We start from the raw sequence: 136645 nt of genomic DNA, 5'->3' as shown, positions 1-136645 counted from the left end.
ACACGACTTCTAAAGAAAGAGGAGCTGTTTGTGTGGCACTTACACCGTCCCCCGCCTCGTGACCGGCACGCTGGCATCGTGGTACTGCATACATCTTTTATATACAGTCTGTGGTCCAACATAACTGACCTGAAGTCAGTTTGAGTTTTTCTGTCTGTTTGAAGCAGCCCTGTGGGGGACCACGCCCCCGTCAGCCTCTCTGACTGGTCACAGTCATTGGTCAGTAATCAGAGGTGCGAGCGCTCTTGAATACTTGATGGTGATTCATGGTTAAACTTTCTCACAGGGTCGCCCTCCAACGTTAAACACGAGCAGCGCCTCCATCAAACACACGAGTGTGCTGTGGGAGGAGACAGACAAGGATTATTATGAAGATCATGCAAAGCCACTCTGCTGCACTTCAGCAGTAAAGTCAGTCCGCTTTAGCAGAGCGTTCAAAAATCCCAGTGTTCATGAAGGAAACCCGAGCTTTCCCATAAACAGGTCACATGAGCAGAGTGAAGGAATCTGAAATCCAGATTTTTGTTTCTCAATCAACGGTTTTGGCAACACGTCAAAGTGTGTGACGTTTGAAACATGCAGGTGTGCGTGTGTGTGAAGAGCAGGTAAAACCAGAAAGGTGAGCACGCATCGCGGCGCAAAACACAACGAACACCGTCTCAAAGCAGCCGAACTTCCTGAGCGAGTGTGTGTGTGTGTGTGTGAGCAGTGAAGGCTGGATGTGGGTCAGGCTGACGGGCTGAAGCTCTGCAGTGTTAAATATGAAGCAGTGATTTCCAGCTGCAGACTCGTCGCTCCGCTGCAGCTCACCTGCCCGACACCCTCTGACCTCTGACCTCTGAGCTCACCACAGGACTCAGTTAATGCCACAGACATTCTGAAGCTTCGCTTTAATAAGGATCCATAAACTGTTCACAGCCTGAGAAAAAACATCTTCATCTTTGCTTCTGATGATTTTGTCAGTGTTTTGTTAAATTACACTCAGACTGGCTGGGTTTGTAGTTTGTAAATGACTGCCTCTCCATATTTGTAGTCCTGCAGAGCAACCAGAAACACAGTGACAGAAGGAGTTGAATCCTGCAGAGCTGCGACGCTCCTGAGGGCAAGCCCAGCTTTTATTCCTCATCTCAGAGAGAAACGCAGCCGCCTCGCGTCTCTGCTCCGACACAAACCCGCCGCATTAAACCTGCGTCCACAGACGGGCCGCTAATCTGCTGGGACAACAAACAGCTGCTAATCACAGACCTTTGGAGCGCTGCGTGCATCCATCACAGCAAATGCTGCTCCACTCAGCGGCTGGGTCTCACACACACACACACACTGTGCCACACAGACCCACCTGCAGGGAACAAAACCCTGAATTACATCCAGAATTTTCTGTAATTCTGCAGAAAATCTTTGAAATCTTCCACAAAGCAGACGTTGGTTCAGATTAAGGTGAGCGTGTGAACACACACAGCAGGGCACGTTGTTGTTGTAGTAATAATAATAATAATAATAATAATAATAATAATAATAATTATTATTATTATTATTATTATTATTATTATTATTATTATTATTATTATTATTATTTAAGGGGCGACCGTGGCTCAGGGGATCGGGAAGCTCATCTGTAACCGGAAGGTCGCTGGTTTGATCCCCCTGCTCTCTCTGTACTGGTCGTTGTGTCCTTGGGCAAGACACTTCACCTCCCGCCTACTGGTGATGGCCAGAGGGGCCGATGGCGCGATATGGCAGCCTCGCTTCTGTCAGTCTGCCCCAGGGCAGCTGTGGCTGCACCTGTAGCTGCCTCCACCAGTGTGTGAATGTGAGAGTGAATGAATAGTGGGATTGTAAAAGCGCTGTATAAATGCAATCCATCATTATTATTAATACGGTTTCATGTGGTGATGGACACAAACGCTCACAGCGTCTCAGAAGCGTGTCCTCGTCCCCGTCTGTCTCTCTCACGTGTTTTAAATCAGGCTGCAGAAAATTCGGTTGATCGTCGGACGTCGGCGCCTGTTTGCTTCACGGACGCAGTTTCTCACAAACACCTGAAACTCTGACACGCAGCTTTAGTGTGTGTGCAATGTATTGTGGGCCATTGACCGCACACACCGGGCTGCTTCTGGCTCCTCTGTCCCAAACGCGTTCAAAGACAGGAAGTGTTAAGCGTCCCGTCTGACACGCCGACCCCGACCGCAGGAAGTGGCGTCCTGCCTGCTCGCACTCAGCGGTTCCCCCTCAGACACGCCCCTGCAGCAGGACGGCGAGGGACGCCAATCTGTGAGATTATTTCAGTTTGATCCTCTAACAGCTGATAACAGGAAGTGGAGCTTTTTCACAATAAAGCATCACTGCCCAGACTCAGATTCAATCTGCTGATACGTTTCCTGATTCAGCCTGAGACACGTCGCATTTACCAAACTCGTCGCGTGCAGATGCAGGACATTATTTTGCAGAGCCGTGTAACTGAAACTGAGCTGTGATTAAAACGTGTGAAGGTCTTCATGTCCTCAGCAGCTCTGACGTCTTCACTCGTGTGAACAAATGACTCGTTTGAGGAAAATGGAGCTCACAGCTCAAACTGTGAAGAGCTTATTACGCTGCAAGAACTCAAAATCTTACCAAGTATATTTGTCTTATTTCTAGCCGAAATTATCTCATTACACTTAAAATAAGACTAAACCAGCTACAAAGCATCAGTAAGATAAAGGAACTTGTTTCAAGACAGTGAATCCTGAAACTAGAGAAAAACTTGAGAATTTTCACTTGTTTCATTTGCAGATTTTTTCACTTAATATTTTACCTTGAAACAAGTGAAAATTCTCTAGTTTTTCTCTAGTTTCTGCAGAGTAACGCCGAGCGCTTACATAACGCACGGAGCGAGCCGACCATCCGGATCCTCCGAGCAGCAGGAAGCTACAGACACGTCTGTTCTTTGGCCTTTATTATAGAAACAGAACATAATAAAGACGTCGCTCGGTGATCGCTTCAGTGTTGCTGAGCAGAAGCTCCACAGCATGAAACGACTCTTCATGTTACATCAAAGCTTTACTCATCAGGACACGTTCAGCTTTATTTTCTGTGTTTCTAAAATTACAAAATGACACGAAATAAAGTTTTTTACTCAATATTTGAATTCTGGTTGTTTTTATTTTAATGATTTTTCTGGATTTTTCTTAATTACAATTTTAAAACATTTGATGTCTTATTGCAGATTTTTAAATTGTTACAATGTTTAAGTGCATTTGATATTTTTATGAAATTTTTGAAGATCTTTTTTATTTTCTAATCTGTGAAAAAGCAGAAATGCAAAAAGTCTGCAGCAGAAAACAGCACACACACACACACACACACACACACACAAGCATGAAGGCAAACATTCCTGCAGGAACACATACGCATGCCTGCACACCCACTTCAGCTGTAATAAGCAGGCTGCGTTTCTGAAAGAGGACGGCAGTGATTATGTAACCGCTGGAGCTGAACACACACACACACACACACTCACACCCCGCGCTGAGGCTGCGGTCTGTGTGATATGAGCTGTAAAAATGAAAATCCTCCTGCAGGAAGCCGACTCGGCCCGATCTCCATCCTACAGCAGATTTTCTCTCTCAGAGTTTCTGCAGTCGAGTCCAAAGAAACAGCTCACGGCCTCTCGCCGCTGCAGCGCTCTTTTCTCCGGGAGACCAGAGGCTTCGAAAGCGACACGTTTACATCACACGCACACGCACACACCTGCTGGAGGCTGAGGAGCCTCAGAAACACACACAGTATAAAACAGGTCGTGGTACAAACAATGAAGCCAACCAATCAGCCCAAACAGAGGCCTGCACTGACTGAACTCTGGTGCCGTTTGTTTGGTCAGATGTGAACGTGGACGTCTGACCAATCAGCACACTGAGCGTGCTCACTGACGGCACGGTCGCAGTGGCCTGTGGGCGCGAGCGTGCCGTGCGCCTGCCGACCTGCTGCTCCACACTTCCATCACTCACAGAGACGTTCAGTCCCTTAGAGATCCAGAACTGGACCTTCAGACTTCCTGGGGTCACACGTGAGCCGGGCTCGTGAATCTCACTTCTTACCTTTGCAGTGTCCGAAGCGTTTTCCCACCACGCTGTCCAGCACGGCGAGCGTCAGGTTTTCCGGGGTATCGGCATGAACAGGTGTCCCCCCTCCTCCTCCTCCATCCGTGATGAGGCTCGCCTCAGAGCTCTGCTCGTCACTGGACAGAGACGGGCTGCGGACGTCTCCTCCTCCAGAACCAGAACCGGACCCCGAACCAGAGCCGGAGCCATTAGCACTGCTGGGGGCCGTCACTACACCGGTCCCTGTGGCTGAGGGCCAGGAGGGCGGGTCCTCACTGTCAGGGCTGTGGGGGGGGTCAAAGGTCAAACGTCAGAGTTTGTCTCTGCTGCAGATTTATTGAAGAGTGTGTGTGGTGGTTTCGTTTTGGGGTTGAACCTGAATGTCTTATTTAATCAGAGTCGTCACTGAGTCGATAAAGTTGGACGAGACCTCTGAGGACGTCAGCTTTGCATGACTCAAAACAATCCTCATTCACCCTAAACCGGCCCTCAGCTCATCGCCGGCTGAAACAAGCCATTTTAGCTCCTGTCTCTTTAAGACCTGCCTGTATTAACTATTAAGTTTCCAGTAATGAGCTCAGTGTGTGAACAGTAATCACTGGGAGCTCAGACTGCTGGAAACACTATCAGTTTTATACACTGCACACCTGAATGATGTCATAGAAAGGACAGAAGCCCCACCCACCTGCTGAGGCACCTAATCAGAAGAAGTTTACCTTGATGAGAAGGTAAAACAGCTTGCTTCACACAGAGGATGAAGTGAGGAGCTGCACTGAGGCTCAGATACAGAAGGATTATTATAAACTATGGATCATGCAAAGCCAGGAACAAGTCCAAGAGTAAAACGCGGAGCTGACGAGGAGCAGGACAGATCCCAGACTGTTAAAGTGTCGTCCATCACATCAACATCAGAGTGGCAGCGTAGAGTCAGAGACAGCTGTTACTGACGGCTAAACCAACGAATGTCAGTCTTTCACTCACTTCTCTCCTAATGTCAGTGATCTTTTTGCTGTTCCTGCTGTGAATCAGTCTGATGTAAACTAAAGTCTGAATCAAGGAATTTATGTTTTTCAGAAAAACTGAAACAACGAGCACAAAGAGTTTCACACAGAATTAATACTCAGACAGAGTCCTCTTCACACTGAGGTCAATTATGGAGTTCCACAGGGTTCAGTGCTAGGACCAATTCTGTTTACATTATACATGCTTCCCTTAGGCAGCATCAGTAGAAGACATAGCATACATTTACACTGCTATGCAGATGACACCCAGCTCTATCTGTCCATGAAGCCAGATAACACACACCAATTAGTTAAACTGCAGGAATGTCTTAAAGACATAAAGACCTGGATGGCCGCTAACTTTCTGCTTCTTAATTCAGATCAAACTGAGGTTATTGTACTCGGCCCTGAAAATCTTAGAAATATGGTATCTAACCAGATTCTTACTCTGGATGGCATTACCTTGGCCTCCAGTAACGCTGTGAGGAACCTTGGAGTCATTTTTGACCAGGACATGTCCTTCAACGCACATATTAAACAAATATGTAAGACTGCTTTCTTCCATTTGTGCAACATCTCTAAAGTTAGAAATATCCTGTCTCAGAGTGACGCTGAAAAACTAGTTCATGCATTTATTACTTCCAGGCTGGACGACTGTGATTCATTATTATCAGGAAGTCCTAAAAACTCCCTGAAAAGCCTTCCGCTGGTCCACAGCAGATGGCCCCGCCCCTCCCTGAGCCTGTTGGAGGTTTCTTCCTGTTAAAAGGGAGTTTTTCCTTCCCATTGTCGCCAGCTGCGGCTCACAGTGTAAATAAATCCAGCTCACAGGAGTCAACAACACAACAGCAGGCTTGTATTTAAAGGTAAACAGTGTGAGTATGTCACAGGTGTCGGAAACACGCAGGTAACATTCAGGTAACACGGGTCTGACTGTAACCGCAGCGTTACCGGCCGGTTACATAAGGTGTCTGCGATCACGTGACTAAATCACGGGTTCACCTGCAGACGGGGAGACCCCTTTAAGGACCGCGGTCCACCTGCTGCTCATCCCCCACGAACCCGCTCTGTCTCACCTGAACACCTCGCGAGCCTGGCCGCTCTCCGGTGACGTCTCCCTGAAGAACGGGACGACCCGGGACAGGCTGGCCCTGCGGCGGGACGCCCCGGTGCCGCCGGCTTTATCTGCCACCCCGCCGACGAAGCCCCCAGCCCGGGTCAGCGCCGTGGTCTGCTTCTTCAGGAACTTCTCCAGAGGTTTCATCCCCGCAGGCATGGTGGGAGTCTGGGCGGAGGAGGCGGCGGTACTCGGTGGGTGGATGCGATGGGAGGGGGCGGCTGCTACATCACCGGCCCCGCGGGTCGGGGCGGGCAGGTGAGCGCGGACCGTCCGAGGCTCTGCGGGCTGCTGCGGACGCCAGCCGGCTCTACCCCATCGGCGGAGGCGGAGGTGCTCCTCCGTGCTCCTCTCCTGCTTTCACACCGACTCTTCCGTGGCAACGGCCCCGGCTTCTGCTGCACCGTCCCCGGCCTCTCCGCTCGGGCTTCGGCCTCGGTCCGCTCCTCCTCTTGCTCCTCACCTGAGCACGCGCCCGGCGCTGCGTTCCGGTGCTGTGGGTTTTCTGGGCAGCGGTGCTGGTTCGGTTTGGTTTCCAGGTCCGATGCTGCGGAAGCTCCGACGGTCCGCGAGACTGTGCGCGAGCTCTCTCTTACTCTCTCCCTGCCTCTCTCTCCCTCTCTCTCCTCCCCTTCTGCTAAATTAAAGCGATGAGAAGTGAGTGTGAACGTGCACGCTCCCCCGGCCCTCCCCGCGCTCATCTGCTGCAGTTGCGCGCTCCCGCGGCACTGGCAGGGCGGGCACGCGCAGACACATTTACTTGCAGTGGTGTAAAATTGATGGATATGGAAATATCCCCAACGACAGGAGCGCTCATTTCTGCCGGAAGTACCGCGAGACTTCAGCTCCAGATCACGTTACTCTTATCCACCTGCACGCGCACACACACCTTTAGCACAACCACGATCAAAGACCAGCCAGGACTTTTCACAGAGGTCAGAGGTCACCTGGATTTAGCGTCACACCAACATTATTGACTCTCTGTGAGGTCACCTGACCGTTTATCGATCTGTGTGCTGGAACATGATCGCAACAATCAGCCACACAGCAAACTGTAACCCGACACACACACACCCCTGCTCCTCCTCCTGCGGGAGCAGCCAGCAGCATGTTGCTGTAACCTGACACCACCACCTGAGACCACACCCCCATCACCTGAGACCACACCTCCACCACAGACACAAATCATGAGCATAAAACCAAAGAAATGATGATGATTATAACGGCAAGCCTGTTTCAGCGGGAACACGTCTGGATGACCTCACCTGTGCATGACAGCGTGTTGTCAGCTCACCTGAAGCTCGGACTCTGAGGACACGACTCACACTAACACACATTCCAGTTGTTCTCACGCGTGTCTGTGTACAGGATCAATGATCAGGGCGAGATCACCAATCCCCGAGGGGAGCAGGCTGAGGAGCACACCTGATTGGACAGGATCCCAGCTGTCCTTTGACCTTTGACCCCCACAGCCAAGAGTCCAGACTGCAGCCCACGGGACTTATTCAGGAGCAGTTTCGAGACTTAGACTTAGAGAGTTTTATTGTAACTGTCTTGCACAGCGAAATCGGGCAGCTGGACCACAAGGTGCAAAAGTAAAGAGGGGAAAATAATATACAATGATAAAAATAATAATAAGCAATATATATGTATGAGTGAACTATATACATGGTGTCTGCGTTTGTACTGATCGTTACACATTTTAACAGCAGGACGGCTTTTTGAACTTTGACATGAGCAGATATTTTGACTGTAACTCGTTAATGTTGAGCCCGCCTTCAGTGTGAGTGACACCGTGTGTGTGCGTGTGTGTGTGCGTGTGCGTGTCCTCTGCCCCGTGCTGTTAACGCTGCGTTATTTTTCTCTGAAGCAGCTTTTTACCAAATAATCTTCATCACTTTTCTAATACTTGAACCCAGTGTTTCTGTTACAGTGAGGCTGGAGGACGAGGGGATTCCACAGAAAAAGAAAGAAAGCTTTATTACACAGGTACGCTGTGACCTGTGTGTGTTCATGTTTGATCGAACATGGCGCGTGTCACTCCTGGGGCTCACGTTTGCACATGCTCAGTGGTCTCTGGTTGCACACAGACAGTTCAGGTGTTCTGAGGTCAAACAGGTGAAGTCCTGACAAATATCTGAAATCATCATCATCATCATCATCTGTGCTGCACACAGACGAAGCTGTCTAAGCTTGAGATTTGGAGCTGACACAGTGTTAATATCCTCCTGCTGCTGCAACCCCGGAGCAGTTTAAACAGAAAGTCAGGAGCAAAAAGCTTCGGCCAGTAAAACCAGACAAATGAAGAAATGCTGAAAAAGAATCAAACCAACAGGGAAGAAATAAATCCTGCACATATGGAAAGAAAAACTAAAGTATCCAAGATAAAGTAAAAATATGAGAATAAGAACAAACTCACAGAAAGCTGACAAAGATTTAAAAAATATTTTAATAGAAAGGAGAGAAAAATGAAACGTGAAAGTAAAAATCATGTAAAGACAGCAGGACTCGCTGCTAACATCACAGATCAGGAGCCAATTAGAAGGCAGGAAGCTCCTCCTGTTCAGAAGTCCTTACATCATCATCTACATTCAGCTGTCAGTCACAGTGTCAATGAGCCCATCACCATGGTTACGGCAGTGTGTGTGACCACGGCAACAAAGATACTGCCGTTTGTTTTTTCTTCTTCTTTTCATCAGCTTCATTTACGGGGGGGGGGGGGGGGGGGGATCCTTCTGCTTCACCTGCTGCTGAATATTCATGAGGAGGAGCCACTGCCTGCGAGCTGATTGGCTACCAGCAGCTGCCAATCACACATTTATATAAGCGCTGCAGCCCGCCCCCTGCAGGTCATAAATATTCATATTAACGGCCAGAAAAACAGAAGCGTGTGTGTGTGTGTGTGTGCGTGTGCGTGCGTGTGTGTGTGTGTGTGTCTACAGGTTCTTACTATCTTGGTGGGGACCAACAGTCCTCATACGTACCAAAATCCAGTTCCCCACGGGGTTGAAGGCATTTCTCACACTCAAAATGTGGCTTTAGTGTTAGGGTTACATTTTGGATTACTGAGGACTCGCTCGCAGTGCATGCTGGGAAAACAAAAAGCAGCTCATGCGCCTGCAGTTCCTCTGGTGTCCAGCAGAGGCAGCAGTGAGTCTGTCCCCGTAGACTCCCCTGTTAAAACTTTAGGATAGAATAGAATATTTATTATATGAAAATGTTTGTTACAGCAGAGTCAACATGTTCGCAGCCGGTAACACAAACTGTTTGCACTCTGTAGATCATTTCTTCCTTTATAACACCTGTTATTATAACTCACCTGTTTAACCTGTGTTACAGCTGAAAGTGTGCATTATTATTATACAGGCTGTAGCTGCTAGCTGTCTGCTGGGCTTCACCGCAGCTGGATAAACTGGAACTGGCTGCTGTGATGTTAGCTGGTCAGATCGAAAGCTGAAGCCTGTCCAGCTGACAGTGAGTGGCACAGTGTACATGTGGCACCCTGAAGAACCATCATAAACTAATGCACTTAAAGGTACAGTCAGTCATTTTTTGAAGATATTTAATAAAAAACATGATGCTGTACTCATTCTGTGAGATGGGCAGTAACACGTTAAAAGTAACGCATTACTGTAATCCGATTACTTTTTTCAAGTAACGAGTAGAGTAAGGGATTACTATTGCAAAAAAGTAATTAGATTATTGTTACTTTCCCATAAGCATGCTGCATTACTAAACAGTGATTCTGTTTGTGAGAGTGAAAGAGTGAGTTCAAACACAAAAAATCTTTTTATTTATTTACATTTCTTCAAGTCAAAGACTGTTGCATATAATTTAATGTTTGGTTGATGCATGAAGTTAAAAGATTAAAACTAATAAAACAATTTTCAAAAAGAGGCTTTTTCATTTGATTACATTTTATATGATGTATTGTACAGAAAAAATAGAATTGGGCTGAAAAGTCAATTGCTTTACTTTGTATTCAGGTTTTGCATCCTGTTTTTACAAAGTAACTAAGTAATAAAGTAACTAATTACTTTTGAAAAATAAGTAATCAGTAATTAGTAACTAATTACTATTTTCAAGGAACTTGACCAACGCTGCTCTTAAGTATCCATAAAATACTGTGTAATTGCACAAACATGTCCACGCCATTTGTGGTTCCAGTTACTCTATGCTGAATGTTTTTGATTTGTCCCATAACAGTAAGAAAACAGACCTCTGCTGACATCTAGAGGAGAAAAATGTTACAGACTGTAACTTTAGCCAGAATTATGTTTCCTGAGGAGTCTAAAACCCAATAACTAAAACCAGGCTTAAAGTCTTATGTCATAGGTCAGAACGATGGCCACACATGAGCCTGTGTGAGTCTGCCCTGTATGTGTATGTGTGTGTGTGTGTGTGTGTGTGTGTGTGTGTGTGTGTGTGCCTTAGAAGTCAAATAATACATTAGCCACACTTAAAAAAAACAAAAAAACATCTGAATTTCATTTAGAACTGAGATTCTAAGTTGTAAGCAGAAATCGTATGCACAGCCAGAAACATGTTTCCCCACTTTCACAATGCTGAGGTGTCAAATCCACAACCCCCCAACAGATGGTTTGTTACACGCGGGTGTGAAGGGCAAGCTTTACTTACACAGCCTCACACACAGTAGATTTTTAACGTTTTTGGGTGCAGGGGTTTAGCCACAGATGTAACTTCCACTTTTGATAAAGACCACTCCACCTGTTTATTTCTTAAGAAATTAAGCATCTTTATTAAGCTCTTATTTATAAATGTCTACACAATAATAGACACCGTGTGCTCTGTGACATTATAGTCTTCTACTTCTGCTTCCATTGGTTTGCATTTTAAACTCCCAGCCTTTCAGGTTGTTATGAACGGCTTATATTTCTAACATTTTGTGATGTAAAAGTGAACCATGCGACTTTGTTTATTTTCTGTGTGATGGAAGGACTTAAGACACGAGTTATTTAAACAATTCTAAATGACAGCGTGATGGCCATGGTGCTTTATGTGGGCCAAATGTGTTAAGGATAATGTTTATCAATGTAAAATTGCAAAGAACTTTTGGATAGAATATAACATTTTGTAAACAGTTACCTCAGAAGCTGTACTGTCAGCCCTATGCATGTAAGGTAAAACTTTCCACAGTACTTCCACTTAAGTAACTAAACACATAAAGTCACCCGTACCAATAATCCACTGCTCCTTGAAAAAGTAGCACAAACAGACAACTGACTGAGCGATGATAAGTAGAGCTATCCGAGGCCGATACTCAAGCAGAAGAAAATTAAAAGTTGTTGTTTTTGTGGCTCGAAAAATTAAAGAAAGTATGTTTAATAATTCAACAAGACCCGCACCTTCAACACATGTACATTCAAAGTTTGGAACAGGCTCAACATTGCTGTTGTTCAATAGTTTTTATCCGTTCGAAAAAGTCATTTTACGGCTTTAATGTTTCCAGCTGATAAGGAGAATGAGTGCATTTCAAATGAGCGTCCAAAGGCTTTAAACATCTGCTCTGTCTGTAACAACAGTATCAAACTACAGAGTATTGTTTTTACTCAAATTCAACATTTTCAGATGAAAATTTGGCTGCTTTTTGTTTTTTTCACTGTAACACCCCCTCAATGCCATTTTTAGGATATTCTTGGTGATCCCATTTTTCATATTTATGCTTTTGGCACTGAGGGTATCTAATATACACGTTGTCACTGTGTTTTTGTACTACCAGCTGTGAGGGCTCTGCTTTTGCTTTGAGCAGTCTGTTTTTATTTTGTCTCGTGAGTGTGTGTTTTTCAAACGAGATCCTCGTCAGTTTGATTTTGTTACCACAAACTTTGTGTGAAGTTCACAACAGAGGTAAAGAGATTTAAACACCCAGTTTAAGGAGGCAGGCAGGGGTTGGACCAGCTGCACAGGACAGGTGAAGCAGAGAGTGTCCGGGGAGATGTGCAACAGAAGCAGAGGGAACATTTTACAAGATGATAAATGGCAGATTTAGATGATTAAGGTTTTGTTGACAAGATTAAAAGACACGTCCGTCAGAGTTCAACAACATTACAGTTTGATTAAATAAAAAGTTTTTAAACTACACAAGGTTCATTTTCTCTCCTGATAGTAATCATATTAAACATGTCAAGAAAGAAAGAGTATAAAGAAAACTAGTAAATGTGTCTAATTAAACTCTTCCTGTGAACCTTATATCATCCTTTAATATGTTTGGTGTTACAAACTTGAAGAAGCACAGAAAAGATCATCAGACATTAATCTAATCAGTTTTCAGCCTTCATTCATATTGAAATGTTGAAATCTTCCCTGCTAGACCCAAGTGCAGCGTTTAACACCGTTGGCCATCACATTTTATTACAGCTATTATTAAATGGAGAGTCCTCTTCACACACTGAGGTTAATTATGAAGCTCCACAGGCTTCTGTGCAAAGACCAGTTCTGTTTACATTATACGTGCTTTAGAAGGCATAGCATAGCATACATTTTCACTGCTATGCATATGATACCCACTTTTATTGGTTAAACTGCCGGGATGTCTTAGACACATAATGAGCTTTAATTTTCTGCTTCTAAGTTCAGATAAAACTGAGGTTATTGTAACGGGGCGTAAAATCTTAGAAACACTGTGGCTAACAAGATCCTTACTCTGGATGGCATCGTCTTGAGCCGCCTGTTGTAGTGATTTGGCACATTATAAGTAAAATTGAAGCACACAATCCCATAGCACAACATCAACATTTATTTATATACAAAAATAAAAATTTAAGAGTAGACTGCTTGGTTGAGTTAACCTCCTGAACATCTACAACACTTGGAGGAAACCTGAAATTAAGGCAGAGAAGACTAGAGGTGAGACATGATCATTACTGATTATTAAAAATAATAAATGACAGATTTAGATATATTTTCATAAACCATTCATTTGCCACATCAATAAACAGCACGGCAGGGCAAAATATTTTTTCTAACATGGCAACCTTTAAAAAGTGAAAGGAGACAGAGAGACAGGTGAGAAAGAATAAAACTTAACTGACTTTTTGATGGCATTTTACACACAGTACTGGTGCAGAATCTAGAAAATGTGGGAAAATACTGGCATCATATACAGTACTGAGCTACTTCTGAAGAAATTATGATGGGACCCTGAAAAAAATTACTATGTACAATAATGGATTTCTATACATTTGACATCAGATGAAAACGTTTGTTGTAAGATTCAGATAATTATTTGTTAAAAGTGAGACATTTTAAATGAGAATAAGAAAGTATTTCCTTGTGCCCCCCTCTCCCTGTTAATGCCCTACCTGCCCCCCTGGCAACACTTTGCTAGATCCGCCCCTGCACAGTTACCAGCTGTCAGCTACATAGAAAAGGATCCTGGTGTTATTTGTCTCTCAGAAACAGTTCATAACTTCAACTCATCCATGTCACCTAAAAGGTAAACCTGTTTCTCCATCACCTGTTCAGCTCTGATGATTCAGTAAGGACATCTCCTGGTTTCATCTTCATGTTTCCCTCTCACCACATATCCAAACCGACATCATGACCAGCAGCTTTACAGCTGTGGCTCCAGCAAACATCAGCTGATACTAGAAATTAATATTAAATAAATTCTAACAACAGCTGATCAAGCTTAAACGTGCTGCTGTTGTTTAGCGCGACATCCGCTGGTTTCCTCTTTCTGGCGCAAAGTGGGCGATAAACAAGCAAGAGAGAAAAGCCGATCAGCTGATCATTGATCAGTTTCATGATTGAAGTAGAAACAGGAGAGGGAGGGGGGAGAATGAGAGAAGAAGAGGCAGCTGTGCAGCAAAGACAGAATAACTCCAGCTTTGTGTCTTTTTCATTGTAGCTGAAGTCCGGGACAAACTGCGTTTCTTTTCAGCTCAACACGAAACGCGTAATATTTTCTCTTAGGGAACAGTTGGCAACTCTAATAATTAACCTTATGAATAAAATAAAGTTCACTATCAGTAACATCACAGCACCCACCCAGCTGTATAGAAACTGCGTCATGCTAGCTAGAAGCAGTACGAGTTATTGTAACTGACTGTAAAAAGTCAGCACAACGAAAATAAACGAAACTTGGTTCATATCTGACACAGACAGACTGCAGCTCATAACTTCTTACCTGAAGTTCAGTTCACCTGACACTCGGACCGGCCCCGCCTCGGGTCTCTCCTCCTCCTCCCTCCGCCTCCCTTCATCCACCTGCTGGCCTCTGTGGAAGCTCCGCCACAGCCACCACCAAACAACTGAGTTATTTTTACACATCTGCCAGCATCTGGCCAATCCACCACCTCTCATTGTTTATACTGTTATAAAAAAAAAAGAAAAAAACCCATCGGCCCATAAAAACAAAAAATCACCATCGGCCCAGTGGGTCGACGGCCAGTCCAGCTATGTCCAGAGTCGTACGTAGTGAGGAGGTAAAATTATTAACAAGATGATCGACCTCTGTTGGGGTAGCGTTCAGATAGCTGCTCTGCTCTGTGTTGGTACAGGGCATTGAAGATGATAACAGTGGGTGGATTATATTCTTAAACTTAGTTACAGCGCTTTCAGAAAGACATCTACTTTGATAAAATCTACTCTCCACTGCTGTGTAATCAATTATTGTAAATGTAAATGTTATCAGGAAATGATCAGACAGGAGAGGGTTTTCAGGAAACACTGTTAAATGTTCAGTTTCTATGCCATATGTTAAAACAAGATCTAGAGTGTGATTAAAGTGGTGGGTGGGTTCTTTTACATTTTGAGAGAAGCCAGTTGAGTCTAATAACAGACTAAATGCCATGTTGAGGCTGTCATTTTTAGCATCTACATGAATGTTAAAATCACCCACAATAATTATTTTATCTGAGCTCAGAACTAAATCAGATAAAAAGTCTGAGAAATCAGACAGAAACTCTGTGTAAGGCCCAGGTGGACGATAGATGATAACAAGGAAAGGCTTTCAAATGAATTAAAAGTCTGTCTTGGTCTTAGTCTGGATATCTTCCTGGATTCATGTTTAAGGAACAGTTTTTGTATTTTGTAGATATTCATTTTGTCAGCAGGAAGCCGCAGGGGTTGTTGGACCTGATTAAAGAAAACTCTGAGGAAGGTCCAAGTCGGGCGAGAAACAAGATTCAGTATGTCGTGAACCTGAAAGCAAGGCTGCACGTGTTGGGGTTTTGTTCCAGGTCCAACAACGTCAACAGCGCCTGTACCACAGAGGGCCGAGACTCAGGCAACTTTCCCTGGAGTTAAACTGCTTGTCTTGATGCATCTCAATCATCCAGGTAAGTAAATCTCCAAAAGTTGAATCTGTTCATCTGGACGTAGCGTTTAGTGGGAGAAACGTTTCGTCATCATCAGGTGACGTCTTCAGTCTCAGCTGACTGCAGGTTTCAATCTTATAAACAGGACATTTGCATAATGACTGAAACCAGCCCACTGAAGGAACAATGGGCTGGGAGCTCAGTTCCTTAATCTTAATTATGCAAATTCTCATGACCATTGATCAACAACCACTGATCAATGTCCATGAGTCCCATTCACAGAGAGTTGGGGAATGGCTGCAATCACAGCATTGTAAGATGGTGACAGATGTACCCTTAGGCCCCCTCCTCGATTCAGAGATGGTCTTTCCCTTTTCACGTAAATGGCCTCCTTGACTCCGCCCTCAAACCAGCGTTCCTCCCTGTCCAGGATGTTACATCCTCATCACTGAAAGAGTGTCCACTGGCCTGTAGGTGTGAACAGACTGCAGAGTCCTGGCCTGACGAGGTGGCTCTGCTGTGTTGTAGCCAGAGGTTGTTTGGTTTCTCCGATGTATAAATCCTGGCAATCCTCCTGCACTTAACAGCGTACACTATGTTACTCTGTTTGTGTCGGGGGACCCGATCCTTGTGTTACTCATTTCTTCTAGCTCAAAGTTACTCGCCAAGTGGGAAGGACCATTTGTGGCCACACGGCGAGTAGAGGGATAATTAATAAAGAGTCAAAAAGATGGATGTATCAGCAGAATGTAACACTGATTTTATCTGGTGCAAAGATCTGTGACGATGTTAAAGCAGTGCTGTGTTTGCACGGCAGTGCAGTATTAATGTTTTTATAAGATCAATGAATAGCAGCGATGAATAATGATGATTATTATTTTGGCTGTAATCGTGCAGCCTGCATGTTCTCCTGAGGGCTCTTTGTCTTTCACTGGGCAGATATTACAGCCTTAAATACTCGACTGTGTTTGACTGCAAATCATTTTTCAGAGTTTATCATTAAACAATCTGTACAGGAACCTGTTTCAGTGACTTTGTTGCTGATAGAAAACAAACACAGACACTTTTATTCATTCATGACTTTTTAAAAAGACACTGGAGCTGCTTCCCCCTCGTCTGGTGAATCAGATGGTTTATAGGAATACGTACGTTCTCTGTGAGGGTCAGATAAGGTCGAGCTAGTTTCTCTTTCTTCACTTTTACTTTCTGATTGTGTCAGAAAACCATTGGTAACATCTGCAGTGTTGTTTGGGACTGGTTTCCTGTTTGTCTCATCGTGGGCTCATTTTAGAAAAAGATAAACATTTCTTTCATGCCACAAACAACTGAAGGCAGTTTATTACTTTCACTTTCACCCATCTCCACACTTATTGTTACAACAGAGCTAACATTACATAGCTACAGTACACAGAGGTTAGAGGAGTTAAAGCACAAATCTCCATCTTTTTGTGTGCAGCAGTAATGCAGTAGTGCTAATAGTAATAAAACTTCCATATACTATCAGTGCTTACACACCTGGGTTTCAGTTAGCTGAAGGTAACGTAGCCTTAGCTGTTATTTCAAAGCATCTTAATGATCACAATAGTAACAAGAATTAAAAATGTACACCTCCTCTTCACTTCGCTGATGGTCTGTGGATCCTACATCATCATAATCATCACAGAGAGGTGTCCAGTGAGGTACAACTGCAGCTGTTCTTTCATGGCAGGAGGTAAGGATGCCAGTCAGTGGGAGACACATTTATCCAACAATCAGGCCTCTGGGGAGGACATCCACAGCATCCGCACGATGCTCAGAGAGCTACAATGGCAAGACTTCCTGTTTCCCACAAATCCTAACAGACCACTTAAACATCGACCATTATCAGATACCCCCAGAAGAGGAAGCTCTGAGTCTCTGATCCTTCTTATCACCCACAATGCAATGCAGGGCTTGGAGGGAGTCGTGGAGGAGACTCAGCGGCGCTGTTAGTCTGAATGTTGATACTACTTCCTCTTAAGGAAGTACAATCCTCCAGTTGCATCTGTTATCAGCAGCTGTCCTCTGTTGGAGCTCTCTGTATAACTTTAGCCTTAAAAAGGTTGGAGGTTGAGTCCTTTTATCCACCTCTGAGTAAAGATGAGAAACACTCAGCCAGTGTCTCTAAATTAATGCTTATGTAAAAGAACCATAAGCAGCAGCATCATTAGGATCAAATCCCCACACATCACACACACACACCTCTTTTTACAGCAGTTCTGTTATGAGACTAGTTGCATGTATTGATTCTCCTCGAGCTGTAAGTGCATTTTTAGTGAAATAAGCAAATCTTTGTTGGTTATAATAAATGCAATTTGTCCACATCTGTGTTTTGCTGGTTTCTGTCACATGTTCAAAGAATGGAAACCACCATGTGAATCCTGTGCTAATCTGATTGGTTGCTCATCAGTGACCCTCGAGGGACACCTCACTAACTTATTACTAAATGATTTTACTGACTGTGGCCACATCAGTGGAGTCATGGAGGAGACGAAGCAGTCAGTCACTTAGCCCTGAAGGCCTACTGAGATCTGATGTGCAGGTCTGTGAGGCGTCACCGTAAGAATGTGCACGAGTCATTTGTTAGTGAAGCAGTGAAATTCACAAATGCACAAGTTATTTTTGATCATGTCATGATTTGAAAAGGGATGAAACTGTCAGAAAGGGAGCGCCCGGAGTGATTCATACGTCCTTCCTGTGTTTGTGTAAAAATGACCAGACACGGCACAGAAAACCATCCTGAAGCTCTCCACCATCCTCGCTGTTCGATCAGCTTCCATTCACAAATACATAAGTTATTTTTGATCAAATCGCTGATCCCTTGTAGGTGACACAGTCGTGCTCTGCAGGTGACACGATCCAGTTGGCGGAGGGCGCTCCATCACCCCTCATCTTTGGATCCAGCTCAGAGGGAGGTCAAAGGTCAATCACATTGTAAAAACGTGTTGTTTTCCTCCTCTTTAGGGTCGTTAGTGTGGTTCTGGAGTTCTCTTGCAATGGCTGACATGAACTCGAGCGGCGTGACCCTTGACCTTAACTGCAGTCTGTGTTTTCAGTAAAATCTGGAATGGATCCTTCCAACCTACAGAGTGCAGTCACCGTCATGCATCACTCAGTTTTACATTGGTCTGGTAAACAGAGAGTTTACAGGAACCCAAAACCTCTCTGTGAAGTCAGATCAGCTGCAGTTATTTCTTTCTTCATTTTGACTTTCTTTCACAAACTGCCAGATTTTTTATTTTTTCTACAACATGTCTTAACAAAAATGTCCTGTGAGAAGAAAAGGCTGGAAAAATATTTGGTACTGAAAACCTTTAAAAGAACTTCAGGAACATTTTGGAACTAATCTGGTTAATTGGCAGCAGGTCAGTGACATGATTAGCTATAAAAGAGCATCTTGGACAGACAGATGTTTTCTGTGTTTTATTATTAATCAAGTGTCAGTTTATGAGATTTCTAAATGATTCGGTTTTCATTCCATGTTCTTTAACTAGTTCTTCAGCATCACTCTGAGACAGGATATTTCTAATTTTAGAGATTTTATGCAAACGGTGGAGGTGAAGAGAAACGAAGAGCATAGAGAGAAGAAAAAAAACATATTTAGAAGCAAGAAATTAGAGGTCATCTTTGTGTTTTTAAGACTTTCCTATGGTTTAATTCACTGAGTTTCATCACATGACCTCATGGATCAGAATAACAGGAGAACATCTGCAAGGCAATGAAACAATGCAGTGTTTTCTAATAATACCGGCTAAGTGAAAGCTGTTGTGTTGGCATGGACCAAAATCTCTGATCAGTGTTTCCAGCACCTTGTTGAGTCGATGCCAACATGCATGTTCCAGTAATTCTATCTCAGGAGATATTCTAAAAAAAGAGCAGCTACTTCCTTTGTTCCTCCAGATGCATCCTGTTATTCCACTATCTGCGCTTCAGAACAAAACATGAGCATACCGTTTACAAGCAAAACAAGTCTACTATGTGTGTGTGCAGGCAGACTTATGTGTGTCTTGACCTCAGTGCATGACCTCACGCTACGTCATCTGTTACCAGGCAAACTTCAGTGCAGCAGGCTGCTGAATGCACACACACAGGCCTTTAATATGTGGTAAATTGTACTGTAAACACGTAGGCAACCTTTCAATAGCTGTACTTGGCTCCATTGATCGGCCAGACATCGCGCTGCCCGTAGCTTCCAACCATTAATTAACTTGACCTAGCTTATATGTGTATAACATGATTACAGTTGCACCTGCAATGGAAGATTATTATGTGCTTATGCTCACACCTGAAATACAGACTTTAATGTAACATCAACAGTTTCAATAAATGTGTCAATGAAATGACAATAATGATAAATCATAAATGATGCAACAGTAATAATAAGGATTCTGAATAGTAACATAGATCATGAATGTAAAATAAGATTTCACTCCGATAATGATTACTTTCACTTTCTTTCTGACTGCACAGAATAACAAGCCCCCCACCCCAATGCTTCAGTATAAAAGCCTGAACACAGAGTCACAGTAACAAAGACTATCAGTCTTCTCTCAACAGGACGAAGCAGGTAAGACAAAACACCTAACCTCCACTATATTTATTATGGCTTTTTATTCAGTTATTCCTTTCAAATGAAATTATATCTCATCGTTATTTCTTTTTGTTCTCCCTTTTTCTTCTTTTCTTAAACTGATGTTCTGTTAATAAGACTGTTAATAAGTCAGACTATATTGATGATTAATTCATACTGTATGGATGGAATCAGTCCAGCATGAGGGCTGTGATACTACCGTCCACCTAATATAATGTAAATAATGCTGTCTGTATAAAACAGTAATGATTGTAATCGACTGATCATCACATTTTAAAGATCAGAGGCTTCTGATCTCCATAAGTTATCCATTGATCGAGTTCATAAATATTGTTTCAGATCAGGTATCCTGTCCATCCTCAGCAGTCCTGTCTTTCTATCATGACTCCCAGACGGGCTTTGCATGATTTTCTTTCTTTAAAGATGAACTGTTTTAAATTTATATGTCAAATATGATCCCAGACATGAAGAAAAAGTGTTTTCCTACAAAAACCAGCTCTGTTTCTGTTTAACCTGCGAACTCTTAACATGCCTGACAGTCTGACACTCACCTGGTCTCCATGGTGACAGGGAGATGATTAAGCAGAGATACAGGAGCTCTTTAAAAGCAGCTGTTTGAGCTTCAGTGAGTTGATTTTACTTTGTTACCTGGAAGCAGCAGATTTCCTGAGGACAGCCACTCATCAGATTCTTTCAGTGTTAGAAAACTTCCTTCACAACATGTCTGTTACAGTTACTGACACTCACACATCCCTGATCTGATGGACACAGCACTGACAGTCTGCTGTGGACCATTTGAACCATCAGCATCACTTAGACTCATGATGACATGTGAATATGTACACCGTGTGGTCCTAACACGGTCAATGGTCCCTCTGTCAGCTGATCTCAGGTGATGGTTCTCAGTGTGTTTCAGAGACACGTGACGGTCTCTGAAACCTTAAACACAGGTAATAACTCAGAGCTGAGACCCTCCGTCATGACATGAAGGCATCTCCACCATCATCTCTCACTCTTACTGTCTGATGAGGACCGAGCCAGCAGGAGAGGAAGAAGCAGTGCAGTCCTCGCCCTCTCTGCTCGTCCAGTCAAAACCACGTTTAGCTGTCAGTCCAGAGCCTTTGTTCAGCTCATCACAGCAGTAAAAGCACACATGGGGATTTTTTTACCAAAGGATGTGAATGCTGCTGTTGTCCAGCTGTGATCAGGGTTTGCACATCTGTCCTGTTCATCTCAGATTTGAATCTGTGATAAAGTTACAGGCAGAGCTGCAGCAGGACTCACTGATAGTTTCATTACTGTCAGCAGGAAGTCAACTTTTCTCTCTCTGTTAATGCTCTTATGCTATTCTGTCTGTTCCTGTTGTAGAGCTGCTCACTTCCCTGTGACCACCATCATCATCATTATCATCATGGATACTGCTGATGCTCTGATTAAAAAAATCTTCTCCTCTGTGGATCTTCAAACAAAATGTGCAGATAAATTGGACGAACTGGCCGATGAGTTGGAGGGAGCACAGAAGAATGTTAACACTGCTAAAGTTGTTGGCAGTTCTCTGTCTGTGGGTGGAGCCACTGCCATGACTGCAGCAGGTGTAGCAACTTTGTTCACAGGTGGAGCAGCACTACCTATTATAGCTATGACAAGTGGAGCAGCATCCTGGGCTGGTTTAGTTACTGATGCAACCTCAGATGCTGTAACCTTCTATCAAGCAAAAAACACCTCTGAAGAGGCTGTGAAGGTTGTAGAGAACATTGCCAGTCTTCATGACGAGATTAAAGACGACATGGATTCACTGAGAGATGAAGCAAAGAAGAAGCGACAGCCGTACTCTTCCTGCTGTGAAGATTATGTGATTGAGGTTATCTTGAGAGGAATGGCTGAACGCAACGGACTAACACTGGAGGGCAGTGTCAGTTTAAAGAAAATCCTTAAAGACCATGTTGGTCAGAGTCAAACGAAAACAATCACATCTTTTCTTTTACTAGCAAACGAAACAGCAACACTCATAGTCATAATAAAGAAGTCTCTGACAAAACTACTACAAAAGGCAACAGCAAGAGCAGCAAGAGAAACTGCAAGGACTGCAGGAGGAAAAACATTAACAAAAGCTGTGGGACGTGTAAGTATCACAGCAGACACAGAAGGGGGCGCTGTTTCCTGCCTTGATCACTCAGAGGTAAATGTAGAGACTGACGCAGTCATGTAGTCTGCAGCTGTTCCTGCACGCAGATGTTCACACGTCTCTCAGACTGAATACGAGACGCTAAGTGAAGAAAAAGCTTCATTAGATCTACACAGGAACCAAAAATGGACTCACTGTGAGAGCTGTCAAACACTGTTGGCTAAACCTGACTGTTTATTAAGAACTTAGGAGAAAAGTACTTCATAGTGTAAGACTTCTGATTCCTCTTGAGACGATCAGTTTATATCTATGAGTCTGGATCAGCTGTTTCTCTCATTTTAAATATCAGGAGTCTGATATTTTGGCTAAACTGCCTAAAAGTTTAGAAAATCCTTTCCCCTCATTTTGTGATCTGAGCAGTCTGCATCAGTGTTTAAGTCCAGGGGTGTGCTGAGGCAGCAGGTGGGTGCACAGCGGTCTCTTTGAAAGGTTTGTTTTGGGGTGGAGGGGGTTCAGTCATACTGCAGAGCATGAGGATGAGCACTTCATCATTTCTGTCTTCACTTGTCTGAAATGTTAATATTCATGGATCAGAGTTTCTGTGCGGTCCGGCAAACACATCTTTCAGCCTTTATTTTTTGTGTGTGCTGCATTCAAAGATGAGAGGCTATTATAACTCATGTGATTGACTTTTTATGACCAGATTATAGGAGGAGCACTTGGACTCGCAATCTCAGTTCCAGAGCTGATTTACAACGTCATAAAGTGGGATGACTGTGATACAGAAGCCAGTAAGAGCCTGAGAGAGAACGCTAAAACTATACGGACTAATTCTAAGAGGATGAAGAGTGACCTGCAGGAAATCGAGTGAGTGTGAAAATGATTTTTATTTACTGTGTAATGACATAAATACAAAGAGAGGATAAAATGCGTTTTTGCATGTTTGCATTAATTTTATGAGCTAAAGTCAATTTACTGGACACAAATACAGCAACATGTAATTCCAACATGCAACACTGGAACAGAATTCATGCCCGTGATTATCATACTTTATCATTTCTTTTACAGCAATCTGTTTAAAGGGATAAAAACAGTCAAACGCTGTGTGGAAGACATAGAGAGGAGTGGATACGACAAGAAAACATCAGTCGAGCTTGCAATGAAAAAGTGTGAAAATGAATTCATCCTGCTGGGGTTGAAAGACTCTGGGGCCATAGTCAAACTTGTGAATGCCTTTGTGCTCCTTTAAGAAAGAACTGAAAACCTTTAGATTTTTCAGTTTTATCAGTTTGGTCGAATTGGCTCTCTTCCACAGTGAGAGTCTCTTTGTCATGTCTTCATCTCCTTATCCCGACAGACTGTGGTGGATGGCTCCCCCTCCCTGAGCCTGGTTCTGCTATTAAAGGGGTTTTTCCCCCTTCCCGCTGTTGCCAAGTGCTTGCTAATAGAGGGTCAAATGATTGTTATGGGCAGAAATCTGTGCCATCAGAAACTGAATTTGAATAAAGTTAAATTCGAATTTGAATTGCTTGGATTGAATCTGAATTGTAACTTGAATAAATGCTTTTAAAAACTGAATATGAATTATCCTAATTTGAAATTGAATTTATTGGTTTGAAAATGATCATCACTAAATTGAAATTGAATTTTAAATTTTAAAAATTAATTGATTTGCTTTGAAACTGCATTTTATCCTTTAAAAATTTAGCTCTCGAATAATTTCAGATTCACTTCTCACCATTCAGTTTCAGTTCCAAAATTCTGTTTTTTGGGACTTACATCCGGTTCCGGTTCAAGAGTAATCGAGCGCAGATTAATAGAACTACGTTTTACTAGCGGACCGAAAGTGTTACTGACGGGAATCTACCGATTTGTACAAGAGCGGCTGTATCCCAATTCAGGGTCTGCAGCCTTAAAGTACGCAGCCTCAACGATCCTCAAGGGCCGCGTACTCAAAGACCGCTAAGGCCGGAAGTGCGAGGCTTGTGAAATGGGCGGTCTAGCCTCCGTTGCGCTGCCCAGGTTGCCTAGCAACCATGATACTAACAGCTGGAAACGTTTCATACAGCTTTGTTTGACAGAAATGAAGGAGAAAATCTTTTGTTCATTTGTTTGTTTGTTTCTACACGAGCTTTGATCATTCTCTGTAAGCTTAAGCTCAGCTATTGAACGGCGTATATTTTAAGGTAAAGGCTTTAAAACCAAGTTAGTACAAACGTCACTAATGTCACATAACTTTGCCAACATGCGGCCAACAGTAATGTTTTAATGTTCTTCATTATTAAATATTTGCACATAAATAAGTGACATGATATTCAGTACTTAAAGTTTACTCTTCGGGCACCCCTCATCCGCCGTTATTTTCGGCAAAATTATCCACACCCACCGCTGCGCTATGCATTCTGGGATATGTTGGGCCACGAAGTCTACACCGCCACGTCCTTAAAATTACATTCTCAAAAGCTTCAGGCTTAAAGTTAAATTTAAATAAATGTGAACTATTGGCATTAAAGGAGTGTAATTCACAATTACTGTACGATATAAAGGTGAAGAAGGAGGTAAAATATTTGGGCATCACAATTTCAAAAGATCACAAAGTCTTAGAAAAAGTAAATATTTTAGATAATGTTGACAAATGTAAGACAATCTTAAATAAGTGGTTACAAAGGGACATCACAATTTTTGGAAGAATATTATTAACCAAAATGGATAGTTTATCTAGATTTATATATCCAGCTTACTCTTTATCAATATCAAATAAAGTTATTAAAACAATTAATAGCTTGAATTTTAATTTTATTTGGAGGAATAAGTGCCATTATATATCTAAAGATGATTTGGTTAAACCATACATTGAAGGCGGTGGAAACGCAATTGACTTTGATATAATGAATGGTGTTTTGAAACTTAAATGGTTAAAATCCTTCCTAAATAATCCACACTCCATTTGGTTTTTTATACCAAGTAAGGTCTTTGACACACTGGGGGGTATCGACTTTCTCCTAAAGTGTGACTTTCAAATTACTAAGCTACCTGTTAAACTCTCTGAATTCCATAAACAGGTCCTTCTTTATTGGAAAATGTTATTTAAACATAATTTCACTCCACATAATAGCCCAGTTTGGAACAATAGATACATACTGATGAATAGAAAATCTATTTTTATTCAAGATTGGTTATCGAAAGGTGTTTGGGCAATTGCCCATTTTGTAGATGAGGAAGGACATGTTCTAGGACATCAAGATTTTTGCCAAAAGTTTAATATCCAATGTTCTAAAAGTAAATTTAATCGGGTTATAAAATCCATTCCATTGTCACTGTGATGGCCAAACCCGTGGCCACACTCTAAAGTCGGTAACTTTTGTATTTTCATTCTTCATTTGAACATAGTAATACATTTTAGTTGCCAATAACTTTATTGATTGGTTTGGATTGGATGCATTTGTTCTATTTGTAAGCGCGCACATTTAGTTTACTTATGTATTCATACTACTTCATTTCTTTGATTTTTGACTAACCTTTGTCTTTTATTTCTTACCTGCTATCATCCCTGGGAGTTGCTGGACAAAAGATGGTAGCCAGGGTTTGAAACCATTAAATGCAAAGGAAGATAATTGGACCACACCACCACTTCCTGCTGAAGGGAGAATGTGTGTTTTCTTTACTTTAAAAACAAAGTATTTGTATTTAATTAAATATTTGAGTTTAGGGTTTAATGGGGTTTTTGATTTTCTTCTTTGGTGTTTAGTTTATTAACAAACTAGATTGTACTGCATTGTTTGTGATTTATGATTGTTTTGTTTGTTACCCCTCATGTGTCACAATGGTCTGATCAGCCATTATATATACCTTTGTATGTCATTTCATGTTTTAGGTCAGTTATGTTTGTTTGTAGCAGTCATTTGGTTTGTTAAGTTTGCAGTCTTTGCCTGAGTTCAGTTTTGTTTCTTTGACCTCTTTTATGAGCTCAACATTCATTACTCTTGTAAATATAATTTTGGGGGTTAAATAAATGGAAACTATATTTTTCTAATAATTCCTGGGACTCCTCCTGTTTTTCAACTCGGTCCATCACAGTCACTTAAAAACATAGTTGTAAATGATATAATATATTCTGACATCTCCCCCAAGTTAAGACAATTATATATAGATGGTATTCGATTTTGTGATGTTAAATGCAATAATAAGTTTCTTAGATCTTCATTAAGGAGTCTTTATTCTCCAAATTTACTTAGACGCAATTACATATTAAAAGATTTCCAAAGGGAAGAAATTGAAAAAATAAGAACTGATTATATCACCTTCCCTATCCCTCCTAAAGGGAAAGAAGTCCAATTTAAAATCTTGAATAAAATTTACCCGACAAATAGACTCCTTAGTGATAGATTCAAAATAGAAACGGGTAATTGTGTATTTTGTGAAACAGAAGAGGAGGATTTGGACCATCTATTCTTTTTGTGCAATTTTATACAAATATTTTGGTTGGATTTTCATACCTGGCTTTATTCCAGTGGGATTCAAATTGCCCCATTTACCTTAAATATGATAATGTTTGGAGTATTTTTGAAAGAAAAGAAAGCTAATTATGGTGTTAATGTGTTATTAATCCTGTGCAAGCAATTTATACATAAATGTCGTTTCTTTAAGACTAAACCAACACTAGCTTACTGGAAAAACGACTTATACCTGTTGATTAAATCTTTGACCTTAGTTAAAAAGAAAAAGGCTGCTTTTTTTGTTTCCTTTATGGAAGATTTTGATTTAGTGAGTTAATAATCTGTTAAATTATGTGACCCCATCTTTATATTTTCTTTTCACTATGTATGAAAGTTGCTAATATGTAAGGAATGTTTATTTTCTGAATCATATATGGTGCATTTTGTTTGTATGTTAATAATACTAATAAAATAAAAATAAAAAAAAAAAGTCCTTAAAATTCAGGGAAATTAAGGACGCATTGGAGGGCCGCATTTCGAGCAGCCTTCGAATTGGGACAGCCTTCGTCGCGTCGCGGTGACGTAATCGGCCTTAAAATGCGGCCTTTAAGGCTGCAGACCCTGAATTGGGATACAGCCAGCGTCTGGCTGCAGCCACTGGGGAGCGCCATATTGCGACCTCCACACTAACCGGAAACACGTAACCAGTTAAATCGACTTTGACAGCTAAAACGAAATTGTGTTGTTTTTTTTTACTATTCATGCTGCTGATAAAATTGGTTCTAAGTGGGGTTTTTTAACACTCTGGGTTTATTAAAAAAAATCACCATCCCTTCAGCTTGTTCGTGGCAAAAGTGTCCATGTGTTATGTTTTTGTTTCTTTGCTACTTTTTCTGCATAAAGGTTTTTTCATAAATATAAACTAGTCATTACTTTTTACATTTTTAATCCTTCAAACACCTTTTTCTAGTACAATGCACGTGTTTGAAGACAACCTCAAAACTCACCATTTCATATATCAGCAGTGCTACTGGAAATTATTGTACAGTGGTCCCTCACTATAACGTGGTTCACCTTTTGCGGACTGTTTCGCTGATTTTTTTTATATTTTTATTTTTTACAGTACATTGTGTTGTGCGTTCTGATTGCTGTAGACCAAACTAGTACTAGTGTCTCCTGTACAGCAGCGGTCCGTTGAGTCTGTTTCCCTGGGTCTTTTCCCGTGTTGTGGTCGTGTGTCTTATTTTGAAAGAACTATTTAGGCGTTACCATAGCGACCAGAGCGCATCAAGAAGCAGAGAGGAGGACGTTACTCGCAATGTTGTTGGCGCATTTCAGGAGGACGCTGCTCATAAAGTTACACAATTACACAGCCGAATTCGCGTTTATTATTATATTTTCGAAATACCACCGAAACGTTTTGCACGGTTTCGTTTTATAATACTGGACTTATGTTTCTATGATGGGTTGAACTTTACGAGTGTTTAAACAAAAGAGAAAAGTGTGAAAATGTTCATGTATGTCTGAGGAAAGTGTATAAAGCATGTAGTGACGGGTTTTACAGTCTTAAAACATCTATAATAATTGTAAAAAATAAAATTGGCTACTTCGCGTAGCGAATGTAACTCCCGCGATAAACGAGGGACTGCTGTATTATTAACAGTAGAGTCTGGGACATTTAATTGATTAACATCCACATTGATTATCATGCACTATTATTTTTGTTCAAGGAGAGCAAAAACTATAAAACTCTCTCAGCTTGTTCGTTGCCAAAAATGGCCACTTTTGTGTATGTTCACAAAATGCTGTAAAATGTGTATTTATTAAAACATTTATCTACTTTTACCGACGTGACTCTTTAAATTAGCACCAGTCCTTTTCATTAAAACCAAAATTGTATCTACATTCTTTTTTTACTCTTTAAATGCCAGTTAGGTTATATATAGTACCAGTACCGTTTCAGATAAAAAGGTGATAAAGTCCTAATGGTTTCATAAATCTTCCTATTTATTTATTTTCATATAAGCATCGGGGACAAGGCTGTCTTGCAATTGTTGAGGTTCACTAGTGTGCGCCCTATTTCTTCCAGGATGACTCTTCATTTGTAGGTTTTAGTGGACTCTTAGTACTGTGAAGTGATTTTCATGGGACAAAGGCTTGTATTCCAAGATCTGGGAGATTGTAGAAATGAGCAGTAATTCCCTTCTTGCCATCTTTCCAGAAAAATAAGTGATCTGGAAGCTGTTACGCTTACTTACAGCAGCAGCACTTTCTGTACCTGCATAAACTCCAAGACACATTTACTAACGGTGTTTGTTGCTGTATGTGCTGCAGCTTTGAATCTTTTATTAATATATATTTTGTTAATATTTTGGCTATGGTGTCTTGTTATGAAATGCACAAGAGTAAAAGTGTTTTTAGCATGCGGTCAAAGCTAAGTTTGACTGGGAAACTCAAAGCTCAATAGTCCGTATCAACAAAAATTCACTGCAGCCTGTGTAATATTTGATGCGTCATAATTTATTCCAGTCTATCTTGCAAATACATGTTTGCATTACAATGTCACGCACAAACACACGCAACTATTAGATCCTTAAGATCAAACCTGTGTCATTCTTTTGATCCACTGCAGTGTAGCAGTCACAAAAAAAAGAAGTGGCCAAAAATGGCCAGGATAGAGATCAAAGGGTTAATTCGTAAAATGTCTAAAAATATTATTGATTACAGGAAAACACATTACTGTTAATAGCAACTGTAAGCTTTTTACTTTGAAGTTACAAGTATAAACAATGCTGTTACATTTACACTTACATTTTTTACTATAAGTATGGCCATAAAACAAGTGAACAACATTTTATAATAAGCTTAATTGGAATTCTGTACACTGGAAAACAACCAACAACACATAAAAAACACAAACAAACAGCCAGTGCCTTCATCTGTCCGTTAAGTGTCAAACATCACATTGACCCGTAGTCCCTGCTCGTCAGCACATGCTTTTAAAAAGAGCTCCATGTCCTCTGCAAACTGAAAAACAAAGAGGAAGAAGTCCCTCCACACAAAAACACTGCAGATGACAGGCCAGGCAAACATCTATTGACCTGTTTGAATGCCTCCTCATCATCATGTGAGCCTTGAAGTTTTTTTTTTGTAAGAAGACTAAGACCACAGTGAGGGCGTTTCATTTTCATGGACTTTCCACAAGCCGCAGTTTCATTTAGCACAGAGGGAGGAGCACATGAATGTTCTACCCAAGATCCAGAAAATGGTTTAGATGCTGGAGACAAGACATCGAGAGGGACATGCGGCTCCACGGAGAGTTCAGTGGGGAGCAGTCCTGAATGCTGACATGACAATAATTGCCTTGCCATATCCCCACGCTGTATGACTGTCATGTTGCAGACAGGGCAGTGAAAGTGCGCCGGCGTATCATTTTGTCTGTAAGAGAGAAAAAAAAAGAAGAAAAACAACAACATGTAATTTAAATGCAGTTGTATAGAATGCAATCAGTTTATCTAACAATCAGATTGTACATATTAACAAAAATATCCAAGCCGTCCTCAATAATGAAAGCAAAATGGTGTGGATCACAAGAGCTGTCAGGAAATGTGGTGAACAGGAAAAAATGTTTAATGAAAACACTTTTTTCTCTTGCTGATGAATGAACTGAACTGTACCATGTGAAAAGCAACATTTAAGTCAACAAAGAGACTGCAGAGGTGCTGAAAAGAAGTGCATATTTATAACTTTAACTATGAGGTATATTTAATACCAACATACCTTTGAAAGGCAAAGCATTTTTAATGTGTCCATTTATATGCTCCTCAATCTTTGCCCTGACAGTAGGGCTGAGAGTGGGGCACAGAGGGCAGTGAAACAGCCAACACGTGGTGCATTCCTGCAATTCTGGCTTGGAGGCAGAATTCAAATATGATATGTGCATCTAAAACAGAGAGAAAAACAGATAAACACCATATACACTTTAAGTTCAGGTTTTAGCAGAAATAACACGTTACAGTTAGCATGTAAGAGATTTGGGGACAAAATTCTTTACAAAAACATAATTTACAAGACACTTATTTGTGACATACGTATCTATTGACATATAACAGACAATTTAACAAAGGCTAACTAAAATCTGGGCAATAAAAAAGCAGAACAGAATGGAATAGAGAATATTAGTATTTATAAATGTATAAATCTCTTTGTAACAAACTTTACAATGTTGATGCAGGTGGAATGAGAGACATGAATAAAGCGCAATATGCAGTAAATGGAACGATGTGCATTGATGTCAGATAGTGAAAAGCAGTGAAGTGAATTTGTTCAATAACAAGCAAAAATCAAATACGTTTGAAAGGGACCACTAAATGCTAGTCAGAGGTGTTGAAAGTGCACACGTTCCTTACTTAAGTCTAGATACCTCGGGGGTCTGACTGTTGTTGTAACGCTAACAAAGTGCCAACATCAGTGTAAGCAAAGTAGATGATTCCTAGAATTATATAATTATTAACAGCAAATTTATACATGGAAGACTCTGTACCAACCTTTACGATCGATTTGCAAGGTTAATGATCCATGCAGGAACGAGACAAAAAAAACAAATCCACGCGGGAACGTATCTCCGCCTACTGTGGAGGTCACGTGTTTCCGGTTAGTGTGGAGGTCACGTGTTTCCGGTTACTGTGGAGGTCACGTGTTTCCGGTTACTGTGGAGGTCACGTGTTTCCGGTTACTGTGGAGGTCCCAATATGGCGCTCCCCAGTGGCTGCAGCCAGACCCTTCTCAACGTCCCACTTAAATCCTGCTAAATGCAACAACTGCACCACCTGCTGTCTCAAATGTCACGCTGCACTGACTCCAGTAACAGCAAAGGATGCTGGGTAATATTCAGTGTGGTAAAGAGAGGACCTTCCTACTTTGTCCTTGACCATAAATGCTGGAGCTGTGACTGTAAACCTCACAGCACTGATTTAAAGAGCCAGCAGACGTCACCCAGAGGTTACAGCTGCTGGGCCCCAGTCTGACTCATCACTGTGAGCCACAGCCAACCAGCTTAGCCCGCACTAAACAACCAGACCGCTGAGCAGCTGTTTTCATGCAGCGTTTGAAGAACACAAAGTCTGTATGCTCTGATCTTAGTTCAGTAACACATCATGTATGAAGTTAAATAAAATGTCCCTTACTTTTCCTCTTCTTTGCATCTTTCTCCATCTCTGAGTGTCACACCCCGTGTTTCTCTCCCTCTGAACTACAGCACACATGTTTAGTGTCAAACGTCACATAAGCACTTTGTGTGTTTGCTGATGTTTGTTGAGCTGTTAGAAAAGTTGCTGTTGAAATTCCCTGCTGTTTGCTCCTCTTCTGCAGCGCTAACTGGATGCTGAACAATGCTTTGCGACTTTACATCTGCACCATGAACGCATCAACAGTGAGGGTGTGAGTGGAGTGTCGCTATTTTCTTATTGCTGAGTAAACATCTGTAGAAGAAACGCCAGGCTGCAGTTCACAAAACCTCCTGGACAGCTTCATGTTTCCTCTCTAACATCAGTCTGCGATGGTCTGATGAAGGATTCCAGCTGTTCAGCAGTCCTGGCTCTGCTTCGTCCTGTTGTTGCTTACATGATGCTCCAGATGTTGTCTGCTGGTCAGAGGTCTGGACTGCAGGCGGGCCGGTTCAGCGGCCGTGCGGCTGGGACAGATGCAGTCTGCGATTTAGCGTTGTTCTGCTCAAACACGAAGGCCTCCCAGAGACACACGTCAGCACGGAGCAGGTGTCAGAGCAGATGTTCCTCTAACACCTGTTTATACCTTTGAGCAGTGATGGAGCCTTTCCAGATGTGCCAGCTGTCAGCTCCGATGCCCCCCATGAGAGAGCTGCAGGCTTTGACCTGAGCTCTGATATCGTTAGTCCGGAGGATGTGGAGTCCATTTTTGGCTCATAAGTAGAATAAGTAATCATAAATATAAGTAGTAATAAATAACGTTAAATGATTGGTCAAAGCATTAAAATTATGTTTTAAAAACTACAAAAAAAAATCTCCGCCTACGAATCCCAGAATGCCCCTGAGCGAGGAGCAGCCGGCTCCACGTGCTCGGAGGTTTAAACGAGCGGCTGCAGCACAGAGAAGGGGCGGGAAAGTGTGTCACTGGGGCACGAGGCTCTCCCCGCGGTCACATGGTCCCGTTTTCTGCCGCGTGCGGGCACGGCGGCCCCCGCACATTCATCATCATCACCGTCAGCGTCCTGCTGCGCGCGCGCCTTGTTTCAAAACACACAGACAGGCAGACAGAGGCGCGCGTGCAGCAGGACGGATCGCTTGGTTCCGCGTGCAGCAGGAGCAGTAGTTTGAATTCACAGAATAAGACCCCGCTTCTTCTTCTGTGGTGGTTTCTTCTCCCACGTCTCCGAGCCTGGGATGCGTGCGCAGCGGTAGCTTTCTGGGACTTTTAAACGAGGGTCGCGTGCGTGACTTTTTCTCGGATGTCACAGTGACCACCGCTGCCATGGACACGAACAACAACAACAACAACCCAGGTAAATACGTCCCCTACTCTGCACCTCGCGCTTACATTAGAGCTGATAAGAGCGACGCTGTGCGCGTGCGGCGCATTTATTTTGACTTTTAACAGCGCCGATTGGTCCGCGTGCGTGTGAGGGTCTCTGCGGCTGCTTCAGGGGTCGAGTTTTAAAAGTTGTCAAATTTTACATGGAGTTTGGCAGCAGCGCGGGGTGAAGGCTGAGACAAGCAGGTTACTGGTCGATGAGTAAACTGTTGGTATCGTTAGTATCGGACCACAGGTCGAAGCTTTGAGCACCTGCGGCTGTGTGGCGCGCGAACCTCTTTTCCGGTGTTTGTGTCCGCGGTACAGGTTCTCTCAGTGAGGGGGGCGGGAGCACCGGGTTCAGGTGCAGACCAGGTTCTGGACCCCGCATTGCCCTCACTGCGGTCCCCGAGAGCAGGTGTCCGTGGCCGGGTTTCGGGAACAGCGGGTCCCGCTTGGCACATGTCCGGCGGTGGTCACGGGGACCGTGTACGTGACTGCGCCCGTGTGTTCGGGTAAGTGGGTCAGGGTGACAGCGGTCATGTCGGAGGGTGGACAGGTGTCAGGTGGACCCGCAGTAATGTGTGTGTACGTGCTCGCTCGCTCGCGCCAGCAGAGCGCCCGTTGCCGGTTCACATGGACCGGCAAACCGAGCCATGTGCGCTATGTTTTCACGGAGCTCCGCGGGCTCTGATTGGCTGCCACTGAGCCTGAGCTCATTGTATAATTCCGCTGCTCCTCCCCCGGCTCCTCCCCCTGTGTGCTCCAAACACGATCACATTTAAAGATTTGCGCACAGTCACGTGGTTTGACGTTTGCTCATTTTCACTGACGTCAGGAGCCTTTGCTCTCTTCTTCTGCACTTTTATAGTTTGTATTTGTATGTGATCAGATTATTGATCATGGCTGATTCTGATCGATGACCGGGATGAGGATCTTTAGCACACACTGATGGTTCATCGATGATGATAGTTACAGTCCGGCTCTCGCCTGTCCTCACCTGTTAAAGCTGCAGTTTGGGTGCTTATGTCTCCCCCTGCTGGCGCAGACAAGAACAACGCAAACAGAGCTGAGCGCTGGTTTCTGTGTGTGGCTTTTATCTGCAGCAGCACAGACTGCACTCAGCTTGTTTCAGGCAGGAGTCGCAGAGTTTTATTCAAATGCCACTAAGGATGTTTGAGCCGTACACAGAGACACGTCACACACCTCGCCACAGACACCTGCAGCTGACCGCGGTGACGTGAAGCTGCTGGGAGACGTAAGAACACAAAAACATGAATCTGTGTTAAAATAATCACAGGAGTTTTTTCAGACTGCAGGCTTACTGATGTAAATAACAATGATATATTTATCACAGGATGTAATAAAGTGTAAACCGACAAATAAAACTCGACATAAAACCTGAACACAGTGACGAACACGACAGGTGAGACGATGTACCTGTGCAGGTGATTGATTTACATTTCTGGGACAAAAGGAGCCAATCAGAGGGGAGTGAGGTCAAGGAGGGGAGGTGTGAATGAGTGAGGGAATAAAACAGATGTGAATGATGTACGTGATTTATGGAAGCGTCTCCATGTCTGCTCGAAGTCCGATATTCCTGATCCAGGATTCCTGCTGTATCCCCAGGATAGAGCGCCGCTCTGCTCGCTCTCACAGATCACCGTGTTTGTGGTTTAAAGCTCATCACAGCGGACACTTACTGACACTACACTACCCATGAGCCTCAGCTGCTGGTGCTGAGCTCAATGATAACAGACATTCGCCGCACTGACGTTCAAAGAGCGTTTGGCTCGTGTGAACTTCCTGTCAGCTCAGAGTTCAGCTAACACGTTTCCCTGCAGCACGCCCACAAACCTCAGACCAACTTTAAAAAACATGGCGGCGTGACGCTTAAACACGTACTTAAAAGGTGATAAAGAGGGTTCTTAGAGAACGTTTAGTAAAACATCACTGCAGCACTGTCAGAGAGACTCTGAGGACACGTCAGCGTTCGACCTCGAGTCGTTAGCCGGTGACATCCAACTTTTATGCTTTGAAATTCACACGGTGAGCAGAGACCCTGATGAAACACGTTTACGCTCAGTCAAAGAGGGCAAACATGTGTCAGCAGCTGGATCCTCTCCTCTGGAGGTCAGCACAGTGCCTGAAGGAAGCACAGCGTCTTATTCCAAGCACGGATCGTTTAAAACCTTCACGAGGACCTGAAGATCATGTGATCTGTCCTGAGACCTCGTGAGCAGCAGAGACGTGCCACGTCACCGCCGCGAGCGTCAGCGCTAACGGGAAACTTTATTAGAAAATGATTCCCAGCTGGAGCATGATGCTGTTGTCAGGTGGAGGTGAAATGAAGCTTTCTTATCCCACAGTCTGATTGGAGCCTTTGCAGATTACCCAGAATGCACTTTGTGGAGCTTCCTGCAGGGCACGCTGGTTACTGCTCCTCTGAGGATGTGACTGATGAAGTCAGATGAAGGTTATTATTCTTCTGCGGTTTCAGCTTTAATTATTTCTGAGTGGCTGTCGCTCACGAGACGAAGCAACTCATCTGCCAATTAGAAGGTTGGTGGTTCAATCCCTGGTTCCTCCAAGCTGGGGCAAGACGCCAGCCCCAAAATGTTCTCTGACACATCCAACGGCGTGTGTGTGTCAGTGTGTGTGTGTGTGTGTGCGCGCGCGCTCTGGGAGTAGAAGAATGAGTCCAAAAACAAGCTCCTCCTCTTCGCTTTCCCTTCTTATTCTTGGACTGTGAGCAGCTTTGCATGACTGACAGTTCATAATAATCCTTCTGTATCTGACTCTGGGCTGACTCCGCAGGCTCTCATTCATCCTCTGGGATCAGCAAGTTTACTCTCTGTGATGTCATAGAGGTCTGCAGTCTGCAGTCTTGGCTCACACTCAGCTCGTTACGAGAAACTCTAGATTGTTGAATATGAACATCGCCATAGCAACAGCAGATATATGACAGGAAGTGAGGAGGTGGTCACGTTTAAGCTGAAGAATCTTATTTTACTGCAGCAGAAAACGCTGCAGATCTGTGTGTGTGTGTGTGTGTGTGTGTGTGTGTGTGTGTGTGTGTGTGTGTGAGAGAGAGAGAGAGATGAATGGCGGGAACGTGAGAGTGTGTGCAGAGGAAGGGTAGGCGTGGGTGTGGGCGGGCCTCTGGCGCTCCAGTCCCGTTGCAGAGCCGTCTGAGTGGAGCAGGCACGTGTCTCAGGGGCGTGACCACGGAGTACACACGAGCCTCCCGCCGAGGCTGCATGAGGGGGAGGAGGGGAGGTGGAGGGAGGCAGCAGGTTCAGCACAGACATGAGCACAGCTCGGATATTTCTGTGGTCAGACGCTCAGAGGCCATGTGCAGCTTTATAAACACGTCACGTGACCTTCATCAGCACTCGTTTGTGTCTGCATTTCCACTCTGAGTCCTCTGTCTGTGTGTCTGTGCTGGTCTGTGAGCTCGCTGTGGTTCCTCGTGTAGCGTGAAGGTGATGGCGGCTGCTCTCCTTGTTCCTGTCTTGGTGACCCAGTTTGTGAGCTGGCAGCGGGCCTTGCTGTGTGAGTGTGTGAGCACAGACTCACAAACCACACATTCAGCCTGAGTCTGAGCAGCAGAACATGAAGGTGATCACAGCTCGCACTGGTCGTGTGTGTGTGTGTGTGTGTGTGTGTGTGTGTGTGAGTGTGTGTGTGTGTGTGTGTGTCACGTGCAGCTCTGACATGTGCAGACAAACATCATCCTCTCATAACAAACAAAGAATCAGGGGTTTCCTCCTGTTAGTGTTTCTGACTCCTCGCCGTGTGTTGACTAACAAACACATCGTTAGTCAACACTAATGCTCTGTGAAGGTCGCTGGGTGTCACGAGGTGAAAGGTCACCGTGTTTGTCCCAACCTCAGTGGGGTGGGGTCAGGTAGTTAGTGATATTGTATCATACAGGGACACCAGAGGCTGATACTTAATCAGATAAATTCAAATATTTTGGGAACACTACAAAACAGAGGGCCCGTCTCTGCAGCGTGGTCCTGACATAACGTCCAACGCCATCGAACACGGCGCCACGGCGGTAAAAACAGGACTGTAGCCTCCCACAGAGATCAAACCTGCCGCTGTGCCGATCGTGTTCAGCGATCACAGTCTGCATGTGCTGCTGATGAAATCGTTGCTCAGAGCTTCACGTGATTTACAGGATGCTGATGGGAGGCAACAGGTCTGCAAACAGTCGCTCTCAGACGCTGTGCACATGTGGCAGCCGATCACTTAATTTTGAGCCCGCTCGGCGGCAGACTGGTGGCAGACCAACATTCACGGCAGCTTTCACTGATGCTTTGATGAAACCTGAGAAGGTGTGAGTCTAAATCCCGCCTATGCTGAGCAGCGGTACAAAGTCACGCTGCGCTGCACAACGAGCAGAACAAAGAGCAGAAATAAGCACTTACAGGCTTTTATTTTGTAGGAGGAGGCTGTGATGTGTACAAGCAGTAAAACCGAGTCGCTCAGAGCGTTCGAGGAGTAGAGGTGGAACGCTTCCCCCTCACCGCTGTCAATAACCTCTGACCTCCCCTTGCTCTCCTGCAGGAGGCGTGATCTCCTACGTGGGCTCCTCCGGAGGCTCTCCCACTCGGACCAGTCCGGTCTCCATGTACAGTGAGAACTCCAACTCCCAGTCCTTCTTCACCTCCTCCTCCTCCTCCCTCACCCTGCCCTTCCTCAGCTCCGGCTCCAGCTCAGGGTCAGCCGGAGACGACGGGTCCTCCTCGGCCTCCTCCTCGGCGGGAGGCTCGCCTCGAGGCCGCGACGACGGCGGCTCTCTGAGGACGTCGCCCAGCAAGTCTGTGGCCAGTCTGACCAGTAAGTATGCAGTTCGTTTGCATGTTTGTGTGTTCAGCTGAACGGAACCTCTGATGTCACTTCCTGTGTGTAACTGTGTTTCAGAGCTGAACGGCATGGTGCTGCTCTGTAAGGTCTGCGGCGATGTCGCCTCGGGTTTCCATTACGGCGTGCACGCCTGCGAAGGCTGCAAGGTGAGATCTCACACACACACACACACACACAATGGAACTACTGACTCAATGATAGTATTTGTGTTAATTAATTAAAATCTAAAACTGTTATTCTTTTGTTTTTGTAATATTTCAGAGTTATTTGCTTCCTGTTTATTTTCAAATGCGTTCATCCTCCAGCTTCACTGTGTTTATGCTAACATAGCTGTGTCGCTAGCAATCACGTAGCACATCATTATCTACCAGCTAGCCCAACTTCAGTAACCCTACAAACGTCACTGCTGTTTAGCTTTCTGTCTTCATTTATGTTGGAAGTGATAGCAGAGCTGTACGTTTGAATGCTTCAGAAATCTCTCAGTCAGAACATGCTATATCATGTTTAGGTGGAAGCTAGCGAGCTAACTTCCTGCTAACTTCTAACTCCGTTAAGTGTAATAAATTCTGTTTTCATGGATGTTAAACTTCATTGTTACACCTGGTAAAGCAGCAACGCTGATGATTTTATTCCAGATGAAAGAATTTAGACAGTTTTTAACTCTCAGTGATGCTGCAGTGATCGTTTGACTTTGGGACCTGAAGCGGCTAATGACGTCAGACTTAAAGACCGGATATACAGTCCGCGGATTTTGGCAGTTTTGGGGCTTGGTGGTGATGACGATGATGATGATGAAGGTGACGGTGTGGGCGTGTCTGGTCTTGCAGGGCTTCTTCCGCCGCAGCATCCAGCAGAACATCCAGTACAAGAAGTGTGTGAAGAACGAGAGCTGCACCATCGTGAGGATCAACAGGAACCGCTGCCAGCAGTGCCGCTTCAAGAAGTGTCTGTCTGTGGGCATGAGCCGCGACGGTGAGCGCCCGCCTCACCTGCACGCCCACCTGCACGCCCGCACACTCTGAATCCGGCCTAACTCCTCCTCTTCCTCTTCTGTCCACAGCGGTGCGTTTCGGGCGGATCCCGAAGCGCGAGAAGCAGAGGATGTTGGCCGAGATGCAGAGCGCCATGAACAACATGGTGAACGACCAGCTGCAGAGCGACTTCCAGCTCGCCAGCCTGTCGTCGTCCTCCTCTTCCTCATCCTCTTCCTCCTCGCCGTGCCCGGGGGTGACCATCGCTCCCCGGCCTCAGCCCTCAGCCCTGCCTCCAGCCCCCTCCTCACCCTCCCCGCCTGCTTCGGCTTCCTCTTCCTCCCCACCGCCTCTTCCCGCCCATCAGAGCTCCTCCCCCTCCTGCTCCCCACCCCCCAGCCCCGGGATGGACTCCACCATCAGCGCCATTGCTCGCGCTCACCGCGAGACGTTCCTATATGCTCACGACAAGCTGGCCAATAACCACGTCCACCACAATGGGGAGGCGGAGCTCTGGCAGCCCAACCGCTGCCCAAACGGTTACCATGCCAACGGCCTCAACACCATCTACCACCACAATAACAACCTGGCCACAGAGTGCTACCTACCGGAAAACAGCTGCACACATCTTCACCGTAGCAACGGGAGGCAAAGCCAGCAGAGCGGTCCCGCTGGTCATGTGACCCAGGAGCGGCGCTGTCCAGTGAAGAAGCAGACGGGGATCGTGCTGGTAAGAGCTCATCCACTGGGGGAGGGTTTACAAGCTGTCACCTGATTGGCTGACGGTGCTGTCCTGTCTCCGCAGGCTTGTCCAATGAACATGCAGCCTCACGCCGACCCCTCGAAGACCCCGCAGCAGATATGGGAGGACTTCTCGCTGTCCTTCACGCCCGCCGTCAGGGAGGTGGTAGAGTTCGCCAAACATATCCCAGGATTCAGCGGTCTGTCCCAGAACGACCAGGTGGCCCTGCTGAAGGCCGGCACCTTTGAGGTGAACCTGTGATGTCACTCGGTTTAGTGGGCGAGGTTTGTGCTGATTGGTTGATTGAGATTCCTTAGATGCTGTACCCGACCTGACCACTAGGCAAACTGGGGGCGCTGCACCCACCCTCTAGATATTTACCATGTCTTCTCACTCAGCCAGTTACAGCACTGTCATCCAATCAGAGCACATTTTAGGGAAATGACCTCTGACCTTTGAAAAAACCATTGAGTTCACTCTCGAGTCCACGAGAGTGCGTGTTTAAAAACTCCCACTAGCGTTCCCGAGGTCAAAGATCTGAAGCTCAGGTTGCTGTGTTTAGTTGCATTTGTTCATGGAGACGTAGCGGTCGCAGTAGTTGCTTGTTGCAGCATTTGGTTAAGTTAGTGAGTTGAGACACTTAACTAGACAGATGGACAACCATCTTCCCATGTAGAAAAACCACAGCGTTGTTCCTTTCTGGCAGATTTATTTGACTGGATGCATCGCATGGCTTTGTTGAAATACATGAATGTGCCATAGGGGTAGCAAACTGTCCTTCTCCCGTTAGACAGGAAGTAATGAGAAATAGCACTTCTGGTAGGATGTCAAAATAAAATGAACAGTGTGCCAGAAACAAATAAAGATTGCATGAACTTATATAGCACTACATAACATGAGGGGCGACTCTTAAGGAGCCAGAACATGCTGCATTGTCTGTAGTTGTTGCAGATGTGGTCCCTGGAGCTACAGCATGATGTTTACTTGTTGCTGCAGATGTAGTTTGTGTTGCAGTTGCTTGTTTTCTGTGTAGATTTGCAGTCATCCACGTCATGAAAGCTTTCTTTCCCAGCTCCTTAGGCTAGTTGCTTGTTGTTCAGTTGCAAGTGTTGCTGTAAACGTAGTGGCTGCTATAGTTGCTGTTGTTGCAGGATTTGGCTTAGCTGCAGGAGTTAACGTGTTGCTGCAGTTGTAATAGGCGGTGTTTGGCTGAAGTTGCTGTGTTTAGTTGCAGGACTTTGGATGTGGCGAGTTTTCTAGGCAGAGGATGTTGATCTATTAGCAGGAGTTGCAGATGTAATGTTGCTGTAGTTACACGCCTCCTCGTTGGTTGATCAAACTCGTGTCAGGCTGAGATTGGATGAAACCTAAATGTGTCGGTGACATCATCGCGCTTTCACTGATTGCCCGTCCTTGTTTCCTGTCTCAGGTGCTGATGGTGCGTTTTGCGTCGCTGTTTAACATGAAGGAGCAGACGGTGACGTTCGTCTCCGGCGCCACCTACAACCTGCAGGAGCTGCGGGCGATGGGCATGAGGGACCTGCTGGGAGCCATGTTTGACTTCAGCCACAAGCTGGCGGCGCTGGAGCTGGACAGCGAGGAGCTCGGACTCTTCACCGCCGTGGTGCTCGTGTCAGCAGGTGAGCAAAGATCGCCGCCGCCGTAGATTAGCTGAAACGTATCGCAGTTATTTAAGCAACGTGTTGACAGTTTAAGAAGGAAGTATAGAAAATCAACTTCCTGTTTGTAGCACATAACTACGGCGAGTTTGGGTGTAGCCCGAGTTTGTGTGGTTTAGCTGTTGTTGTTGTTTTCGATGCACGTTCAATCATCCAGGTGTGGAAATCGCTAAAAGTTGATTCTTTCATCTGGAAGTTTTCAGAGGAGAAACGTTTCGTCATCATCAGGTAACGTTTCTCCCTCTGAAAACTTCCAGATGAAAGAATCAGCTTTTGGGGATGTTGCTGTTGCTGCTGTAGTTGCACCAACTTGTTGAGTTGCAGGTTGTGCCATGTTTGGTGTAGTTGCAAAAGGTACCGTTTGTTCAAGCTGTTGCTGTAAGCGAAGCGTCGTGGTTGCAGTGATTTAGGTAGCAGCGGCGTATGTAGATGTTGTTGCCGTAGTTGATGTCTTGTGTTTAGTTGCTTATTTAATCATTTTTGGTTGTTGTTGTGTGTCGAAGTTGCACATGTAGAGTTTGTTTTTAAACTGTTTAGTTGCAGCTGTTGCTGCAGATGCAGTGGGTGGGGTAGTTACCGGGTTTGGTTCAGTTGCAGTAATTGTGGACGTAACAGTTGTTGCAGTTGCTGCAGATGTAATGGTTGCCCGTCGCTCGCTGACCTGCCCTCTCCGTGTGGTTTCAGACCGCTCCGGCATCGAAGACGTGGCGTCGGTGGAGCAGCTGCAGGAGAATCTGATCCGCGCTCTTCGCTCGTTGGTCAACAAGTCGCCCGTCGCCCCACAGAGCGAGCACCTCGACGTGGACTCGCCACGCTTCACCAAACTGCTGCTGAAGTTGCCAGATCTGCGGACGCTCAACAACATGCACTCTGAGAAGCTGCTGTCCTTCCGCATCGACGTTTGATGACATCACTGCGATGTCGCCACATCGCCACGCTCTCCAGCATCGCAGCGTCATCCAGACCGCATCGGACTGGCAGGATGATGATGTCATCAGCAGAACTTTTCAAGACATGCGTCTCCCCGCCAAAATAAAAGTCTGCTTTAAAACAGCTGGTTGATGTTTTAAAGGAACAGGCTGCCATTTTTAAACCACACTATTTTAACCTGTGTAAGCCCAAACCGTTAGCTTAGCCTAGCCAGCCCAGTTCTTTGACTTTACTGGAGCGTCGCCAGCAGGAAGTCTGAAAGACAAAAGAGAGAAGCGTGAAGGACGTGGACGACGACAGTACGCTAACTGACGAGCTCACACAGAAGAAACCTGTTCGTTCAGCTTCACTTCCACTTCCTGTTGATGTCATCATTCTGTCTGATTTTAGCTTCGTTAACGTTCATGATGAGTTCAGACGCTTTTAATTTGAAAGTTTTCCCAGCTGGAGACAGATGCACACTAAAAGTAGCTCTTTCAAACGTCTGGACGCATCCAGCAGCTTTTAATGATTTTAAGGACTTTGGGATCAGCTCCTTCGATTTTCGCCGGCGATCTCTGACTGCGGCGGCCTCCGCTTCCACTCTGCAGGAAACAGAAACTCTTCCAGTACGAACTGATTCATCCTGAACTTCCAAACTGGGGAGCGCCCGGAATGATGACTCCACCCACTACAGAGATGGAGGAGGCGGGGCGTGACCTGGCGACGCCTCAGACAAACCTTATGCAGCTGATGTTCTGTAAAGAAACTGTACATAGCCATGAACACAAAGATCCAGCTATACTTGAACTGTTTGCCCTGAGATCTGTTGTACACAAATATTTTTGGTTAATATGAATATATGCCTGTGCAGATATCGTGACTATTAAAGTATGTACGAGTGAGGAAGTGCACCTGATGAAAGAAGATCTCTGTGTTTTAATCTGTGGTTTATGTCGTAAAGACGTTACATAAAAATATATAAAAATGATATATAAATATATGCACACATGAGTCGTCCTGAATCTATAATACTCACACTGATCATAAAGATGTTACTGTGATGGACTTGATGATTGGACGAGTCAGAGCTGAAGTAAAACGACCTTCAGTTTTCTCTCAGCGAAGCTCATTTTACCCACCAGCAGCTGCTGACACGTTCTGATTGGTCGGTTCAGGACAGGACACCCCGCTTTGATATTTCCAACCGTGCAGATGCGAGCAGCAACATTAGAGCTCCATGAGTGTGGTTGGAGGAGAAGCTGGAGTCAGTTACAGCGGCTGGTGGAGATGCTGTAGTGGCAGGGTTTGATGTCACAGACTCAAGCTGCTGCTGGTTGTAGTTGCAGCTGTAGAGCGGGTGGTGCAGCTGCAGAAGAGCCTGATTCGAGCTCTCTGTTATTGTACCGCAGCAGCTGTATGTGCTGAAGGCTGTATATGCTCTCTTCACGCCCCAAATCAAAATGGAGGAGGCTGTAAAGCAGCTCATGATGTTGGGACTAACAGTCACAAAAACTCATTTTACTACAGTAAAAACTTTAAAAAAATCTCAAAACTGAACAATCAGTTTTATTTAAGAAGCGCCAAATCCCCATCCGTCCGTCAGTCAAAGAGACCACGCCCCTAATAATGAAAACTTTAAACAGTTGAGTTATGACCACATCCTCCCCTGTACGGTTGTTATGAAGTAACGATCAAAGCGGTTTGTGTGTCAGGCTGCAAACGTGTTTATTTTAACACGGAAGTCTATGGGACTGACTCACTGCTGCCTCTGCTGGGCACCACAGGAACTGCAGCTCTCAGTGCTTCCATGTTGGGTTTATTCTAGTTTATTTAGACACGAAGCTTCGTCTGTGTCACCTAGCTCACCTTTATTAGTGGAATATAAAGGTGTTTAGGGTTATATTCCAGTGGGTCTGAGCTCAGCGGCACAGTCTGCCCTCTGGTGGCGTTTTTGTGCCTTGCACTACTGTCACTGAAATACAACATCTAACGTCGTCTCTTCACCATCACACATATTTATCTCTCTGTGAACAGTAAAGTATGAGAAGAAAAGAAAAAATATTTCATGTGTAATTTCAGGTTAAATGTTAAATGTTTCATATAAAAACGAGACACGATCACCTATTAATTAAAACAAATGAAAAACATCATATTTCATATGAACTATAGGCTGTAAATACAGCAGCGCCAGCTTTCTCCTTCACCAGACTCCTTTGACTTTTTCACTGATTTTAGAGCCGCAGACTGTGACAAACAGACATCCAGGTGTGTCTGAGCAGCATGAGGTGAAGCTGATCGTGATTGGTGGGTTTTTGGAGGTTAGTGTCCTGTTGGCTCTGAGCTTTCAGCAGTCAGTGGGACAGCAGGAGAAGAAGGAGAAAGTGAGTCACTCTGAGGAGAAAGTAGGTCGAACTGCAGCCTCATAATCCAAGTTCCACTTTCTGGATTCTGATTGGCCAGCTGCATCTCGAGCTCAGCATCCCCACTGCCCAATGAGCAGCCAGCGGGCGGAGACGAGCACTGTGTCCCAGTTTCAGATGGACTCGCACATCACTTCCTTTTAGTGCTGTGCGTACTTATATAACACGTTTACAGCTGTGTGGTGCGTCACCGTGACAACGGGTCACTCTGATCACTGATTTACAGCAGCAGGAGGAGAAGGTCCACAGCAGGAGGAGGAGGTCCACAGCAGGAGGAGGAGGTCCACAGCAGGAGGAGGTCGTCAGGCAATAAACAATAACACAAACTGAGATGTTGCACACTTGTTTGTATGTGTGGCACAGAGCTGCAGGCACATGCTTCATATCCACACCTGCATGGTGATGTTTTCGCGTGGAAGCAGTCTCCACCAGACTCCAGTCAAAAATGTTCCGTTTTTCACACGTTCACTTTTACAGTTACGTGTTTTTCACACTTCAGTCAGATGTTTATCAGGGTTAAAGCTCCTTCACTGACGCACCAGACTCCACTCATATACGTGTGTATTTACAGCTAATAATAGCTGCTTTTATTACACCTGGCAGCCGTCTCAGTCTGCTCATCTGAGGAGATGCTGAGAATCAGTAAATGCTTGGAGCAAAAACACGAAGCAGCCTGGCTTTCGTACGCTAACCCTCAAACCAAACTCCATTCACATTTGTGCTCATTTTAAACACGAACAGAATCCTTCACTTAGTCCACTCAGATATTTTCCTGATGTCAGTTTCCTACTGGTGACTCAGCAGCAGTCACACACGTCCACGTTACGCTGTATTAAGAGTGGGTGAGATGTGCGTGGAGGGGAAACTCCACAGTGATCTGCAGTTATCTCATTCTTCAGCCGGACTCCTGTGCATACACACTAACCAGCAGCTGCTTTTACTCCACTGTCCTCTCACCAGACTCCAGGTGGACCTTTCCACACCTTGCTGTGACCAAAGACCAGTGAAAATCTAACTATGTGCCCAAGAGCATCAGTTTTACAGGCTGTAATTTAGAATTATTTGTTACACCAAACTCCGTTTAATTTTTGGCTGATTTTACACTTCCGTGCATCTGAACCAAGCCCCAGTGAGAAACGTGCTGTTAAACCTGCATGTTCTGCAGACACACGTGAGCTCCGTGGCTGTCTCCGTGTTTCTATGAGAACACGTGACCCGGTGTGTCAGCAGCAGGAAGTCTTCCCGCGGGCTGCGCTCGGTTTTCCCTCAGGAGCCGCTCTGTCTGGTTTCTGATGGCGTGACATGTCCCTGACATGTTATCTAATCACGCGGACATGCGTGTGTGTGTCTTACGTCACGTTGTACAGTATCGGTGCAGCAGTGCATGCTGGGAAGCAGCAGGCAGCAACACGAAAGGAAACAGCGACTCCCGGTGGCAGCTTTACAAAATAAAAGCTTCAGCTAAAGAATTTAATGAACATTTTTTTCTGCTGGATTATAAATGAAAGAAGTTCATGAAATGTTTTCAAACATCGTTTTTCATAAGTTTACATTTAAAAACAGACCCAGCTCAAGCAGTCGCCCTCTTTAACTGGATTAGAGGCAGAAATGGGCTTTTAAAAACAGCCTTTTTATTAAAAATGAAAATGGTTTTACTCTGCAAACATGCTTTTATTGATTAAAATCCTTCAATAATTGGTTTATTTTTTCTCGTAAATATTCCTTTAATTTGACATATTTACTGACAGTTTCATTATTCCCTAAATATTTTTTTATACGTTTTTATTTTCAGTAGTTTTTCTTATTCTTTTATAACTGACTGCATTAAATTAGAAAACTTTGTTAGAGTGCATAAATGAGTCCCTTTGTTACCTGAACACTCAGCTCAGCTGTGACTGATGGATGCTTTTATTAGTTTAAAGATAAAGTTTCTGCTTCCTCTGTGTGAAACTGATGCTTCTGTAAATTCTATAAACTTCTTTATTTATCAGAGACAAACTTCATGTTTCACAGACCCAGTTTGTCCTGCAGGCAGAGGTTTATTTTCATGTCATGTGATCACAGACAAAAACACTTCAGGGCAGGTAACACATGTGCAGGTGAGAGAGCGACCCCCGGTGGATGTGTGAGAGAAGACAGGAAACGGTACAGGAGGAAGACGTCGTTCAGAGGAGAGGACTGCTGTAGAGAAACACCAACCACTCGGTCAGACGCAGCTCACCGCTGGGAGGCTTAGACACACACACACACACACGCACACACACACACACACACGTTCGTGTGAGACGCTGCAGCTGGAGCAAGAACACACGAGGTGAAATCAAAACCACTGAGATGAATGGTTGAGGCGGTCTTTGGGAGGTGGAGTAAAGTGGGGCGCCTGTCACGCCCCACCTGTGCAGGGTAACCACGGCGACTCAAGCATCCTTTACTTCCCCTGAGTCCAAGCCTCGCGTACTAACACACCTGAAACTCGATAATTTCACCTAAAAGCAGACTGAAGCAGCTTCCTGTTACCTTCAGCCCAGATGTGTCCACATGTTGCCCGTCCCGCCGAACGGACAGCAGGCGCGCCCGCCCCACGCGCGGGTATCCCTCCTCCACCTCCAGGTGACACACCAGCGATGCCGTCTTCAGGTAGACGAGGAGGCGCTGGGCGGGGTGCCAGTCAATGGCGAAGCTGAAAGATAAATGGTGATTAAACGCCGGCGTGGGAAAGAGGCCCCGCCCACGTCAATTCAATAATTGGTCAGCGCTTCACCTGGACCGCAGGCTCTGGATCTCAGACAACAGCTCGGCCTGCCCTACATAACACCGCATCACCTCCAGCAGGGCGGCGCTCAGCTCCACCTGTCGGCCCGTCAGGCTGTCCTCCGCGAGGCCCGCCGACCCCTCGCTCACCTGAGGATCAGACACCTTCATCACGCTCCATTTGAAGTTCGGCTACACATACTCACTGATCGATTGATCTACAGTTTGTAAGACACGCCCCTCGCATCTGTGATATCCAATCAGTTTCAATGAGTATTGATTATTGATTGACTAACAGTTCTTAGTGTCGGAGGAAACCTGACATCACGCACACCTGTGTCCTTACCTGCAGTCTGAAGCGGTCGTCATGGCTCCAGGTGACTGACAGCCTCAGCGGCTCCAGTTCATTGGACAACAAGTCAGAAGAGGTGTGTGGCCTGAGCTCCACACACAGCTCTGATTGGTTGAAGGCGAGCAGGTTGATCTGCATGACGTCCTGCGTGGCGCTGACGTGCACCTGCAGCCTGCCAGGTGACAGGAAGTCAGGTTAGCGACCAATCACAAGGGCTTCAATAGAGTCACGTGACTTTGTGGCACTCACTCGTCTCTAAGTCGCTGCCACTCGATCAGGTGACCGAGCGTCACCTCTGACTCCGCCCTCAACTGGGCCAGCTGAAGGTCACATGACTGCAAAGCATTCTGGGCGTTCAGCAGAGACGACTCCAGCTGCTCACTCTGCTGCCTCTGCAGGGAACAAGGAGACAAGGGCAGGAGGAGACAAGGAGAGGAGAGGATGAGGCGACAAAGAAAAGCAAGATTACCTGATGTTTCACCTCCTCGACTCTTAGTGACTGACTTTAACCTGTGTGTGTGTGTGTGTGTGTGTGTGTGTGTGTGTGTGTGTGTGAGAGATGTCTTTCTGAGGACCAAAATTGGAATGTGACTATACTTGTGGGGACCAGATGTCCGTCCCCACAAGATTGAAGACATTTTGAGGCTCAAAATATGGTTTCAGTGTCAGAGTCACAGTTAGGTTATGGTAAAAAGGAAAAGCATCATGTCAATGAGATGCCCCCACTAAGATATGAAATCAAGTGTGTGTGTGACCTTGCTATGCAGATGCTGAGCCAGCTGTGTGAGTGTGTGTCGTCTGTCGTGGATCTGCTGGATTCTGTCCTGCAGAGATCTGAGCAGCGCCTCGGTCTCCTCCACCCCTGACCTGCTCTCCACCTTCAGGGCCTTCCACCTGCCCCGAGCCCCGCCCTCTGACACACACACACACACACACACACACACACACACACACACACACACACAGTAAGTCACTTTCTTTGTGTTCTTTCCAGGTGAGACAGCACCACAGTGTGTGTGTGTGTGTGTGTACCTGGTTGGGGGGGGCAGGACTGTGCCATCAGTTGCTGGGCAGACTCCAGTCCTTCCAGCAGTGACATCATGGCGTCGAGGACAAACAGCTGACGCCACAGAACCTTCTGCATGCGACGGCGGTCCTGAACACACGTGACAGGACGATTTCAGGGAACTGTTTTGATCTGTCAGCTGATTGTAGTAAATACAACATAAAAGAGATGATGTCACACAGAAATTAGAGCCAACTTAAACAATAAAACAACATCATAGAAACATGAGGGTGACTCACTGACGGGGCTCAGTGTTCATACCCACTCACAGGAGCACAGGTATACGAAACATATTCCATAAACAAACACTCACAGTGTGTGTGTTCTGTTAGCACTGTGGACTTTATCAAACACACCAAAACATCTGGATCCTGAGCATGAAGAAGAAGACTGACTGAAGCTCAGCTCACTGAACCACTGGCACGCTCCAGACTGCTGCCTGTGAGTCATGTAACACGGCAGCCATTTTTAATGAGAACAGACAAAGCAAAGCCTTCCAGCGTCCCTCCTTATTGACGTTTCTCAGCCTCGTAGCTGGACTTCATGTATTTGTGGTGATTTTCATCAGACCCGAGTCTGTTTCTGCTGTCAGCCTGGAGCTGCTGAACACCTCCTCTACTTTATTCTAACGTTGCAGGGATGGCTGTAGCACGGTGACGTGTTACACACACACACAGAGGAAACTGCTCAGTAACTGCGTGTGTGAGTATCAGCTGCCTCGTGTCTCTGGTATGAAGTCCGCTCTGACAGGCTGGCCTCACTCAGGTGAGAAACTTTAAAACTTGTGACTGAGCCAACTCAGGGCCTGCTCTCCATTTCATTGTTTACGGTTTAACTATTCCCTCAGTGGGGGTCAGAGGTCAGGGTTTTGTGCGTTTTGCGAGGACTCTGATGTGTTGTGAGGTGTAGGCGGACTATTTTCTGCCACAGACCGTAAGGAAGAGCACCATCCGCGCCGCCTGGTCGCAGTCCGGCTCCGGTTCTCCGCGGGGCTCCAGCAGGGCCGGATCACAACGCCGAAGCACGCTGACAGCAAACAAACGAACAAACGTCAATACTGAACCCTCGGTGACGCAGACCGTTAGCTTCAGCTGCTAACAGCTAATAAACTTCAGATTTTCAATGTTTTATTTCATCACGCGAGGCAGAAAACCGTCGCGTGACCCACGGTTCACGTGTGAAAAGATTTCTGGAGTGGAAACAAACATTTATTGATGAGATTGATCAGAACATATTAAATATTTTCAGACTTACGCTCGCACCGCCGCCATCTCTGTTTTCAAATATCCGCGCTCCCACCCGGGAGCTGATTGGCTCTCTGACAGTGACGCTGCAGGCAGTTAAGCCAATCATCGTGTTGAAGACAGCGACACTCAGCGGTGAAATCTGAAAAGCACCCATGAAATAAAAAGATTTAAACATTAAAAACGTTTTTTTTGTTTTTTGTTTTTTTTTAATTATTAAACTTTATTAAGAAACAGTATACAGAACATGTACACAACCAGAACAGAATTAACATATGCCAGGGGTGTAATACAAAGAATTACATACATTCAAATAATTTGTAATTACTACAAATAGTAATAGTTTTCACAGCCTTTTTGTTAAGTGATCCACGAATCAATTTTATGTAACATAAAACATCATTATAGTAATGTTTAAAATTAGGCTTTTTGTTACTGTATTTGCATTTGTGAAATAAAATTTAGCTAAGATAACTAACAAGTTTATTATAAAGTAAACATCTTCTTTTTTTTGCCTTCGAAAGAAACAAAATACTAAACATTAAAAGCGTATTTTTTCAGGTTTAACTAATCCTGATGCAGAGGGGGAGGAGCCACGTCAGGTCATTCAGGTAAAACATGGAGTCGAGTGAGGACAGAGTGTACAAACTGGTGTATTACATTTAAACTTTTACATTTTTACAAAGGGTCAAGAGTCTTTACCCGAAAGAATTTAAAAAGACGTTTAAATGTGTTTTATGAATAGAGAAAATTATTGCTGTTTTTGAGATTCTTTAAAAATTTACTTGATATACATTTTATTTGATATTATAAACTCATAATATTCTGATTGAACGCTCGTGATCATGACAACATTTGATTTCGAGAACTTCATGTTAAAAGAGATCAAAACGAATCTCTGCCTTCTCCTTCTTCTCTAACCCTCTGCATGTCCTCCTTCACTACATCCATGTCCTCTGAGGTCCTCTTCTTCTCCTGCCTGGCAGCTCCAGCTTCATCCTTCACCCTCCCTCCTCTGCACATGCTCAGACCATCTCAGCCCCTCTGAGATGGTCTGAACCCCCGATGGACTCATTTCCATCCTGCTCACTCCCAGTGAACATCTGAACATCAGTTTTAAAAATAAAAAAAAAAGGGGGGGGGGGGATTTACGGAAATAAAATAACAATAATCTTATAAATGCGCTCATTTGTCTTTATTAAAGGGAAATGGGTTTAAACTTGTAATTGTGTAATAAGAATGCTAGAATGCCTTTATTTTGCGCAGTGAGCATGCGCAGGTGCAGCAGCGGGTCACGTGTTCTTGTAGAGAAAAATAAAGAAATCTCTGCAGAGCTGAGGCTAACGGCGGAGTTACGATCCTCACGGCGGAGACTCCGGGAGTGAGAAAGCAGCCAGCGAACCGAGAGAAGCATGAGCTAGGCCACAGAGACGCGGTGACGCTCACAGGTACCGTTTATTCACCTCACCTGTCCGAATGTGCGCAAAGCTAACGCGCATGCTAACGCTGAGCTAGCAGATTGGGCTCGCGATGGAGCGAACTCCGCATACTGATCAGCCTCTGCGGGGGGAGGATTGCACGGATAGATGTTGGTCACTGTGCACACAGCTGGAGGGGAGCGCGGTGAGGAGGATGAATCGTTAGCCCAGCATCCTAGAGAGACCCGGGCCGGTTAGTCCGGAGCCAACCCCCCCGCCCCCGGACCCGGGCTGGTGGGGTCTAGTGGAGGCAGAGAAGCTGTTCAATAGTTCAGGTTTGACCAACAGAAAACTGGTTTAAGCCACCAGGTGAATCCAGATTGTACCGTCAGGGTTCAGGCCTCCATCACAGGAGCAGCCGCTCACCTCTGACACATAGGCTACGTTCACACTGCAGGCGAAAGCGCATCAAATCCGACGTTTCTGACCCTCTGCGACCCATATCCGATCATGCTGTGACAGTGTGAACGGCACAAATCCGATATTTTCAAATCCGACCTGGGTCACTTTCGTATGTGGTGCTGAATCCGATACATATCTGATGTTTTAGAAAGCGACTGCTGTTTGATGGTCAAGTCGCATGAAATCCGTCTTTCACGTCACTGACACAAGACAGACGCCGAGAAGACATCGTGAACGCTTCCTGACCATCCGGTGAAACTGTTGGGAAGACAACGCTGGAGAAACGTGAACATTTTATTTGTTCTGTATAATCTGCAGATTCTGACAGAAATCTGCAGCTAGAAGCAGCGCTCCTCTAAAACAGCAGTAAGGATCAATATTAGGCCAAATGTAAATAACACAATAACTTTATAACTTACAGCAAAATTGGGAAACGTAAAGTCAGAAACAGTCAAACAGCACTGTTTGTTTGGTCTAAACAGAGCGCGTTGTGTGTGACGTCTTCTTTTGCGCATGCCCCTTTGAGCTTCACACTAGAGCGCGTTTGCTGTCGCATTTTATTTGTAGTGTGAACGAGCAGACAAAAAATCAGATTTGAGCGTTAAGACCTGCAGTGTGAACGTAGCCAAAGAAGAACAGCATCGTCAGGAAGGTAATGATCGGATTGTGTGTCTGTGTTTCAGGTGATCAGGTGTGTGTTGTATCAGCTGCAGGATGCCCATCCCTCCTCCACCTCCTCCTCCACCTGGGGGACCCCCGCCTCCCCCCACCTCCAGCCAGGTGAGCTTTCTCTCATTCATAACCTGTGAGCCTGAGAAGACTTGCAGCATGTCACAGTCTGGTTATTTAACTCCACCTCCATCTCTCAAAAGGCCAATACCAGCCCCCCGAAGCTGAGCAAGGAGGAGGCCAAAGGTCGTGGCGCTCTGCTGTCGGACATCTGCAAAGGCGCCAAGCTGAAGAAGGTGGCGGTGGTAAACGACCGCAGCGCCCCGCTGCTCGACAGTAAGACTCAGACACCAAAGAGCCAAACAACCCCCACAGAGCACCCATACATTCGCTTATACCAGTACCTACACCAGCAGCAGAGCCTGCCCAAACAGCAGGGGGCGCCGTCTGAGGAGCAGAAGAAGACGGTCGGAGATAAGAGCCCCACGCTGTCGCTGGAGAGTAAGAACGCCATCTTCTCTGGTACTGGAGTCAGCGTGCAGGAGGCCGAGCGCAGCCTGAAACAGCCGCCGTGTTTCCTGTCCACCGAGGGAGAGGGGCAGACGGGGCAGGACCCGCTGAGGTCAGCTGACCTGATGGTCAGCAGATCAGCTGAAGGTTTACCCCCCGACGGGGTCCTGGGGGTGCTAAGCTCAGCTACGGAGCGCTTCCTTTAGATTCCTGCGTCTGAAATCAGCTGATCGCTCATAACCATGTGACCAGCAGACGCAGTCAGATCAGAGCTGACCTAAACTTGCCTGCACAGCGGAGCACGCCTCACACTCATCCTGATGAATAACTAAACCTGTGGGGGGGCACGGGTCCTGATACGGCCCCGGTCACGAGCTCACGCTTCAGCCTGTGATGTATGTAAACATGGCGTGGGCCACGCGTGTGTGACTTGTTAGTGCTAGCACTTTAGTTCAGACCCTGCGCATTAAAACCACAGACTCCTGTTCTGGGATCTGTTTTCCAAAGTTACCAAAATAAAGTTTAAACATGTTTCAGGACAAACGCTCAGCAGAGTTGAAACAGGAAGTGAGCGCAGGCAGGTAACACGCAGGTAATTCATCGAACCTGCTTGTGTTTCTGCTGCTGGCCAGCAGGAGCAGACGCGTTCGACTGTGCGGCCGCACAGACGGCGTTTAAATGTGACCCGGGTCCTTCGGGCTTATATGCGGTCACCCCTGAAGATCCAGCCTGTGCAGGAAACCCCGTTCCTCCTGGAGCTGTCACACACTGGTCCGCAAACACGCTCGTCGTCAGTGTGACGTCACAGCGAGGACGCAGGTGATTAATCTGGTATCAGTGTTGGGATTGGAGAGAGCGTCAGAGCTTCGAGTCTTCTTCTGCGTACCCTCGGTGGCGGCGAGGTGTGAACAGCTGTACAGGCAGAGACGGCCGTCAGCTGCCTCTGACGCGCGCTCGGTCAGTTTGTAGAAGCAGGCTGAAACCGACGTCACTGCATGAGCTGAAAGACTGGAGGAGCGATCGCTCTGCTGCTGCTCCTCCGTCTGTAGACGGCTCGTCGTCTGTTTGACGGGCGGCTCTGAAAGTGGCCGTGACTCCTCTGCCCGTCATCGGGCTCACAGTTGACCTCCACACACACACGCCGCGTCCCCTCCGGCTCTGACTTCCTGTTTGTTTCTGTTCCACCTTTTCCTGTTTCTCCTCATCTGATCCGTTCTGTCTGTGTCGGCTTCACCCTGAACCTCCGTCATGTCTCTGCTCTAACTTCTCTTCCTTTCTCCGCCGAGTTCAGACTTCAGGTTAAAGTTGCACCGTGGCGGTGGCGTGCGGGCTCGGTGGGCAGGTGACGGAGCGGCTGTTGAAACAGATGCTGCAGCTTCCTGCACAGCTGCTGATGACCTGATGATGCTTTCTGCTTTGCTGTGTGTGTTCCTGCTCTGTAAATGTCTGCCGTCCACGCCACCCACAGTTTCATCCCAAACCATCGACGCACTCGCGACCGCACGTACGCGACACGGCTGAGCGCTCACCTGTCGGTGGAGCTGATGTCCTGGCCTGATGCTGGTTTGCAGAACAGGAATGTTTACAAGCAGGTTTCTGAAACTCTATAACGTGTCATTGAAAGCCGTGCTCGCCGTTTCCTGCGTAGACTCTGTCGGGCGACTGAAAGCCGCCCTGTCACACACCGATCAGCAGGATCATTGTCGTTGTTATTTATGTAGCACATTTAACTCCAACAGCAACGTTGACCAAAGTGCTGAACAGAAATACCAACTAACTCTCATAGTGTATTAAAAGGCAGTGAATACCATAGATTGACAGTCGGAGCCTGTCTGATGTGTGGGGGGAGATTATTCCACAGTTAAGGCGCCGCGACCACAAACGTTCGATCGCCTCTGTGAACCAGCCTCGAACTGGCTAAAAGCAAAAGATCCTTTGATCTAAGAGATCCAGAGGGTGCATAAGGCTGCAAGAGGTCCGATTAAACACCCAGGAGCCTGTCCGTTCAGGGCTTTAAGTCTACAGTACAATTTTAAAATCAATTCTGATGTGAACAGGGAGCCAGTGAAGACGGCGAGCATCGGGGAAATATGTTCACGTCTTTTAGTTTGTGTCAGAAGACGAGCTGCAGCATTCTGGACCGACTGCAGTCTGACAAGGCAGGTCCGACTAACTGCAACATATGAGGAGTTACAACTGTCCAAAAGATAAAAATGATCCCACCTTGGATAAAAGCCTCAGTTTGTACAACTGAGCTAATCTGTATTTTAAAGGTGAAGTTATTGTCAAATATAACCGCCAAATTTTTAACGTGCGACTTAATAAAAGGCTGAAGACTGCAGGTGAGAGTTAAAGTGCTGCGATTGCTACGAAACGTTTAGGAAGTTAGAGGCCATCCAGGCCTCAACTTCACTGAGACACTGATGAAGGCTTTCACTGGAGCAGAGCAGCTTCTCATCAGTCTGAGTGTCATCGGCGTATCAATCAAGTGTTATATTCGTTATATGAAAGTTAGCTAGAGGCAGCATATAAATAGAGAGTAAATTGGGCCCAATATGGAACCCTGAGGAACACCACAAGTAAGGGGAACTGAAGAAGACGTGAAATAGCCAAAGCTCGCAGAGAAAGTCCTGAACCACTATGAGGGAAAACCCTTGGACAGAGCTTTAAAACCAGACTGAAACCTCTCCAGAACATTTTTATAACAACAGCTGTGTGCAAAGAAATTTTGTCTCGACTGTAAAGTAGAAACCCAGAACGTGTCCACAGTGGGTGGATGTTTCGGGAGTGAAACTGAGAGCGTGCAGCGGGATCAGTTAACTTTTAGCTCATACGCAGACACACCTTGCTAACCTGCAGCGGGACGAGTGGGCGGCAGACACCTCTGACCTTCCTCTACAGCATGAAGCCTGCCGAGGGCTGCACAGCTCGGTCATCCTGCTGCTTTCACTGCTGAAGGGTTGCTCTGCTTCCTGTACCCGTGTGCTCAGACCAGCTACAACTCGAGTTAGCATTTCCACTTCCTGTTTCCTCGCTTTGAAGTCAGTGGGCTTTCCTTTCAGTGTCTGAGAGGTTAACACTCAGGCCCCGCCCCTAACAATGCAAACTCTGACTCACTGCTGCCTCTACTGGACGGTAGAGGAACTGCAGGATTGGAGGTGAATTTATTTGTTCTAACATCGCCTCGTTAACCCACTGGCTTCATGAGCATGGAAAAGGGGCGGTGCTAACTTCAGAAGCAGAATGAGCCTTCAGGTAAAGGTGAAATAAAGACATTTTATCTCACGGGTGGGCGTGGCCACTTCAGACCAACTTTACATCTACTTCCTGTAGCAAATCCCAGACTGATTATGGCATGTTTTCAGTCGTCATGACGTCTGGTCTGATGGTGGTGACGTGACTCCTTCCTCGTTCGCCCTACCTGACGGATACAATGTCTCCAGTTTGTTCCTGACTGATGCAGCCCTGATGATGTCACTGTGATGTAATAGGTTATAATCTATGTGTTTTCGACTGTTTGTTGTGCTGGCGATGATGTCATTGGAGCTGCGTGGGAGCGTAAAACACTTAAACTTAAAGTCTCACTTCATCTCACCTCATCTCACCTGTGGCAGTCTCCTGACCTCACCTGCATCCTACCTCGCGCACTAATCCATCCCATCGTCACGTCAGTGACGTCATCGTAGTGTCGTAGCTGTGGTGTCGGTGTAAAGCAGTGATGTCACACCCTCAGGAGGCGGAGCCCTCACTCATCTGTCCGATGGTTGTGGTTCTCAGAGCCGAAAGGAGGTGGAGCAGCAGCTGCAGGAGCCAATGGGAGCGGAGCAGGCAGTCCATCTGGTTCTGCTGCACCAATCGGAGGCCTGTTCACAGGCGGAGTTCCCAAACTGAGGCCAGTTGGAGGTGAGAGGTCATTTGCTACTTTGTCACTTTGTATTTTTTTCAATTTCAGATCGTTTTTGTTTGTTTTTATAAAAAAATCTTCTCTCAAATTGTAAATATTTTAATGGTATTTTTTATTTTTATTGTTCATTTTTATTTAATTTACAAATAAAAATAAACGGGTGTTAATAAAGTTTTAGATGTTTGTAAACTTACCTTGCCATATTTTCCATAGATGGCGCCGTCGGTCGCTCTCCCTCCACTCGGGCTGCTGCGCCCCGCCCTCCCAGCCATCGCCATGATGATGCAGAGAGCCCCTCCCCTCAGGCATCATCACCCATGGAGACATCTCGCACGCCGCGTCCTTCCCTCCCCAACCTGTCTTCATCCCCTTCTCCCTCTTCCCCCTCCTCTACAGCCTCATCCCCCTCCACCGGCATGAAGCACTCTTCCTCTGCCCCTCCTCCACCCCCTCCCTTATGTCGCAGAGGTAACGCCCCCTCCCCTCCCACCTCCGCTTACAACAGAGAGAAGCCCCTTCCCCCCACCCCCAACAACACCCCTCCACTGCCCTCCAAACCCCCACCATCTCCTAGCAACAGCAGGCGCCCTCCTACCTCGGGAGGAAACCCCGTGTCCTCCTCCTCTCTGGCCCCGCCCCCTCCACCATACCGCATCACTAACGGCCCAGCTGGTGGCGGTGGAGAGGCAGCACCCGAGCTGCCACAGCGCCACAACTCACTCAGCAACAAGAGGCCCGCCCCCTCACCAGGGGGCCACACCCCTTCCAGAGGCCCTGCCCCTCCACCTCCTCCAGCGTCACCTACACCCTCCCAGCAGGGTGCCAACAGGCCACCGCCCCCTGTTAGAGAGCCGCCAGGTAGAGGAGCAGGTGAGAGGTGATGTCCTTAAGTTACACAGGCAGTAAGACATAGTGCTCCGGGTGCATTATGGGAAATTTAAGAGCAAATGTTCATTTTATTTTCATGAATGCTTTAACAAACATAACACATTTTAATAAAAAAATGTTTATTTAAAATAATAATTTTTTGCGTTCTGTAGACATTCCTGCAGTTTAACTCATTGGTGTTATCTGGCCTATAATTAGCCAAGACAGGTCTAGTTTTATTTTTTTATTTCTCCAGGCTAAATGATGACCCTCTAAATTTGTGACACGCCATTTCCTCTCCAGATTACGAGTCATCTACTTTAGGCTACGTGTTTGAGAATTATACCACGGAGTCAGGTACTTCTGATTAGAGACCTTAGTTTTCACTGGAGCTACAGTATCCAGAGTCGTACGTAGTGAGGAGGTGAAATTATTAACCAGATGATCGACCTCTGTTGGGGTAGCGTTCAGATAGCTGCTCTGCTCAGTGTTGGTACAGGGCATTGAGGATGATAACAGTGGGTGGATTATATTCTTAAACTTAGTTACAGCGCTTTCAGAAAGACATCTACTTTGATAAAATCTACTCTCCACCGCTGTGTAATCAATTATTGTAAATGTTATCAGGAAATGATCAGACAGGAGAGGGTTTTCAGGAAACACTGTTAAATGTTCAGTTTCTATGCCATATGTTAAAACAAGATCTAGAGTGTGATTAAAGTGGTGGGTGGGTTCTTTTACATTTTGAGAGAAGCCAATTGAGTCTAATAACAGACTAAATGCCATGTTGAGGCTGTCATTTTTAGCATCTACATGGATGTTAAAATCACCCACAATAATTATTTTATCTGAGCTCAGAACTAAATCAGATAAAAAGTCTGAGAAATCAGACAGAAGCTCTGTGTAAGGCCCAGGTGGACGATAGATGATAACAAGTAAGACTGGTTTCTGAGTTTCACAGCTGGGGTGGACGAGGCTAAGCATCAGGCTTTCAAATGAATTAAAAGTCTGTCTGGGTCTTTGGTTGATTAATAGGCTGGTGTGAAAAATTGCTGCCACACCTCCCCCTCGGCCTGTGCTTCGAGGTTTCTGGTAGTTAGAATGACTCGGGGGTGTTGATTCATTTAAACTAACATAATCATCCTGCTGCAACCAGGTTTCTGTGAGGCAGAGTAAATCGATTTGTTGATCAATTACTAAGTCATGTACTACACCGTTCAGCTGCTTTACTTAGTAAAAGTCTGCTTGCTCGCTCCGGCTGTGAGCTCCTCGCTGATGTGTAATTACAACAGTGAGTGTGTGATGAAGTGGGTGTGTCTGCTCTTCAGTCATGGAGCAGGTAGACCAGCTGCTGTGATCTGAGCACACGAGCTGTGGACACTCAGGGTTTAAATTAGATGCAGAGACGGGTTTAAGGTGGAAATACTGGAATAAAAGAAGAGACTCTGAGGTTTTCACCCTCAGAGTTCAAATCATGTTCAACTCTGGACGTCATGTGATGGAATTTATTTAATCGTACTTGTTCTGAAAATATTCAGATTTTTTACCTTTGGTTTCGTTTTTTTCTTTTAAAATTATTATGAAATTGTTGTAACTTCATAAAAATTTAACAAATTATTTTTGATTGTTAGACAGTTTTCAGAAGTACAGTCACCTGTGTCGATCACCTGTATTGATCACCTGTGTCGATCACCTGTATTGATCACCTGTGTCGATCACCTGTGTCGATCACCTGTGTCGATCACCTGTATTGATCACCTGTGTCGATCACCTGTATTGATCACCTGTGTCGATCTCTCCTCAGCTCCTCCGGTTCCGGTCCAGACGTCCTTGAGGGCTGGTGGCAGAGAAGCCCCGCCTCCCCCTCCTTACAGGACACATGGTAGCCCCTCCCTCTCTTCTGATCCCCCGACCCGAGGAAAACCTCCTCCCCCGCCCACCCGCACCCCAGCCGCTCCTCCCCCGCCTCCCCCTCCTCTCCGAAACGGGCACTCCTCCTCCGTCCCTCGCTCGTTTGCGGGTGAGTCCGTCTCCAGCAGGCGGTCGATGAAGCTGCTGCTGATTTCCTCTGTGATGATCTGATTAGATCTGAATTCGTCTCCTCGCTGCTGTGTCCTCCTCCTGTCTCTCCCCTCTTCTCCTTTTATTTGTAAAGCCGTGTAAACGCACACTCAGCTGTTTGTATCACACTCTGAGCTGTTTCCGTGTCCTGACTCTGTGTCGTCCTCCTGCAGATGATTTTGAGTCCAAGTACTCGTTCCATCCTCTGGACGACTTCCCTCCTCCGGACGAGTACAGACACTTCACCAAGATCTACCCGAGCAAGGCCAACAGAGGTACGACCTCGTGCACGTCTTTGTTTTCATTCGTCCGTTTATTCACAAAAATAACACAGAACAGGAAGTGACGTTAGGACGACGAGTTCTGCTGAAACAGAAAGAGGTTCAGTGGATCCGTCACGTTTTATTATTTATTTATTTATTTATTTATTATTATTATTATTATTATTATTATTATTATTATTATTATTATTATTATTATTACAAACAGAATCCGAGCAGACACAGGGGAAGCTCAGAAGTTTAACAAACATTTTTGTTTGTTTCAGTGATGCGAGGAGCTCCTCCCCTTCCTCCGGTCGGGAGGTGAACCAGGAAGATCGCACACCTGGACCACACACACAGAGACACACACACAGAGACACACACAGACACACACAGACCCACGCAGACACACACACAGACACACACAGAGACACACACGCAGACACACACAGAGACACACACGGATACACACACCTTACATCCATCATCCTGTCTGAAGTCTGCGGCGTTCCGGCTTCGTCATGCTCGCCTTCTCCATCGCTGCCTCATCTATGCTCACAGCTGATTGGCTGAGAGAGGTCTGACAGAGGGACAGACTGACGAGTCTCAGAGAGATGGCGGGAGGAAGCACCGAGGAGCCTGATTTAAAGGGCCAGTACGTCCGTGCACGAGTCCTCCGAGATAAATGTGAAGCTCGGGAGGCGCTGAGCCTCCTCTCTGCACCGTTTTCATGTTTTTAGTTTTGCACCGGCACTTTTTGTTTTCACAGACGTCTGCACGGACGCAGGACACAAGAACAAAGTCACTCAGTGAATGAGCTTAAAGGAGCCGCTCGGCGTTTTAGGAAACCTTCTACAAGGAGCTGATTGACAGGAGACTCGTCGTGTCCCTGAGACAATGACGAAACATTGAGTCGCTCCTTTAACGAGGCTTCAACTCATGTTTCCTGTAGGAAGCTGGATCGGGACCTGAACTGAACTCACTTCCTGTGTGAGGAGACACGATGGCGGAGTAACTGCTTCGTCATCGTCACCTGCCGTGGTGATGTCATTGACCTCTTACTGAGACTGGAGCTGGTCCGTGAGCGGGCGGGTCTTTAAGTGCCAAGTGGGAGTAACTCATCTGGGATCAGCTGACTCCTGCTGCAGGTCATCAGCAGGTTATACCATGTTGGTGGACTGTGTGGGGGGGTGATGGAACAAACCATCACAGACAGACTGGAAGTCTCCCACCTGCAGCGAGGACTTCCTTCCTTTTTCCTTCCCTCTAACTACAAACTAAACCTGGTGCATGTTGTCTTTATCTGAGCTGTGTGTGCGTGAGAGAGCACATCATTTCTTTTTTTAACCTGCAGTGTTAAATAATTACCCATGATGCAGAGCGCGCAGGTGTGAGCAGCAGGTCGACACTCGCTCTGATTTCAGGAGCTGAATCTTGAGTTTTGTTTGAGGTTCAAATCAGGAAGCTGACGATGTAAAATAATCTGAGAGCGACGAAGTCGAGAAGTCCTGATGAAGATTCACACAAGTAAAAATGATACTAATGAAAGTTCTTGGAATAATTTGTCAGTAGAAATGCTTTAATGTTTGATGTGATAAAACATTTAATTTAAAAAAGCTCTGAAAATAATTTTGATTTAATGCTCGAGTTGATCAAAATAATAAAATGACATTTAGAGAAAATGAGGAAATTTCTGGAAATGAAGTCAGATTACATTTCTTTGATAAAGCTGAAAAAGAGAAACTGTAACGTGTAAAATCAGGATGTTTTTATTTACCTCGTTTTCTCTAACGTGTCCGTGTCACACTCGTGTTTCCAGTTTCTTGTGACTGTTTCGATATTTTTAAACGTACGTTCATGTTCGATGACTCGTTTTGTTTTTCACATGAAGCCTTTTTCCCGTCGCGTCCTGAATCCTGGTCACGTGACCCATGAGCGGTTTGAGACTGAATCTGATGTGGTGCTCAGGTTTGAGGTGTTTGCGGTCAGAGCAGATTTCCGCTCTTCTTCTCTGGATCTTCGCTTGCGGTCCTGCAGCAGCAGAGTGCGGCTCAGTCTGCACGCTTCGTTCCATTTTATAGCAAACTGTCTGATTTTGTGTTCTTTGATGATGCATTTTGAACTGCAGCAGAGCCTCCTGCCCCATGCCTGGTCTGTTCTGCCTTACACACAGTTAGACTCTGTAAAAAAACGACTAAAAGCTGTAACAAAGCGACCCGTGTGCTGCAGGGTGGTGGTAGTGATGGTAACCGTAGTGATGCTAGTGTCGGGCTGTCCTGCAGCTTCACTGAGGCTGACACTTCAGTCCCAGTTTAACAGCATGCTCCTCTGCTCTCAATAAACTCCTCAGCGACTCTCTGTGTCCTGTCTCATCTCATTTCTATGGCTCTGTTATAAAATCTGATGGTGTGTAGAAATTAGATGAAACATGGAGCTTTGTAAATATAATCTAACGTTAAGTAGCTCAAAAATCACATTTTTTAGCAGCAGTCTAAACATGAAATAGAGTTTGAGATATTCTTCATTTAATCACAGCGGGGAGTTCAGCAATTTGAAGAGGAAAAAATAAATATCATTTAGAAAAAACAGAACATTAATTCAGTAATTATATTATTTGATATTTATGTGGAGACTGAGTTTACATTTAGAGTTTAAAAACTAAAAATCTATTTTCTTTTTGGCATTTCTGCTTTCAATCACTAGGGGGCGGACTTTATTTTTCCGGGTTCGGAGGTCATCTCACCGGAAGCACGTGATTGCACTGCGAGTGAGGGAAAAAAACACGCACTGGTCTCCACATGTGCAACGCAGTCTGCTCCATGCTAAGAAAAGGATTACAAGTGTTGTGAGGCTGGCTTAAATTCGCAGTTTTCTGATTGGAGTTTGGTGCAGAGGACGGAACAAACATGGAGGACATGAGCTTCATTAAGCTGCCGGCCGATGAGGGCAAACAGCCGGCCAAGAAGAGGGCGAAACTCCCGCAGTCTAGCCTGGAGGAAGAGGAGGAGGAGCGGCGGAGGAACGTAAAGAACCTGGCGGTGCTGGGGGAGAAGAACAGCTCGGTGAAGCTGCTGGAGGAGCTGGTGTTCGGGGCCGAGGAGGAGCTGCTGGAGAGACTCGTGGAGGTGACGTTCTCACCAGAGACCGTTTAAAAAAACAGCTCATTGAAACTTTTTTGGACACTAACTGGAAACCTCTGCCTCTGAGACCGAGCTGCCGTAACTCTCATGAAACGCAGTTATATGTGGTAAATTCGGTTTAACTGACCTGAAAGAAAAGTCACGAAAATCTTTGCTAACTGAAAAACTCTCCGTTTCCTGCGGTCGGCTTCAAATGTTCTTGCACAGACACAAAACTGTTTACGTAAAGACAAAGTTTGACATTTACAACAGTTTGCGGGGTGTTTCTGGTAAACTCGGCTGACTAATTAACAACCATGATGTCTGTAATCTGTTCAAGCTGAACTTGTATGAACCAAACTCCATTCAAAATATCCCTGACTTTTGTTCTCGTGCGCATGAGCAGATATTACTCTGAAAACTTAGGTTACGAAGTTTTCCAAGCAACCATTAAACCTTTGGGTTTACCGCCAGACTCCATTTAAAAGTCTTCTAACTTAGATTGCCTCTGTTTGTGTGTGAACCAGGCTGACCGTTATCTACCACCAGATTCCATTTAAAAAAGTCTTGTTTTTCTTTCCCTGCTCAGAAGCTGAAACTTTTGTATATATAAGACGAAGACGACTGTGTAGGACTTTGGCTTAGACCCGCTGAATGTCTGAGCACCAGGTGAAGAAGAGTTTTTGTGGTGAAACACTTTAATGTCAGGTCACCTCCCGTTTGAACGATGCTGTAAAACTGGGTGAATTTTTGAATGGAGTCTGGTTTGTGGAGCTTGCTGATGAATCGTGCTGGGTTCAGGTCAGGTTTTGGTTTTTCACTGATGCTTCCTGTTCCCTGAGCAGGAGGACGAGGACCAAACCGGACTCCTGCTGCTGGAGGACAAAGATGAAGAGGAGGCAAAGGAGTCTGAGGATGAGGGCGGAATGCGGCAGGAGCTGCAGGCCGAGAAGAAAGCGGCGTGGGTGGACGAGGATGACGAGCTGGAGGAAGAGTGAGTGTTTCACAATAAGACGTGTTTTAGGCTGAAAGCGGGAAATCAAAGATGATTGTGGTGAGTGAAGACTCGCGTGATGATGCTGAGGTGTTGGTGTGTTTCAGGGTGGACATGAAGCACCGTTTCCGTAGAAACCTGATGAAAGGCGAGGCAGAGTCCAACATGACCAAACAGAACCTGCAGCAGAGGATGAGGGAGCAGTGAGTATGCACGCACACACACACACACACACACACCTATAAACACACCTGGACGTGTGCTGCGTGTGTTTCAGGTTCCAGAAGGCTATGGGAGGAACTCCATCATGGGCGGAGAGCAGCGACCAGAAGAGGAGGAGGAGGAGGAGAGGTAGAATCTAAAATGTTTTTATTATTTTAAGAGTGTTTTCAGTTGACAGAAACTCAGACTCTGCGTCTCTGTGTTCCTGAAGCTGAGGAGGATGAAGCTGAGGAGGATGAAGATGAGGAGGATGACCTGCTGAGGAGGACGGGAAACTTTGTGGCGTCCTCGGACAGCCTGCCCAGCGGCATCCTGAGGGTCAGTGAGTCCAGCAGGCTTCTGTTTGTCTGTCAGGCTGTTCCACCAGACTCCATTCAAAATATTGCTCATTTTACGTGTTTGCTGTAGGTAATGTTACAGAGCGATGAGTGTTACACCGGTGCTGGGATAAGTTTGTGTCTGAGAACAGGATGTGAGGCTTTGTAACAGGATTTTCTGCTGAATCTGGTGTGACGTGGTTGCCAGACTCCGTTCAGAATATGGATCATTTTAGCAGCAGTGACTGTGTGAACATGGGCTTTGTTAAAAACATGTTTGATGCCTCACAGCGCTTCGAGTGAATTCTGAGCTCTTCACTTGAATTTTGTTTGTTTTTACAGATTAATAAAGTGAGGTCGGACGGCTGTTTACTGACATTTTTGCCACCCAACTTCATTTAAAATCCTCTGAATTTTAGATTCTCTTGCACAGCAGTTTCAGGCTCAGCTTGCAAACTTGGTTCAGGTCATTTTCTACCAGACTCCATTCAAAATCTGCTAATTTTCTGTTCTGCTCTTCATGAGTGAGTTCATGTTGCTTTCTGGTTGTCGATGCAAAACCCCGTCCTCAGACTGAAGCCGAAGGGTTCATGTAAAAACCTGTGGCGTGCTTCCTGCCAGACTCCATTAGAAAAACAGCTGATTTATGTTCTGTAGCTCACAGGTGAATTGGTTTGATGCTGTCATTTGTTATAAACACACACAGACGAGCACTCGTTAAAACATCAGGTCTGACTTCCTGTCGTCTCTGCGTTCGTAATCAGGTGAAGAAGTGTCTCCACGCCAACAGCACCCGTCCGTCTGAGGACAGGCTGAGCACTGTCCAGTTCCACCCCAGCGCTCAAGTCGTCATGACGGCCGGCCTCGACCAGTCCGTCTCCCTGTTCCAGGTACGGTCGAGTCTCTCTGCTCAGGTGTTAGGCTCAGGTGGGAGGGGTCACGTGATTTTGACCTTCCTCCTCTTCAGGTGGACGGGAAGACGAACCCGAAGATCCAGAGCATCCACCTGGAGCGCTTCCCCGTCCACAAGGCGCAGTTCAGCGTGGACGGGGAGACGGTGATCGCCACCAGCCTCAAGAACAAGATGTTCTACCTGTACGACATGATGGAGGGCCGCGTCTCACCTGTGTACACTGTCAGAGGTGAGGCGGGGTCAGAGGTCAGGGGAGGAGGAGGTTCCCGGGATTTCAAATTAAGAGCATGTTTGTTTGTCATCAGGTCTGAATGAAGCTCGAGTGAAGGAGTTCTCCGTGTGTCCTGAAGGAGGCGCTCTGCTGCTCACAGGCACCAACGGATACCTGCACGTCCTCACCCTCAAGGTAACTCCTCCCCCTCGCCCCTCCCCTCTCCTCCTGAGTCCTCCTGATAACTCAAGCTGTGTCCCAATCCAGTAACCGCACACTTCATAGTACCCGCACTTCGCAGACTACGTGGGGCGGGTACTCTGAAGTGCGAGAAGGCCAGAAGAACGAGGCTTGTGAAACGGGACGGTCTGGCCTTCGTCGCGCTGCTCAGGTTGCCTAGCAACCATGATACTAACAGCTGGAAACGTTTCATACAGCTTTGTTTGACAGAAATGGAGAACATGTGTTTTTTTGTTTGATTGTTTTTTTTATGAGATCAGCTGAGTATCTGAGGCTGAGACCACAGGACTGTGAAACATGATTGTTGGGCTTCATGTCTGCACTGAACACTCATTTAAGATTAGCTAGTAAATAACAATTAGCTGATGTTGTTCATGAGACTAAAGTCATCTCACTGTGGTAATGTAAATATAATATGGACAATATTATATGTATTGTCAGATTATTATATATATATTACAGCAGTGAGTTTGAACTCTGTGTCAAAGATTCAAGTTGCAGTTATTTATATTTCCCATCACCTTAAATCTTCACTCAAAGACGAGTATCTTTGACAGTGTGTATACAGATGTGTTATACATAAGAGACAAATATTGTTTTTTTTAATATGTTGTCATTACTACATTTGGCTCAATGTTTACATATATGTGTAAAAAGCAAATGTACGAGCTGTGATAACTGTGTCTGATAGAATGAAGAGTCGACTGATATATGAAATATTCCTTTATTGGGTGAGAAAATCAGACCATGTCATAACTGCTTTAAGTCATACAGAATAGATATCAGAGCCTTAAACAGGCTGACTTCTGCTAAATGGGTCAAACTGGGCAGAAAGTCTACAAACACATAACATCCTTATAGAATATGATGTAACACTATAGATCAACTTAGCTCAGAATATATAAAGCACATAAACAATTACAGCAATATGATGCAACAAACACAGCAGCTACTGATCCAAAATACTCAAAGCTTCATAGAACTGAAACAAACATTTATTTTTAGCTCCATTCTGCTGCTGATACAGACTTTAGGTTTCTGAACATTAAACTTGTTGCTGCCTTTCATAGTGTGTAACTTGAAGGCCCTGAGTACTTTCTCCCACACTGAAAACACTGGATGATCACATTATTTGAACATTACCTAATAAGACTGATGCAGGACAGACAGTGATGTTAAACTTTCCTAGCAGTCCTTCACAAACAGGGAACAGTCTGTCTATTCTCTCCATCTGTCAGCTGCTGCTGGCTCTTCCTCCTCCTCTTCCTCACACACTGCTGAGTTTGTCCTGGTGGATCATCAGGGCTGCAAAGCCTCACAGATGATGTGCAGCAGTGGGTCCCTCAGTCTGTCCTCACTCTGGACACTTGCAGTCGTCACACATGGAAATCAAATGTGTGATAAGCTGCAGGATTCAAACACAAGTGTAACTTATAAACACATGTTCATACTTTTATTCCACAATCAGAGAGAAAGAAACAGAGAGAGAGTGCAGGACAGACAGACAGGTGACAGTCTCAGGTGTACACACTGCTACACAACAGCACAGAGAAGGAGGATTTAGTGTTTGTGTTATTACGAAACAAGAAGAGTTCCAGATGGTCCAGTGGACACATGTGTGACTGCTGTGATTAAAGCATCTTTCTTTCAGCTTAACGAGTGAACCGTCAGCTCGTTCAAACACACGTTAAAGTCCGTTTGGCTCGACACCACCGAACAGAGGCAGCAATATAACACAGCTAACATTAACAGTGCAGTGAATCCTGCTTGTGCCGTGATATTCAGGACTGCAAACCGAGCAGCATCACTGACTTTCAGCTTGTTGTGTTTGTGGATATATGACTGACTTTAATTATCCATAAAATCATCACATTCTCTGTAAGATTAAGGTCGACTATTGAATTATTATATTTTAAAGGCTTTAAAACCAAGTAAACGCTGAACGTACAAACGTCACTAATGTCACATAACTTTACCGACATGTCGCCAACAGTAATGTTTTAATGTTCTTCATTATTAAACATTCACACATAAAAAAAAAAAGAGACACAATATTCAGTACTTACTTTTCACAGTTTAACTTTCGGCTGCCCCGCTTCAGCCATCCACCTTTTTTTTTTTTTTCTGAACAAATTATCCACACCCACCGCCGCGCTATGAATTGTGGGATATATGGGACCACGAACTGTACACCGGACCACGCTTCAAATTTGAGAACACTTTAGATCGGGACAGCCTTCGTCGTGTCGCTGTGACGTAATCGGTCTACAAATGCGCACTACGAAGTGTGCGGCCGCTGGATTGGGACATAGCTACAGTGTAGCTCTGACAGAGGCGGAGCTTGCAATGTGACCAATCAGAAGCACGGACAGGTGAACTGATGAAACTCTAATATTAGAAAAATCTGTGTGTGTGCAGACAAAGGAGGTGGTTCGCAGTATGAAGATAAACGGTGATGTCAGCGGCGTCGCGTTCTCTCCTGATGGCAGCAAAGTCTTTGCAAACTCAGGTAAGTCGAGGAAAGGTGGGCGTGTGTGTTCCTGCTCTTGTCATGTGATTAATCTGTGTGTGTGTGTGTGTGTGTGCGCAGAGGATGGGGAGGTGTATGTGTGGGACATGCGCAGCAGTCGGTGTGTGAACAGGTTTACGGACGACGGCTGCGTGAGGGGAACTTCCATCGCCACTTCTCAAAACGGGCAGTACCTGGCCTGTGGGTAAGACACGCCCTCGTAACCATGCTGCTCTCTGATTGGCTGAGAGCTGTGTGTTAGTTAAGGTTAAAGACGCCGGAGTGCTCAGTGCTGAGCTCCTCTTTTTTTCAGCTCTCAGTCCGGTGTGGTCAACGTCTACTCTCAGGAGGCGTGTCTTAATTCAGCCAATCCGAAGCCTCTGAAGGCAGTGATGAACCTGCTGACCTCAGCAACCGCCCTGACCTTTAACCCCACATCGGAGATCCTGGCCATTGCGTCCCGCGCAGAGGATGAGGCTGTGCGGCTGGTGAGAGACGGCGGTGGTGATGATGACGATGGCGATGATGAAGAGCATTAACAGTTTACCTTTGTCCTCAGGTGCACCTGCCCAGCCTCACCGTCTTCTCCAACTTCCCCGTTGCCAAGAGGAAGATCGTTTATCGAGCCAGCTGCCTCGACTTCTCCCCGCACAGCGGCTTCTTCTCACTGGCTAACAACAAAGGCCACGCCCCCCTCTACAGGTGAGACAGTCTGTGGTCCCACAGGCGTGACCCTCTGGAGTCCGGATTTTTTAACCTCTAACTCTTCTTTGTATTTGCCCCGCCTTCAGCGCGGCCTCGTGCGTCTGAATGTGCACGTGTGTCGCACGCCAGCATGATGTCATAACTGCAAACAAAAACTGCTTATAAACTATTTTTACAAACCGTTTACCTGAAAACGCCGTGATGGCCTCGGGCAGGTCTTCAAACCCGTTACAGAAGCGGTCACAATAGAGATCGACAGACCACGTGACTTTCGCGCATTGCATGCCGGGTACTCGTGGCAAAACAATCCAAGTACCGCATCAAACGCAAGCATTTGCAGCACCGCAAAACGTTCATTCTCCGGTTCCAATACCTTCTTGCTTTTTCTTTGCCCCCAAAAAAAGGTATGTACAAAACAAAGGAGAACAATGCCGGTCCGTACAAAGACAGACTTGATGAAAAGTCAAAGATACGAGGAAAAAATCGAAGGAATGAAAGGGTTAGACCCTTACGAGCACACAGAGGGACAAAAGACGTTAGCGTGCTGCCCAACTTTCACCACGCTCATATTTATAATTATACGGTTCTTGGAGTGAGTGCATACACTCATGAAGTTTAGTAACTTCAGGTCACTGCAACAAGCCCAGGTACAGTTTACCGACGGATGGGTGCAGGACCTTGAAATGCACCGTGTAGAACGAACCAGTCTCACGAATCGTCTTCATAAATACACATTCGTTAACCGTTTATTAATAGGACCTTTGAGCTCAACGGTAATTAGTTAGTAGTGGAAATAATTTCTGGTTCATCACAGAAATGTAGCAGTGACAATAATACTGTATGCTTTAATCGTACTGGGCAATTAGTGATACAAAAAAACTGTTCTATCCTGTGAATAAAAGTATATGTTTTTGTCAATGCACCATGGTAATAACATAAACACTGTTTATGCACAATAAACAAAGGAGCATAGCGCCACCGTTTCCGTTCAGCGCCAGACTTGCTTGTAACCTATATCACCAATTAAGTTAAGAAAAATGACGTATTAACTACAACAGAAGACTGAGCTTTGTGGGAATGCTTGGAGCAGACTAACCTGTGAGCTGGAGAGTTCTGGGACGTTACATTTGGTCTTTGAATGGCTGCAGTCCAGGCCATCCGTCGCCTCTTTGTTACTTCGGAAACACGGCTCGAACGATTTCTCTTCAACGACGTAATCCGATAACAACCGATCTCTTTACCCGTCGGCTTCCCGTGGCTGTCATGCCACCGGCTATTGCAGTTAATAATACAACAGCTTCTTGCTATTTTTTGTGTTTCTTTTTATCGCTGTGTAACTGATTTCAATTGAAAGCCTGCGTGCGCTAGTACCTCTTGCCACGAGTTCCCAGAATCCTTTGCGGTTTTACCCCTGAATGACGTCACATTTTCAATCTCTATAAGACGCCGCGCAAATTATGTGTCACTCCAAAAAGTAGTTCCTGTCCACCACAAGGCAGCGGGGCAGATCACAGCCCTGAAACCTAAAGGTGTATCCCTCCTTCTGTCCTCTACCTGGACGCAACGTTTGCATCTCACCTGCTTTTGGCGTTAAAACCACGAATCCCCCAAAACACGCCCTCTCACGTCCTCACCAACTAATGCTACGTGGGTTTTCTTGGTTTTTTTTTTTTTTATATCGTGTTTTGATTGGTTCATCTTATCCACAGCGTCTTTCTCCCGTCTTCCTTCTCTCACCCCAACCAATCACAGCAGATGGCCCCGCCCCTCCCTGAGCCTGGTTCTGCCGGAGGTTTCTTCCTGTTAAAAGGGAGTTTTTCCTTCCCACTGTCGCCAAAATGCTGCTCATAGGGGGTCACATGATTGTTGGGTTTTTGTCTGTATGTATTATTGTAGGGTTGACCTTACAGCATAAAGCGCCTTGAGGCGACTGTTGTTGTAATTTTGCGCTATATAAATAAAGTTGGATTGAGCGCTTGTTGTCATGAATCGATCATGTGATCGTGACCCCGTCCGTGGACAGCAGGGGGTAAAAGTTTAAAAACGGCAGTGTGGACTTTTATGTGTGATCAGCTGTTAATACGACACAAACTCAAACAGGAAACTGAGGGTGAAGTCACCGCCACCACATACAGGTCGCCTCAGCAGCAGTGTGACGTTTGGAGGCGGAGCTCTGATGCCGTGTACGCGGTCTGCTGACCCCTAATCACATGACAGCTTTTACTTTGAAATCCAGTTTATCCCGTTTGGAGAGTCACAAAGTGACTGAAGCAGCTGCAGCGAGTTCTCGGGGTGAAGAGCGCCCCCGTGTGGTAAAGAGCTGGAACAGCTGAGAGCGCGCCGGAGCGAGTCTCACACACACATTTACATCCATGACACACTGACCTGGACACACTTAGGCTTCTGTGAGATGATTACGTGTGCGTGCGGCTCACGTTCCCGTACATGCTAACGTTGACCCTGCTCTCTGTCTCCAGGTTGCTGCATTACAAAGAGTTCTGAGGGGCGGAGCTTCGAGCAGGAATCAGACTGTTTCTGTAAATACTGAAACCTGCAGAGGACCAATCAGCTGCAGGAGGAGGAGTTTGTTTTATTGTTTGTATGATGTGATTTCATAAAGACTCAAAGAGGATCCCTGCAGTTTCCTCCGTTTGTTCAAAACCAGTTTTATGAAACGCTGACGTCGTTCTGAACCGTTTCAAATAAAACTCACTAAAAATCATCAAAATACAAAAATGTGAAAGAAAAAACATTTTGTGTAGATTTGACGAACTGTCGAACTGTCATCGTAGAAATAATGTTTTTGTTTGTCTTGAAAACAAAGTTTCATTTTGAGTTCAGATAAAATATTTTATTGATAAATAACATCGCAGTGAGCTTTAAAGAGGAAGTCTTTAAGCTGCAGGTTCGTAATGATTGTAAATAAAATAGTCTTTTGTAGAATCTCATCACAGAAATCGCTGATTAGCTCTCATCGTGTAATAAAAACATTCTCTCACACACACACACACACACACACACACACACTGTATAATGGGTCATTATGACACATACAGGTCAGGTTGGAAGGCTGAATTTGTCGATAATATTATTCTACAGTTTGTCTCATAATTCCTCGCACATGGTGACGTCTCCACTGATCGACTGGTTGATTTGATTTGATTACATCATCAAGTGATTTAGTGATTTTTGAGCTGTTTTGGCATCATTGAGCTTCCGTACAGCAAACAGCTGTTTCATGATCAGTCAGCATTGAGGAAGTTGCAGAGGTGACCAATCAGATGACAGGAAGATAACTGTCAGACTGGATTTGCCAGCTCGCTGGCGCTGCTGCAGGAATGTCCTCGGTCCTGTCCGTCCGCCTCCTTCAGGCCGAAGCATGAAAAGCTCGCGTCACTCCCAAAAACTCGTCAGCACTCACGTCCAACCGTTACGTTAACTTGGCCCTCGAGCCAGGCATCACCCAACCTGCTGCCATCACAGTTCCAGAGGTCAAAGGTCAAATTCTTGTTGAAAATAAAGTTTGAAAGATTTTTTCCTGTTTTATTTAATCTTTTATTAAATGAATAAATAAATATAATAATAATGTTTTCATCTCATGTTTAATTTATAACATTTATTAAATAATACGATTGTTTACTAATATTTGTTTCATCAGCTATTTCATTTAGTTTGGGTTTGTTTGAAGTCTGATTACATGATTGAAGTTATGAAAAGATCATTTTAATGTTTCTTTGTTTTTAAAGTTTGGGACTGAAACATTTTTAAAAACCAATAAAAGGATTCGATCTGATCCTGTTTCGATCGATCGGATGTTAAAATGTGTCTGAAAGTGGGAGGAGCAACAATCTCACCCCCCCATCTGCATAAACATCCACACACCAAACTAACCTGACCGCTTTCTGCACCTGTTGGCCCCGCCCACGCTGACATCGCAGAGGAGCACTAACCAGTTTCAGGACCCAGAAACGGCTGACCTGACAGAGGAAGGTAAGAGCTTTTCCCTGTTTCACGTAGAATGATCTGGACTCACAGACTGATCTTAAATCACAGGAACAAAAACGTGCGGCTGAGAGAGTTTAGGTTTGGCTGTGTCTCTGATTGGTCAGGTGAGCACACCTGTGCAGGTGTTCCTGTGAGTTTGGCCTCCTGAGTCCGAGCTGCAGGTGGAGCCTGCTGTCGGTTTGATTTCAGACGTCGAACCTGACGTGAGACAAAATCTTTACAACCAAAGTCTGAACCTGTTTGTAATCGTGTGGAGTCTGAGCACCTGTGGAGAGGCTCACACCTGAGCGCCAGCTTTTACTTTCAGTGTGGACTAAGACTGAGCTGCAGACACGCTGATGTCTGAAAGTTTGAAGTTTCTGGGTCATGGAGAGGATCTGATTGGCTGCTGTGACGAGGAAAGGTGTTTCTCTGCTTCCTGTTCCACCTCGTCGCTCACTGGACACGAGCAGCTGTGGGAGGCAGAAGTGAAGCTGTGGTGCTGCCGGGTTAAATCCACACAGTTAGTCTCTGTGTGCTGGTGGAAGAGCGGCGCCTTTACACCGAAACCAACAGCTGCCGGTTTGTCCTGACTGAGTGGGACGCGTTGGTCCTAACCCACCGGTGGCGTGCAGACACCTGACGACGCCCCCCGGCCCAGTGGAGGCGGTGTCAGGCTGGGTGGCTGACTCGAGCCGCACAGACGCCCCGAGGATGGACTCGGGTTCAGATTTAGCCCAAACCGACCGAGCTTGTGCAGAGTTCAGGATGCTCTGACTGCTGTCTCAGGATTTAAAATTCAGATGATCTGAAGTTACATGAAGCTTTTTTCACTCTCTGCTTATTTTGAAGCTTTGAAACAAACGAACCGAACTGATGATCACATTTTTAGACTGTTTTCATTTCTCTGTCGTTCTGCGGGAATCTGTCCGGTTACATTAATTTAAAATGACGCTGACTTGTTTCCATGTGCTGATCTTATCTCAGCTCTGACTCACTGCGACACGCAGAGCTGCTCGTGGTGAAACACGTAACAGGTGTTGATGCGTCTGAATTCTCCGATGTGCGTGCAGCACTCGGGCACGCGCAGCCTTTTATCGGGCGGCGTGGTCGCATCCACGCTCCCGCATGTTTTTACTCAGCTCTCACTTCCTGTTCTGGAAATAATGGAGGAAAAACAGGAAGTTTAAGTTTTAAAAACAGATTCAGCCGCACCTCCACCATTAAAACAGGAGGTTACAGACGGAAGACGAAATCAAAACAATAATACATAAAGTGTTACATGGTCTCGAGTGGTGGTGGGGGGGTTATTAAGTCGATTCAGCACAAACATGTAAACACAGAGCGTGGATCGTCCACAGATGCGGTTTCTGAGCTGCAGGTTTCATCACTCTGACCAAAACTGACTGAACCAGCAGCAGAAGATCAAACTACGCTTCATGTTTGATAAACATCATCATCATCACTTCCCTCTGACTGTTACGTCCTGCACAGCTCGCTCTCTCTCTGCACTCAGAGACCATCAAATCTGTTTTCTGTGTTCAGTGCTGTCGGCCTCTGACAGCAAAGCCTCATCTCTGCTGTTCACACTGAACAAATGTGAACTTCAACGATTGCTCAGCTGTGTCTGTGACTCTGCTTCACTTCAGCAGCATCAGCTCATCTTCACATGTTGATTCGTGGTTTTATTTTAAATGGTTAATGGCCTGTATTTGTATAGCACTTTACACCACATCCAGTCATCCACACATTCACACACAGGTGATGGAAAGCCACAGCCACCCTGGGGCGCACTGACAGAGGCGAGGCTGCACTGGCGCCACCGGGCCCTCTGACCACCACCAGTAGGCAACGGGTGAAGTGTCTTCGGGGCTCGAACCGGCAACCTTCTGATTACAAGGCAAACTCCCACCTCTTGAGCCACGATCGTCCCAGGTTTAAGGTTATCTGCTTTAAAAAGCCAGGCCAGGAAAATCTGCTGTTTCTGTTTTAGCCTCAGTGACTTTGACACAAAGGCCTCTGCTGTGATGCTCACACCTCTGATCAAGTCTCACAGTGTCAGCTTTGTTTTATACACAGACAGAAAATATGGAGATGAACTGATAACTGATCAGAATTAGAATATTTCTGACTGACTGAGTGAAAACTGAATCGAATCAAATTAAATTGGGACCTTGTGAATCGATACCCAGCCCTGGCCTCGAGGGTCAGCTGGGGTAAACAGCCCTGTGATTGGCTGGTGACCTGTGCAGGTGTGGCTAAGAACAGGTGGGCCGTTTAAGTCCATCCTGGTGCTGCTTCATCATCAGCGGTTTGTTTCTCTGAGGTGAGCAGACTTTTCCTCGGTGTGCAGGTGTGGGCTTTATACTTGTGTTCCAGAGACGATGAACTTTGTCTGGCTCTGGATCAGGGAATTTTTGGAAGCGTTCGTTCAGACAGAGACTGGACTTCCAGCTTAATACCAGAGAGAAACTGACCCGGACCTCCTCGTGAGACTCCCTGATGGTGGAGGACGGGGAATAAAAAACAAATCTGAATGTTTCTCATCCAAAGAGCCGGAATCATCAGAGCCAAACACCTGACCTGTTCTGTCACGAGGGACTCGGGACTACTTTACTGGTTTATGAAAGGGTGCGTGAGCGCTCCCCCCACGGGCATCAGCTGCTCTCTGAGAGTTTTACAGTGTAGCTGTCCAGATGTTTCCAGATGTTGGCGGAGCGACGCTTTGATCCTGACGGGAATGAAATCAGCTGAAGCTCAGAGTGAAGATGAGATGAGTTTGTTTGAAATGATCTCATCACAGATGAATCGCCTCAGGCTCGCCGCTCGGCCTCTGATGAAGAGGAGTGGTGCGTCCTCGCTTTGAGAGTGATGAAGGTGAGAGGTCATCCTCTGGCTGAAGCCCCACCAACTTCTGCCTCTAGGGTGGAGCTGCTCGAACAAGCCGGAGGACCCGAAAGGTTGATGCTGTTCGTCTGGAAAAGGGCACATCCAGACGAACAGCATCAACCTTTCGGGATTTCCTTACCTGGATGACTGAGCGTGAACACAAACTGGAGGATCACGGTGACGCTGCAGCTGAGGCGCTCGTGCTGTTATCAGAACCAGTTCCTCCAGCGCAGTGACGCTGAATAAACCTGCTGCCGATCTCCTGTGACCAATCCAAAGTCAGACGTCACGGAGGAAACGGGCCGAGGCGCAGCAGCCCACCCGACTCTCTCGGCTGCCTCTCCATCAGCATCCAGAGCGTCCAGTTCAGTGGGAGCTCACGGAGCGTGGTGCTGCAGGGCGCCGAGGCCATGCCTCTCCTCGCAGACACGCCTCAGCCTGCTTCACTCTGAACTGCAGTTTCACGTGTCGGCTTAAAAACACAGTTTTAATCTTTTAAGGCCTGGAAGCTTCACCTGTGACCTCACAGGAACACGAAGGAGCAGGTTCCTGTAAACAGCTGGCCCCGCCCTCTCCGCCTGAGCAGGTGTGCCCACCTGTCTGTCCCCGGGCTCTGACTTATTGCTGGTATTTGTGGTTCTGGGTCAGAGTTCAGTGCGGTTTGGCGTGGGCGTCCTGCAGGTCTGAGCAGATAAACATCGCCTCCTCCTCCGCCCGCTCCACCATCGCTTCACCGCAACGCTGCTTCATGGCCACCAACCTGACACCGCTGGAAAGCCGGGTTATTGATATGCAGCAGCATCTGTGGGTGGAGCGGCTCATTCCTGCAGCACATCTTGTTTGGTGGATTTGATGATTGAAGAGCGTCGAACACCAGCAGCCTGACACCACCTGCTCCGTGTCACAGCTGTGGGAGACGCCCACAGACTCGGGTCTGCTGCTGCACCCACAGGTCTGGTCGGTGGCCATGAAGCATCGTTACGGTGAAGCGATGGTGAAGCAAACCCAGATGTTCTGACTGATAAACTTCAGTCAGAACATCTGGGTCGCCGGGCGGTGACGCTCTGAAAGGTTACAGATGTTAAAGCGCCTGATCCTAAACCCCGCCTCCTCTGTGTCCTCCTCCAGGAGCAGCACGATGGCGGAGTCGGCGGAGCTGTTCACAGAGCAGGAGCTCACCTGCTCCATCTGCCTCGACCTGTTCACCGACCCCGTCTCCACCCCCTGCGGACATAACTTCTGCCAGGTGAGTCCCACCTGCAGGTGTGAGCACAGGGGGCGCTGTGCGTGGAAGCTGCTGCTGAAGGTTCACCGAGCTGAAAATGATCAGAAAACGTAAACAAATCTGTGATCATTGACGTGTTTCTGCTGCTCGGCACGTCCTGAAATGCTTCATTTGTACAAGCTGCTCTCGATTCTGAGTGTTGTTGTTGTTGTTGTTGTTACTATGACGACGATGGTGTTGATTAGCTGCTGTGTTTGGCAGGTCAGGTATTCGTCCTGCTTTACAGCCTTTTAAGAACTAACCAATCACAGGGTCTGCAGCAGTGTTAGTAACGCAAACAGAAAACTACCTGGGGTGCGTTCAGGTGCAGTGGGTTACTGGTGCGTCCTGTGCCCGCAGGCGTGTATCGGTGGTTACTGGGCGTCCAGTGCCGTGTCCACCTGTCCACTGTGTAAACATCAGTTTGAAGGACGTCCTCAGCTCAGCATCAACAAAGTCTTCGCTCAGATCGCAGAAAAGTACAAACAGACTCACTATGCACCGTTACCGACACCCTTCGGTCATGGGGCGCCCGGCGCCGCGATGGCAGGCGCCATGAACACCAACCCCTTCCTGACGCCTGAGCCATCAGTAGCTCAGGCGAACGGGGACGTAGTGTGGTGCGACGTTTGTACGGGAATCAAACAGCCCGCCGTCAGCTCCTGTCTCACCTGCACCGCCTCCTACTGCACTGAGCACGTGCAGCCACATCACACCACGCCATTCTACGCCAAACACCCCCTGATGGACCCCCAGGAGGCCCTGAGGGGCCGCACCTGCTCCGTCCACCGGCGCTTGATGGAGGTATTTATTTTTCTCTATGATTACTTGATTTGATGTTTATGTAACATTTAAATATTTGAATGTTTTTTTATTTTAACATGGTCAGTTTCAGATGTTACAATAATTTTTTATATTTTGCCACATTTTATATATTTTGAACAAATTCAAAAATCATTTGTTTTATTTTAATAACTGGTTTTATTTTATCATGTAAGTAAAACTTTTCCATATCAGTTCATGTTCTGCATTGATGAGCGGCTCACCTGTGCAGGTGTACTGCAGGACGTGTGAGAGCTGCATCTGTGCCATCTGCGTGCTGGAGGAACATCGGATGCACAAAACTGTCTCCGTGCAAACTGAGAGGCTCAGCAAGCAGGTACAAATATCCCAGATTATTCCCGGGAACGCCATTTATTAAAGTAATTTGATTCTATTTTTTTATTTCATCTCATTTTGGTTGACTGTTATGTTTGTTATTGCTGCTCATTACATTTCATTACAATTCGTCATTTAATTTATTATTACATTTATTATTTGTTGTAAATTTTATTTGAAATTAATGAATTTTTACAATTTTTAAGATTTTTTTTTGTTTCTTTTTGATGAAAAACAAAGATTTTAAAATGATGAAAAAACATTCTGGAATGAAAATAAATCCTTGGAGATGAATACAAAAAGTAAATTCATCGTTTGGTCCAAAGTGATTTTTGTTGCGGCTCTTTGACTCGACCGTGTCCGCCTGCCTCTTCAGAAACAGGTGTCCAGGACGGAGCAGGAGATCCTGAACCGGATCAAGGAGAAGGAGATCCGTGTGACGGAGCTGAAGAAGAAGCTGGACAGCCTGCAGGTGACACACCTGTTTGCTCCTTATGCAAAAACCTGAGGGGGCGGGTGGAGCCTGTGGAAGACGATGGCGTTGTCGCTCTCTTCTCACCAAACATCTGAACCCGTCTGTGTTTCAGAGCTATGCTGACAGAGAGCGCGGCGAGGTTGAACACCCGCTGAACGACCTGTCCGGCTCGTTGGACCAGATCCGGTCTCATGTGGTGGGCGGGATCGTGACCCAGCTGGATGCTGTGATGACAAAGGGGGAGGGGATGGTGAACCGCCTGGAGGAGGAGCTTAGCCAGCTGATAGAGAGGAGAGCTGCGCTGGAGGCGCAGGCTACCAGTCAAGATCACATCGCCTTCCTGAAGGTGAGGACGCCTGCAGCCACAATCACAACAGTGGCCCGCTTCATCACCCCTCTTCATCACCCCTCTTCCTCCCTCAGACATACGAGGCGACCACGGCTCCTCTGGCCGAGGATCTGCAGGCCCAGGCGGATGATGACTCGCAGCTGGTGCTCCACTTCCATCTGGGCGAGGTGAAGCTCGCTTTGTCCGAGGTCAAGGAAAAGATGGAGGAGATCCGAACCGGGGAGATCCGCTCGCGAGGACTGCGAGGATCCCGAGGATCCCGAGCGGACTCCTGTGAGTTCCAGATGTTACAGCACGGTCTGCAGATGTTGGGTTCCAGATGTTTCCTCTGAGTCGTTTCTTTCTCCTGTTTCAGTTTCAGCCGGTGACATGATGGCGGCCGAGAGCATGCTCAGTCTGAGAGCCAGCACGGCCAGTCTCAGGAAGAGCCAGTGGTCCCTGAAAGGTGAGAGGTCAGAGGTCACTTCCTGTATCTACCTGCAGGTGTGCCTCATTCCAAGCACTTAGCAACTGCTCCTCTGTGGAGCCCTGCAATAAAGAGTGACTCTATTCTACTCTATTCTCCTTACTGAGGGAAAGAATTTATCCAGTCAGAATAAGTCAGAGAAGCGAGCTCCGTCAGCAGCAGTTACGGCCACGGTGTAGGATGGAGCGCTGTTGCAGATCCACTCAAGACACCACCCACTAAAACACACGCTGATTATAAATGTATATTATCATCACCTCACTGCACTCTGTGTACATATGAAAAAGGAAACTATGGAGCGGTTCTTATATAGCCCTGGTCTACTCTGAGCACTCAGCGCTTCCCGTCCTCGCACGTGCACACACGTCCTCGCACGTGCACACACGTCCTCGCACGTGCACACATGTGGACATGAGTCCACACATGGACACTCTGATGGGGTCAGTATCATGCCCAGTGATATTTAGCACGATTGAACCACAAACCTTCAGATCAGCAGATGTACATGTGCAGTATTTTGGCTCTTTTCGTACTTCACTTTTCTTCCTGTGCCCTGTGAATGTCCACAGTGTCTCTGTCTCTGCTGTGGGAACCACTTGTTTAGTGATAACATGCTGCTTACCTCGACAGGTTGACTTGTTTAGGGAAGTGTTGCTCATCCCACAATTTCTTATGTTGAGGAAATGAGTTACAAGTTGTGGGGCTTTTATTGTGAAAGAATAACTGAGTGTTTTCCTGTCTACTTTCAGACCTAAAGAAGAGCAAGCAGGTGTCAGGTACGTACCTGTGTGAGTGTGCAGCAGACATGGATGCTCACCGTCAGCCTTTCAGACACCGATAACGAAATTATGAATCAAATCAAAGATGACAGATTTTTTTAAAATGCTGGTCGTTTTTAAACGACACAAAGATGAAGTGAAACGATAAAACCACTGAGTTGTTAGGAGGTGATTGTTAGAGAAGCTGGAGCGGTGGGAGGTTTGTGAAGAGATGAGAGCTTGTTTCAGATTGCTGATGAAATGTGTTCGTTTGTTGTTGCAGGATACAAGAAGGCCCGACTCTACATGGGTGAGGTTTTCAGCGTTTTGGTTTCTGGGTGATTCGGTTGATGCAGGTCGGGTTTGGTTATAACTGCATTCACACAGACAGACAGCTGCCAGCTAATGCTGGACATCCAAGTAAAACACTCTGGCTCCGCCCCCCCAGACGCTCTCTTACCACAGTAACCTCTCAGCAGCCACGTTACTGGTCACATGATCTCATTAAACAGCCCAAACACGGTCCAGAGGTCCAGCTCAGGTGAAGCTAGCCACCTGTGTCACCATCCACCTTTCAGTCACAGAGGCCACACCCCCTAATAAAGCACATTTTAAATGATACACAGAGACCAAACAGTTTCAGGCTGTAAACGTTTGTTTCTGCTGTAAAGTTTGAACATGGGGCTTACTCACTGCTGCCTCTACTGGAGGAACTGCAGGTTTAGCCTCATGGTGAGGTCTTCACATTATATATTTCTAAGCAAAGATACGTAATAGTGCTTCATTGGATTCAGCGTTGTTACATATATTTGATTTCTGGACTGTAGAGGAGCTTTGCATGATTCACAGTTCAAAATAATCCTCCTGTATCAGATACTGGGCCTCAGCGCAGGTCCTCTCTTCATCCTCTGAACGTTGTGATTGGCTGCCCTTCATAATCGTCAGATAGGTGCAGCTCATGTGGTAGAATCGACCGTAAAGGGGATGTGCCCTCTCTACCTTCAGATTCACAGGGTTACTGAAGCTGACTCTGAGATCACTGATATGAAACTCCGAGGCTCAAACAGGGGAAGTCCACCTTTACTCATCCTGTGGTGAGGTGTCAGGATCGCCCTGGATCGAGTTCTTCAGCCATTGTAATGACTATTTCAGCCTCCAGGGGACCTTGCTGTTATGTTTACCTGTGCTTGTTGCTTCCAGAGGACGTGACGCTGAACCCGGTGACGGCGTATCCCTTCCTGATCCTGTCCGAGGACCGTAAGCAGGTGAAGAGAGGAGAGAAGCTGCAGTTCTACAGAAACAGCCCGCACAGGTTCGACGTCTGGTCCTGCGTCCTCGCCAAGGAGGGATTCAGCTCCGGGCGCCACTACTGGGAGGTCAGGACCCAACCGGCCTTGGGACTGGGTTCAGTAACGGCTAGCAGGATCCAAGTCTGATCTCAGGTGTGTTTTTCAGGTGTGCGTCGGGGAGAATAAGGACTGGAAGCTGGGCGTGGTCAGCGAGTCGGCTCAGAGGAAGGGTCTGTTCGATATGTGCCCGTCTCACGGATACTACGCCATCTGGTGGAGCAGCAGCCAGCTGAGGGCGCTCACCACGCCGCCGCTCACCAAGGTCCAGTCCACGTTTCACATGCACTTATGTACGGAAGGCCACTGGTGCCGCAAGAAAGCAGCCATTCAGACTTAAACATGATTTTGGTCAGCGTGACTTTAACATAGAAAATCTCTAAATTTAATTGAAATAAGTTGGCGCAAAAAGTACCCAAAATCCATCATTTCCACACATTTAATAACTTTAAAATCTGATCAAATTAATTCTATTGTGTGTTAATGACAAAATTTTAAGGCAAGAAGGATGCAAACAGGCCCATCCTGTAAAGCTCAATAAAAAAAATACAAATTAAAATTCACACCAAACAGTCAGCGTGTTTAAAAACGTAAATCTAAAAAGTGATTCTTCATTTTCACACCGTCATTTATGTTTTTAATGCAACAGTTAAACTTTGAGTCCTTTAATGAATACAAAAACGCCACAGTGTCTTTTTGGCACCAGTGGGCTTCCACACCTTGAGGCTTCTTGACAGTTTGCAACTTCTGTTGACTCGTCTTAATCGCATTCTGTTTGCGTCTCACCTGCAGGTCAAAGGTCACCACCCCAAGCTGCGACAGGTGGGCGTGTTCCTGGACATGGAGGAGGGTCAGGTGTCCCTTTACAACGTCAAGTCGGGCTCAGAGATCTACAGCTTCCACACATCCACTGAGTTCACCGAGAGGATGTTTCCTCTGCTGGGGACCGGAGACAAAGAAGTCCCCCTGATCCTCCTCACCACGCTGCAGCACCCGGCCTGAGGGACTGGGACCAGAACCGGGACCAACCGGAGGGTCAATGCTGAGTGAACTAAGAGCAGAGGAACTGCAGGTGGAGTCGAATCGTCCTCACGTTGATCTCCAGACTCTGCAGTGAGACTTGAAACAACAAAGGATGTTTGTCTCGTTTTGTCCCCGTTAGATCCTGACAGGCGATGATTTTGTAATATTGATCACTGAAGAACGATTTAAGAAGCAGCCAGAGCTGCTTCTTAAATTTGTAAATATGGTCATAAAAATACATCAAATGAATCGAGGAAACCAATTTTTTTTTTTTTTTTTTTTAATTAAAATGATATAAAGAATGAAAGTTTTCACTTTGTGTAACCAGTTTGTTTTTGTAACGCTGTAAAACTAAAAGATTAGTAACACTAAACCTTTACTGAGATTTTGTGAAACACTAAACATAAAATTATTAAACTCAAAGCAAATATTTGATGTCACGAATACGTCACGTTTAATGTAACAGCTTATAGAACAATAGTTAAATTCTGTTTTCATATTTTTTCTAAATGTGTTGCCTTTTTTTGGCAACATATTGGCAACCTTCTTTTCGGGGGGCGGGCGCAGCAGCTTCTAGTGGACGTCAGAGGAACTGCAGCCACGGTGATAACTGACAGTTAAAATATTTTATGAAAAACAAACGTTTCAGCGTGACCTCAGATTTTTGCCAGACGTCCGTGTACTGTAAAGCTTGTTTTTCCAGTAGATTCTGAGAAGTGTCGAATAATGTTGGAAATAAAAGTGAACTTGTTAAATAAAGAAAAGAAGAATTGAGGTTGTTGACCTGGGTTTTTTTTTTTTTTTTTTTTCTTTTATTCATGTTGCTGAAACACAAACTTACTGTGATCAAAGGTCAAGGTTCAGATCTGGGATCACACCACAATCGCAAAATCCCTCCATGCGTCCAGACCCGACCCTCACATCACAGCTCGGATCAGAAACTCTTCGTTTCATTTCCTCATTTTCACCTTCTGATGATTGGTTTTACTTCCTGCTGCTGACCGCCATTGCTCCAGCTTGTTTCTCTGATGTGGGACGAGCTCAGGACCAGTCACATGCTTTTAAACAATGTATTCCTGACACTCGTTATTAGATTAAAAGAACCAGATAACGCACGCTCGCTGCACGAGTCCATGGTTGTCATCGGTAACGCTGAAACAGAAATCATGTCCCTGTTTAAACCTTTCACATGTCAAACGTCTGCTGCGTGCTCCGACCTGCCAGGCAGTCCGACAACTTCCTAAAAGAAGGTTATTAGCTCAGTGCCCCCTACTGTCCCACCCATGTTACTACAGCTCCAGCTCCTGGTCGTAACGAGCTCACTGAAACTGAGCGTGGTGCTGAAACAGGACGCCAGGGCCGCTGTCTCTCCACGGTCAGCTGATTACCGTAGGGCAGGGTCTCAGGGTGCTGAGGCGTCTGCTCAGGTATTAACATCAGCACAGAAAATATGCACCACGAGCTTCATGCTTCATGTTATCCTTACACCACCGAGCACCGAGGCGCAGAGCTCGCCGTAGAGCTCGCCTTACCTGACAATCTTGAAGCTCCTCCCCCCACACTGGTGACATCATCTGTGGCGATCGAGGACGGAAGTGACGTCAGCACAGCTCTACTCATTCAACTTCATATTTTATTTAACATAAATCATACTGCAGTCAGTGTGAACAGCCGGGGTTTCAATATACACAATAGAATCGTAACATTTTAAGCCCCTCCCCCTTAACCCCACCCACAACCCCCCCAAATGAAAATCGACCCCCCCCTCCCCCTGTAACCCTGCCCCCAGACCTACAAGCCTTTAAACATAACCCTCCCACCCTATAACAGCCCCACCCATCTCACACAGCTCCGCCCACCAACCCTGTCTTCATGTTTCCATCTAGCAGCGAACTCCAAACTCGTCCATCCGCCACACCTGCAGAGCGTCATGTGACCACCTTAAGCACAATGGCACTAACAAGCCCCTCACATAAAATCAAGCTCCACCTCCACACCACCTGCGGCATAACAAGCCCCTCCCTCCAGTGTAGGCACACACAAAAATCAAAAACATGTAGCATCTCCTAGCACTGCTAACAGACTCCGCCCACTCCCACAAGCCACTCCCCCTTTGCTGGAGAAGAAAATAAAAATGGAGCATGTGCTTAAGGCCCCTCTCCTACAAGCCCCTCCCCTTGTGCTGACATTATCATTACACCTGCAGGTGCAGCAGATGGCTTTAAGGCTCCGCCTACAGGTGGTCACAAGCTCCGCCCACAAGTGTCCATACAACACTGAAGCTGCTAGGGTTTGGAGTTTGCTGCTAGTGGACTTGCATGTAACCAACAAGGGGGCGGGTCCATTCTAACCGCCCGTCTGATGTTAGGCTCCCTCGCCAAAAACTCGAAAACTAACAAAAAGAAAAAAACAAAATCACATGAGTATCATCATCACCAGCATCATGGCCATCACTGACCACCCTGCCCTCCCCCTCCCCCGTCCATCATCATCATCATCGGCGGGCGTCTGCTGGCAGCCATCTTTTTGAGTCCATTCAGGTGTGTGTTGTGTGTCGGCGTCCCGCGGCGGCATGTCGACGGTTCAATGCTGCGTCTCAGAAGTTAAACAGAGAGAAACGGGAGGGGAGGGAAGAGGGCAGAGGGGGAGGATGAGGTTCTTCTTTTGTTTTGAAACAGAAAAGCGTCTTCTGGTGTGCTGCTTCCTGTCGCCGCAGCTCCTGCTTCAGCCAACGAGCAGGACCGGGGAGGAGGGGGAGGAGAAGTAGTGAAGGTGGTGGGAGGGGGGAGGTGGGATGGGAGGGAGCTCAGAGGATGATGGGACGCTAAGTTATTTAAGACATCTCTCAAAGTAGGTGGCGCCCACGTAGCCGCCCCTCAGGGAGCGATGGACATTCTGCTCGAAGAGCCGCCGGTTCGTCTGCAGGACCTCCGCCGCCTCCTTGTTCAGCGGATCCTCTGGGTTTGGCTCCTGCGGGGGGAGACGGGGAAGCAAAAGGCGTTAAATGTCTCGTTACAAAACGTTCACCAGCTGAGGGCAGCACTGAGCCGCAGAAGAGAAAACATGCGCACTCACTAGAAATAGATACTGTAGGCCGTAGATGATGGAGTTTATTGTCAGCACGGGCTTCCAGTCCTCTCTGTGGAGAAGAAGGAACAGGTGAGCAGCAGAAGACCTCACCTGGAAACGCTCACCTGTCTGACCTCAGTGTGACCTCAAGTTTGATTTTAAGAACGCACACACCTTAGGATGTTTAGGCAGACGTTGCCCTCCAGGTCGATGTTGGGGTGATACACCATCGTCTCACACTTTACCTTTGGGGGGTCGTGGGGGTAACCCTGTCCTACCTGAAACACACACACACACACACACACACACACTGTCAGATCACCTGCTTCTTAACGAGCCCCCGGCGATGACCCTCGAAATGCCGCCGGACCCTCTGAGCTGAGATTAGGAGCCTCTACAGGTGAGGTCAGAAGTCTCCGCCAATCACAGGCGTGGATGTCAAGATGGAACAACTGTACAGCAAACATCAAAGGAGTTGGAAGAACAGGTTTGTGAAGACGTTTCATCCCAGAAGCTTCTCTGTCACAGATTTTAGTGGGAGTGGCCCTAAGAGAATTCATCACGTGCCTCATCACAGCCAAGGTGTGAAAAAGGTGTGGGTGATTATCAGCAGATGTCTTGGAACCATTGTGAGACTTTGCCCCACCCCATCATGTGACCCACTGAGGTCACCTGACGCAGGTTGTGAGTGGGCGTTAGGGGTCTGGGAAGGATCTCAGACCAGTGTAGGTGGCGAATGTGAACACTGGCATCCTGGATAGAGTGACCTTTGACCTTTAGATGCAGATGAGTGTTTTGGTTTTAGAGCTGAAGAAGCTTGTTGGATGAGACGAAACGTCTTGAACAACCAAACACAAGTCTGCTGGCTTTCTTCCCGAGCTCCTTGGACTTCCCTGAGCTGAATGATATACAGCAAACTCCTTCAATGACTCGAAAGAACAAGTTTGCATTTGCTTTTCTCTGATCCACACAGGCCCAGATACACAGACATCTTTTATTAAGCGAGTTTTATTTTGACAAGGTCAGGTTATTCAGATGTGTCACCACTTTGGCCTGGAAGAAGGCCCAAACTGTCCCCTTCAGATGACACCACATTGGTTGGGATGTTCAGGAACCACCGAGACTCAAGCCTGCCATGACCCACAGCGAAGCCAGTTTCACATCACCACGGACCGAGAGGGTCCCAACCAAGAAAGAAGCACCTGCTCCAAAATCAAAACCTTTAAGGTGGATTGAAACGTGTACCTGCCCACATGGATGAACCAAATGCCTCCTGGAGAAGAGTCTGATGGTCAGAGACAAAGACTGTGCTGTGTGGCCAAAGGTTAGTGGTGGTGTGTTCATTTATTGGCCCTGTGTGGAGCAGGGAAACTCCAACACTAATTCAAACCTGTTTTTTTAGAGTTTGCTGTACAGTCACTTCAGCCTGGAACAAGAACATCCAGGCCCATGGCGACTGACCACAGCTACCAGTCGCCAATGGTGACGGTCCACCCCGGTCCTGAAATATAAAAACTATCATTTAAACGCATTAAAATGAGCCACGCGCTTATCAAAACGTCTCTTTGCCTTCCTGTAAATCATCAGCGACGAGCCTCCTCTCCTGACCCCCACCGGCGTTCCCACCGGCCTGCAGCCGCCACCGCAGGAAATCTGCAGGCGGGCCAGCAGGAAGACCAGGTGGACTCGGGAGACCTGTAGGACCGTGGAATGTCACACAAGTCTGTCAGCGATTATGATGAATCCACCTGCTAGTCCTTTACGGGCTCACCTGCAGAAACCTCAGGACTTCTTACAGCTCAACCATGAGGACATCTAAACACTGCGTGAAAGGCAGCACCTGATTTATAACACCAGAGAAAATGAGAGCCTCGTGGAGAAAACGGAAGAAAAAAGTGATTTTATCATCGCTGCAAGCCAAATTCATAAATGAAGTGATAATTAACTAATGGAGCTACATTAGTGAGCCTCTTATTGATGTTCTCAGGGCGCTGTGGGCCGGACTTTACACAGGTGAGACCTGTTGTTAGACCAGTGGAGGCTGCTGAGGGTCAGACTGTTTCAGGATTATTTCAGCATGAAGAGCCGAGGGTGGAGCCGAGGGTGGAGCCGAGGGTGGAGCAGAGAGAGAGACGGCTGTTTCTCACCTTAAAGCTGAAGACAAACTTTCCTCCTTTGTAAAAACCCTGAGAGACAAAAAGACAAACAGAGGCAGACTCGTTAGCTCAGCATCATCTTCATCTCCCGATTCAGCCCCTCATCCTCACTCTGTGCATCCTGAGGTTTCATACACCTGTGTGCCACATGAGTGGGAACAATCGGCTCTGGTGTAGCAGTGTCTGAAGCTGGTCCTGTGCTCACAGGTGGAGGTGTTTCACTGCTTTTACAGACAGCACTGCTCGTGTTACTGACGCACACCTGCAGCTCTCACAGGTGTTTGTCCTCAAAGTCAGAGAGGAATAAAGTTTTTATGCAATCACGTCTCTGAATGAAACGCACACGCACCTCGTCCGGTGAAATGATGAGTCTGAAGTTGAGGAGGTCGTCATCATCGGGGAAGTTGATCTCACACGTCTTTGGTAAGTTCAACTCATTGATGTCTGAAAAACAAACACAGGCAGGTGTTACTGATTCTGATTCGTCCTCGGGAATCAAAGACGTCCTTCATCTCTTCTTCTTTCACCTTTCAGAGGCTCATGAAAACATCTGGAGCTCTAAATACCTTGTCTGTATGCTAGGACCTGTAAAAAAGCAGTGCTGACACGAGGGTCTCTGAACTGCCCCAAAAGACTTAAAAATCCAGAACAACATCTGGAACACTTTCAGCTAGAACTGGAACCTTCTCCAAGACCTCCTTCAGCATTTCTCAATCTCACCTTGGTATTTAAGGACTTCTAAAACCTCTGGACCTCTTTAAATATTCTTAAAAATCTCCACATATTGTGTTCTTTAGGACTTCAAAAATGTTATGTCATCATCTCCAAAATCTCAATAACCTCCAGAGAAGAACACAAACCTCCTTAATCAACTTAGATGAGCATCAATGAGAAATAACGGCCTAGACCCACGAGGTAAAGAAATAAAAGGACCATTATGAAACAAATCTAATCAACTTTTATGTGTCAAAACGTTTTTTGCCAAAATGTGGAAGAACAACTTCCAAATGTAAAAAACCCTGATCTTCTCGCAGGTTTAGGGGGTGACTCTGAAACCACTGGATACCTTCTTGTTGTTTAAGGCACCAAAACATCTGGACCATCTTCAGAACTGCTTTGATCCCGTGTGGTGGGTCAGAGCGGGCCCAGGTGGTCACTCAGGTCTGCTAAACACAGGTTGGAACCCAGACCCACGGGCCTACAGATCCCCTGAGGACCCCAAACCTCTGCAATCCCATAAATCGCTGAGATTCAAATTGTCATTCATCAGGTGGGTGGAGGCAAGAAGAAGTAGGTGGTTGGTGTCAGGAACACGTGCTTTTTCTTGGACACTTGCTGGGGCATCACCGCCCAGCCTTTTGGCCTGTGTCACTCCTGCTCGGGTTATGCTCCAGATAAGAGACCAAAAGGTATGAAACCACCGACAACCAGCCAATCAGATCCATGGAAACCACAGAGCCCATTCCAGCAGATCACTTAGAAGTTGAGAAGGGTTTCAGACCTGTCCAGGTCAGATGCTGCAAAGTAGACAGAAAGAGCTGATAATTCAGACAGATCCTGATAAGGTGAGCTGGACTCTGAGAATAGGGACCTGAGCCTGTTCTCCTATTGGTCACCCACACCAGGTGACTCACAAGGCGTCTGACAGGCAGGCAGGACCCTCAGAGTCTACTGTGATCCACCACACAGGTTCAGCCTGGTTCTAACCCTGCAGTCTAAGCCGGGCTCTGATCTGCGTTCACCTGTCGCCCTGCAGCCCCTTGGGTCGACCTGCACCTGAGGAGGATAGAGGGTCAGGAAGGTGGGCGCTGTGCTCAGGTGTTCCAGTGAGTCCCTGTGTTCCTAACTCACCTGGTGTTAGGTAGAAGTGGACCCCGCGGAACTGACACAGCAGTTAGAGGCTAGCTGCCGTTAGCCGTCAGTGTTTACGGCTGTCCGGCGTTAGCTGTTAGCAGCTGTGTTCCGGGTTAGTGTTGTTAGCTGCTAGCTGCTGCTAGCTAACACCTTTAGCCTGCGTTTTGTTTTCATGTAGCACAGCCGGGCTAGCAGCCGTAGCTAACACCAGCTTCAGCCGCAGTTAGTCGGCCAGCCGTTAGCCCGAGTGAGCTACAGCAACACCGGGTCTGGGTTTGAGAGCCCTGGGTTCGGTGTCGGCCCGTGGCCGGTGGGTAACTCTCGGCTAACAGAGCCTACCTTTCTGTATTCGGAGCTGGGCCGCGCTGGCTTTCTTGCCCCCGGCTCCGGTTCTGTTTCCTCCAGCAGATTCCTCGTCTTTCTTCTGCTGCTTCAGGGAAAAGAGCTTAATCATCTTCAGTTATTTGACACACGAGGCGTCCCTTCTGTGAGCCGTCAGCGGGTCTGAGAGGGTCTGAGAGCGGGGTGGTTTCCCAACAGCACCGTGATGTGAATGGAGCCGGTGCGTCTGATCACGGAGGCAGGAGGAGCTAGCAGCGGAGCTAGCAGCGAGCTGGCTAGCGGGAGGGAGGGGAGGAGAGGAGGGGGGTGCGCGCGTGCGCGCGTGTGTGTGTGTTGGTCTGAAACACATGAAAGTCCACTGGTGCCAGAATATAACAATCGCGAGAAGGTCTGGGGGCTGCTGGAAAGAGTGAGGGGGCCACAGGCAGGTAAACCCAGCTTTAAAAACTCTGGGTTCAAGAAAAGTGATGAAAAGCACCTGAACGTGAGTTTGAAGGTGTTTGTGATGAACAGCTGTCTCCTCAGTGAGGGAGGAGAGCGTGCTCAGCACCTCCGGCCTCTGTGCTGGTGTTCCAGTTCAGCCCGGTGCAGATGTGGACGTGTAGGCTTCCTGTCTCAGGACAGGTGCTCCATGCAGTTACCCTCTTCCTTCAGAAGCTGTAGGGGTCATGACCCGAAGCTGAAGCTGTTCAAGGCAGACAGGAATGGAGACGGAAAATGTCCTGAAAGCAGACAAAGTAAAAGCACTCATTATGCAGAATCACAAGTTATGTTATTGGCTTGTGATTGCTGATTCATGCATGTGTACAGCAGCGTCATGTGGCATGCCGAGACAGACTCTGCAGGGCGTTCATCTAAAAGTCAACTTCATGTCTCTGAACTGAGAATCAGCCTCAGGTGAGTCAGTGAGGCTCATGCCGGCTGCGCTCACCTTTGCTGCAGTCTGCAGAAATTCAGCTTTACAAAAATAAAACTTGTTTTTCGTGCAGTCTTCTCGTATTAAATCAGAGTCCCATAACTGTCTGCCTGTAAGTACAGGTGGGGTCTATATGGCAGCACAGGGCGCTGAAGGTGTAATTTAAAACACTGACCTTTAACCTTCTGCTGTGAAGACTGGTTTTTGCTGACAGTTTGGATCCAGGTGGATGTGACCAAGAAAGCGCAGGTAGACTAAAAACACTGCAAATAAAAAACAGCAGTGTACTGATTCAGTGTAGTCTGCAGTTATCACAGCGAGGAGTCTCAGCATCCGTGAGTTATGCTTTACTATTATCCACCCCAGACTTCTACAAACTCGAGACCAAATAAACGCAGTCGGGTCAGCTTCAGCAAACATCAGCATAAATCCCGTTTTTATGGTAGGAAACGTCCAGCTGCCCGTCACTCAGTCAGAACACCGTCAGCAGGGCTCGTCGTCACAGACGTGAACCTTCAGGTTTGAGCTGGAGCTGAGATCAAAGATCCACTTTCAGCAGAGCCACTGTGCCCTCTGAGGAAATGCTTATACCCAAGTGTCTGAACCCACAGAGGAAAGTCACTCACGTTTACAGAGGAGAACAGTACTCCACACATCACACATCACATGACTTTGTTCATACAGCAGACAGCGACCAAAGTCAAATGTAAAATTATATCAGTAAATAATAAAAACAGAAGACATGCACTGGGAGAAATGACACGGTAAATCAAATCTAATGTAAAGCTGGAACGAAACAAAAAACGTGTTTTATGGAATAAAATATTTATAAGACATATTGTGAATAAACCCTGCGGTGAACTCAGGAATCAGCGCTGCTGTGTTTCTTTATAAAAATAAAAATCTCGGTTTTTATGAGCTGTAAAATTATTCACCAGCATGTTTTAGTCGTTGATTGATTTCATTTTTATTGCACCAACATGTATGTGCATGTGTTTGCTGCATTTTTTAAATGTTTTTTTTTACCTTTAATTTCATTTTCTTCCGGATTCTACTGATCTCTATATTCTATTATATTTCAAATGTCTTGTGTGGGCTAAAAAAACATTTTAGCTCAACGCTTTTTTGTGGAGAAGCGGGACAACTACAAGTCCCACAATGCCCTCCGCACTGTGACGTGACACGGAGAGGCGGAGCGTGCATATCGTTTGTGCCTATATTTTATTTAGCGGTTTATTTATTTATTTATTTATTTTATTTTCCGTCTCTGTCCGAGGCTGAAGCAGCGCGCGAGCTCTGCGGTCACCTGCATGATGTCATCAATGCGGGGTTAAACGTGCCGCGAGCCACCGGCCGATTCACGACACTGAACCGAATCACGCGCAGCACCGCAGCCTCGCGCCACACAATAGAGTCGCAGAACAATAGCCGCGCGCGGCTCTGGTTTTCCAGCCTACGACGGCGAACGGGCCTAGTTCGTGCGGAGGAGTATCACCGGGAACGCGTTGAAAGCGCCGCGCTGCGGCGAGAACGGGCCGTTGTGTGTATTTTGGAGCCCCTCGGGAGGAAGAGCCGCGGAGCACGCGGAACGCGCTGCGGGGGGAGAGCGAGGCGGACCGAGTGCAGAGAGAGAGGCGGACAGAGAGGGGAGTGAATGGGCACGACTGCGCCCTCCGCCTCACCAATATCCATCCGTTCTCTACCGACACAGTTAGACCACCGCGGTCCTTCAGGCAGGCCAGCCCGGAGAACCGGAGCCAGCGGCAGCCAGCGGGATGGCATGCGCATGAAGCAGCGGCGGGCGAAGAAACAAGGAAGCGGACGGCTAGCTGCGCTCAGCACGGGCTAACGTGGGCTGATTGTTGGCGGATACCGATTCTAATGAGCGACCCAGGAGCATGCGAGCTGATTCAGAGAGGTGAGCGGGGAAGGGTTCGTGAGGGTCGGGTTTGTTCACCTACACCTGCCCGGCAGCTAGCTGCGGAGCGGGGACAGCGTGAAAGAGGAAGCTGCTGCAGGGGGCGGACGGGCTGCTAGCGTGCTAGCGTGTTAGCACGCCTAACGTTAATGTTTTAGGAGAGGCTGGGGAAGGGAAGGGGGGCTGCCCTCCTACATGTGATATTAGGTAATTAACAGGGCAGACGGTGTGTACAGGTGTGTGGTCGGGACAGGTATGCCCAGGCTGGCTGTAGGTGACTGTGACGGGATAGCTGCTAGCTGTTAGCGGTTAGTCTCCAAACGGTGCCAGATGCGCATCTTCATTATTATTGCTGTTAGCTGCTGTTAGCTACAGCCAGCCTCTGCTTCCGTCACATGTTTAATTAGAAAATCGCGTTTCAGGTGATGTTCTCATACAGGTGTTTCTGTGGGCTCGTGCTGGCCTGGAAGGAGGAAGCTGGTGAAAACGATCCTGGGATGTTAGCTTCACACAGGAAGCAGGATTGCTTCACCCTCTCCGTTTTCATTCTTTAATGTCAGGAATATTATTCCCTTGATTACTGACAGGCACTGTGAGACTACAGCAGCCGCAAGAATACCCAGAAAATACAATAAATATTATAAGTAACGTGAAAGAAACAGAGTGAAGGTTCAGAGCTTGCTCAGCAGCCCGTACAACCAAAACACCTGGATTTAAAAACACCTGGATTTGGACCAGATAATGAAGCAGATCCAGTCTGTTAGTGATTTCAGTATGTCGAATTCCACCTAACAGGTTTAAATAATAATGTAGAATCTTTAAGCATGTGGCTGCTCTGCAGAGGACTGCTTGCTGTTTTTGGTTCTTTGACTTTGCATCTTTTTTGGAATAACACTGTGTCCCTGTTGGATTTGTGCAACTGTAAACCTGCAAAGATGCACTGATACGGCTTTACACTCTCCCCCTCAAACTCCAGGAAGTTCTTGTCTCACTGGAACAAAATAAAGTGAGCTGCTGTGCACTCACCTTTGCCTGATGGGAAAGCAGGTGCAGCAGATTTATATAAAACGGGTTTTGTCGAGTCCTTTCACTGCTCATACCGAGGCCGCTCACGATCAGCTTTGAGGGGGATTCTAGTGTCTGATTAGAGTTGTTGTGAGGAGCGTGTTCTTGGTCTCGCCGCAGCGAACTTTGAACTCTGACTCCAGAAAGTTTTATAGTTTTTACCAACAAACTGAACAGTTTGAAGTCGAGGATGAAGAGAACATAGCCTGAGACTTCCAGATGTTTTTGTAACACACACTCCAGTCCACAGGAAGTGGCCTCGGCACAGCTGACACTGCTCCACGAGTGCGTGCAGCAGACCCTGAACTGATCATCGTTTACACAGAGGAAGCTTTTTGAAAGTAATTATCAGTTAGAGCAAATGTGTGTTTTAATGCTCTGCAGCCACTTTTAGTGCAAATGGGTTTATACAATAAAATATCAAAGTAATGTCACTTTAACAAAGTGTAAAGCTGAAAAGTTGTTTTAAAAATAATAAAGGTACAGAGATCAATCGCGTCTGTCCACACAGTGAACCGTTGTTAACATCGACCACATAAGTGATGATTAATTAATCGAGCAGCGCCGTGAGGCTGCTGCGAACAGCATGTCAGCTGCATGTTGGCGTTTTGGTTTTATTCTTACAAAATGCCATTTTTTGTGCCACGTGAGAAAAGGAAAAAACCCAACAACAACCAACGGCTCCTTCTGGTTATCGATCAGCTGAACCTGATCAATAGTCAGTATCAGTCAGGAGGACAGGGAGGCGTGTTCATCAGGTTTAAACTGCATTAAATTGGCTCCGTAACCTGACGGGCGCCTTCTTACAGAGCGACTGTGATTGGCTGGTGAGGACTGCCACTTCCCATCTGGCTGCTTCTGCTGCCATGTTTCGAGTCAGCTGGAGGGCCAACTCGTGTTTGGGTGGTGAAACTGCAGGGCGGTGCGGGCGGAGCACGCACATGCATAAATGGTGGCTGTGGTGGGCGGCTGCGGAGGCTGCGCCGCAGATTCAACACTGAGTGTGAGCTTTACCCCGTGCTGTGCGAAAGTCTTGAGTCACCCCTCATTAATTTGCTTCCGAGCAGCCAGACCTTGTTGTACCTTCTAAAGTGCTCTTCAGCATTAGTCGCCCAGTTTCTGAAGTTGTTCTGTGGACACTGACTGCTTTTTCACTCCATTCCTCGTACCTGACCGTTTCCTGTGAAGCACGGTGGAAGTTCTGTCATAGGTTGAGCTCATTTCCAGCGTGAGACACTGCCAGTCCAGGGAAAGCACACCTGGATGGGCCTCGTCAGAGCCCGGACCTGCAGTGTGAGGTCATCCTGACAGAGAACACAGGCAGAAACATCCAAAAACTAATAAACATTCAAATACTGAAAACTCAGAGGGTGTTTTAAACCAGTCGTATTCAAATCACCAGTTAATTACATGACTTTCTGGGTCCTTATGATATGAAAAATGTTTTTCCTTTTGTTGAACCTCAGACGAGTTTCTGCTGATTTAATTTTCATTTTGTGAGACGCACATTCAGCACGGTGGCACGGTGGTTAGCACTGTTGCCGCACAGCAAGAAGGTCCTGACTTCAATTCCACCATCAGGCCGGGTCTTTCTGTGTGGAGTTTGCATGTTCTCCCCGTGTCTGCGTGGGTTCCCTCCGGTACTCCGGCTTCCTCCCACCGTCCAAAGACATGCAGCTTGTGGGGATAGGTTAATTGGATAATCCAAATTGTCACTAGGTGTGAATGTGTGAATGAATGTGAGTGCGAATGGTTGTCTGTCCCTGTGTGTTGGCCCTGCGACAGACTGGCGACCTGTCCAGGGTGTATCCCGCCTCTCGCCCTATGACAGCTGGGATAGGCTCCAGCGCCCCCCGCGACCCTGAAAAGGAGAAGCGGAAGCGAATGGATGGATGGAGACGCACATTCTGTTCCAGCCGTTTAAACGTCTTTAATAACACGTACGACGACTTCAGTCCATCTGTAACGTTTCAGGAATAAAACAAAGTGTTTGTTGGATTTAAAAAAGCGTCTTGATGAGTCCAGATGTTTGATCAGCACATTATTGGTGTGATGATGTCATTAAAAGGCTCTGACAGCACAAACATAGTTCAGAGGTCCAGTTCAGGTGAAGCTAGCAGACAGCCTGTCAGTCAAAGAGACCACGCCCCTAATAATGCAAACTTTTAGTCTTAATACGACTGAAACAGGTGAGTTAGAAACAGGTGTTGTGAGGGGTTTATCTACATGCTGTAAACGTTTTTACCTCCACAGGGATCGTCTGCTGCTGTCCCACATGCTCATATCTCTGTCCTCTCGCTCTCTCTGGTTCCAGCTGACTTGTTCGGTGATGTCGGGCAGTAAGGCGCTGGGCGGGGGGGCCGGCGGGGGGGCGAGGCGCAGGCGGACGCGGTGCCGGCGCTGCCAGGCCTGCATGAGGACGGAGTGCGGCGAGTGTCACTTCTGCAAGGACATGAAGAAGTTTGGCGGACCCGGCCGCATGAAGCAGTCCTGCCTCCTGAGACAGTGCACGGCGGTGAGACGCACACACGACACGACAGCAGACGCCGAGACTGTAACCTAAACATGAACCACACTGGCCTTAAAATGAACTGAGGAACATTAAAAATACATTACAGATCCTCATTGTTAGACTCTACACAGCAGCTTTGCATGATTCGGTTCAGAATCAGTCTTCTTTGTCTGACCTACATCCCTCGGAAAGCTCTTACACAGAGCTCTTGTTTAACCCTGACAGTGTTTATGTGTAATAGTCACAGTGAAGTGGACATGCTTCTGTCACACACGGTCGCCGTTGGCTGATGTTTGCTGCCTGCCGAGGCTCGCAGACCGAAGGGTGACCTGTGCTTTTAGCTTTGGATCATCCAGCCCAAACATGTCAGTAATGCGTGACCTACGCAAACCAGCAGGAGACACGTCAAATCTCGCAGGGCTCGCTCAGCGGTCCTCGCCACCGCTGGCACACCGGCCAGCGAGAAAGCCCCTCCCACAGACTGTCAGGTCAGGTTCAGTTCGTTTGCAGGTACGCCTCCGCGGTCGGACCTCAGGCTCTGTACACTCAGATACCACTGTGGCTTCAACTGATAAGAAGCAATGATTGATGGATCTTATGCCCTTTGACCTCTGAAGCCTTCAGCTGGAGTCAAACCCAGCTCAGCGGTTTGCTTTCAGGACAAAGTGTCAGAAGCATGTGACTGAGCAGATCACGGAGGCGCGTTAGCTGCAGTGTACATGCATGTTCAGTCTCAGCAGCGCTCCATCATCCTGAAACATTCAGCTCAAAAATCACACTGCAGGAACCCGTCCACTTATTTATGCTCAGATCTGCAGTCTGAGTAACAGTTAAACAGGTTTCCATGTCAACGCGGTCCTCCATTACACCTGCTGCTGTCCCTGACGGCAAGAGCGCGACCCATGCACAGGTGTGTGTGTGTGCATGCTGAAGATGTGCTGTATTCTTCTTTCTGTGTGTCGATTCTTCAAATGGCATCAGCCAAGAGCCCAGCGGGCGACGATGCTGGGTTTCCGTGGCAACCAGTGATGGTTGCTGGCACTGTGAGTGAGAGCGAGTTGGCTTTGATCCATTGCCATTTCACAGAGATGCTTAAAACACACACACACACACACACAGTGAGACGGTCTACGGCTCACATCGATGGAGATTTATTTATCTGTTGTTGGAGCTTTGTGTGGAGGAGGAGGGTGCAGGTTAGGATGATGCTCCTTGCTTTGCTCCCTCAGCAGGAGCAGAGACGCCCCCTGGTGTCTGCTGAGAGGATGAGGAGCAGCAGCTGCAGGTGTTCTGGGTGCTGCTGCCTCACTGAGGTCGAGCAGTGACCTGGCGACCTGCAGCTCATCGCCTCTTTAAGTCATCGCGAGCCGTTTGAGGCCTGAGACCGCAGGTTTGGGTCTGAGCGGGTGTTGGGGGGGTCGACCACCCTCAGTGGGTTCGATGTGTGACTCGTTCTCCTGGTGTTTCTGACCATCACACAAAAAAAATCTGTCGTTTCTGAGTACATGAAACACGAAAATAAAATAGGATCATGCGTCTGTGCTGTTGACCTTTTGGTGACCTGCTCAACTTTTAAAAGTTTGAAGGGTGCATGATCATGTTTTTAAAAAAGCAAAATGCGATCCAGCCAAGGGTCACTGCTCGACTAACGAGGTGAGATTGTAGAAACACACTCGGCTTCTGTTTGGATGAGAACAGCACAGGCTACAGACCCAAACACAGCAGAGCTCCACGATTCTGCGCTCGGATCAATAACCGCACAGTGTTGGAGGCCAGAGCAGCCAGGTGAACGCCCCGAGGGGAACGGCCCACCTGCAGGATGCGCAGGAGAAGAACTCTTGTTCGATCAATCAGATCCCGACTGAGCCCTGAGCAGGTCAGGAGGAAGTCACAGGAAGGAGTCTGCCCCTCACCTGTGGGCCTGATCGACCTGCTCTGAGATCCAGATGTTTCTCTGAGAGATGTTCAGTTCTACTGTTTGATTAGGAAGCAGGAGTAGACATTAGCGCTCTAAAGGTTTCAGCTTTGTGTGGTTCATTCAGGTACTCGCCTCCCACAACATCTGCATCCACGTCTTTATTCAAACTGTCAGCACGTTTCTGTTTTTACCCCCCTGTACACGTCTCACCTGTCTGTCTCACCTGTCTGTAGCCGGTGTTGCCTCACACAGCTGTGTGCTTTGCGTGTGGAGAGGCGGGGAAGGAGGACACGGTGGACTCAGAGGACGAGAAGTTCAGCCTCTCGCTGATGGAGTGCACCATCTGCAACGAGATCATCCACCCCAGCTGCCTCAAGGTCAGTTTGCCTGGAAAGGGCTTTTATTTTGAAATGCCGGTTTGTTTCCTGTGAATGAAAGTTTAATGATGCTGAGAAAAAAGTGGGTCGATGCAGCTCTCAGAGCTGTGAAGGAGGACGGAGATCTGTGCTCAACACAGAGACGGACTCGGATCCAGATGTTTGGAACGCGGGCTGCACATCATCAGCGTGCAAACACGCAGCATGCTGCTGGAGTGCAGACACTGCACACACTGAGGTGGACCCGGGGCTTCATTCTGGCTTCTTACTGTCCTGAAAACAAAAACCTGGATCTGGAAACGATCGCTCCTCATTTTATCTTTTGGTTTCACTCGGCTCGCCCTCTGTGGCTGCTGTGCAGGCCTGAGATTGATGGCCTTTCATCTGTGTGTGCGGCAGCATTAATCCACACTAACAAACCAAACAGAGGTGCTCCTCCTTGGTTTCAGTGAGCTGCTGTCACACACTTCCTGACTCAGAGCGAGTCCACTGAAAGCAGCAGTGACTCAGCAAAGTTTAATCTGTGTAACCTTGTAAGTGTTCAGCAGCTGCACACTGGTCACATGATCAGGTTAAATACATTCAAATGGCAAGCTAACGTTCCCTGGCTCGATCAGGACGTGAGTAACATGTGGCGCTCGTAAATGTGCCTATAACAGTGTAATTCCAAAAAACTCATTAAATGAATGATCAATAATCTGTCAGAGCCACCGACATCTTAAATGTCACATAACGGTGTCTGACGGCCACAGACAGGGAAACACTCCGGGGCGGGGCGGGTCCATACGGGGTACGGTCTGAATTTGTATTTGGCCGACCAAGTTTGTCCAGCAGCAGCCACCGTAGCTCTGATTACGCTGGAATTGGGAGAGGAAAACAGACCTCAGCTATCTGAGTCGGCTGACGTGGTGAAAAATTAGTCGCTGTAACTTCAAACTGAGAATATTTCCTTGCAGCGGCTCCATCGCATGACCCGCAGTCGTGTCGAGCTGCTAGCATCTCCTCCTCTGCAGCCACTCGCTGCTCTTCCTGATGTTTCCAGATGTGCTGATGTGTGCTGCCTTTTGTCCTCAGATGGGCAAAGCTGAAGGAATCATCAACGACGAGATCCCGAACTGCTGGGAGTGTCCGAAGTGCCACAAGGAGGGCAAAACCAGTAAGGTGAGGGTGGGACCAGTACAGGGGACCGGTTCGGGGCAGCGGTGCGCTCGGATAGACTGAACCCTGCTTCTGTTTGTGTGCAGGACCAGGCGGACGGCTCGGGCAAACGCAGGCTGGATAATGGTGAGGTGGGCCGGTGGAAGCTCACCGATGACCCGCCTCCTAAAAAGAAAGCCCCACCCACCTCAGAGGAGGGCGGGCACAAGAGGAAAAAGGAGAAGGAGCTGCCTGCGGACAGCGGGCCCAAGAAGAAGGTGACCTTAAAGTCAGATTGAACGAGTCACAGAGTTGATTACAGATTATTGATCTGAGGTGTTTAAGGTGCTCAGATTTAAGACTGGAGGAGGAGCCAGTTCACAGCTCCCTCTCCAAACTGCTGTTAATGACACTAATGATGTTATCGATCTGCTTCCTGTTTGTTCCTCAGATGAAAGGAGGCCACGAAAAACGCCTGAAAAAGGTAAGACATCCACCGCTAACCCACGTGACGTCCTCGAGCTCGGTTACCCGCCCGCTTTCTCTGACGTGTCGTCTTTTCTCTCATCAGAAACCCAAACAGGAGGCGGCAGAGTCCAATGGCCCCTCCTCCTCTGGGGGCGGAGCCTCAGGGGGGCAGGGTTCCTCCACGTCATCTTCCTCGCAGCCCGGAGGAGGCGGTGGTGTGGGCGGGACGTCGAGCGCCGACCAGCGTTCCCATCACAGAGAGAAACTAGAACGATTCAAGAGGATGTGCATGCTGGAGCGCCGGCCCTCCTCCTCCTCGTCCTCGTCCTCCAGCTCAGAGTCTGACTCGGAGTCTGACTCCGACGACTCCCTGAGGGGGGAGCAGGGGAGAGTGTCTTCCCCGTCCTCGTCCTCGCCAGCCCCACCCCCTCCCGTCGTCTACAGCAACAGCAGCGGCAGTCGGGCGGAGCGGGAGAGAAGGGAGAGGGAGCGGCGTCTGGCCGAGCTCGGCTTCAGTGCCAGCGAGGAGTCGGAGGGGGAGGGAGGGAGGGGCGAGGAGGACGAGCGGGAGGACGAGCAGGCGGGGGGAGACAAGTCCCGTCGGAGAGGGGAGGCGGGGCTGTCTCAGAGGGGACGCAAAGGTGGGCTGATGGATGGAGAGGATGACGACACGCCCACTTTGGACAGGACCAGGAAAAACTCCGCCTCCCTGCCCCCGCCCTCACCGCTGTCCTCCAGTCAGATGGCTCCATCCTCGCAGCATGACAGCTTCACAGGGAAGCAGCGCAGCAACGGGCAGGAGGCGCGCAACGGACGGACACGTGGAGGCACGGGGGGAGGAGGGGGCGGGGAGAAGGAGAACGCGAGCGGAGCTCTGACCAATCACAGACACGGCGGGGGCGGAGCGGGTGGGACCAAAGGTAGCGGCAACCGTGGCAACAAGATCCGAAACAACAAGCAGACGTCTAGAAACAGCACCTCCTCCTCCTCAATCCCCACCTCCAACGGCGGGGGGGGCGGGGCCAGCGGACTCATGATGTCAGCCATGGCAGCGTCGCCCTGCTCGCAGCCGTCCCGCCTCGGCCCTCGCTCTCAAATGATGAAGCGCAGCCCGCCGGCCGTACCCTCGCCTCCCCGCCCCGTGCAGATGGAGAGGCACCTGGTGCGTCCCCCGCCGGCGTGCCCCGAGCCCAGCTGCCTGCCGCTGGACTCTGGCACCGCCCACATCATGACACGGGACGTGTGGCTGCGAGTCTTCACCTTCCTGAGTCACAGAGAGCTCTGCGTCTGCATGAGGGTCTGCCGCACCTGGAGCCGCTGGTCAGTCGCTGTGAGGTCACGGGTGCGAGGGGGCGGGGTCTCGTACGATGGCCCATCAGAGTCACTGTAGCTTCCGATGAAGAGCCGAGCACGCCCCTTCTGTGATTGGGTTTAAAACGTTATTATTGGCTGGTTTTAATAATTATGAGGCTTCTGCAGGTCCTCAGAGAGTTAAAAAACTAATAAAAATAAAATAAACGCTGTAAGAATAAGAAGCGTCCGACGAGTCGGGCAGTTTAAATTTATCAAACATCACAAAACCGCCAAAACGACAGCGTGTTGGCCGCAGACCCAGCAGGAGGTATGTCGGCGCCTCGACCTCCGCCTTCGTGTCGCATACTCAGTATGTCATGGGACCCTCGGCCGTGTTGCTATGACGACAGCCACACACATTAGGTGGTACTCGATAGGGGCGGGTTTTAATAATCGATTCATCGATTCTGGCTTGGATAATGTGATGTCGATTCATTCAAATCCTGAATCGATTTTTTTATAAAAATGTATTTTTGCCTGAAACGCCAGAATCTCAGGTTAAACCTCAGAAAACTTCAACAACCACCAAATATTTAAAACAGTAACTGAGAGCAGGAACACGGATTCTGCACAGAGACGTAAACACAAAGACCCGCCGACGCATCAGGATCAGTGAGATGTGACTTTCTCACCGACGGCACGGAGACGGTCGGGGCTGAAAGCCGACAGCTCGCTGACTCTGATGTTTCTGCGGGTCGAGCTTTGTGTTTACGTCCTTTTTGTGCTGATTCTGAAGCTGTTAGTTTGATCTCTCTCCAAACAATATTGACCGAACCAGCAGCAAAAGAAACTAAGCTTCACATAAACATCGTCATGGATTCACTCTGACTTTTGCTGTTTTGCTTCCACCAGGATAAAATCACACTTCATGCACAGCTCTCTCTCTCTCTCTCTCTCTCCCTCTCTCTCTCTCTCTCTCTCTCTCTCTCTCTCTCTCTCTCTCTCTCTCTCTCTCTCTCTCTCTCTCTCTCTCTCTCTCTCTCTCCTCTCTCTCTCTCTCTCTCTCTCTTTCTCTCTCTCTCCTCTCTCTCTCTCTCTCTCTCTCCTCCTCTCTCTCCTCCCCCCTCTCTCTCTCTCTCTCTCCCCTCTCCTCCCCCCTCTCTCTCTCCCCCTCTCTCCTCTCTCTCTCTCCCCTCCCCCCCCCCCTCTCTCTCTCTCTCTCCCCCTCTCTCTCCTCCCCCCCCCCCTCTCTCTCTCTCTCCCCTCTCTCTCTCCCCTCTCTCTCTCCCCCCCTCTCTCCTCCCCCCCTCTCTCTCTCTCCCCTCTCTCTCCCCTCTCTCTCTCTCCCCCTCTCTCTCCTCTCTCTCTCTCTCCCCTCTCTCCCCTCTCTCTCTCTCCCCTCTCTCTCCCCTCTCTCTCTCCCCCTCTCTCTCCTCTCTCTCTCTCTCTCTCCCCCCCTCTCTCTCTCTCCCCCTCTCTCTCTCCCCCTCTCTCTCTCCCCCCCTCCCCCCCCCCCCTCTCTCTCTCTCTCTCAATACTGAACAAATTTAAACTTTCTAAAATTATACAAAATGCAAAACGCTGTGTCTGTAATCAAACCGCTGTAACATCAGAGGTGATGTTCATGTGCTGATTAATGGTTTTCTTTCGTTTGTGATCGACTGCAGAATATTTTTATATTCCAGGAAAACCACCTTCATGTTTTTCTGTGTTTATCTTCAGCTGCTTTGACACAAAGGCCTCTGCTGTGACGCTCACACCTTTGATAAAGTCTGGAAAGTGTCAGCTTACTTTTTATAGATACAAAAATATGTAAATGTGCTGATCTGAATTATAATATTTCTGTCTGTCTGAGGCAAAATTTTCCAGATTTAAATCGAATTGAATTGAATTGAATCGAATCGTGGATCGAATCGATTCAGGACCTTGTGAATCGGAATCGAATCGATTCTAGAAATCAGTGACGATACCCAGCCCTAGTACTCGAGTAGGGGGGCTACAGTTGCACTTTTACGAGACAAAAGTGGACTCGCTTCGATCAGAGCTGGAGAACAGCGGCAGGTCCGAGTTCATCCTGTCTGGGTTGGTTTTCCAGGTCGACGCGTCTCGCTGTAGACGTGACCTGTGCTTCTGCGTCGTAGCTTACGCCATAAACGGAGCCCCGTTTTAATCCCACGCTGCAACCTTCCACCTAACCTGACGTGAGCCTCACGGGTAACTACACGTTGGGTCGACATATACCGCCGTATCTCTAGTGGCGTGGAAGGTTGCGGTGCGGGGACTAAAGGAGTTTGCTGACTTTCCTTCAGTGTAACCCCCACGGTGGTCAGCCCTGCGGACTAAAGCTGTGGTCTCTCCCTCCCCCAGGTGCTGCGATAAGAGGCTGTGGACTCAGATCGACCTGAGCCGGCAGCGCTCCATCACCCCCCCCATGCTGAGCGGCATCATCCGCCGGCAGCCCGTCTCCCTCAACCTGGGCTACACCAACATCTCCAAGAAACAGCTGATGTGGCTCATCAACCGCCTGCAAGGTGACGGTGCCGCCACCTCCACCCGCTGCACACACACACATTACCCCCACTCGCAACACGAAGACTGAAGCGCGAGGGGAACTTGAATTATAAAAACTCTTTGATTCTGATAACTGCTGTGGATCCCCATCTGACCCAATCAACTTCGTATTCATCCGCTCACGCTGTGGGTCGGCAAATAGAGCCGAATCTGAAGGCTTGTTTTCAAGGCCTCACACAGCTCGCCTGCCCACACCCTGTTATAAGTTGCCGTGGTTTTCATTTTTTCACCTGATGGTGTAAGGTTTATTGGCCAAACCAGGTCACATGATACTCTCGAAACCTCCCACTGGGGCCGTTTCCCTCCTTCCTGTGAGGCAGCGAGTGGCTCCACCTCACCTGCGAGTCTCACCTGTGTCTTCTGTCCCGCTCAGGTCTGCTGGAGCTGAATGTGTCGGGCTGCCCGTGGGCGGCGGTCTCCGCTCTGTGTCAGGCCGTGTGCCCCTGCCTGAAGCTGCTGGACCTCAGCAGAGTTGAGGACCTCAAAGACTCTCACCTGAGAGAGCTGCTGGCGCCCCCACCTGATACCAGGACAGGTGAGACACCCACATCGGAACACCTCCGCCTGCACAAAGGCTCTGAGGTTATCACGTGTTTGATTCTCTGCTCTGATTGGGCCTGCAGCCCACGGGGAAACCAGAGCGGGGCGTTTCCAGAATGTGACAGAGCTGCGTTTGGCGGGTTTGGACCTGACGGACGCGTCGTCCCGCCTACTGATGCGTTACGTTCCTCACCTGGCCAAGTTGGACCTGAGCCACTGCGGGAACATCACCGACCAGACGGTGCACACGCTCACCTCCCACATCTCCCCCCTGAGAGAGAGCCTCACCCACATCAACCTGGCAGGTAAGCGACGCCTGAGCCTCACCGTTGTCCTGCTCCACCTGTGCCGCTGCTCCGCCTCACCTGTCTGTGCGTTTTCTAGGTTGTGTTAAGGTGACGGAGCAGTCCATCCCGCTGCTGCGCCGCTGCTCCTCCCTGCAGACGGTCGACCTGCGCTCCTGCTCGCTCCTCTCCTCTGAGACCGGACAGCTGCTCTCCTTCCCCTCCAATGCCACCACCTCCTCCTCCTCATCTTCTTCCTCTGCTACCACCACCACCAGTGTCGCCGCTACATCCTCCTCCACGCCTGCCGCCTCCTCCTCCTGTCCTCCTGAAGACAGAACGCAGCTAAAGAACAGCTAAAGTCTGCCTTCATGTTATGTGACACTCAAGTCCAGGTGGCCTGTGAGCCCGGCCTCGCTCCTCATTACACTACAGACAGGTGAGGAGGAGGAGGAGGAGGAGTTGTGCAGCACTGCTCCTGACACTGGAAGAGGTGGAGGGACATATTTTGGGAAAAAGTTGTTGGTTATAGTTAAAAATAGAAACCCTGAGCATGTATATATTTGTTCTCTGTATAATTTGGGTGTGTGTATATATCTGTAGGTTACTGTAAATGACCCCTGACCTTTGAACCATCATCCCACACCTCCTTAAACTCCCCCATCTCCTTCCTTTCCGTCCTTCCACCCTGCGACCGATCATCACGCCGGTCGAGCGAACTCGTCGGGCGAACTCGTCGGGCGAACGCGGCGCGCTCCGTCTGTGCAGGTCAAGCTTTCCCTCTGCTTCCTGTCTCACAGCATCGTCCGCCTTTATTTTCTCGTTGCTCACCTGAAGCGTCACTGACCTCACACTACACTTTTCATGTCCTCCGCTGCACAGACCACAAATCCATCGACCGTCAAAGTTCATTCAGACTGACCTTTACTGAACTTGGTTTATTTAACGTGACGAACTCGTCACATTTCAGACGCTCGCGCTGCTAAGTGACTCAAATTCAGGCAGAAACCATCAATCGACTGTTTCTGGCACCTCTTGTGGTTTCTCTCTCCAAAAGTTTGCCGTGATTTGAGTAAAGACTTAAACATGCTCACAGCAGGTCATCGCTGATTTAGTTTCGTTTTCTCTATTTGACCTCTGACCTCACCGATGACTCCCCTGTAAATACAAACAGCTGAGTGCGTATGAATCAATTAATTGCCCAAAAGATCAGAAAGAGTTTGTCACTGGAAAAACTTTAGTTTGGTTTGGTCCAACACACCGTCCACGACTCAGACGTTGGCTGTACGTCACCGTGACCGACCGACATCGGGAAGGAACCAGAGGGAAAATAGCGAGGGATGGATTCCTGCTGACGGGTCGCTCGTATTGGGTCGTTCACGTAGGCGATCCTCGAGTGTTGTTTTCGTAACACTGATTTCTTCTGCTGCTGCTCTGCAGCTTGCTTCAGGCAGCACAGACACGTTTTCTGTTGTGGAGCCCATTTCTTTTAACGAGACCATGATGAATGTACTACAAACACCACGATGGAGCAGAAGTCCGTGTTCGCTGGGCTCAGTTTAACCTACAGTCTGAGCAGGCTGTGGAAGCGTGTTCATAAAACACAAGTGACAGACCAAAATACCGTCCGCACCACCCGAGGTGACTCGATTTCAGACTAAAATCGTGCTGTCAGAGTCCCATCACCGGCCGAAACATTGGCGCCAACTTCCTGTTACGCCCCGGCAGGTCCTCCAAGTTCCTAAACCGTGACGAAATCTTCTGCAGTCAAAACGGAGGCGTAGCTTCCCTTAGCGCGCAGGCGACCTCCGTCAGCTGACGACATAAGGACAGCCGTGTCTTAGCTGCTTTAAATGTACCGACGCGGTCCACAAGGAGCCGTCCCTCAGCTCCTAATATTTGATGTTCCGCTCCAAGACCTCATCTTAGGTCGCCCCGCAAACAACAGCTGTGGAAGAACGTGGTGGAAATGAGTTTTGAAGGTGAAGCAGGGATCAGTGCTGATTTAAAAACCTCTCTGTAGCTCCGCCCGCTCGATCAGTCGCATGCCGCTGAGACTGGTGGGAGGCGGAGCAAGGCTAGTGGTCTCCCCACGCTTCCGGTGCTCGTGCCGAGCTAGGCTGCAAACTTCACATGCGGTACTATTAAAGGATCGCAGTCTTTGTTTCCTGTATCGCAGGTGACCTTTGGCCATGTGTGGGTTGTGTTCAGGTGTTCCTCCTCCCTCTGAGCGTGTGCGTGATCAGACTGATCACACTGTTTGAAACTGAGCCTCAATCATCCCCCTTTGATTTTATACCCTGTGTCCATCACCTTCGATCAGCTTCCTCTGATCAATCATCAGTTTTCTCAGGAGTATTTGTTGTCTTTGATTTTCTGTTTTCTATTTATTTTGTGCCACAGCAGCGCTTCCATCTGCTCCGATCGGAGACATTCCTGTTTTTGGCTGCTCGCGCTCCATTTGATCAGCTTCCTGTCGTTGCATCGTTCAGATTACTTTGAGAAATACGAATCTGTTTGCTGAAGAAACCTATTTCTGCCAGGAAAAGAAAAACATGGATGAACAGTCCAAAATCGAGTTCGCAGAAGCACGTCTGGACTTGTTTTATAAATCGTGTGTGTGTGTGTGTGTGTGTGTGTGTGAGATCTTGCTTTTGTTTTAAGAATCTTACTTTAGCATAGACTTATTTTATCATATCCCTAATTTTTTTTGTGATTTGCCATCAGTTGATCTTGTTTCTTGTCGTGTTCTTGACTTGTCTCAGGTTATTTCTTAATTTTAGTCACTCTGTAGTTGCGACTGAGAAAATCAAGATGATGACTTTGGGTCTTAAGTTGTTTCATTCATGAAGCGTTTGTTTTCTTGGCTTAAATGGGCTTCGGTTGTTTCTTGTGGGTGTCAGTTATGAAAAAGCATTCAGTTGTATTTGAGCAAAGGTTTTTGTTTGTTTGGTTTTTTTTTCCCGTGTTTCCATGGATAAAAGCAGGGAATTTCAATTATAAAGTCGCACAGATGTTTCATAAATCACGTCCAGATACTCAGCTGTAAATGTTGGGTTTATTTTTCTTAATGTATGTGAACTGCCTGAGTTTCCTTTGGGTGGAGGGTGGTGTTAAAAATGTTTGTTTTTTTTTATTTTATAATGTTTGTATTTTAAGATGTACACGTCTGCGACACATCAAATGGTCGATCAAATCACAGCGGTTTTAATGACTAAAACGTACTTTTCAGGGTAGACTAGAGTAAATGGATTGCCTTGAACCAGCTGGCAAGTTGGTTAGCCGCAGTCAGTGCTGCTTTACCTCCGCTGCTCAAATATCACTCAAACTATTAAAACTAGTGGACAACAACGTCAAATTAGTGAAAACGTCCTCTAGCTAGCCCACATTAGCGACAATACGCTTTTTAATTTAGGGATTTATTGTTGTTAGTCAGCTAACACGCTAACACTAGCTCTTTAAGGATAAAAATAAAAACTAAAGAATAATTGAGTAAAGTGCATGGAGCAAAATAGCTAATAATATAATGTTGGAACTTACATGAGAATCTAGACAGGAATATTAAAAACTGAGGGCGGGAAATAATTTGTCAAGTTAATTTATAACCGCAAAAGATAACAGAATTAGTTTTAGCTAGCTAAATTATTACAGTATAAACTTTAAAAAAAAACAACATACTTTTTAAGGGAGATTTTTATTTATCAATAAGCTAACAAGCTAATTCTGTTTTAATTTAGCTTTGAAACTTGTTAGGAAAATTCCAAAATAAGCAGGAAAAGGGTCAGATTTATCAGGCTAGCTGAAGGTAACTGCAAAGGCTGTAGAGGTTCAGGGTTGGCTGGCTAAGAAAACTGTTAAAGTTTAAAAAAAGAAAATGAGCGGGAAAATGGCTACATTCTTTAGGCTAGCTCAGACGACCAAAATACCCAGAGGTTTAGCTAACATTGATTCAGAACTTGGTCAGAAAAATAAACATGGAGGAAAAAATTAAACAGGTCTACAAGTTTTTTTTTTTTTTTTACATGATTACATTCTCAAGCTAATTGGTGTTAGCTTGTTGGTTTGGAATAAAGTGTTCAATAATTTCTGGGGACATGATCATAACTGTTTACTGTCTGCTATTAGTCATTTTCTGCTGTTTGTTTTAAATATGTTAACCGTTGCCCGTGTTCAATTCAATTCAGCATCAGCACCTTCTGTTAGTTGGTATGAGTGAATATTGCAGCGCTGCAGCCGAGGTATCGCAGTGTTTCCTGCAGCAGTGCGTTGACTTTGGGCTGCTACCGGCTGTGAAATAAAAGTATTATGGGTAAATTTGAAATCGCCTGTGACGCCTTGTTGTGCCATAAACACACCAGATCAACTGTCAGCATGTGAATGGGTCATTTTTTTTTAATCTTTTATTTTTTTTTCTATTTGTTGAGTTGTTTTCTTTTGTTTGTTTGTTTTTTTTCGTGGGGGTGGTGTGCTCTCTGCCGCTTCAGCTAGCAACAAATGAGGAGGTCAAATGTGATTGGACGATAATTGCTAAGTAATGAAAACTGTTTTCCAGTCGGACACCTGCGCTCTCCTCGGGATCTTAGTAAAAACTGAATCATGTGGTGTTTGATGTCTTTGTTTTTTTTCTGTTTTTTTTTTAAAGATGCACTGGATCATCATCTTCATCCTCACCTTTTGCCAAATGTAGTTTTTGTTGTGAAAAGGGGCATTTTATCCTGTTTTCCCTCTGTTGGGTTCTTTTTATACTTTGTCCATGACTCTTCCATTGTGTTGATGTTTAAAAAAAAAAAAAGGAAAAAAAAAAAGAGGAAGATGTTGGAACAAACGGTAAATAGACACAAAAAGACCAACTCAAGGCAGCTACGTATGAGTGACTACTGTAAAATGACTAATAAAGAAGCAATGGGTTTGTTTTTCAGCTGTGTGTCTTTATTCAGCTCGACGTGTTTCATTCAGACAGACCTGCGTCACTTCACCTGCGCTCACCTGGCCGTGGCCTCTCTCCTCTAATTATATATTTAAAACATCTAATTATGAAGCACTTTTCTCAAAGTCCTAAAACTGACCAACACGGAGTCAGACACACAATCATAAATGTGTCAATATGAATGTCTGCAGTTGTTTTTTGTAAAAACCTCTGAATCAAAGTCGAGGAGTGACACCCAGCCTCTCTCTCTCTCTCTCATATATATATATATAACATTTAAAAGCAGAACATTCTAAATATCCTGTCACTGACTGGAGCAGATCGGGATGAACACAGGTTTTCTGGGTTTCCGGCTCATGCTCGAGTTCTCCAACATCGTGGAAGAATGTGTGACTCGGGTGTGATCTGTAACCCTCCTGTAGCCCTCCTCACCAGAGCCATGTCTACACCTGTCCATCACCCATCAGTGCGAGTCCAACTTATACTGGCAGCTGCAGGTCGGCCTGATGATGTGTCCATGCAGTGAGGTGATATCTCCACCAGGGCCACAGAGCGCTGTCACAGTTCAGTTTTATTCATGTCGCTCCGAGTCATCACGGCGGTGTCCTGAGACCTTTTAATCGCGCCTGGTTTCAGAACTCTGAGATGATGATGGAGATGCTCGAGGCTTCGAGACAGGACCGACTAACGACAAGAGTCCGATCTCTCCTTCAGGAAGTCCTTTCCTTCAGCAGCACTTCTTGCTGCCCTCTGCGTGTTTGACCTGAACGATCACTTTCTGGTTCAGGCCTCACCACCTCCTCACAGCTTAGCCTCCCACCAGAGATGAGGAGCGGGGAGTCTAGGCAACAGAAAATAAAGTGAGCTCTCCTTTTATGGAGGCCACAGGCAGGAGGACGGAGGAGGAGCTTGAAGATCGAAGGGCTTGGACGACCTGAGGAGAAGCTGCTGACAGAACTGCTGACTTCCTGTAATTGCTTTTATACAGCGCTTTCATGTGACGTCATTGTTTATGTTTTTGTGTTTGGTGTGTTCTTCCTGTTTCGCGTCAGTCTGAGGACAGAAAACATGACATAGTCCTGCAGCAGGTTCACCGACACACTCACAGACACGTGAATCCAGCACCAACCAGCAGCTGGAGCGCAGAGCAGCTACAAGTACAAGTACTTAGTTACTTTCACGAGAGACTCCGTACGCCGAAAAGATCCAAGGGGCGCGTGCTGCTGCTGCGTTCCTGTGTAGCTCGGAATCCACAGCGCCTAGAGCTTTTATTCAGTTCGTGTTGTTCAGGCTTACATTAAAAGGGATCTTTGAAGAAAGATCCCTTTCTTTTAAGAAAGAAAACGTTTTCAGCTGAGCAAACTTTAACACAATGACTGCGCTCAGCGTACTTTTTCCTCCAAACGTCTCATTTTGTCAGCTTTGGGCTCCCTCCACCTCCCATCGGAAGGAGGCCCCGGGGCAGACCCAGGACACTCTGCAGAGATTATATGCTGGCCTGAGAAGGCCTTGGTGTTCCTCCGGATAAACTGGGGAGAGGGAAGTCTGGGCCTCTCTGCTTAGGCTGCAACCCCGCTCTGGATAAACGGAAAAGACTGGATGGATGGGTTCTATTGGAGGGAAGGCTGGAGCATATCCCAGCTACCAATTCAATTTAATGGAAAGGTATTTATAACACTAACAGCTGTTCAGCTGCATTTTAAAAGAAAATATTTTCAACTACATGAATAAATACATAAAAAAATAAACTGTATGTTTCAAACTGCAGCAAAAATGTAATCATTCTTTTAGTGTTTTAATAACGAACATTAAAAACTAAATAGAATAAGATATTATGTATTTGTGTAGTTTAAAAGTGATGTAATGATATCTATATTTTCAGTCATCAGCTCCTGCTCCTTCTCAATCATGGATGTAGTGTTGTTTTAATTGAAAGGAAGGTTTGTGTGTAGGAAATTAATTACTGTTGCACCATGTGTGAAAAATGAAATGAAATGAAATCTCAGTGTACTGAGACAGGATGATATGGTGTCCGGCGGTCCCTGAAGGCAGCACGTTTTTGGCGTCACTGCGTGATATCCCTCCGCGGGAGAGAAGCGCGCAGCCCTTTCCCTCCCTGTAGCACAGGATGCGAACGGGCGGCGGTGAAGCGACGAGACGTGACTCTGCGCCGACGCTGTCAACATTTCCCGCAACATCCGAGTGAAAATACGCCGAACGAAGACCGGGGAACCTCCGCCACCCGTATCACCGACTGAACCCGTCCTGTGCCTGACAACGACCGAGCTCCGTGGAAGAAATATAATCCGCTGTGGGCGCTGCGCGGCAACCGAAAGTGTCGGACTGAAGAGAGGCAGCCGGGGGAAGGAATGGAGCTCATCACGATTCTCGAAAAAACCGTCTCTCCGGGTGAGTCCCTGCACCACGCAGCGCAAACAGCCGGCGGCCCGGGCCCGATGCCGAACCCCGGGCCGGGGGGTGCGGTGTTTGCGAGACGGCGGGCTGCCCGGAGCACCGGGGAAAGTTGGAAGCAGGGAGGAGGGAAACCATGCTAGCTCACTGTGCTAACCCGTTAGCGTTACGGCCTGACGCCGCTGGTGACTTAGCACTCTACCGGGCGTCTAAGCACACTTTAATGGCATTGGTAACCCTTTAGCCTGTCGACGGGAAACCAGAAGACGCTGTCATATCGCCATCACGCGGATTCGGGCCCACATAGGCCGTAATGCCGGCTGTGTGTCCCCGATCAGAAGCCGCGACCCTGCCCATGCCCGGGTTAGCCGTTAGCTTCTTCGCTAGCTCGGGCCATTCAAACTGTCGGCCGCTTTCTCGGTGTGTTCTCCTGGGTAACGCCGCTTTAGAGTCGCTGCGGGCACAGGCGAGCGCCCTGGTTGTGAGTTGACCTCTGCTCCGCTGCTTTAAGCGGAGTTGGCGCAGTTTTAGCGGCTCCGCTGTTTGCACATAAAACTTCATGCGCGTCTCTGGAAACGTGTCGGCTAGCGTTAGCCTGCTAGCACAGTGCAGGTGGCTAGCGCGCATGTTGCAGGGTCGGTGTGCTTCTCGGTACCACCGATGGCTTTCACCAGGGCGGGAGTTAAACTTTCTGACTCTGAGGTGAATCATTAGTGCGGGACATCCACCCCGGGGCCGGGTGCTTGTGTGTGAACGTCTGGTGAACACGTTTAACCACCGTGCGTTAGCCCGTCCGCTAACCAGCCCCCTCCTCTCTCCTCTGTCCGCAGACCGAAATGAGCTGGAGGCGGCGCAGAAGTTTCTGGAGCAGGCGGCCATAGAGAACCTGGTGAGTATGGAGGGAGAAGCAGCTGGAGCTCAGGCTGCTGCAGGAGAGGAGCGGACAGGGACCGAGGACTGCTGGATCCCGCCGGCTTTTCCTCCTTCCTCCTCCCCTTCCTCCCGCTGCACTGGCACACACGCACACACACTCTTCACATATGTGTCACAGTGAAAGCCTCCATTGGCTCCTGATATGACCGTGCCAGGGTCTGCATGCTTCAGCCACTTCAAGGTCTTCATCAGAGAGCGAAGGTGATGCTCCCACATTTCTACATACCCTTTGTGTGGTCCTGACCTTTGACCTTGCCCTCACATACTATTTAAGTACAGATGCTAACTTCAACCAGAACAGGAAGTGGTTCATAGCGAGTATATCTCTGTAAACGGGCTGTCTCTGCTGGTCACATGACTGCAGCTTTCTGTGACCAGGTGTGGCTGGCAGGTGCGAGCAGGTGGGTCTCTGTGAAACATCAGTGTGAGGGTCACAGCTGTTCCAGGGTTTCTGTGAGGGTTGGAGGCCGTCTCCACGGGTCGCTCTTCTTGGCTGTGTGGTCAGGTTTGACTGATATTCTGTAGTGAGGGTGGGGCTTGATGAGTCAGGGTGTTGCGGTTATGTGGCTTACTTGTTACTCAGGGAAATGTTTAAATGTGTTGACAGATGTGGTGACTAGCATGTAGAACTCCAACTAAAAGGTGCAGGTGGTGGGGGAGTCGGGGTAGGGCCGGTGGGGTTTGCAGTAAAGCCGCCATGGGGCTGTGGCGGTGTGCGGTGTAGTTTGTGACCATGTGGGCGCTGTTGTCACGCGTCACTGGGAGACCAGGTGAGCCATCCTGAGCAGCAGGTTCACCTGAGGAAATGTTTCTTCCTGTTTATACACACAGACACTCCATACGATCGTCAGCTGCGTGAGGTGATGTCATCGTCGGCGGGAACCAATAAAATCAAAGATGACTTTCTGTAGTTTCTTATTTTGTAGTTTTTGCTGTGTCAGGAAGATAAATATCAGACTCTGTGGTCAAATGATCTCGGTGTTTGAGACAAAGGTAAGAACAGTTACCGTTTATCTCGCAGTTATAAATGAAGCCCCACCCCTTCGCTTTACAGTGTGTTGACAATAAAACTGTAAACTCGGCAGAGTGTAACCCGACCGAGTCAATAACTCCTGCCAGACGCCGCCATCGTGGCCAGAAAGTCCACTGATCTGATATTTAAAACTGACTCTGTTCAAATCCAGATGTTTCTGCTGGATCGTGGTTTCTGCATGCTAAAGAATATCTGCGCGCACACACACACACACACACACACACACACACACACAGTGTGCTGCTGTGGTCGTCTGCTCACTGCAGAGAAACAGTTAGTTGTCTGTCCAGAGAAGAATAAAAGTTCTGGTTGGAGCTGATTGAGAGCACCTGGACACCTGCAGGAGGCGTGATGCTGATGGCGTCCTGCAGACAGAAGAAACGTAGTTGGCAGTTCTTTGCTGTTTGCCTCTGTCTGCGTGTGCTACTGCCACCTTCTGGCAGGAGGAGCACGCTGCGTCTTGTCAGGTGTGAGGGGAAAAGTATTTTAGTCCAAAAAATATCTTCGGTCAGCTTTCTTCTCTGGTCTGACGTTAGTCGTAGCTCGCCGTCCTTCAGCCTGAAGCAGAGCGACGGGGTCAGGTGTGCCTCACCTGTGCAGACAGAATGAATGGAAGCAGAGCGAGCGATCAAATCACTAAGTCTGTTTAATGCTCCGCCCACCTGATCGTACCTGCTGCCTTCTTGTTCACACGTTTACACCTGAAACCAGAGACGAAGAGCAGCTGTTGTAACGAGAAGCTGTGTTTCAGCTCCAGTAAAAATCCCAGCGTCGTAGCTTCTGCACAAAGCTTCCTTCACTCTCACTGTTTCACCGTAACTCAAACCAGATGTTTGACGTAATCAGTGACGCTCATCATGTGACCTTTGCTCCTCCTCCTTCAGCCCACATTCCTGGTGGAGTTGTCCAAAGTGTTGGCGAACCCGGGGAACACTCAGGTGGCTCGAGTTGCTGCCGGTCTGCAGGTGAAGAACTCGCTGACATCCAAAGACCCCGATGTCAAGGCGCAGTACCAGCAGAGATGGCTGGCCATCGACATCAACGCTCGCCGCGAGATCAAGAACTACGTAAGGGCCGAGCAAACCCCGCTCACCGTCCGCCACCGCCTCCACCTGTCTAACGGTTCCCGTGTGTCTCCGGCAGGTTCTACAGACTCTGGGCACGGAGACGTACCGGCCCAGCTCGGCCTCGCAGTGCGTCGCCGGCATCGCCTGCGCCGAGATTCCCGTGAACCAGTGGCCCGAGCTGATCCCGCAGCTCGTCGCCAACGTCACCGATCCGTCGAGCACGGAACACATGAAGGAGTCCACGCTGGAGGCCATCGGCTACATCTGCCAGGACATCGTGAGTCACGGCAAGCACGTTAAAGCACGCCACCTGTTGTTACCCAAGTGTTCGCTCACCCAGCTGTTTCCCGCAGGACCCGGAGCAGCTGCAGGAGAACGCCAACCAGATCCTGACGGCCATCATCCAGGGCATGAGGAAGGAGGAGCCCAGCAACAACGTGAAGCTGGCCGCCACCAACGCGCTGCTCAACTCGCTTGAGTTCACTAAAGCCAATTTCGACAAGGACGTACGTTGCTTTCTCCCAACTCCTCCCCCTTTTAATGTAACTGTATTTGCAGGGAATCACGCTGACGAATGTGTACTTCCTGTTTCAGACGGAGCGACACTTCATCATGCAGGTCGTCTGTGAAGCCACGCAGTGTCCCGACACCAGAGTGAGTAACGCCAGCGTAATGCCCGTGACCTTTGACCCCTCACATGCACTCACCTGCTGCTCTGTGTGCTGTTTCAGGTGCGCGTGGCGGCCCTGCAGAACCTGGTGAAGATCATGTCTCTGTATTATCAGTACATGGAGACGTACATGGGCCCCGCCCTGTTCGCGGTAAGACACCACAAACCTTTATTTAAACCTGAGAGTCAGTCGGAGTCGTCTCAGCAGCGCCGCTACTCTTGTCACTTCCTGTTTCAGATCACCATCGAGGCGATGAAGAGCGACATTGATGAGGTGGCGCTGCAGGGCATCGAGTTCTGGTCCAACGTCTGTGACGAGGAGATGGATCTGGCCATCGAGGCCTCAGAGGTCAGTGTGACGCTTCCTTTAACCAACAGGAAGTTGTGTTTTTTTTTTACTTCCTGTTTGTTCACGGTTCGCTCTCTTTCGGTCTCGGCCAATCGCAGGCCTCGGAGCAGGGACGCCCCCCCGAGCACACCAGTAAGTTCTACGCCAAAGGTGCGCTGCAGTACCTGGTCCCTATCCTCACCCAGACCCTCACCAAGCAGGTAGCTCACCTGTCAGAGCCTCATCCCTTTTACATGTCTGTGGCTTTGAGTCTACCTGTTTAGCTCCGCCTTCTCCTCTTCCTGCAGGACGAGAACGATGACGACGACGACTGGAACCCGTGTAAGGCGGCCGGCGTGTGCCTGATGCTGCTCGCCACCTGTTGCGAGGACGACGTGGTTCCCCACGTGCTGCCCTTCATCAAAGAGAACATCAAACATCCCGACTGGCGTTACCGCGACGCCTCCGTCATGGCCTTCGGCTCCATCTTGGAGGGACCCGAGCTAAACCAGCTCAAGCCGCTCGTTATACAGGTGAGACGCTCGAGCGGCTCGCCCAGTCTGTCTGTCGCACAAATCCCTCTGTGTACTAAACTCCGCCCCCTCCTCCTGCAGGCGATGCCCACCCTGATCGAGCTGATGAAGGACCCCAGCGTGGTGGTGAGGGACACCACGGCGTGGACGGTGGGCAGGATCTGCGAGCTGCTGCCCGAAGCTGCCATCAACGAGGTCTACCTGGCCCCCCTGCTGCAGTGCCTGATCGAGGGCCTGGGGGCGGAGCCCAGAGTGGCCTCCAACGTCTGCTGGGTGAGTCGCCGGTCCACGCTGGGCGTCATGTGGCCTTTGAGAGAGCTCTGTCAAAACGAACCCGACCTCAGATTTCGTTCTTCTTCGGTGTAAACCTTAACCTGTCGTCTCCTCCCTCAGGCCTTTTCGTCTCTCGCAGAGGCGGCGTACGAAGCCACGGATGCCGCCGAGGACCAGGAGGAGCCGAACACCTACTGCCTGTCCTCGTCCTTCGAGATCATCGTGCAGAAGCTTCTGGAGACCACAGACAGGTATGACGATGCTCACACATGTCGCTTCAGGCTGATGTGTCGGCGATGCAGTCGACCGCAGCCTGATGGCGGTGTGACCACTTCCTGGTTTCAGAGCGCAGAGTGAACTGCATAAAGAGCTGGCAGACGGTTTCCTGTCGGCCCTCCGATCGTGTCACAGCTGCTGTTTCCTTTCACTTTAAAACTTCGAGTTAACCGCTTAAATGATGTCATCAGAGGTTTCTGTGATGGTGTCGACGTTTGTGGGCGGGGCTCGACAGCTGAAAGCGCTCAGTCATCGGGCAGCCGTCGTGCCTCCTTGACAGCGCTCTGCGTACTCGTCTCTGATTGGTCTGTTCCCGTCTCTCAGGCCCGATGGTCACCAGAACAACCTGCGCTCTGCGGCGTACGAGGCTCTGATGGAGATCGTGAAGAACAGCGCCAAGGACTGCTACCCCGCCGTGCAGAAAACCACGCTGGTCATCATGGAGCGGCTGCAGCAGGTCCTGCAAATGGAGGTGAGGGCGCCGTCTTAGGGGCGGAGCGATATCAATGCCGCTGTGAGCGTCGCTTGGATCTCAAAATCATTCAAGAGAAAAAACAGAGCTGAAATAAACTAAAAACAGGAAGTCAATTTTGAGCAGACCAGGCAGCTTTTAATTTGAAAAGGCACTGGCTTCACGTCTCTTAACTTCCTGTCTTCCAGTCTCACATCCAGAGCACCTCAGATCGGATCCAGTTCAACGACCTGCAGTCGCTGCTGTGCGCCACTCTGCAGGTGAGACGGGACACCTGAGCCTTTCTGTGCTCATGCTCTTATTATGGCGGTTCTGAGTGTTTCCTGTGTGTGTGCAGAACGTTCTGCGTAAAGTGCAGCATCAGGATGCCCTGCAGATCTCAGACGTGGTGATGGCGTCCCTGCTGAGGATGTTTCAGAGCACTGCCGGCTCCGGAGGCGTGCAGGAGGACGCGCTGATGGCCGTGTCCACGCTCGTCGAAGGTACGCCACAGTTACTTGAGTAACTACACGGCGAGGGCAGTGACGTGTTGTGTTCAGGGGGCGCGGCTCTCCACGTGTCTCACTCTGCGTCTTTCTCTTGCAGTTCTGGGCAGCGACTTCCAGAAATACATGGAGGCCTTTAAGCCGTTCCTTGCCATCGGACTGAAGAACTACGCAGAGTATCAGGTAGGACTCGCACAGCTGATCACCACTTCCTGTTTCACAGTCGCGGTCTGACCTCGGAGCTGAGAGGCAAGTTTGCTGTTTATGGAGGAGGAGGAGTTGCAGCTCTGATGTCATCACTGACTCAGACGTCACAGTGTTGATGTTCTCATTTTATTACTAATGTTACAAGTTCAATGATGATGTCGTTGACGTGTTGCTGCAGGTGTGTCTGGCGGCCGTGGGTCTCGTGTGCGACCTGTGCAGAGCGCTGATGTCCAACATCCTGCCGTACTGTGACGAGATCATGCAGCTGCTGCTGGAGAACCTCGGGGTGAGGAGGGGGAGGAGCTCCTTCGTCTTTATTGACATGCACCACACTGACCGTGATGTGAAAACCACGTTTATCTGAGACTTCCTCTCTCATCACTTCCTCTAGTTTTTCTGCACATGCTCAGTGGCTGGAGCACTTCCTGTGTGGCACAGATTTGGGCCACAGCGCCATTAGCTGGCTGCTCTGATATCAGTGAAGCTGTAGAAATTCAGTTCCATTCCAGTCAACCTTTGACCCCCACACAGTCAGCTGGTTCAGTTTCCACATTAGCTCCAGTCTGCCCCTCACAGGGTCGGTCCAGATATTCTGACCCACAGTCACATGATGATCCAGGTGTCCCGAGCAGCCACCTGTCCACAGGTGTGGATTATTGATCCCAGACTTCACCTTCCTCTGGTTCTGTTTGATCACCTGATGGACATTTAGCAGCTGCCGTGTTCCAAAGCAGTCTTTGTGCTGCTCACCTGTCTGACCCTCTCACAGGTGTGCAGATGTTAAACGTTGGTCTGTTTACAGAACGAGAATGTGCACCGGTCGGTGAAGCCTCAGATCCTCTCTGCGTTCGGCGACATCGCTTTGGCCATCGGGGGCGAGTTCAAGAAGTACCTGGACATCGTCCTGGACACCCTGCAGCAGGCGTCGCAGGCTCAGGTGGACAAGGTAAAGCCCCGCCCCCTCACAGATGTCTGAACAAACACTGAATCTTGAACTTGGGCTTCGGGTGTAGAAATGCTCAGCTTAGATTCAGACGTCTGTGATGAAAACTCATGCACCACGCTGACCGTGATGTAAAACCAACCACGTGTATCTGAGACCTCTGACCTCACAGATTTACTTCCTGTCTGTCCGAGTTCACCTGACACATCTGAACCTGTGTTTCAGACGGACTACGACATGGTGGACTACCTGAACGAGCTGAGGGAGGGCTGCCTGGAGGCTTACACCGGCATCATCCAGGGCCTGAAGGGAGACCAGGAGAACGTCCACCGTAAGGACACACACACACGGACAGACAGTCTCTCTGGCAGCGTCTGTCCTCAGGTGTCTGGGGCTACCTGGTTGTCTAAGTGCTAACGGTTATCGCTGTGATCGCATGACCACAGCTCCAGCGACGTCAGTTCCTCTTCCTGCTTGCAGTCAGCAGGAGGCTTTAGTGATGTCGCAGACAGACGTGGGTCCTTTTCACCCGGGAAGCTTTAGGCTGCCGCCGAACTCACAGCTTCCTGGTTTTGCGGGACCCAACAAATAAAAAAAACCCTCCTGTTTGCTTTACTTGCTCTCTCACCCTCATCTCCTCTCCACCCCTGCAGCCGACGTGATGCTGGTGCAGCCTCGGGTGGAGTTCATCCTCTCCTTCATCCATCACATCGCCGAAGACGAGGACCACTCTGACGGCGTGGTGGCCAACGCTGCCGGACTCATCGGGTAAGCAGGGGGCGGAGCTGAAGCTCAACCATGTTGGTCCAACATGGAGATCTTATCAGGAGGTCACAGCCAATCAGAGGGTTCCTTTACCCCAGAACACTTCATGCTCAGATCAGATATCACAGAGCAGCTTTTATGGTTTTATTTTGAAGGAGCTAAACTTCCTGTGGTCTGCACCACAGCTGATCAGTGAGGGTCACATGGTTCAAAGTCTAAGGCGTTGTGGTCGGTGAAGAGAAATCATGCACCACGCTGATGGCGTGATGGAAAACAAACCGCATCCTCTGAGACCAGCACGGTTACCCTGGCGATGCTCCAGTGTCCAGCTTGAGAGCTCAGATTCTTTTCACATTAAAAGCCTCAGTTTGTTTGACGTGTGTGTTCCGTAGTGACCTGTGCACAGCATTTGGGAAAGATGTGATGAAGCTGGTGGAGGTTCGCCCGCTCATCAACGACCTGCTGACGGAAGGCCGGCGCTCCAAAACCACCAAGACCAAGACGCTCGCCACCTGGGCCACCAAGGAGCTCCGCAAGCTGAAGAGCCAGGCCTGGTGAGGGTGGAGGCATGCTTCTCGTGGCTTCTCTGCATCACTTCCTCTCTAACCCCCCCCCCTCTCTCTCTGCGTCTCCTGCAGATGGCGGGTGTCGTGTCAGGGCGAGATGAGACTTCGGATGACATCACTGAGGACAAATCGGCCGCTGGATTAAATCTTCTGTGTTTGTCGGCGTTTCGCTCGAAGCAGCAGAAGAAGAGATGAGTGTCTGTGTGTGAGCGCGAGAGAGAGACGTGTGAGCGAGCGAGAGATGATGACATCACACCACCTTCAGTTCCTGCAGGCGATGACCCCGCCCCCTCCCCCTCCCCTCTTGGATGGCCTGTGGACTGGACTGTGACTCCTCCCCCTTAAAGAAACCCCCTCTCCTTCCACTCCTCCCCCGCCTCTGCCCGCGATCCGCCTCTTTCGCTGTAGCTGGGCTCTCCTATGACATCGTGATGATGTCACCGACCTGCCGCCGCCACCCCCCCGCTCAGGGGGAGGGGGAGGAGGGGAACTGTGTGGAATCAGCTGATCGAGTGACTGCGTGGACTACTTCTTCTGTGGAAAACTGGATTTTTGTTGCTCTTACGTTTCTTCTTCTGAGCACTAAACATGGCGGCGGAGCTGTGAGGGACGGATGCCTCCGCCCGCTCGGTCTCCTCCAAACAACGGCAGCACTAAATTCCTTCAAAATAAAAGCCGAAACGATGCTGAGAGGAGCGAGTGCCAAATGGGAATAGTTTAGCCCGGGCGTGAGCGAGTGCCGCGAGCTGCCTCGGGTTTCCTCGCCGCCGCGCCTGCTTTGGGAACGGGTCACTCACCTTTTTGCTTGTTAAGATTTCAGATGATTGAAGACGTTTGTATGAGGTTCTATTTTTCCATTGCTATGATGAAAATAAAGTTAAAGTGATACAAAACATTCCCCGAGCTCTTCTGTGCTTTCGCTCTTCTTCTTCTCGGACTCCTGGACTCAAACGTTTTGGACTCTGCTGATTGGACGCTGAGCTCTGGCTGCCTCCCACTGTTGGCTTGTTTATTCGACGCTACAAAGAACCATGATTTTTGTTTTTTGGAACTCACTTTATGGCTTGTTCAGTAGCAGTAAGGCGGTTGCTCCTCGCTACCGGGGGACTTCCTGTTGGGACGGTTTTAAGAAAAACAACAAAAAAAACCCAACACTGACGTGAAGCTTAAACGCTGCAGAGCGCGCTCAGTGCCGCCTCTACGGCCGGAGAGCTTTGCTTTCAGTTGGTAAATATGATGGTCACTGAAAGCCAAGTGGCTCTGGCCTCGGAGGCTTTTATTTTGTAGAGGCGCGGCAGCTGTAGGGAGGAAGCACTTCCTGTGTTGACATGAACCTGAAACTTTTATTTCTGAATTGTGAATCATTTGAAGCTGATCTGCTTTTTCTTTCATATTCAACTTTAGTGAACTAATAAAGTCTATATTGTACTGACCGTCTGCTGCTTCTTCACGCCGCTACTGCTTCCTGCTGGAGTCTGACAAAATAAAAGCCTCTCACTGCTCTACATCGGGGCTCAACCAAGTCAAATCCTGATGCGATGGGTGAAGCAGTGTGTGGTGTCATGTGACCTCATGAGTGTTTTATTTTATCTGCTTTGCCTCAAAACACAAACGCTCTTCCTCTGCACCAGACTGCATTCACAAAACTCCTGATTTTACCTGAGTACAGGTGAGCTGCGACAGTTGGGACTTTTGTTTAAAACCTTAAAGTACAACACTGAGGATTCAGGTCCCAGCGGTGCTCAGACGTGCTGCTGAAGGCTGGTGCAAGCTCTGCAGCACCGCTATAAAATCGACATGAAAAGCTATTGTAAAGCTCGTCGGGCCTGTGTGTGTGGAAACGGGTTATTCATAAGAATCTGCAGGTAAGGGGTGACGGGCTGGCTCAGCGTGCTGCACGTGTCGCCTCCACGGTTTCTGAGCGGCTCGTTATGCGCTCAGCATTACGGAATATCCTTTAAATCTTTCTAAATGTGTTCTGGATGGTTCAGGGTTTCCTGCAGCGCGTCCTTGCACAGCAGGGTTTAAAAAAAACTGGTTTTGGCTGTCACACAGCACCGGACTGGACCCCGGGCCACATGTTGGACACCCAGCCCTGCCCTGCGTATACACACAATAGAAATGATAAACCAGCTCTCTGTTGTTGTGGAAACAGCTGAAAAATGCACAATAATGGAAAGGTTTTCTGTTTCGCTCGCCAAAGCAGCACCTGTGGGCTCTAGAGGCTCACCTGTTGAGCTTTGAGTTTCCCTGATCTCCGCTGTAGCTCATGTCAGGTGTTCCTGCTACGAGCACAGGTGAGAGCAGCAGCGCCACCTCCTGTCGATGAGCCATACACTAATGATACAATGATGACCACCCACGGGCCTTACTTTGAGAACCTGACTTTCTCCTTCAGACCTCAGAGGGATTTTCGGGAATGATGATGTTTTCCATTGATCTGATTGGCCTGTAGGTTGTTTCTGATGAACCACCTTTGTGACCTCGAGAATCAATGATTCACTTTTTGTTTTTCTTTACGTGGTCATCGGACATCAGACTGTCAGCCTCTCAGTCTGCGTTTCACATACAAGTTACTGACTGCTGGAGAAGCCTCTGACGTCACTCTTAGCTTCAGTTTCCCGGTCAACTCACTTGCTCTCCGGCTGCTGCGATGGCCGAGAGGTTAAGGCGTTGGACTTGAAATCCAATGGGGTCTCCCCGCGCAGGTTCGAACCCTGCTCGCAGCGACTTTTTAAATAAAGTTCAAACACTCCCCTGAAAAAGCTGCACGAGCCGCAAACAGCCCAGAGAGTACGCGTCACACCAAAATAAAAAAGGAACTGTATGAGTGGATGAATTAAAACCAATGACTGTAGAAACCAGTTATTGATTAAAACACACAGACACAACACAGATAAGTAAAATAAGTATATTAATAATATTTTATAAACTCAAAGAAGAAATATAAAAAACAGAAACAATAAAAGAAATCATTAAAAAAATCCAACCAACTGAAAAACAATAATTAAAAATAACACCTGTATATTACTGCATAATAATTAAATGAAATAAAACTTTACTACTGTTCGTAACATTAAAATTTTAAAGTGATCCACTAAAAGCGAATTATTATTTTTTCCATAAATCTTCATTTTCCCTCAATAAACGACAACAATCGTCATCATCATCATGAGGCTGTCAGATCCCGGCAGGTGTTCGGTTCCCTCCGTTAATCGTTTAGCTATGATCGGTGATCGATCCTGCGTGCGCAGCCCCGCCTCCCGCCGTGTTGTCTGACCGGAGGATGAGGAGTCTTTAGGAGGCTAACAGCTAACGTCACGGAGCGGCGGCACCGGGCTCGTTTCTCTCGTTCCTTCATGTTCTGACGTCGTCCAGCGGAGCCTTCGCCGTCACAAACCGGACCGGACTTCACATGTCCGCGGCTGTGCGCTGCCGGCGGCCCGGGTAGCTCTGCCGGGAGATGCGGCAGCAGCTAGCAGCTAGCCGTTAGCCGTTAGCCGCGCAGCTGTTATGTAAGAGCGGAGCGACTAGCAGCGCAGCTAACGTTAGCCGCCGCCATGAATGACGCGCAGCAAGAAATGTCTCCGGACTTCGTGCTCATGCGGCTCGTGTCCGCCGCGGAGTACGACCGGCTGGACGACCCCGACGAGCTGATGTCCGGGGGCGGCGGGTTCGGCCCCGTCAAAGCCGTGCTGGGCCGCCGCGGCGGCGGGTTCGATGTGGACTCTGGCGGCCCTTCGGCAGGCCTCGGCTCGGCTTCCCCGCATTACAGCTCCCCGCTGCCCGGGAAAGGAGAGCTGAGCGGCGGGCTGGGGCTGACGCACGCCCCGTCGGGCTCCGAGGCGCCGTTGTCGCCCCCTCCGTCCGAGGACTTTGTGGACTTCCCGGTGCCGCGCGGGCACGGCTCTGCGGGGCACGGAGCGCAGCTAATGGTGCTCCAGAACTTGCTGCGGTCCGGAGACCGGATCCTGGAGTGCGGGCTGGAGCAGCCGCCCCCTGGCTTCCTGCAGGAGGAGGCAGAGCGACAGAGACAGCAGCTGGACCCGGTGCCGGGCACGGGTCCTGGCAGCGCGACAGCTGGTTCCGGGGGAGGAAAGGACCAGAACCCCCCTGCACAGGAAAACCTGCAGCCGCAGCAGCTGTTGCAATGGCACCCGGTCCTGAGGCTGGGCTCCCAGGCCCCCCAGCGGGGCGTCCCGGCTCTGGACTCAGAGTCCGGGTCAGTCCTGTGCCACACACACCACCTGCTGACAGACCGGCTGGCTAAGTGGCCCCAGGGCCTGCTGGACCAAGCCCTGCGGGCGGGGCTGCTGGAGCCCAGGAAGACCTGCCCCCCCAGGTGTCAAGACCCGGTCCTGGCTCCGGCCCAGAGGCCAGTACACCCAGGCGAGGTGAGGGAAGGAAGTGGCGGGCAGGAACTGGTGCTCTCGCTTCCTCGCTGTTCCTGCCATGGCGTCCTGGCCTCGGGGTCCGGGGGCATCGGGCCTGGCGAGGACCCCAGCGAGACGAGCGACGCCCTACTGGTCCTAGAGGGTCTGGGGTCAGAGGAGGTGGGGGGACTCGCGGCAGAGTCCAGGGATGCGGAGGGGGAGGACACAGAGAAAACAGAGCGGGTGGTGGGTGCAGGGACGCCTGGGGGGGCGGGGACTGTGTTCTCCAGTGGGACTCTCAGCGGGCTGATGCGGCAGGTGCACAGACTGGCAGAGGAGGCGGGGGTGTGCACAGATCAGAGCTGCCGGTCCTCACTCGCCGTTCTCGGCGCCACCGTGTCCCTCCCCTCCTGCGTGGACCCCCAGCCCCTCATCGGCAGCACCGCCACCCCCTGCCCGTACCTGCCTGTCCGCCCGCCACTCTCCCAGGCTGCTGCGGCGCTCCCCGACCCCCTCCCATCCTCTGACCCTCGCTCTCGCCCACAGCATCAGCACCAGTCGCGCTCCCAGCCCCAGAGCCGTGCCGCTACCCCCAAACTGGGTGTGGCTTCTGGGGCAGCGGGTCGGTCAGCCTCCCCTCTGGTGGTCCTGGAGGGGGAAGGGGGTGCAGGAGGAAGGGAGGGGGAGAAGATGCCCCGGGGGAAGTCGAGGAAGGGGGGGTCGCTGAAGGTCCGGCTCAGCAAGCTATTCAGAACCAAGAGCTCGAGTGGCAGCTCGGGGGGGCTGCTGGACAAGAGGCCGTCCCTAGCGTCGTCCACGTCGTCGGGGGGCAGCCTGTTGGACGTGTGGGGGTCCACCTGCAGCAACCCAGACCAGGACGGCAGGTGAGGTCCCAAACTGATCAGGTAGTATTGATTAATCAGCTGCTTAGTTTCTCTGACATCACAGAACAGATCAGAGCGAATCGGTGACCTTGTTTTTGTTCAGGGGCGACTCACTTCCTGTTTCCTCGAAGCGGGGGATTTTCTGACTGTCTCATTTTTCTTGCGGCCGATCGAGTAGACCTCATGTTTCGTATTCCTGTGCAGCTCACAGTGAAAGTGTCTCTGATCATGTGACACTGATTAGTGGGGTGTAATGTTGTAACCATGGATACTGAAAGCACCTGGGCAGGTGAGAGTCAGGTGACACCAGGTGTTAGATTGGATCAGTTTTTATTGCCGGATAAACACTGTGACTTTACCTGTCGGCACACAGGAAGTGAAACTGCCCTCTCCTCAGGATGCTTCCTCGAGCAGCAGGTTAGTTTGTGTTGACACAACTAACCTGCTCACCTGCAGTCAGTGTGACGGTGTACACGTGACATTTCACCCCCACAGTCACACTGACTGTAGTGTGAAACAAAGCAGTCGCTGTCCACCAGACTCAGACCACAGCGAGCGGCAGGTGTGGGGCGTGTTTTTGTGTCACGCTGGTGTTTGAAGGGGTCACTTTAGATCTGAACAAACTCCAGGCCCCGAGGGCCGGTGTCCTGCAGGTTTTAGATGTGTTCTTGATCCAACACAGCTGCTTTAAATGACTAAATGACCTCAGCATGCCGTAAAGTTCTCCAGAGGCCTGGTAATGAACTAATCATGTGATTCAGGTGTGTTGACCCAGGGTGAGATCCTAAACCTTCAGGACACCGGCCCTCGAGGCCTGGAGTTCGACACCCCAGCTTTAAAGCATCAAAGTGTCCTGAAGCTTTTCTTTGAGTTGAAATGTTTATTCTGAGTGGAGTCGGGTGGTTGCTGATTCTCACTCAAGATCGTGACCGTGGATACGAACACGTTGACGAGTTGCAGCGTTAAAACCTCGCACTCAGGATGAAGGTGATGGCGCTGATGGTGTTGTTTGTGTCTTCAGGCTGCAGGTATCCAGACCTCACAGTGCCTTCTCTCCGGTGCCCTTCACTCCGGCTTTCACCGGTAAGTCCACACAGCTGTGAGTGTGTGAGAGGTGAACAGGTGAGATGTTTTTACCTGAGTTTGTGTGACTGAGTGTTTTCAGCAGCTCTGAGTGGCCAGTTTATTAGGAACCCCTCTATAAGCTCGTTCACGCGTGCTCTGCAGCCGCGAGAATGTTAAACGCTCTTTAATGTGCGAGACCAGGTGAGCAGAGGGCAGGTAAAACTCAGGTGTCATGTGACCTGCCTCTGATCAGCAACCCAAAAATGTCACATTAAATACACCAAGTATGTTTTTAAGAAAATGATTTTAATATTTAATTTATTTACTAAATTTAATTTATTTCTGAATTTGACAGTTTTGGTCCTCCCAAACTTGTGGGGTGCTCCAGTGTGTGTGTGGGTGGAGCCAGGGGCTGGGGGCGGGGCGGTGTGGGTCTGTGCAGACCTGACAGTCGGGCCGGGTCAGAGACTCCTCTGCTTCACGGTGTCAAACATGCGGCCCGGGGACCAATCGGCTGTTGATCGATTATTATTTATGTTTTATTCCGAAAAACGAAACTTTTCCTGTTTTGCTGACACGCCCCCCTCTCCTCTCAGCTCTGCTTCTGTCTGATCACATGACTCATCAGGTCAGCTGATCACTCTGCTCACTAATCTTTCCCTCTCTCCTCTAACCCCTCCCTCTCTCTGCTTTCACCTGTGTCCAGGTGAGACGGTCTCTCTGGTCGATGTGGATATTTCTCGGAGGGGGGGGAACTCTCTCCACCCCCCCACTCCTCCTCCCCCTCCCAGACGGAGCCTCAGTCTGCTTGGTACTTCCTCCTTCTTTCTGCTTCCTGTTTGCACTTCCTCCTTCTCTGTGTGTGTGTGTGTGTGTGTGTGTGTGTGTGTGTGTGTGTGCGCCGTGACTCTTAGGTGAGTTTCTGCTCTCACGGGTTTTCGTGGAATTGTTTTAATCGTCTCATTGAAGGATTTTAGTCCTCTGAGGACCAATCAGAGGCAGTTATTCTGTTTTAGAATTGTTACTTTGTATAAAGTTGCATTTTTTGGCTCTTTTATTATTTTAAATTTTTTTTTGCAGATGATTTTGGGGGTCCTCCTCAGCAGCACGGCCCCTTCATGGAGCGCAGCGCCGGGGCCTCCATGCAGTCGCTGCCCCCCCGACCGATGGCCCTGCCCCCCTCCCTCAACACCATCCAGCACAGCCTGAGCCTCAACGGTAGCGCGCGCGCACGCACACACACACACACACACACACACACACACTCATTAATGGCATGTGTGTTTATTTGTTGATGCGTTTCCTGTTCAGGTTTATTTTCTATTTTTTACTATGTTTATTTCTAGCTTTGACTCATGAGTACATTTATGTCATTGATTTGCTTTTCAATAATTAAACTTCAAATATCAATTGTGACAGTTTGTTTTTACGTTCTGATTTTCGTTTTTATCTTTGTTCTGTAGCTGTATTTGTTTATGTAAACTCATGCCCCCCCCCATGTCCTTCAGACACCTTCCTGCGAGGTTTACCTCGACCCGTCCCCCTGCGGCCCGACGGGCAGCACCCGCCCCCCCGGCTCGCCCCTCGCTGCCCGCTCAGTCGACCCGATGCCGGCAACTTCGCCACCAGCCTCAGGGAGCTGGAGAAGGTGGAGCTACTAATGCCTGCTTTTGTAGCCTGCTGTGCGAGTGGGCGGAGCTAACCTGTGCATCTGCTTTCAGTGCGGCTGGTACTGGGGGCCGATGAACTGGGAGGACGCTGAGATGAAGTTGAAGGGGAAACCGGACGGCTCGTTTCTGGTGCGGGACAGCTCAGACCCGCGCTACATCCTGAGTCTGAGCTTCAGGTCGCAGGGAATCACACACCACACACGCATGGAGCACTACAGAGGTAACGCACACACACCTGTGCAGCGCCACGCCTCGCCTGTGAGCCTGCGTCCCTGTCTCACGGTTTCTCGTCCTGCAGGGACGTTCAGCCTGTGGTGTCACCCAAAGTTTGAGGACCGCTGTCACTCGGTGGTGGAGTTCATCGAGCGAGCCATCATGCACTCCAAGAACGGAAAGTTCCTGTACTTCCTGCGCTCGCGAGTCCCAGGTACCAGCATCCAATCAGCTCCAGGATATCTGTGGCTGCACAAGCACGTGACATAGCCTCGGACGCACCACAAACACGTGGCTGCAGCCGCTCGGTCGTTAGATTCTAACAGGGAGCCTCGTGGGTCACAGCCGCACTACTCAACTACGCAGCTAGTGTGACCCTGAAGCTGCGTCCATGTTTCGTGCTGTCAGTGATGCTCCGTGTATTATATTATATATGGGGGGTGTGGCCAAATATGTAGGGACACGCTGGGGGGGGTTGATGAGATGAAAACAGGTTCTGCTTGTCTGCATATTTTTGGACAATTATAGAATCCAATGAAGACATTATTTCATCTACATTACCTTCACAGACAGGACATTTTATAAGTACATATACAAGTACACTCAATAAGTATCTGGACACATTAGCATTAGTTACAAAGGTTGGCTGTCCACAAATATGTTCCTATAAAAATTACTGGACTTTGATTTTGAATTGATTCGACTTTTGTCCAGTTCACTTTACTTGATATAAAATAAATCTTTATTTAATATATTTTGTGTTTCGTGTCCTTGTGTTTTCAGGTCTGCCGCCGACCCCAGTCCAGCTCCTGTACCCGGTCTCCAGGTTCAGCAGTGTTAAGTCTCTGCAGCATCTCTGTCGCTTCTGCATCAGACAGCTGGTCCGGATCGACCACATCCAGGAGCTGCCGCTGCCCACGTACGTACCCGTCTGAGCGCTCCCACGTCAGACACGGTCCTCCTGACCTTAGAGACGCAAAGCTGACGTTTATCTGTCCCGTGGATCTTTTTCATGACACGAGATCCCGCGGTCCTCGAAGGACGCCGGGCGAGGATTTAAAACAATGTTGAAAATAATCATATTGACCCAAAACAAAACACGTGAAGGGCTGCAGCGTGACTGAGACCAGTGGCGGGTTTTTCTTTAAAGCATCATTTGGTTTAGTTTCCTTGTGCAGCTTGTTTATTTGATCCTTCATGTCAGTTTCACATGTTTGGTTTGATCATGTGATGTAAGTAACTGCAGGTAGAGTCTCACCTGTGACTCATTACAGCCCGTTTCATGCGCTCTCACGGTGACCTGCTGTTAGCGAGCACGAGCACACCAGAACATGACAAAAAGCTAAAGCTAGCTGAGAGCCTTGGTATGAGTAACGGATCGAAGGTGATCTAACCCCGTCGCTGTGATGGAGACGATCCAGAGAGGCGTCCTGTGATCTGCTGAATTGCTGTTACTAAAAAAATCAGTCGGTGCGTGTCTGCGTCGAGGTCCATGTTGTAAAAACGCGTCTGAATGTCGGAGAGTGTAAGCGAGCCGCTAACATCTGTCCTGGCTCCCCTCAGGCCTCTGATCGCCTACCTGAGGAAGTTTTATTACTACGACCCCGAAGAGGAGATCAGCCCCACGCTGAAGGAGGACAAGGAGCAGAAGGAGCGGGGGACGGAGGGCGGCGGCCAGCCGGGGGTCGAGTCGCAAACGTAGCACCGGAGCCCGAAGCCGGCGTGAGTCATCTTCACCTTTCAGACACGCGCTCAGATCAAAGCTTTTATTTTTATTTATTTTTTAGCTGTTTCAGAGCAACTTGATGAAATCGCAGCAATAAAAGAAAAGTGTCAGTTCCCAGTGATGATCACTGTTTGCTTTATTAATACATGCTAACAGGACGCAGATGCTCTGTTAGCGTGACGGTTTTCTTTTAGTTTGTCACAGAATTTTATTATTTTCTATTTTCACCTTAACTGATTTCCTGTGTTACAGACAGAAGTAATGAGATTACATTCATGATTAGGTTTTTCTCTGTTAGACTGTTGATGCTAAGCTAACACAGATAAGTGTGCACTGTAGTGATGACGGCGTCTCCTCTTCTTCTTCTCTCTCTGCAGTTCTTTCCTTTTCTTTGTTTCTCGGACTCGAACACTGAAGGATGTTCAAAAATCAAGCTGAACTCTCAGACTTCGGCCAATCGGCTCCCTCCGCTCAGTCCCGTATCCGGGCGGGTTTCAGATGATCCACCCTCCTTTGAGCTCTCTGATCGGCTCACGGGGAGTCGACAGGGGAGGGGCCGGGGATGTGGAGACTCCGCCTCTCTTTTGATGTCATCGCTGAGCAGCCAGACGGCGATGTTAGCTAAAATCAGTAAAGGAGAAAGGAGCTGAGAAAGTGTCGGTCGCCTCTGGGGTCCTCTGACGATACGAGAGGGTCTCTGATCCCGAGAGCAGAAGGCGGTACAGATTTATCCCAGCTCAGAGCTCGGCGCAGCACAAAGTGTGAGCGCGTCCCCTGAATGCACGAAAAGGTCTTTAAATGAATAAAACATCACAGAAATAAACAAATGATTGTACGGAGCCCCGCAGGGGACATGGGACAAAAAAAAATTAAGACGGACTTTTGCAAGGTCTCGCAAAACAAACTCGGGATCTCGCAAAAATTTTAGCCGCATTCTTCGGAGGCCGCCAGCTCGAAGCCGACTGGGAGGTCGAGGCACGATGTGCCGGGAAAGCGGCGTTCCTCCCGGCTGTAGTAGGTCTCGACCTCCCGTTAGCTTCGAGATGGTGGGTGTCAGATCTCCGAAAACGTCGGAGCACTTTTGCAAATGTGTGATGTCTTGTAAACCGAGCAGATATCTGACGTTTACACAACTACATTCACGCCTCAAAATATCTTAAAAGTGTATTTTGTGACCCAGAAAGAGTAACATTACAACTAAGTAGCTGCCGCCATTGTTGGAATTCAACTTTTGTGAGATCTTAATTTTTAAAAATTTTTTTCTCCCATGTCCCCTGCGGGGCTCCGTATGATTGAACCTTTTAAAGCTAAATTTAAGCAGCTTTGATTCGTCTGATCAGCTGATTCGTAGCTTGATTGATCATAAAGATATGTGATAGGCTCTAATATGCAGAGTGGTCAGCATCAGCTGTGAGCTGGGATCAGAGTCTGTGATCCATAGATCCTCAAACGTCTGCCATCTGTAAGAATGTGGGAGACATTTCTGGGTTGAGGATGACGTCCTTGTGACGTTCACGCTGCTGCTGAAGCGTGAGCAGCTCTCGTCTGATTGGCTCGGAGACGTCAGCCGTCTGCTGCGCCGTCGTGTAAAGTTGTTTACTTTCATATTTGCACTGAGCGACTTTTGTGAGTTTGGCCCGATCCTGAAGATGAGTCCTCGCAAACCGCTCCCCGTTCGTCGACCTCGTGTACGCTGAAACCTTTGGTACGATTTTTGCACTGCAGGTGAGGAAAGGCGGAGTCTGAATGTAGGTGTGGAGCTCCAGGAAGAGGAGCGCGCTGTGAATGTCACTGAAATATTTCCTGAGTATGAGCTTAGGTCAGCTTCGGGGTTTTATCATTGAGCGAGTGGTACTTTGCCGTCCTTTAGTTCCCGCAGCAGCGTTTTCTCCACGGTCTCGAGCCGCAGGGAGTCAGCTGACCCTTCAGAGAGCGACAGGTGATCGTGGACGGTCGTTTTCTTCCTTCAGCTCGCTCACAGATCTGAGCAGACTTGGACGTTGAAGGCAGAAACTCTGAAAGTGATTCATTCACCTATAACACGTCCCAATGAGATCAAACCCCGCCCCCTCGTACACCTTTGCACACCTGACCAACCACCGCACAAAACAGAATCGTTCAAAGTTACAGAGAAACGGACAGAAACGACCCGACTTCATTAAAAGTGTGGTGTGGGGTGGAGGGGTCGGGCGGTGTTTGAAGCTCAGTTTGAATATCGGAGTTGAATACGAACAGCACAAAGCGAGTGTTTCCTTCACGCGTCTGGCCTGTAACACGTCGGTGTGTGAGGCGGCGCGCTCAGTACGACGGCCGGGATCCTGGAGGCGACCACCGCTCCGACTGTCGGGGCGTCATTACCAAAAAAATAAGAAAAGAAGAAGAAACAGGACGACTACTGTGACGACTACTGAACTACAGCTTCCCCAAGCTGCACTGGAACAAGCTGGCGTTCAGATGAACTGGACTTGAGTGCATTCAGACACTGGGAAGACTGGAACACTGGAGCTGGGATGTGAGTGCCCTGCGGGCACTTCCATGATGTCAAACGGTGAACGTGGGGGTGAACCTGCACCTGCAGGTGTGCTGACATGTTGTCTGTGGTGTGGGGAGCAGTAATCTGTGCTTGTCACCTGTTAATAAAACAGTGTGGGCGGGACCAAGGCGCTCTCCTTCTTTGATCTGTACACAGGTTCCATGCTTCCAGGAATCGGCCCCTCTGGCCAACACCAGAGGGGCCGATGGCGCGATATGGCAGCCTCGCGTCTGTCAGTCTGCCCCAGGGCAGCTGTGGCTGCAGCTGGAGCTGCCTCCACCAGTGTGTGAATGAATAGTGGCATTGAAAAGCACTTTATAAATCCAATCCATTATTATTATTAATTCCAAAGGCAATCCTGAAAACCAGAGTCTGCTGTGCAAAAGTCTTGAGCCTCAGCTCATGTCTTTTTGTTTGCAAAGAGCCGACTCGGTGATTGTTTAAGTTGACCAATACTTCTTTAGCTTCTGAAGGCTTTCAGTCCAGTCCTTGGCCCTGACTGTTTTCAGACCAATGTTTTTGTTACGCTGAACTCTGACCTTTGAACCTTTCAAGCATCATGAAGCTCCGAGGAGGTCCAACAGTGAGTCTGCAGCCGTCTGCGACGCATGGTGGAGGCGCGGTCATGGTTTCAGCTGCACGTCAGTGCTGTTCTTTGATAAACTGATGAATTATGAGAAAGCTGAGTTGAGACTGTGCTCACACCAGTTCGTTAGTGTGATTCAAACTGTTCCTCACTGATATTCTGTATTTCATGAACACGGTTCACAAAATCACTGCAAAATATGAAAAAGTGAGGGAGACTCAAGACTTTCGCACAGTAAAAAGTCTGTGGAAGTGACAGAAGTAAAAGTACATGTGTGTGTTTGGTGTTTTATTAATTCATAACAGCCCCTCGAGGTGCTTTATATAGAACTGAAAGATGACACAGTGTTAGGAGTCCGAGCGGTCGGATGATTGCTACCACTCGGTAAAAGTAGGAAGGAAAAACTCCCTTTTAACAGAAACAGGCTCAGAGAGGGAGGATGAGAGAAAACACAAGCTCTGGCAGAGAGCTGATGGATTTATAAAAGCATATTTTTAAAGGACCTCCTGCACAAAGAAGTCCGAGATTACAGCGAGAGCTTCCAGCTGTGTTTCAGCTCCAGGCTGACAGCGCTGCTTCGCACAGATCTGAGAAGCAGAGCAGCTTCACCAGCAGCTGCTGTTCATTCGACTCTTCCTCTGAACCAGCTTCAGTGTTTACTTCCTCCCCCGAGGTCTTACCTATTATTACCTTGATGCAAACAAAGTGAATTGATGTGCTGATGCATCCAGGTAAGGAAATCCCAAAATGATCAGAGGTGATGACAATTTGGATATTGATCATAAACGGACCTCCCAGCTTCATTCAGTGGGCTGGTTTCAGTCACTACTGTTTATAAGGTTGGAAACCTGCAGTCAGCTGAGACTGAAGGAGTCACCAGATGAAACGTTTCTCCCACTGAAAGCATCCAGATGAACAGAATCAACACTTTGAGTAAATTAATCTGTGTTGCCATCAGTGATTGTGCAATTATTGGTGTTTTCGAGTCTGCTGTGATGAAAGTGCCCTTCTCTGTTGTCGTGGTTACAGTATCAATGAGCTGGATCCATTTGCAGCTCATCAGAGGATTCGATCCTCCGTCATGACCCAAAATGACCAAAATAGACTTGAAATCATTTAATGAACCAAAACTTTCAGCACAGGTAAAATGAGCCAACATTTCACAACAAAAGTTAGATTTGTGTGGCTGGATGTGTGCGTCTTTGCTCCCATCAGCCAGCTGGGCCCCAGGCTGGAAACCATTACAATAACTCATCACTACAAACACGCCGCTGAAGTTTTGACTTCACAGGTCAAATGTAATCTACGACATCATTCTAATAACAGCAGCACAAGCTCCGCCTGCAGTCAGACGTCTGGACTGTTGGTAACTGTACGAGGTTAGAGCTGATGTCATCGCCGTGGTTAGGCACAGGCGGGGATGTTGATGCAGGACTCTCTCTGGTCCTGCTGCTCGCCGTCGGGCAACGGGCCGCAGTTGACATTTGGTGTCCCATAAAATGAAGCTTTCTCCGACGAACGAGGAGGGTAAAGGCTGCAAACACACAAACACACGTTGTAGTATTTGCAGAACGGCATCTGCAGTTTGACACATTAGTTTCACTGAAAAACCGTCGTACTTGGATTTATTTCACTTTCAAAGCAACTGACGACCTGAACCCGGATAAGCCGGAGGACACGGCTGCAGGGATAAACCTGTATTTTATTCACAGTAAAGTGCAGAAAACATGTCAAATGTTCGATTTGGGAATCATGCATGTTTTTAATGCGCTGCTGCCTGACGGCCTGCAGATCACAGGTTATTCCTCCAGATTATCGGAGTTTGCAGAAATGTACTGCAGATGAGACTTTCACAGTTTTTTTCTGGGATATTTTGCTGACATTAATATTTGTCATGAAATTTTAAAATGTCTCCGTTTTGATATTTGGTAAGTTTTCTGTGTTCTGCCGTGAACATACTGTTTGGGTTTGGATCTCATGTTT

The 136645-nt window shown here is 47.8% G+C and overlaps 12 protein-coding genes, 1 long non-coding RNA gene, 2 other non-coding genes and 1 pseudogene across 21 annotated transcripts in view; 11 read left to right on the top strand and 5 right to left on the bottom strand.

Moving 5' to 3' along the window:
• Window positions 1-4062, top strand: part of LOC146387898 (uncharacterized) — a 9522-nt pseudogene extending 5460 nt beyond the window's left edge.
• Window positions 1-6836, bottom strand: part of rapgefl1 (Rap guanine nucleotide exchange factor (GEF)-like 1) — a 33540-nt gene extending 26704 nt beyond the window's left edge. Inside the window, exons 1-2 of the mRNA XM_084924930.1 lie at window positions 6157-6836; window positions 4077-4363 (exon numbers count right to left, since the gene is read on the bottom strand). Of these exons, the coding sequence (XP_084781056.1) occupies window positions 4077-4363; window positions 6157-6356 (487 nt within the window). The 5' untranslated portion in view covers window positions 6357-6836. The remainder of the gene's footprint in view (window positions 1-4076; window positions 4364-6156) is intronic.
• A 13127-nt stretch (window positions 6837-19963) lies between these two features.
• LOC146387896 (uncharacterized) lies at window positions 19964-23770 on the top strand. Of its 2 annotated transcripts, XM_084924923.1 has the most exons (4): window positions 19964-20063; window positions 21456-22209; window positions 22916-23079; window positions 23281-23770. In XM_084924923.1, the coding sequence occupies exons 2-4, from the start codon at window positions 21499-21501 to the stop codon at window positions 23459-23461; spliced, it is 1056 nt and encodes a 351-aa protein (XP_084781049.1). In that variant the 5' UTR covers window positions 19964-20063; window positions 21456-21498; the 3' UTR covers window positions 23462-23770. The 2 variants fall into 2 exon arrangements, with proteins under 2 accessions (XP_084781049.1, XP_084781048.1); XM_084924922.1 differs by lacking the exon at window positions 19964-20063 and having other exon boundaries at window positions 20077-22209.
• Window positions 23771-29162: 5392 nt separating this feature from the next.
• LOC146387895 (uncharacterized) lies at window positions 29163-32800 on the bottom strand. Its single transcript, XR_014800005.1, has 3 exons — window positions 31196-32800; window positions 30429-30591; window positions 29163-30086 (listed from the first exon to the last, which is right to left on the bottom strand). It is a non-coding gene; the product is annotated as an uncharacterized LOC146387895 (long non-coding RNA).
• Window positions 32801-33101: 301 nt separating this feature from the next.
• nr1d1 (nuclear receptor subfamily 1, group d, member 1) lies at window positions 33102-43373 on the top strand. Its single transcript, XM_084924915.1, has 8 exons — window positions 33102-33186; window positions 37770-38042; window positions 38127-38215; window positions 38897-39041; window positions 39130-39770; window positions 39846-40031; window positions 41212-41422; window positions 42146-43373. The coding sequence occupies exons 1-8, from the start codon at window positions 33156-33158 to the stop codon at window positions 42364-42366; spliced, it is 1797 nt and encodes a 598-aa protein (XP_084781041.1). The 5' UTR covers window positions 33102-33155; the 3' UTR covers window positions 42367-43373.
• Window positions 43374-46808: 3435 nt separating this feature from the next.
• On the bottom strand, window positions 46809-50343 carry LOC146387893 (uncharacterized). Its single transcript, XM_084924924.1, has 9 exons — window positions 50217-50343; window positions 49895-49988; window positions 48929-49052; window positions 48652-48809; window positions 48146-48288; window positions 47891-48068; window positions 47555-47694; window positions 47311-47473; window positions 46809-47024 (listed from the first exon to the last, which is right to left on the bottom strand). The coding sequence occupies exons 1-9, from the start codon at window positions 50231-50233 to the stop codon at window positions 46959-46961; spliced, it is 1083 nt and encodes a 360-aa protein (XP_084781050.1). The 5' UTR covers window positions 50234-50343; the 3' UTR covers window positions 46809-46958.
• Window positions 50344-51463: 1120 nt separating this feature from the next.
• On the top strand, window positions 51464-62715 carry wipf2b (WAS/WASL interacting protein family, member 2b). 3 transcript variants are annotated; one of them, XM_084924919.1, is made up of 8 exons: window positions 51464-51654; window positions 52770-52866; window positions 52959-53277; window positions 57043-57168; window positions 57383-58039; window positions 59841-60056; window positions 60271-60372; window positions 60645-62715. In XM_084924919.1, exons 2-8 carry the CDS (start codon window positions 52801-52803, stop codon window positions 60683-60685), a joined length of 1527 nt encoding a protein of 508 aa, XP_084781045.1. In that variant the 5' UTR covers window positions 51464-51654; window positions 52770-52800; the 3' UTR covers window positions 60686-62715. The 3 variants fall into 3 exon arrangements, with proteins under 3 accessions (XP_084781045.1, XP_084781046.1, XP_084781047.1); XM_084924920.1 differs by having other exon boundaries at window positions 51465-51654; window positions 52959-53256; XM_084924921.1 differs by having other exon boundaries at window positions 51466-51654; window positions 52959-53091.
• Window positions 62716-63088: 373 nt separating this feature from the next.
• Window positions 63089-72222, top strand: utp18 (UTP18 small subunit processome component). The gene is made up of 13 exons (XM_084924917.1): window positions 63089-63485; window positions 64325-64473; window positions 64581-64676; window positions 64751-64824; window positions 64907-65013; window positions 65777-65902; window positions 65980-66154; window positions 66231-66331; window positions 68795-68885; window positions 68967-69090; window positions 69199-69373; window positions 69445-69587; window positions 72068-72222. The coding sequence occupies exons 1-13, from the start codon at window positions 63267-63269 to the stop codon at window positions 72090-72092; spliced, it is 1605 nt and encodes a 534-aa protein (XP_084781043.1). The 5' UTR covers window positions 63089-63266; the 3' UTR covers window positions 72093-72222.
• A 1080-nt stretch (window positions 72223-73302) lies between these two features.
• btr30 (bloodthirsty-related gene family, member 30) lies at window positions 73303-84071 on the top strand. 3 transcript variants are annotated; one of them, XM_084924913.1, is made up of 13 exons: window positions 73303-73580; window positions 77592-77709; window positions 78088-78531; window positions 78782-78886; window positions 79262-79357; window positions 79473-79706; window positions 79784-79982; window positions 80065-80154; window positions 80925-80951; window positions 81217-81243; window positions 82134-82309; window positions 82389-82544; window positions 83072-84071. In XM_084924913.1, the coding sequence occupies exons 2-13, from the start codon at window positions 77602-77604 to the stop codon at window positions 83279-83281; spliced, it is 1872 nt and encodes a 623-aa protein (XP_084781039.1). In that variant the 5' UTR covers window positions 73303-73580; window positions 77592-77601; the 3' UTR covers window positions 83282-84071. The 3 variants fall into 3 exon arrangements, with proteins under 3 accessions (XP_084781039.1, XP_084781040.1, XP_084781038.1); XM_084924914.1 differs by having other exon boundaries at window positions 73303-76451; XM_084924912.1 differs by having other exon boundaries at window positions 73303-77709.
• A 1098-nt stretch (window positions 84072-85169) lies between these two features.
• On the bottom strand, window positions 85170-91010 carry ube2m (ubiquitin conjugating enzyme E2 M). Its single transcript, XM_084924929.1, has 6 exons — window positions 90721-91010; window positions 88877-88971; window positions 88519-88557; window positions 86546-86649; window positions 86378-86441; window positions 85170-86272 (listed from the first exon to the last, which is right to left on the bottom strand). Exons 1-6 carry the CDS (start codon window positions 90833-90835, stop codon window positions 86132-86134), a joined length of 558 nt encoding a protein of 185 aa, XP_084781055.1. The 5' UTR covers window positions 90836-91010; the 3' UTR covers window positions 85170-86131.
• Window positions 91011-92837: 1827 nt separating this feature from the next.
• On the top strand, window positions 92838-110640 carry fbxl19 (F-box and leucine rich repeat protein 19). The gene is made up of 11 exons (XM_084924909.1): window positions 92838-93557; window positions 96937-97137; window positions 99286-99429; window positions 100504-100590; window positions 100674-100844; window positions 101018-101050; window positions 101138-102354; window positions 104695-104858; window positions 105272-105433; window positions 105522-105743; window positions 105823-110640. Exons 2-11 carry the CDS (start codon window positions 96952-96954, stop codon window positions 106080-106082), a joined length of 2646 nt encoding a protein of 881 aa, XP_084781035.1. The 5' UTR covers window positions 92838-93557; window positions 96937-96951; the 3' UTR covers window positions 106083-110640.
• A 2087-nt stretch (window positions 110641-112727) lies between these two features.
• kpnb1 (karyopherin (importin) beta 1) lies at window positions 112728-123045 on the top strand. The gene is made up of 22 exons (XM_084924911.1): window positions 112728-113058; window positions 113892-113950; window positions 115912-116094; window positions 116171-116371; window positions 116448-116600; window positions 116689-116748; window positions 116826-116915; window positions 117003-117113; window positions 117212-117313; window positions 117401-117625; window positions 117707-117898; window positions 118019-118149; window positions 118499-118646; window positions 118835-118906; window positions 118984-119128; window positions 119232-119314; window positions 119517-119624; window positions 120141-120284; window positions 120507-120612; window positions 120935-121049; window positions 121439-121600; window positions 121685-123045. Coding segments are annotated over exons 1-22 (2631 nt in total). The 5' UTR covers window positions 112728-113018; the 3' UTR covers window positions 121686-123045.
• LOC146387887 (small nucleolar RNA SNORA79) lies at window positions 120734-120871 on the top strand. Its single transcript, XR_014800164.1, has one exon. It is a non-coding gene; the product is annotated as a small nucleolar RNA SNORA79 (small nucleolar RNA).
• Window positions 123046-124259: 1214 nt separating the features above from the next.
• Window positions 124260-124341, top strand: trnas-uga (transfer RNA serine (anticodon UGA)). The gene has a single exon. It is a non-coding gene; the product is annotated as a tRNA-Ser (tRNA).
• Window positions 124342-124825: 484 nt separating this feature from the next.
• On the top strand, window positions 124826-134199 carry LOC146387884 (uncharacterized). Of its 2 annotated transcripts, XM_084924907.1 has the most exons (10): window positions 124827-126869; window positions 127891-127952; window positions 128641-128745; window positions 129015-129152; window positions 129443-129582; window positions 129656-129824; window positions 129903-130031; window positions 130601-130736; window positions 131381-131539; window positions 131921-134199. In XM_084924907.1, the coding sequence occupies exons 1-9, from the start codon at window positions 125173-125175 to the stop codon at window positions 131517-131519; spliced, it is 2715 nt and encodes a 904-aa protein (XP_084781033.1). In that variant the 5' UTR covers window positions 124827-125172; the 3' UTR covers window positions 131520-131539; window positions 131921-134199. The 2 variants fall into 2 exon arrangements, with proteins under 2 accessions (XP_084781034.1, XP_084781033.1); XM_084924908.1 differs by lacking the exon at window positions 128641-128745 and having other exon boundaries at window positions 124826-126869.
• Window positions 134200-135763: 1564 nt separating this feature from the next.
• LOC146387883 (properdin-like) overlaps window positions 135764-136645 on the bottom strand; it is an 8928-nt gene continuing 8046 nt past the window's right edge. Inside the window, exon 11 of the mRNA XM_084924916.1 lies at window positions 135764-136196. Coding sequence (XP_084781042.1) covers window positions 136067-136196 — 130 coding nt within the window. The 3' untranslated portion in view covers window positions 135764-136066. The remainder of the gene's footprint in view (window positions 136197-136645) is intronic.

Source organism: Perissodus microlepis, chromosome 4 (genome assembly GCF_051167445.1).
Source record: "Perissodus microlepis isolate ML-2025 ecotype Zambia chromosome 4, ASM5116744v1, whole genome shotgun sequence".
Classification (NCBI taxonomy): Eukaryota; Metazoa; Chordata; class Actinopteri; order Cichliformes; family Cichlidae; genus Perissodus; species Perissodus microlepis.
Note: the sequence above shows the minus strand (reverse complement) of the source record. Positions and strands in the feature narration are given on the sequence as shown.

What these genes read in the sequence shown, in the direction of transcription:
- utp18 (XM_084924917.1), top strand. Translation starts at nt 63,267, where the DNA reads ATGGAGGACATGAGCTTCATTAAGCTGCCGGCCGATGAGGGCAAACAG. An exon ending in GATGACGAGCTGGAGGAAGA is followed by an intron (nt 64,474 to 64,580) that starts GTGAGTGTTTCA and finishes GGTGTGTTTCAG; the next exon opens with GGTGGACATGAAGCACCGTT. An exon ending in TGCCCAGCGGCATCCTGAGG is followed by an intron (nt 65,014 to 65,776) that starts GTCAGTGAGTCC and finishes GTTCGTAATCAG; the next exon opens with GTGAAGAAGTGTCTCCACGC.
- nr1d1 (XM_084924915.1), top strand. Translation starts at nt 33,156, where the DNA reads ATGGACACGAACAACAACAACAACAACCCAG. An exon ending in ACGCCTGCGAAGGCTGCAAG is followed by an intron (nt 38,216 to 38,896) that starts GTGAGATCTCAC and finishes CTGGTCTTGCAG; the next exon opens with GGCTTCTTCCGCCGCAGCAT. An exon ending in TGAAGGCCGGCACCTTTGAG is followed by an intron (nt 40,032 to 41,211) that starts GTGAACCTGTGA and finishes TTCCTGTCTCAG; the next exon opens with GTGCTGATGGTGCGTTTTGC.
- LOC146387893 (XM_084924924.1), bottom strand. An exon ending in GGATGGTGCTCTTCCTTACG is followed by an intron (nt 49,053 to 49,894) that starts GTCTGTGGCAGA and finishes ACGTGTGTTCAG; the next exon opens with GACCGCCGTCGCATGCAGAA. An exon ending in TGGCAGCGACTTAGAGACGA is followed by an intron (nt 48,069 to 48,145) that starts GTGAGTGCCACA and finishes GTCACCTGGCAG; the next exon opens with GCTGCAGGTGCACGTCAGCG.
- fbxl19 (XM_084924909.1), top strand. Translation starts at nt 96,952, where the DNA reads ATGTCGGGCAGTAAGGCGCTGGGCGGGGGGGCCGGCGGGGGGGCGAGG. An exon ending in ACAGCGGGCCCAAGAAGAAG is followed by an intron (nt 100,845 to 101,017) that starts GTGACCTTAAAG and finishes TTTGTTCCTCAG; the next exon opens with ATGAAAGGAGGCCACGAAAA. An exon ending in ACGAAAAACGCCTGAAAAAG is followed by an intron (nt 101,051 to 101,137) that starts GTAAGACATCCA and finishes TTCTCTCATCAG; the next exon opens with AAACCCAAACAGGAGGCGGC.
- LOC146387896 (XM_084924922.1), top strand. Translation starts at nt 21,421, where the DNA reads ATGCTCTTATGCTATTCTGTCTGTTCCTGTTGTAGAGCTGCTCACTTC. An exon ending in TAACAAAAGCTGTGGGACGT is followed by an intron (nt 22,210 to 22,915) that starts GTAAGTATCACA and finishes TTTTATGACCAG; the next exon opens with ATTATAGGAGGAGCACTTGG. An exon ending in AGTGACCTGCAGGAAATCGA is followed by an intron (nt 23,080 to 23,280) that starts GTGAGTGTGAAA and finishes TTTCTTTTACAG; the next exon opens with CAATCTGTTTAAAGGGATAA.
- LOC146387884 (XM_084924907.1), top strand. Translation starts at nt 125,173, where the DNA reads ATGAATGACGCGCAGCAAGAAATGTCTCCGGACTTCGTGCTCATGCGG. An exon ending in GCCTCAGGGAGCTGGAGAAG is followed by an intron (nt 129,583 to 129,655) that starts GTGGAGCTACTA and finishes ATCTGCTTTCAG; the next exon opens with TGCGGCTGGTACTGGGGGCC. An exon ending in CCTGCGCTCGCGAGTCCCAG is followed by an intron (nt 130,032 to 130,600) that starts GTACCAGCATCC and finishes TTGTGTTTTCAG; the next exon opens with GTCTGCCGCCGACCCCAGTC.
- wipf2b (XM_084924919.1), top strand. Translation starts at nt 52,801, where the DNA reads ATGCCCATCCCTCCTCCACCTCCTCCTCCACCTGGGGGACCCCCGCCT. An exon ending in TAAGAACGCCATCTTCTCTG is followed by an intron (nt 53,278 to 57,042) that starts GTACTGGAGTCA and finishes TGTGGTTCTCAG; the next exon opens with AGCCGAAAGGAGGTGGAGCA. An exon ending in CCCGAGCAAGGCCAACAGAG is followed by an intron (nt 60,373 to 60,644) that starts GTACGACCTCGT and finishes TGTTTGTTTCAG; the next exon opens with TGATGCGAGGAGCTCCTCCC.
- kpnb1 (XM_084924911.1), top strand. Translation starts at nt 113,019, where the DNA reads ATGGAGCTCATCACGATTCTCGAAAAAACCGTCTCTCCGG. An exon ending in CCCAGACCCTCACCAAGCAG is followed by an intron (nt 117,314 to 117,400) that starts GTAGCTCACCTG and finishes CTCTTCCTGCAG; the next exon opens with GACGAGAACGATGACGACGA. An exon ending in CGCAGGCTCAGGTGGACAAG is followed by an intron (nt 120,285 to 120,506) that starts GTAAAGCCCCGC and finishes CCTGTGTTTCAG; the next exon opens with ACGGACTACGACATGGTGGA.
- ube2m (XM_084924929.1), bottom strand. Translation starts at nt 90,835, where the DNA reads ATGATTAAGCTCTTTTCCCTGAAGCAGCAGAAGAAAGACGAGGAATCT. An exon ending in AGTTTGTCTTCAGCTTTAAG is followed by an intron (nt 86,650 to 88,518) that starts GTGAGAAACAGC and finishes TGTGTGTTTCAG; the next exon opens with GTAGGACAGGGTTACCCCCA. An exon ending in GCCTACAGTATCTATTTCTA is followed by an intron (nt 86,273 to 86,377) that starts GTGAGTGCGCAT and finishes CTCCCCCCGCAG; the next exon opens with GAGCCAAACCCAGAGGATCC.
- btr30 (XM_084924912.1), top strand. Translation starts at nt 77,542, where the DNA reads ATGTTAAAGCGCCTGATCCTAAACCCCGCCTCCTCTGTGTCCTCCTCC. An exon ending in GAAGAGCAAGCAGGTGTCAG is followed by an intron (nt 80,952 to 81,216) that starts GTACGTACCTGT and finishes TTGTTGTTGCAG; the next exon opens with GATACAAGAAGGCCCGACTC. An exon ending in CCGGGCGCCACTACTGGGAG is followed by an intron (nt 82,310 to 82,388) that starts GTCAGGACCCAA and finishes TGTGTTTTTCAG; the next exon opens with GTGTGCGTCGGGGAGAATAA.